The following is a 144,179-nucleotide window of genomic DNA, read 5'->3' as shown; positions in this document are numbered from 1 at the left end:
ACGTGAAAAAAGAAGGGTACCCGTATAAATACGGACGGAGCGCCTGACGCATAGCAATGGCTACCTGGTAAAGCTTAACTGCTAAGCTTACGACTCGAACCAAACTACTGTAGCTGTATCGTCATTCATTCGACCTAAATTGTGTCTCATATTACAATGGACCAACTTTGTTTCGATTTGGAAGTGCGGCCTAAAACTTTTCTCTCCCATTGAATTTCGAGTCTCAAATTTCAGGTGCGGCTTAGATTCGAGGAAATTTTTTTTCTTGATTTCGAGTCTCATTTTTCAGGTGCAGCTTAGATTCGAGTGCGGCTTAGATTCGAGTAAATACGGTATCCATCTGAGCCACCGAGGGCACAGCGGATAGTGCGACTGCAGGGACTATCTCGTGCACTCCTCCACATTCTCACCTCATTCTCACCTTGTATGTCCACACACTACATTCATAATGTCCCACCCCAACACATTCATTACTCATCGAAGACATTCTTACCAAGTCCCGTAAGAGTTCTGGGAATATGTGTGCATCAGCACAGAAGAAGAAGGTTATGGCCAGTATTGCCAGAACTATATACTTATATGGATATGGTGTCTGTTCTTTCAGAAAACAAACACATCTTGACTTCCTCTTCTAACCCTGCTGAAAGGTATATGAGAGAAATAAGGAGACTTTGTAGAATATACTACAGCATGATCCATGCCAACTGGGTAGAAATGGCAACAGTTTTGAGGAATAGCCTGGAACATTCTTCCATAGGTTTTTCTCCATTTGAAATTATGTACAACAAAAAGCCAGTCAGTTTTATGAGGGAGGATTGCAATAATTTTTTTCTCCTGGTGTTGCAGACGGAGCATTGAAATTTCATGACAGTATAGTTTGAAGTTTGCACTACAGAGGGTATTTTGTTTTCATGTGCAACTCTAGCGAGAGAATCCTGAACTATGAAACAAACAACCATGTTATTGTTGTCAGCTTATGAAGTCAGCCCAGTGTAGTTTGATATTTGTGGTCCAAAGGGCATAAATCGGGTGAAATTCACAGGGAGATGCACGGCATGTATGGGGACAACTGTGTGGACCATAGCAATGTCTTCAGGTGGTGCGCATTGTTCCAAGAGGGTCATGTGGAACTTAGTTATTTGTCATGTGCTGGGTGTCCAGTAATAGCTGCAACTCTGCAGAATGTCGGAGCCATTGAGGCAGCAATTTTGCATGATCAGCAAGTGCAACTGCGAACCTTATAGCAGCAGTTCAACATTTCCTGTGGTGTGGTGAACAATATTGTTCACGACTTGTTGAAATATTGTAAAGTTAGTGCTCACTGGATGCCTAAGAACCTGACAGACAATCACAAGAACCAGCAAATGATGACAAGCTGTGTTCCCATAACCCCTTCATGTTTGAGGACAATCATTTGTTTCCAAAGTTAAGTATTTGCCATGCTGAAGTTTTAACACATTGCTAATAATTTGTGTGTGTCTTGCAGTATCTACTTGACATCCTCCTGAAATAATCTACACTTGCTACAATGCACCAGACACTTTGCCATTTGAAGTGTTGCCAAATTCTGGATTGATGTTTCAGGGCACCACACTTTTGGACCATTACAGAGGAAGATTGTAGGCACCCCATGTGTCGTAATGGGAGACAGTTATGGGGTTTCAACAAAGTGACCTTTTTTTGCACAATGTATTTATTAAATTTTCAGTCCCCATGTCATTCGACATGTGGCTGACCTGTTTTGAGAAATTCTCTGGATGACATTTGAACTCAGTCTTGTGATACATAAAGTCTGTATAGTTCTGTGTATCCATTTTGACTGTAACAGAAAGCATCTTCAGCTTAGTGTTGACATGATTCCATTGGACAAAATAAGGGCACCCTGTCTCTCTTTCCTTACATGTATGGTGTCAGCTGCTTTATTTGGCAAGTTTATTTTACTGAACTTTTGTTATCAGGTGTCCTTTCTGTCATCACAGTCATCAATTAACCTGAAGTGAATTGTGTAAACTGTGTTATGTATGTTACTGTATTTAACTGTTTGTCTATTACAGTCTCTACTTCTACATAAATACTTTACAAATTCAAGTAATAGAAAATCTGGTATTGTTTTTATGAATGTGTGTGCATTTTCTATATTACAAGAAGGCCACTTGGCTGGAAGTTCACATGGACAGCAGTTTTTTGTTAAACGTGTCTGCAACTCAACATCTCCCCTATATGGTGAGTAGCAGTCTATTCTTTTCATAATATTGCCAGTACTGCACAAGATACCTGGCAGTGTGTAGCAGAGGATAATTCAGGTACCACTAACTGATCCCCCTTTCCTGTTCCAGTCATGAACGAATGATTTTCTGAGTTGGGCATTTGAAACTAGCTCACCATTTGTCTAAATGAGCATGGAAAACCTCCTAAAAACCACACTCGTCCCAGTCAATGCAACCTGATTAGTAATCATTAATCTGCTGTACAGGTTCAGTTTGGGACTGACTCACCTCCATGTCTCACAAGCTAGTGTGACCTGTGTGTTAAGCTATATGAGTAGGCCAAAATGTAGGTGTTGAATACCTCAGAAAAAAGATAATTTTTCTCGAGTAGCTCGAAATGTCACCTTAAAAATCCAAATTAGTTTTGTAGAGAAAGACCAGTAAAATATTTCACCTAATCAAACAAATCTTAATTTGGAAGCTGTACTTAAATAATTGTTTTAGTACAAAAACTGATAGGGTGCACGTAAGCCATTCTATAAAAGTGGCATTTTTCGAATATTACCTGATTCCATTTGCTGCATTTCTTTCCTGTTCCTCCATATTGTTTCTTTTCTGCCTCCCCTTACCAAAGAGTGCTGATTGGACCTGATGATTCATTACAATGTCTTCTGTACTCAAATGCACAGAAGAATATAGCAGCTTAGAACAGGATAGCCAAAGATACGAAAATTTTGCCATTTTCCATAGAATTCCTATATATGCATTAAAAATGTAGAATTTTAACAAAATGTTAATGAAATTTGGATGGAACGAGTTTTGAAACAGTCTGATCATATGTTACTACAGGATTTGAGGAGTTGCTGATCTTGTTTTCCGCTAGGAACATGATGGTTTTGCTGCATTACAACAGCTGGACATTACATGACCTGTACCAGCATCAGTATTCCAATGCATTTTATTTTGTGGGTTCAGTTGAGTCTGCACATCCCCCATTCTTTATAGATGTGTATCTTGACGAGCTTAACAAGATGGTGGTTTTATCTTATATTGTGTAAAAATTAAACATAATGGGTCTTGCATCAGGACAACTCAAATGTGGAAATAAATTTGCCAGCTATCTTTGGAGCATTTGGGTCACTCTCTCATACCAGAAATGAAAGCACTCTTAAAGTTTCTATGGTTGAATATAAATTTTATTTTTAAATATACTTTAAAATAATAGGAAAATCATGCCTCAAATAATGCTGATGATTTACTTATGTTGTGGTTGTTTTATTTAATATAGAAAAGAACTGGGTTGTCTTTGATAGTCTCCCTGAATGGTATTTTCAGTTATACCATATGTTAACACTGTGGTGTTCTGCACAGCAGCATCAAATACAAACACCTCTGAGATGTGTATTTTCATTGAAAACTTTTGCAAGAATACCTCTTTTATTTACTTCAAAATTTATACAAAACCATAATTAAATCATCTTGTAGAAAGATGAGGTCTAGAAACACAGGTCTGACTCTTTGCCAATTTTGAAAAAAAATTCAAACAGTTTGGTTTGGAACCAGTCTTAATAAATTCCAAACTGGAACCCAATGGACTAACATCAAGGAATGCATGGTTAAGATCATGTTTTTTGAATTCTCCATTTTGTTCAAGATATTTTGAGAAGTAATTTCACTATTTAGGAAGATGAATGTCAAATTGTAAATAGCCATAAAATAAGTGCCAGTTCCAACCCTGCTAGAAATCCCTGTAATACCAACTTTTAAATCATTTTCTTGAAAGAAAAACGCCAGACAACACTATATTTTTTTCCCTCCCTAAGAGCTGGGGAGGGGTGAGTGTGGCTGCCCCTTGACACCAGGTATCAGCAACCTTGCATCGAGTAGCTGTTTGTGTTCCACATGCTATCTATCTTGTAAGAGAGTTTGAAAATTTTTCTGTGCTGTGGTGAATTTGAATTATCATTACAGATAAAAGTGCAGTTTATGTTTTTTTGTATTTTTCTTATTGCTATGTATGTAGAAGTAAGATTCTGTACCCAAAACTGATGTAATTTAGTGCAAGGATATTCAAAAATTCTATCACAAAGCAAGAAACAGGAACTCTCTATCAATTTAAAAGAAAATTAAAAATTATCCACTTAACCATTTGTTGGACTGAAAATTACTATTAGCTGCATGACAAATAGCAGCACTCATTGTAGACCTTTATGACAAATGGTAGTGTACTGTAAAGAGACATATATTGTTATAGATGTAACCAGCAGTCTTAAAAGTGAATACTACATCTGTGGAGAGCACAATTACTCAAGAAATAAACATGCCCAAGAGATCATTGTAAAAGTTAGAAGAAGCAGCAAATGCTGTGGTAGGAAAGAAGACACAGTATAAGAAGATAGACCTACTTGCAGAAAGAAGACTGGCAACTTAAGCTCAAGGAGTGAGAATAGCAACAGGTGGAATACGGCAGTCAATTCGAAGAAAGAAACCACAATCAAGGAATAAGGATTTTTGGTAAGATCTACACTGGTTTCACAGAAGGAAGCAGAATAGTTTCAAGGCATCTAGTTTCATAAAGCCAGGGGCGCCATTGAGTGAAATAATGGACCTAACAACATCAACTCACGTAGCTAGTTTGAATAAAGTCGATTTCGCAGTGTTAATAGGAGGATCAAACGACATCTATAGAAATGAGACACACAAGGTGATTTCAGAAATGAGGAAATGTTTAAATAATTTAACCTACACAAATGTACTCATTGTGAACATCCTGCATCATCATGATTTACCACCCTGGTCGTGTGTGAACTGCGAAATTAATGCTGCAAATGAGTGTATCACTGAAATATGCACTAACTTTAAGAATGTCGATATTGTAGACATAAACAGATTGGAGCGAAGGTTCCATACAGTCCATGGACTTCATTTAAATATGCCAGGAAAGAAATTACTAGCCGAAAAAATATGTACTCGCATTTCGAAGAAGAGTGAAGGAAAAAGTATAAGTGACAAACAAACGGAGATTAAGAAGTGCTTTAGACGAGTTCCAAGCTGTGCCATCGGCCAAACACAAATTACCAAGTGGTTTAACCTGATTAGGCAATAAACAATCAATCAAGTCGTCAGCCAAACAAAAATTATGAAATCGTTTAAACCAAAGAGGACAGATGTGGATGAAGAAAAACTTATACAAGCTCCAGAAGTTAACTCACCTGCTGATTGCCACCAGCGAACAGAAGCCTCACACAAGAAAGATACAGACAATTTTTTAGGGTAAGTGCTGTGTTAGAAATGCCATTAGATAATGGTTCAAATGGCTCTGAGCACTATGGGACTCAACTGCTGTGGTCATAAGTCCCCTAGAACTTAGAACTACTTAAACCTAACTAACCTAAGGACATCACACACATCCATGCCCGAGGCAGGATTCGAACCTGCGACCGTAGCGGTCGTGCGGTTCCAGACTGTAGCGCCTTTAACCGCTCGGCCACTCCGGCCGGCTTAGATAAAGAATCAGAAACCGTTTCAACTAAAGTTACTAAGTACCCAGATTTTGCTATACTACACCATAACGTTCAGTCACTCACAAACAAAATTTCCATGTTGGAAGCACTACCCCAGTATGCACCAAACATAGATATCATTTGCATTACTGAACATCGGCTACAAAATGACAAAGTAAAATTAACCTCAATCTCAGGATATAGATTAGCAAGTCATTTTAGCTGAGAGTTTTCCAAACATGGTGGCTCTGCTATCTTTGTGAAAGAACAAATATTCATCTCAGAAACAACTTACAGATTCACAAGCAGAGTACTGAGCATGGGTTATAGTGATCATGAGGCACAGCTGCTGTGTATAGAAATGCCAACAAGTAGTAGCAGTTCCGGAAAAGTAGTTGAAAAAAGAACCTTTTCTGAAGATAACATTAGAATTTTTTATCTCTTACTGGCGAAGGAAAACTGGGAAATCATTGCCACTCAGAACAATGTTGATAGCACGTACATGAGTTTTCAGAGCATCTTTCTTCACTATTTTAATGTAGCATTTCCAGAAGTAGTAAAAACAGTAAAACCTAACAATAATAAGCAATAGGTAACTAAAGGCATAAAAATTTCCAGTGAGAGAAACAGATTTCTGCAGTACTCTTGTAAGAAATATAGAGTAACCCAAGAATTCACAGATTATTCAAAAGCCTACAAAAGATTCTATGGCAGAGTAGTCAAAGAGGCAAAAATTATGTGGAATGACAATTTGATAAGGAACTCATCTAACAAAATGAGATCCACGTGGAGAGTTATAAAGAAAGAAACTTGTAGTTCAGTGCCAAAGAAAAAGAATGTATCATTAACACTAGAAGGCTCAAAAGTCACAGACCCAAATTCAATTGTGGAAAAATTCAATGAATACTTCACCTCACTAGCTGAAGACCTCATTCAAGTACACTGTCAAGGACCAGTCCCAAGTTTCTCCAGCAAGTCAGTGATCTCGACTGCTTCTATGTATGTGTATGAAACAAACCCCAATGAAATTATAAGTAAAATTAAATCATTAAGCAATAAAATGTCAAGTGGTCTTGATAAAGTACCTGATTTCATATTAAAAGCATGTGCTCACCACATAGCAAACCCCTTGACAAAAATTTTCAACCTCTCTTTAAAAACTGGTGTATTCCCAGATATTTTTAAAATAGTAAAAAAAATATCAAACTACCAACCCATGTCACAGTTAAGTTCCTTCTCAAAAATTCTAGAAAAACTCTTCTATGACAGGCTTTTAAGTTTCATAAATTAATATGCACCTCTTACAGTATAACAACATGCTTTTAGAAAGTCTAAATCTAAACAGACAGCAATTTTCGAATTCTCAGACTGCATTTTAAAATCCCTTGATCAACATAAATTAGCTGCAGGTATTTTTCTAGATCTATCAAAAGCCTTCAACGTCCTGGACCATAACATTCTGCTCGAAGAATTAGAAAGACGAGGAGTAAGAGGTGTAGCACATAGCTGGTTATGTTCATACCTAGAAAACTGCAGGCAGAAAGTATCACTTCAGTATGAATTCAACAAAATGAATAAAACAAGAAACAACTCCTTTCTTTCAAGGGAATTACAAATAAAATATGGTGTACCACAGGGCTCAATCTTAGGTCCACTACTCTTCTTTATTTATGTGGACGACTTAGTTGAATATATGAGTCCCACAAAAACTATCCTGTTTGCCGATGACACCAGCATATTGCTCACTGGATCCAGTCCAGAAACTTTGCGGTCCACAGCAGAAAGTTCTATGAAAAGACTTTCTGAGTGGTTCACAAAAAACAAACTCATTATAAATACTGAAAAAACTGTGTGTGTTGATTTTCATTTAATTCCTACAACTAATCAAATGTCTATTCAAGCCCAATTAAAAAATGATCCCCTAGAAAATGTAAGTGTCACAAAATTCTTGGGTCTTTGGGTTCAGCAAGATTTAAAGTGGGACACACATATAAATAACTTGTGTAGAAAACTATCACCTGTGTGCTACGGCCTAAGAATTTTAAAGGCTACAACAAGCAAAACAACAGTACTGCAGGCATACTATGCACAGTTCCACTCATTAATCCGATATGGGATCATTTTCTGGGGATACTCAACTCACAGTGTAAAGGTTTTTAGGATGCAAAAAAGAGCTTTAAGAATAATTTGTGACCTTAAAAAGATGGAGTCCTGTAAATCCCATTTTACCGAGCTTAGTGTTCTAAATGTTCCAAGTTTATTCATTTATGAAACTATCTTGTTCACTAGGGACTACCTCCTGAAAACAGGCAAACTGCTACAGAACAAAAGTGTACACAACTATAGTACCAGAAGGGAATCAAATATACATCAAAAATATCACAGAACAATCACCTATCAGAGGAGCATAATTAACATTGGTCTAAACTACACAATAAGACACCAGAGGAAATAAAAAATACTACTCATCCAATATTTAAAGCTGAACTAAAGTCATTTCTAATAAAGCACTGTTTCTATTCTGTCAGAGAATTTCTTAATAAGTACCAAAATTAATTGTAGTAGGTACCTAATTTTAATTGCTAATACTATGTATTATTGTAACTTATCTTTGACCTGTCCAATATCAATTGCACAATTTGTGCTATATGATAAAACTGGACCAATAAAAAATCAAATCAAAGCAAATCAAATCAGAGCTTCTAGATATTATATGTGTATCTGAGCACTGACTAACAGAAGAACAAGTTAATATATTTGTTCCCCAAGGGTACATTGTGGGAGACATGATATATACTCGTAGAAAACAGAGAATGAATGGTGGGGCTAGAATTTTTGTCAAAGAAGGAATAAAATTTTCCAGAATTGATGTATGTGCATACTCCTCAGAACTAAATGGGGAGTTTAGTTGTGTAAAACTAATGAATGAAAATATAGTGGTAGTTAGTTTATACAGGTCACCATATGCAGGTGTAAATTTGTTTATTGAAAAATGTGAATTAATAGTTAAAAAGATATTGAAGAGTAAGACAAGATCCCCCCCCATGAACCATGGACCTTGCCGTTGGTGGGGAGGCTTGCGTGCCTCAACGATACAGATAGCCGTACCGTAGGTGCAACCACAACGGAGGGGTATCTGTTGAGAGGCCAGACAAACGTGTGATTCTTGAAGAGGGGCAGCACCCTTTTCAGTAGTTGCAGGGGCAACAGTCTGGATGACTGACTGATCTGGCTTTGTAACACTAACCAAAATGGTCTTGCTGCTATGGTACTGCGAACCGCTGAAAGCAAGGGGAAACTACAGCCATAATTTTTCCCCAGGGCATGCAACTTTACTGTATGATTAAATGATGATGGCGTCCTCTTGGGTAAAATATTATGGAGGTAAAATAGTCCCCCATTCAGATCTCCGGGCGGGGACTACTCAGGAGGACGTCATTATCGGGAGAAAGAAAACTGGCGTTCTACGGATCGGAGCATGGAATGTTAGATCCCTTAATTGGGCAGGTAGGTTAGAAAATTTAAAAAGGGAAATGGATAGGTTAAAGTTAGATATAGTGGGAATTAGTGAAGTTCGGTGGCAGGAGGAACAAGACTTTTGGTCAGGTGAATACAGGGTTATAAATACAAAATCAAATAGGGGTAATTCAAGAGTAGGTTTAATAATGAATAAAAAAATAGGAGTATGGGTAAGCTACTACAAACAGCATAGTGAATGCATTATTGTGGCCAAGATAGACACGAAGTCCATGCCTACTACAGTAGTACATGTTCATATGCCAACTAGCTCTGCAGATGATGAAAAAATTGAGGAAATGCATGATGAGATAAAAGAAATTATTCAGGTAGTGAAGGGAGACAAACATTTAATAGTCATGGGTGACTGGAAATCGAGAGTAGGAAAATGGAGAGAAGGAAACATAGTAGGTGAATATGGATAGGGGCTAAGAAATGAAAGAGAAAGCCGCCTGGTAGAATTTTCACAGAGCACAACTTAATCATAGCTAACACTTGGTTCAAGAATCATGAAAGAAGGTTGTATACATGGAAGAACCCTGGAGATACTAGAATGTATCAGATAGATTATATAATGGTAAGACAGAGATTTAGGAACCAGGTTTTAAATTGTAAGACATTTCCAGGGCAGATGTGGACTCTGACCACAATCTATTGGTTATGGACTGTAGATTAAAACTGAAGAAACTGCAAAAATGTGGGAATTTAAGGAGATGGGACCTGGATAAACTGACTGAACCAGAGGTTGTACATAGTTTCAGGAGGGCATAAGTGAACAATTGACAGGAATGGGGGAAAGAAATACAGTAGAAGAAAAATGGGTAGCTTTGAGGGATGAAATAGTGAAGGCAGCAGAGGATCAAATAGGTAAAAACACGAGGGCTAGTAGAAACCCTTGGGTAACAGAAGAAATATTGAATTTAATTGATGAAAGGAGAAAATAGCAGGCAAAAAGGAATACAAAAGCCTCAGAAATGATTTCGACAGGAAGTGCAAAATACCTAAACAGGGATGGCTAGAGGACAAATGTAAGGATGTAGAGGCTTATCTCACAAGGGGTAAGATAGATACTGCCTAGAGGAAAATTAAAGAGACCTTTGGAGCAAGGTGAACCACTTGCATGCATGTCAAGAGCTTTGATGGAAACTCAGTTCTAAGCAAAGAAGGGAAAGCAGAAAGGTGGGAGTATATAGAGGGTCTATACAAGGGCGATGTACTTGAGGACAATATTATGGAAATGGAAGAGGATGTAGATGAAGATGACGTGGGAGATATGATACTGCATGAAGAGTTTGACAGAGCACTGAAAGACCTGAGTCGAAACAAGGCCCCCGGAGTAGACAAATTCCATTAGAACTACTGACAGCCTTGGGAGAGCCAGCCCTGACAAAACTCTACCATCTGGTGAGCAAGATGTATGAGACAGGCGAAATTCCCTCAGACTTCAAGAAGGATATAATAATTCCAGTCCCAAAGAAAGCAGGTATTGACAAATGTGAAAATTACCGAACTATCAGTTTAATAAATCACAGCTGCAAAATACTACCATGAATTCTTTACAGATGAATGGAAAAACTGATAGAAGCCGACCTCAGGGAAGACCAGTTTGGATTCCGTAGAAATGTTGGAGCACGTGAGGCAATACTGACCCTACAACTTATCTTAGAAGAAAGATTAAGGAAAAGCAAACCTACGTTTCTAGCATTTGTAGGCTTAGAGAAAGCTTTAGACAATGTTGACTGGAATACTCTCTTTCAAATTCTGAAGGTGGCAGGGATAAAATACAGGGAGCGAAAGGCTATTTACAATTTGTACAGAAATCAGATGGCAGTTATAAGGGTCGAGGGGTATGAAAGGGAAGCAGTGGTTGAGAAGGGAGTGACACAGGGTTGTAGCCTCTCTCCAATGTTATTAAATCTGTATATTGAGCAATCAATAAAGGAAACAAAAGAAAAATTCTGAGTAGGTATTAAAATCCATGGAGAAGAAATAAAAATTTGAGGTTCGCCGATGACAATGTTATTCTGTCAGAGACAGCAAAGGACTTGGGAGAGCAGTTGATCAGAATGGACAGTGTCTTGAAAGGAGGGTATAAGATGAACATCAATGAAAGCAAAACGAGGGTAATGGAATGTAGTCGAATTAAATCGGATGATGCTGAGGGAATTAGATTAGGAAATGAGACACTTAAAGTAGTAAAGGAGTTTTGCTATTTGGGGAGCAAAATAACTGCTGATGGTCGAAGAAGAGAGGATATAAAGCAATGGCAAGGAAAGCGTTTCTGAAGAAGAAAGATTTGTTAACATCGAGTATAGATTTAAATGTCAGGAAGTCGTTTCTGAAAGTATTTGTATGGAGTGTAGCCATGTATGGAAGTGAAACGTGGACGATAAATAGTTTAGACAAGAAGAGAATAGAATCTTTTGAAATGTGATGCTGCAGAAGAATGCTGAAGATTAGATGGGTAGATCACATAACTAATGAGGAGGTATTGAATAGAATTGGGGAGAAGAAGAGCTTGTGGCACAACTTGACTAGACGAAGGGATCGGTTGGTAGGACATGTTCTGAGACATCGAGGGATCACCAATTTACTATTGGAGGGCAGTGTAGAGGGTAAAAATCATAGAGGGAGACCAACAGATGAATACACTAAGCAGATTCAGAAGGCTGCAGTAGGTACTAGGAGATGAAGAAGCTTGCCTAGGATAGAGTAGCATGGAGAGCTGCATCAAACCAGTCTCAGGACTGAAGACCACAACAACAACAACAAGACAAGAAATTGAATCTGTGTTGATTTCAACACAGAAATGGCAAACACTCAGAGGCAAGTCACTAGGACATTCTTGAATATGCTAAGATCATTAGATCTCTATTGTACAAATAACCGTGTCACATGTAAGAATGCCTGCATAGACAATATTGTTGTAAATTTCCATAGGGAAGATTTTACAGTCAGACTTGCAGGAAGTGGACTTGCAGATCATGAGCCACTACCCCTTACAGTCTGTAAGAGGCAACCAGTTAAAATTGAAGAACCTAAAGTAGTAATGGTTTGAGGGCAAAAGGAAGAGTACAACGATCAAAGGCAGAGCCACGTGTGAAAGCACCCACGTGATTTACCAACTGACCTGCCTACACTGTGAAGCTTTCTATGTGGGAATGACCAGCAACAAACTGTCCACTCGTATGAATGGACACAGGTAGACAGTGTTTGTTGGTAATGACGATCACCCTGTGGCTAAACATGCCTTGGTGCACGGCCAGCACATCTTGGCACAGTGTTACACCGTCCGGGTTATCTGGATACTTCCCACTAACACCAACCTGTCAGAACTCCGGAAATGGGAACTTGCCCTTCAGTATATCCTCTCTTCTCGTTATCCGCCAGGTCTCAATCTCCACTAATTTCAATTTGCCGCCGCTCATACCTCACCTGTCTTTCAACAACATCTTTGCCTCTGTACTTCCGCCTCGACTGACATCTCTGCTCAAACTCTTTGCCTTTACAAATGTCTGCTTGTGCCTGTGTATGTGTGGATGGATATGTGTGTGTGTGCGAGTGTATACCTGTCATTTTTTCCCTCTAAGGTAAGTCTTTCCACTCCTGGGATTGGAATGACTCCTTACCCTCTCCCTTAAAACCCACATCCTTTCGTCTTTCCCTCTCCTTCCCTCTTTCCTGATGAAGCAACCGTTGGTTGCGAAAGCTTGAATTTTGTGTGTATGTCTGTGTTTGTTTGTGTGTCTATCGACCTGCCAGCACTTTCGTTTGGTAAGTCACATCATCCCTGTTTTTAGATATAAGTATGTTTATTGATAGATTAGGAAGTGCAGAGTGGGACTTTATATATGATTGCCACTCTGGGAAAAGGGAAGCTGAAATTAACTTTGATAACTTCTTCAAAAAGTACACAGATTTATGGTATTCTTGCTCACCAGTAAAAAAAAAAAAAAAAAAAAAAAAATTGATATCCAAGTGAAATGAAAAAGAAAAGACTGAACTGGTTTACAGAAGAACTAGCAAAAATCTGTGGAAACATGCATATGCTGTACCAGATGCATAAGCAAGCCCCTACTCAAGGGGCAGAAGAGAGTGTGAACATTCATAGATCATATCTCAGATGCAAAAAATTCTGCAAAGCTAAACTTCTTCTGGCGAATAAGTGATCAGAGGAAAGCTATATGGAAATGGCTTTCAATAAAGGCAAGACAGCATGGAAAATAATAAAACAAGAGAATACACCAAAATGTACAGAAACAACTCTGCTTGAACTCAAGAAATTAAATCAGTACTTTTTAAACTCAGTTAAAGAAATAAGTAACAGTATTAAAGCAACAAATTCATCTGCAATGGACCTTATTGGAACACCACTGCCTATTAACCTGGTATTTCAATGGAGGGCTGTCACACATGCTGATATTATAAAAGCTGTATCCAAATTCTCTGGTTCTAAAAGTATGGACTGTTATTGGTTATTGAATAACGTCAATAAAAAGACAATACAGTCAATCGTCAAACCATTAGCTTTTATTTTTAATAAATGTGTGGAATTTGGAGTTTTTCTGGATGCGCTGAAGGTATCAAAAGTTGTCCCAGTTTTTTAAAAAGGGAACAAACATCTATCCCCCAGGTCTTCACTGTTCCAATATTCTTAAAGATATTTGAGGCACTGATACAAATACAAATAAGCAGCTTCTTTGAAAAACACAATATCCCATGTAGCAATCAGTTTGGTTTTCATAATGGGAAAGACACAACAAGAGCCATCTTGGAAATCACTGACCAAACCTTTACAGGTTTTGAAAACAATAACATGGTATCACTGGTATTATGTGCCCACGTGGCATACCTTATATTGAATCTAAGGGAGGGAGTGAGCTTGGAGTACCCTAGGGTGACATACTTTGGGCTATTCCAGTCACATATTTTATATGGTCTAATTATATGGGGGTACTCCCCTCACATCGAGAACATATTGAAATTACAAAAAAAAAGTCTTATGCATAATATGTAAAAGGGGTCATAGGGAGCATGTCATCCTCTTTTTTCCAGACTCAGAATACTCACAATTATAAATTTATGTATTAGTGTCTGTACTCTATATTAAAAATACTTTTTCAGAATTTGTTGCTAGAGGGGAAATACACGAACACAGTGCCAGAGATAAGGGTAATTTAGACATACCATCCCTCAGATTAGCAAGAACAGGAAATTCCCACAAAGTAAACCCTCTCAAAATGTTCAATAAACTGCCAATTAATGTTCAGTCTATGGATATATTTTTTTTAATCAAGTGGCACAGCTGCCTGTAAGATCATCCATTTTATGACATTAAAGAATTCTTCGAGACACCTGAGGAGAATATTAGCATTTAAAAGTTTTCAGTAGTTAAACATATCATTGTGTGCTGTGGTTAAGTCATGTGTAATTATGTAGTGAATACAATAAACAATACACTATGTACAGGATATACTATTATATACTATACTACCTTATATTATACTGTAGCTTATTGCATTAATTTTTAGAAACTATCCTGGTGTAATTTGGTACACCGCCATGCTTAAAATGTATACTATAATGTACTGACATTGGTTTATTTTATTACTATGGATGTACTACTACATCCTGTATGTCGAAGCCTGACACTTAAATCTATACTCAATGTTAACAAATTTCTCTTCTTCAGAAACGCTTTCCTTGTCATTGCCAGTCTACATTTTATATCCTCTCTACTTCGGGCATCATCAGTTATTTTGCTCCTCAAATAGCAAAACTCCTCTACTACTTTAAGTGGCTCATTTCCTAATCTAATTCCCTCAGCATCACCCGACTTAATTCGACTACATTCCATTATCCTCGTTTTGTTTTGTTGATGTTCATCTGATATCCTCCTTTCAAGACACTATCCATTCCGTTCAACTGCTATTCCAAGTCGTTAGCTGTCTCTGACAGAATTACAATGTCATTGTCGAACCTCAAAGTTTTTATTTCTTCTCCATGGATTTTAATCCCTGCTCCGAATTTTTCTTTGTTTCCTTCACTGCTTGCTCAATATACAGATTGAATAACATCAGGGAGAGGCTACAACCTTGTCTCACTCCCTTCCCAACCACTGCTTCCCTTTCATGTCCCTTGACTCTTATAACTGCCATCTGGTTTCTGTAAAAATTGTAAATAGCTTTTCGCTCCCTGTATTTTACCACTGCCACCTTCAGAATTTGAAAGAGAGTATTCCAGCCAACATTGTCAAAAGCTTTCTCTAAGTCTACAAATACTAGAAATGTAGGTTTGCCTTTCCTTAATCTAGCTTCTAAGATAAGTCGTAGGGTCAGTATTGCCTCACGTGTTCCAACATTTCTACGGAATCCAAACTGATCTTCCCCGAGGTCGGCTTCTACTAGTTTTTCCATTCATCTGTAAAGAATTCGTGTTAGTACCTTGCAGCTGTGGCTTATTAAACTGATGGTTCGGTAATTTTCACATCTGTCAACACCTGCTTTCTTTGGGATTGGAATTATAATATTCTTCTTGAAGTCTGAGGGAATTTCGCCTGTCTCATACATCTTGCTCACCAGATGGTAGAGTTTTGTCAGGACTGACTCTCCCAAGGCTACCAGTAGTTCTAATGGAATGTTGTCTACTCACGGGGCCTTGTTTTGATTTAGGTCTTTCTGTGCTCTGTCAAACTCTTCATGCAGTATCATATCTCCCATTTCTTCTTCATCTACATCCTCTTCCATTTCCATAATATTGTCCTCAAGAATATTGCCCCTGTACAAACCCTCTATATACTCCTTCCACCTTTCTGCGTTCCCTTTTTTTGCTTAGAACTGTGTTTCCATCTGAGCTCTTGATATTCATGCAAGTGGTGCTCTTATCTCCAAAGGTCTCTTTAATTTTCCTGTAGGCAGTATCTATCTTACCCCTTGTGAGATAAGCCTCTACATCCTTACATTTGTCCTCTAGCCATCCCTGCTTAGCCATTTTGCACTGCCTGTCAGTCTCATTTTTGAGATGTTTGTATTCCTTTTTGCCTGCTTCATTTACTGAATTTTTGTATTTTCTCCTTTCATCAATTAAATTCAGTTTCTCTTCTGGATAAACCAGGAAAATCCACTGCATTATGCCACACACAAACTGACCTGGTCTGTAGGCAGATTGGTGAGACTAGATCCCATGGGTAGGGCCTGCTCATTAGAGGGAACCAAATGGCTACAGATCGGCAGGTCCGATCCATTACAGACACCTGCAGAAACGGCTTGCGGTTTTGGTCTGTCATGGAAATCGACTCACGTGGCCAGCTACTGATGAGCCACAGACAGCATGTCAATGAAATGAGACCATGCTGATCAATCCATGCAACAGATAACTTGTTCAAACACACTGAGAATCAATAATAATGAGGATAGGTAGCAACTCACCATAAAGATGATTCCTGAGCCACAGACAGGCACATAGAAAAGACAATCATCCTCTCACAATTAAATTTTCAGCCACAGCTTTTGTCAGAAAATGAGAGCACACACACATTCACACAATCACTCAGACACAACTCATGCACATATGACCACTGTCTAAGGCTGCTGTGTCTACAGTCTCTGAGCATCAGATCCAAACAAACCACTCCTCCTGTCTCTCATGCAGCTGCTGGGCTAGAGACAAGAAGTGGTGGCAGCACTGATTGCAAACTGAGGGGAATGGTAGAAAGGGAGAAGCAGTAGTAATGAGATAGCAGGGAAGCAGTGCATGTACTGAGCTGCACCCAACCAGCAACGATGCATAACACCTTACTAGACAAACCATTTCATCTACTGAGAAAAAAACAAGATTTTTTCAGTGTTTTTTCAAATCTGCCTGATGTGATTGAAATTCCCTGATATTCCCTGATATCCAGAGTCCGCGGTAACCCTGTTAATAACTATAACGGAATGTTGTCTACTCTAGAGCCCTGTTTCAATTTTGGTCTTTCAGTGCTCTGTCTGATTCTTCACACAGCGTCATATCAAAATTTACAAAGTAATAGCCACATTAGTTATAATGTACAGGTGTGATACTTGAGTTCCTACACTGAAGAACATGACTAAGATCCAAACAGCAGAAAATACATTTTTAAGGAAGGTTAACTGATGCTCAAGATTAGACAGACTACACAACAAAGATGTAAGAACAGAAGTGAATGTTTACAATATTGGGAAAAGAGCGAAATTACAGATAAAAACACAGAGAACAAATTAACAGAATGGATGAAGACAGATTGCCAAAACAGGTAAGACTCCATAAACCACAAACAAGAATCATATCTCCCATCTCATCTTCATTTACTTCCTCTTCCCTTTCTACAATTTTGTCTTCATGTTCATTTCTCTTGTACAGCCCTTCTCTCCATTCCTTCCACCTTTCCCTTCTTTCATTAGTAACTGCTTGCCATCTGAGGTCTCGGTATTCATCTGTTTCTCTTTTTTATAAAGCTCTCTTTAATTTTCCTATAGATGGAATCTCTCTTTTTTCCCTTTCATCAATTAAATTCAGTATCTCCTGTGTTGTCCAAGAATTTGTACTAGGTCTTATCTGTTTACCCACCTGGTCTCTCAAAGCTACCCATTTGTCTTCTAATTTATTTGTTTCCCCTCTTTCAGTCAAATGCTGAGTAATGCTCCCTCTGAAACTGTCAACAGCTTCTTGCTCCTTCAGTTTATCCTGCTTCTTCTAATGTCTTCAAACAACTGCTATTATATAAAGCATCACTCAATCTTTTTTTGGGCTACCCAAGTACACCTCACAAACTCACACTTTCATCTTGGTAGCCTCCTCCTTTCCATTCATTTTAAAAGCAGATACTTTAGTTTGGTTCCAAGCCAGACTCATAGTTTTAATTTATCATATAAGCTGCACCTATGTCTTATAAGTCTTCTGTGGTGGGGTGCTGAATATCATGTTCTCTGTTTTCAAGCCCTGTCAATTTGAATGAAATTCTCGAGCTCTTAATAGCTGTCTCTGCATCTCACAGTGGGAGTAAAACTATTGACTTTTGAGGTTAGCATTATATTCTGTTTATTTAGGGTATCCCATGAGGAATAGTCATTATTCAGGGATATGATTGAAATGATCATTTGAAGCAAAAAACTTCATGGACATATGCCCTATTGTGAGTGGTTTCTGAGTCAGAACACATTTAATGCATATTGTTATTTATTTTCTGTGTTATTCAATATATTGTCAGCTTTACATGTGTACAATGGTTAATAAACATTACAACAGAATTTTTACAAGGTATTCATTGAAGAACACGTATTTTTAACACATGCAGCTCTAACTGTTATCATACACAACACATTGCAGTTGTTGTACAGTCCCCAAAAAATGCCAATATATCAAGCAAAGAGGCTGAAAGCAGTGCGGTACGTTGGTTCAGAATAAAATGTCAAAGAGGTTAAGTGCACATTTGTGCACACCACTAGCCCATAAACAAATGTACATAAAATGTGTTCTATCTCACAAAGCATTTGTAACAGGGTGCATGTCCATATGAAATTTTTTACTTCAAATGAGCTTTCTTGTCATATTCCTGAATATTGATCATTCATCCTGGGACATTCTGTGCAGGCTACACAACATCACCTGAAAGCATCTTGAGTAAGATTGAATTGATGCATACCTGGAAAAGTGAGTCAGCCACTTTTTAGCAGCTATAGTATGCTATAACCAAATGACATAATACACTGCAGGGCATCAAAGGTAACCTGTCAACATAAACGTCAGGCATTAATTTTTATCTTCACTCAGTTTACAAAGTCTACATCTACATCTCCATCCATACTCTGCAAGCCACCTGACGGTGTGTGGCGGAGGGTACCTTGAGTACCTCTATTGGTTCTCACTTCTGTTCCAGTCTGGTATTGTTCATGGAAAGAAAGATTGTCGGTATTCCTCTGTGTGGGCTCTAATCTCTCTGATTTTACCCTCATGGTCTCTTTGCGAGATAAACATAGGAGGGAGCAATATACTGCTTGACTCCTCGGTGAATGTATGTTCTCGAAACTTCAACAAAAGCCCATACCGAGCTACTGAGCATCTTTCTTGGAGAGTCTTCCACTGGAGTTTATCTATCATCTCCGTAACGCTTTCGTGGTTACTAAATGATCCTGTATCGAAGTGCGCTGCTCTCCATTGGATCTTCTCTATCTCTTCTATCAACCCTATCTGGTACGGATCCCACACCAGTGAGCAGTATTCAAGCAGTGGGCGAACAAGTGTACTGTAACATACTTCATTTGTTCCAGACTGCATTTCCTTAGGATTCTTCCAATGAATCTCAGTCTGGCACCTGCTTTACCGACAATTAATTTTACATGGTCATTCCATTTTAAATCACTCCTAATGACTACTCCTAGATAATTTATGGAATTAACTGCTTCCAGTTGCTGACCTGCTATATTGTAGCTAAATGACAAAGGTTCTTTCTTTCCATGTATTTGCAGCACATTACACTTGTCTACATTGAGATTCAATTGCCATTCCCTGCACTATGCGTCTATTCGTTGCAGATCCTCCTACATTTCAGTACAGTTTTCCGTTGTTACAACCTCTCGATATACTGCAGCATCATCCGCAAAAAGCCTCATTGAACTTCCGATGTCATCCACAAGGTCATTTATGTATATTGTGAATTGAAATGGTCCTACAACACTCCCCTGTGGCACACCTGGAATCAGTGTTACTTCGGAAGACTTCTCTCCATTGAGAATGACATGCTGCATTCTGTTATCTAGGAACTCTTCAATCCAATCACACAAGTGGTCTGATAGTCCATATGCTCTTACTTTGTTCATTAAACGACTGTGGGGAACTGTTTCAAATGCCTTGCGGAAGTCAAGAAACACGGCATCTACCTGGGAACCTGTGTCTATGGCCCTCTGAGTCTCGTGGACATGGACAAATAGCACGAGCTGAGTTTCACACGATCATCTTTTTCGAAACCCATGCTGATTCCTACAGAGTAGATTTCTAGTCTCCAGAAAAGTCATACTCGAACATATCCATGCTGTCAAAAGCTCAAGAATGTTATACAAAATCACACAGCTTTAAGGCTGAAAAGATTTAATTTAAAATTCACACAGCACATATTCCAGAAAGAATCAAAAGAATTCCATCTTACCCAAGTAAACTATGTAATTAAAACATCTAAAACACAATCTAAAAGCAAATATTTCATAGACCTGTCACTGAATTAGTGTGTTAAAATAAAGTAATGACCGAGGGTCACTGGACAACATTATGTTTCCAGTCTGTTGAGTTCTCTCATTCACTTTTGCCAGCATTGTCTTTGCAGTTGGACAGCTAGTGTAGTGCATTTGTGAGTGCTTACCTGTCCCTCTGTTCAAGGCAGGCAGGTACTGCACCTTGGAAACACCACTGCGAGCAGATTGTGTCATCATGTGGTGAGCTCCACAGTGAGCGAAACATGTAGTGTATTCTACTATTTATTAAGTAAAATGTGATTTATGTGTCAAATATATTGTTTCCTGTTTTATCATTTGAGTAGAAATAAGGGGAGGGCAGTGAGTCCAGTTGCACTATACACTCAGAACTTAAGTGTACGAACACAGGAACCAGAGACTTCAAAGTAATCAGTTGCTTTTGTCCAAGCAGGGTACACTGAACACACAGAATAGTTGTGTACATTTGTGTGTGTTTGTTCCTGTAATGAGAACATGTGAAAAATGGAAAGATGCTAAGCTTTTGTGAGTTGCACATGTTCCTGGTTCTGTCTCTTAAGTGCTACCGAGCTTAGCAAGGTCTGTTGAGGATTTTGGAAATAACAACCTTAAAATCTAATAATTTGTTACCAGCTGATGAGTGCTGCCAAATTCTCACCGTGAGGGGTACAGACACAGATGGTGCCAGCCACTATCTTCTGCTAAGTTACTTCCTGTTCCCAACCGAGCTTTGCCACTAAGACTGCTCCACCAGATAACGTGATTGTGTACGATTGTGATATCAACGGAGGAGCCACCAGCGCCAGTCATAGGGGGCCAAAAATTCTGAAGATGGCTTTTAAATAAGCCAAAACTGGTAAAAAAAAATATTATTGGGATCTTGACTGTTCATTTTAACTTAGATAATGCCAGCTGCTAATATCTGTGTAGTTACTGCTGTTACCGTTTGTATTGTCTTGCCGTGCCAATAGAACATGCAAATGCAACTCTTGACTACCTGTTAACATCCAGCCATTCCCAATACAGATTGTTTTCAGAGGACAATGATTGTCAAACAGAGAGACAGCTATTTCATCGTGGAACTAGTCACTACCTAGTTTATAGAACGCTGATTACAAAATTTCTGAATGAAATAATTAGTAAAACACAAAAAATTGTGAGAGAGAATATAAGTAAATGACACATTGCAAAGAGAATGTAATGAATAGAATAGAAGGAGTGTGCCACAAGGAAATCTTTCAACTTGAATTTAAGTACTTGGTGTTTATCACTCTATTTTTTTCAGTTCTGCTGGAAGCCTGCTGTAAATGAAACCTACTGAATATCTGTACAGTGCCTAAGGAAGTGTTATCAAAGTGCGTATCATTTCTCCATCTAGTGTTCACTGAATGAGTATTACATTTTCTTCTTACTCAGTTGATACTGTCAGTAACAGATCCCATGATGGGATACATATACTGTGGTGGTAGAGTTAGAGTTCCGAGACACTTGAAAAATGGCCTACATGAAGTTCTTGAACTGTTAGCATAGATTAGTTCAATTACTCTTTTCTGATCTAAGAAAATTCTTGATATTTGCACAGAGTCACCCCAAAATATAACACCTGTTGAGATAATAGGGTGAAATAAAGCACAGCAAACAAGCCTTCATGTTTCAGTGTAAGAGGTAGTGAAGATCATTGCTATACTACAGATAGCAGCATTTAGTTTCTACACATGATCTTGAACATGGTGCTTCCGAGAAAGCCTCCCATTTATGCTGTCATAAGACTTTAAAATGGTTGACTTCACTGAATGTTTAACTACCTTTGGACAATAAAATTTCACTTTTACTAGAGTTCTGTGTCAGGAATTGTATGCATGGCATTTTGTTATAGTTATGCATTAACCTGGTCTCTGGTCTCTGAAAGCGATATCCTAATGTAACTGGGCTCCCTATTAGCTACCTCATGTATATTACATTCCACATCTTTCACAATAACACTTGTGTTGTCTGCAAAGTGAAAAATGTTTGTGTAACTTGTCATTTTCAGTGGCAGACCATTGATATACACTACTGGCCATTAACATTGCTACACCAAGAAGAAATGCAGATGACAAACGGGTATTCATTGGACAAATATATTATACTAGAACTGACATCTGATTACATTTTCACGCAATTTGGGTGTATAGATCCTGATAAATCAGTACCCAGAACCACCACCTCTGGCCGTAATTATGGCCTTGATACGCCTGGGCATTGAGTCAAACAGAGCTTGGATGGTGTGTACAGGTACAGCTGCCCATGCAGCTTCAACACGATACTACAGTTCATCAAGAGTAGTGACTGACGTAATGTGACGAGCCAGTTGCTCGGCCACCACTGACCAGACATTTTCAATTGGTAAAAGATCTGGAGAATGTGCTGGCCAGGGCAGCAGTCGAACATTTTCTGTATCCAGAAAGGCCCGTACAGGACCTGCAACAAGCGGTCGTGCATTATCCTGCTGAAATGTAGGGTTTCGCAAGGATCGAATGAAGGTTACAACCATGGATCCTAACACATCTGAAATGTAACGTCCACTGTTCAAAGTGCCATCAATGTGAACAAGAGGTGACCGAGATGTGTAACCAATGGCACCCCATACCATCACGATGGGTGATACGCCAGTATGGCAATGACGAATACACGCTGCCAATGTGCGTTCACCGTGATGTTGCCAAATACGGATGCGACCTTCATGATGCTGTAAACACAACCTGGATTCATCCGAAAAAATGACATTTTTTCATTCGTGCAACCAGGTTCATCGCTGAGTACACCATCGCATGCGCTCCTGTCTGTGATGCAGTATCAAGGGTAACCGCAGCTATGGTCTCAAGCTGATAGTCCATGCAGCTGGAAACATCGTCGAACTGTTCGTGCAGATGGTTGTCATCTTGCAAACGTTCCCATCTGTTGACTCAGGGATCGAGACGTGGCTGCACGATCCGTTAAAGCCATGCGGATAAAATGCCTGACATCTCGACTGCTAGTGATATGAGGCCATTGGGATCCAGCAGGTCGTTCCGTATTACCCTCCTGAACCCACCGATTCCATATTCTGCTAACAGTCATTGGTTCTCGACCAACGCGAGCAGCAATGTCGTGATACGACAAACCGCAATCGCAATAGTCTACAATCCAACCTTTATCAAAGTCGGAAACGTGATGGTATACATTTCTCCTCCTTACACGAGGCATCACAACAATGTTTCACCAGGCAACGCTGGTCAACTGCTGTTTGTGTATGAGAAATCGCTTGGAAACTTTCCTCATGTCAGCACATTGTAGGTGTCGCCACTAGCGCCAACCTTGTTTGAATGCTCTGAAAAGCTAATCATTTGCATGTCACAGCATCTTCTTCCTATCGGTTAAATTTCGCGTCTGTAGCACGTCATCTTCATGGTGTAGCAATTTTAATGGCCAGTAGTGTATAAGGGTCATTCAAAAAGAAACATGCAGGATAACATAAAATTGTTTGAGGCATAATAATACCATTGTCACAGGAGAAGATGTGGTTCCTTTAAGAGAACTGAGGCCTCAAACTCACTGCTAGAAAGGCATATGCACACACACATGTAATCATAGATTGTGTACGTGCAAGTGTCGATTGTCCATATCACCCAGTGGTGCAGGAAACATAGAAATGGAGAGTTCAAAAGATGAACATAGATGTGTACAGCATTTCCTCACAGCAGAAGGAGTGCAGAGAGTGGAAATTCATTGAAAAAATGGCAAAAGTGTATGGAGAGCACTGAATGTCCATTGCAATACAGGTCCTCAATTCAATCTCTGGGGCACTGGCTGCCACCGTAACTCACTGGTCTTCAGTAATGAGGGCATTCACATGCTGGACATTGGTATCGGTAATGTAATGTGGGATTCCAGATTGTGCATCTCTGGTCAATGACATCCATCCTTCATTGAATCACTTGTGGCACACCTTGACCCTTGAAACAAATATGCAGTTCTCTTCATACACTTGTGCCATTCTTTGGTGTATTTCCATTCTCTGGGCTCCTTTCACTGTCAGGAAACACACTATATCCCTTTGCTCTTCTTTTGAGGCCTCCATTTTTCTGCTTTCAGTACATCTGAGTGCAGAGGATGGTTAATGCGTGTACATGATTATTCCATCATCATGTGGATATGGACCTATGCCCTCCAGCGGTGAGTTTTGGACATCTGCAGTCTTATAAGAACCACACCTTCTTCCATAGGCAATAGCATTATGATCACTTCAGTAGTTTTCATATTACAGCCTTTGGCTTGTTTATTTTTAAATGATCCTAACATATCAAGAAAAGCAAAAGTGTCCAGAAGAGAACTCTATAGCATTTCCCGCTTTACATGACCCCAGTCAGATTCAAACGTTTCCCCTATTTTTTTTAATGATTTCTTGAAGGTTTTAGCTGCCATTTTCTTTATTTCCTATATGATTCTACAATTTCGGCTTTAGGCCATTTTCAAGTATTTTATGGATGATTTTTTGGTAACAGATTATGTCGTATACATCCTTGTTCCTATGACATCACATTATGCTCATAAATTAGTTCAAGGTGTTCATGCTATTTTGGGAGCACGTTCCTAAAATAGCATGAACACCTTGAACTAATTTATGAGCATACCATGATGTCATAGGAGCTACGATGTGTATGACAATCTGTTACCAAAAAATCATACATAAAATACTTGAAAGTGGCCTAAGGCCGAAATTGTGTAATCGTACAGGAAATAAAGAAAATGGCAGCTGAAGGCTTCAAGAAATCATTCAAAAAATTCATTGCAGCTGCGGACCCTATCGCTTTGAAAATTATAGAATCTTCCCTATCTGTTGACACTGGACGACAGCCTTCTGCCACGTACTTTCCAGGTATGAAGTGAACCATTGTTAAGCTTGTTTGCTTATCCCATAATGTTCCAGCTTGTATGCAAGTACTGCATGGTCCAAACAATCAAATGCTTTTGTTAAATCAAAGGAAATATCTCCTGTAATTGGGTCTCGTCAACTCCCTGACAGACTGAAGTACTCATCAGTGAAATCATGTTATAAGAAAGGTGTGCAAGAGAGAGAATGTAAGCAATTACTGGCCAGTTCCTTTGCTACCAGTGCTTTCAAAAGTTTGAGAAATTTCTTTCCTACCAATATTTTCAAACGTTTTTGAGAAAGCAGCATACAGGAGAGCAGTGTCACATCTCAGTACAAACAATTTGCTTTCAGACTCACAGTTTGGTTTGAGGAAAGGGGTATCCACAAAAAATGCCATTTATTCTTTTGTATATGTGGCAGTATCATTGCTAAACAATACTGGTATCTCTTTCATGGTTGACTGTAGAATTTTAATTCTTTTATGAGAGCTATTTTTTTCTCTTGGTATAATACACTGTTTAAGCCTGTCTGATGGCATTCTTCCACTTCGCAATATTACCTGAAGTGAAATTCTACAACCACACTCCGACTGTCCTTCCTATTGTCACACAGCTCCTGTTTCCTGCTTCATCATATTCTAATGCCAGTAATTATCCAAACTGTTTGCTTATTAGTACTGCATATCTCACTGCAATTTTTTAATGGGAAAGAAAAATCATAGGAGATAATGGTTTGAAGAAATTTATTGTATTTATCATTCACGTTGTCTGTAGTGTACATTTATCGACACATTTTCGCTCAGATTGGCTTTAAATATCTGCATTGCAATTGGACTCACTTTAGGATATGAATCTGCCTCCATTCCTTTCAGCATTACTACATGTGCATCGATATCTGAAGGGCCATTACCTTTTTTTCTCACACTGTGCCCTTCAACAAGAGAACAATCTATGAAAAGATGATTGCACTGCTGTTTCTCTGCATTCCACTTGGTAAATATACTCTCTGTACTAGGTTGTAAATTCCAGTTAAATTGATTAACATTCTTTTCTCTAGAGAATGTCAAAAAGTTTACATTGAAACCTGTCACAACATCAACTTCATGTCTTTTTCTCTGGGCCCAGCACAATGTCAAGTCTGAAAATGAAAACCCTGTAGACTGAGCCTGGGAGGTTCTGTAGATGCCTGTAATGAAAAGTTCTTTTCCTCCCTTAAAAATTCAAACTCTCCTGCACATCCTTCAAGTACTCGGTCTTTACAATGTTTTGATATGTCCATTCTTTTAAATGAAGCATTACACTTGGCATAAATGGCCACTCCTCCTTTCTGCAGGAAACTCCTCGCATAGAAAATAAATAAGATGCACCCTTCCAAAGGAAGCATTAGCATTTCTTCACTATGTAAAAGATAAAAATAATGTCAGTGTCAAGGATTATCTGCAATTCATCTGCTTTAATTCCCCTAATATACTGATGAAATTAGTTTACTGTGCCTCCTGATGTGTAGTCCCCATCTATTTAACTAACTTCCAGCATTAAAGGAACCTTCCTCAAACAGGGATATCTTCTCACCTGACCTTCCTGTAAGAAATATCTATCCCTTCTACACATTATCACTGGAATTTGGCCTTGACTGACCCCAGATCCATCTACTATACCGCCACTCAGAAGCTTCACCAAATGCCCCTTCCCATCCCTTTTCATGTGTAACCTATGTTCAGTACAGCCTGACCTATGGACACTCAAGGCAGTTTCATGAGAGCTGTTCCTGCTGTGCTTGTGCCAGCTAAGCAATGATTTGGATGCAGTGCTTCCATCCAACCTGACTGATGAACAGAATGTTCTTTATATGCAATTACCCTCCCTAAAGGTGTTTTATTGGCAGGAAGATCATTCCCTACCACAAGCATGTGAAATTAGCTTTTGTAAATAATTTAGAAGTAAAGGAGACCATTCACCAAATTAGCAGGAGCACTGAGTCAACACGCACACAACAAAAAAGAGAAAGAAAACTTGCTCATTTTCAGAATAAATCCATTGTTGAGCCCCCCCCCCCCCTCCCACTCTCTCATGCACAACTGTACCTCTACATTGTGCTGACTGGCCTCATAACGCCAGAATTGCATTTTGGCAGGTGGACTAGTGTAAGGTGGGGGGTTGTGTCAGATGGGGTTGGTGAAGAGTATGGTGGGGGTCAGGAAAATGGGTTGGGTGTCAGTAGCTGATTATTTGGAGGGAGGCAGCAGGTTTGCTGGCTAGGAATGCTGGAGGGAAGGGTGGCAGCTACACAAGTCAGGCATGTAAGCATGTTCTGCTCACTAGATGGTCGTCATTATCATTATTTTTGGCCACAGTCTGGTGGTGGGCATCCTTCCAGTGGACTGCTGATTGACTGTAATGCCAACATAAAAAGCTGTGCAATGATTGTAGTGTAGTTGGTATATGACATGGCTGCTTTCACAAGTGGCTCTAATGGGACTGGAGAAGCCTGTAACAGGACTGTAGTAGGGAGTGCTGGGTAGGCGGAATGGGCACTCTTGCACTAGCGTCTTCCACAGGGATATGATCCCTGTGACAAAGAGTTAGGAGTGGTAGTGGCATAGGGATGGATGGACCATGTTGAAGTGTATGTTCTATGGGTGACAAAATACCACTTTAGGATGAGTGGGAAAGAACTTGAGTAAGATGTCCCTCATTTCCAGGCATGATTACATAATGAAAGCCCTGGCGGAGGGTATGGTGTAGTTGTTCCAGTCCAGTGTGATACTGGACGATGAGAGGAGTGTTCCTTTGCAGCTGATTCATGGGGGTGATGAAAGGTTTAGGGCTGTGTGTGGATAGTAGGACATGGGGAATCTTTTTCCAGGGGAGGGGGGGGGGGGGGCAAAGTAGGGGGGGGGGGGAGGTGGTAGTGCCTCTCTGTGAAGGCCCTCATGAGACCTTCAGCATACTAGGTTGTATGGGAATGATTCTTTAGTGTGGATGGGATAATAGCTGTCAAAACACAGGTACTGTTGGTGATTAGTGGGTTTAATATGGAGAGGTGTGGACAGTCATCAGAGAGGTGGAGGCCAAAGTTTAGTACCGTTGCACAATCTGTTGGGGAGGACCAAGTGAATCAGATTGGAGGGAGTGGAGGTTGTGGAGGAATGAGGAGAGGGCATCTTGGGGCCCGAGTCCGGATCATGAAGATATTATCGATGAACCTGAACCAGACAAGGTTTGGGGGTTTTGGGAGGCTATGAAGATTTCCTCTACTTGGCCAACAAAAAGGTTGGCATAGGCGAGTGCCATGACAGTTCCCATGGTTGTGCTGTGGATGTGCTTATATACCTTTTTCTCACAGGAGCAGCAGTTATGTGTCAGAATATAATTATCAAAGTATATGAAGAATGAGACAATGGGTTTGGAGTTTGAAGGACATTGGGAGAAGTAGTGTTTGATAGCAACAAGGCTGTGGGCATGTGAGATGTTGGTATATAGGGACCTGGCATCAACAGTGACACACAGAGATCTGGGAGGTTAATGGGTGGGGTGGTGGAGCACCACCACCTAGAGACAAGGCCGCGGCGCGAAATTCATAGCAGGTCGTGACGTCACTCCAAGCGGGCCACCATGTTGTGTTTCGAAACGTTTGTTTATTTACACGTTTGTTGGATCAAGTGCTATATTTGTGCTTAAAACTAGCGATTACAGTGTTTGCGTGTAGTGAAGCTACTGTGAACATGGTTTAAAAGTGCTGTGTGCCAAGGTGTCGTGTGAATTACGGAACTCGACCGAAAGTAATGTTGTTTTCCTTTCCGAAAGATGCGAATCTGCGTTGGAAATGTCTTTCGGCGATTCATCGGGACAATTTCCAACCCACTGAGCACACGAAGGCATGTAAAAACTATATACCTAGTACAATTGTTATTTTTTCTGGTGGAATATCTTGCATTTTGGATACATTTGACTAAAATTGTGAGCAAAAGTTCGCAGTAAGTAGGCCTAGTATTCGTTATCAAGTGGCTTTATTTTGATTTTGAAAACGAAATATAAATTTGTGGCTCGTGTTACTTTTTATTCGTGTTTAAATTTCTCTGCAGTTCGTATTTTGTTACGCATTAGGCCTACCGATACGTTTTATTCTCTATTTGTGAGTGGGTGTTGTTTTTAACTCTCGCGTTAGTTAGCATGAGTGCTAACGAATGTTGAAACTGCTGTTTTCACGTTTAAAAAGCGATCTCTCTGTATGAAGCATATCTGTGTTATTTTTCGATGTGTCATACAATGGAACAAATTAATCTAGAAATAGGTTAAATTTATTATTGACGTTTTTAGCTTGACACATTGTCTCATTCCAACTGCTGAAAATGTCTGCTGAAGGTTTGTAGATTTTCACTGTTGACTTATGCTCAAAATCTGCCATATTTTTACAGGAAAGAAAATTTACATTACAATAACAACGCATAATTGTTTTTGTGAGGTGAGTTAAAAGTGATTGTTTGCTTGGGGAATGTACTCAGCTTTCCTGAGGGAGCTCTATAAACAGCTACACAATATTTATTTAGGATACTGAAGGCAGAGGAATTTAATATTATACACTGTATTAGTGCAGAATTTTTCAAGTGAGTGCAAATATTAGTTGTCTGGTCCAGAAAGAATGTACTTTATCACAGTGCATTTTTCACAAATGTACTTTGTTTTATCATGTATATCGCAATATTATTTACATCCCGCACTCGTACGTTTTCACTGGCTATTGATAAGTCTCATGCAATTACATTACCGGTAAAAAATAATTATAAACTATAGTTTCTGCTATATCGCGATTGATAAAGTTACTTATTTTAACCATTCGGCAAAGTACTCTCCTCTTTGCGTGGTATCATTTGCCAAGATCTCGTTTCGTTATTTCCAGCGGTTTACGAGATATGACAGGCGTTATGAATATTTCATTCCCGCGCGTTGCGATCGGAAGTGAAGTTGCTGCAGATGCTCAATTTTTTCGAGATTGGAAGCAGATATTGATCCAAAGTTTTACGAAAATTTCAAAACCTCATCTGTATTTCATACTCAGCAATAGAATGTGTAATATGCATCAAACACAAATTCATAGCGACCTCTATTTTTGATGGCAACGTTCTCAAATTTGATACTCATCTGTGAAATACCACAATAGTTATGACCATTATCGAAATGATTGGCACTTCATCATGAAGCTGCCATATAAGGCTAAAAGTATTTCAGAAATTAATTATTTTTCACGGAATAGGTTCTGTAAAACCGTTTGACAAAGATTTGCAGGCCGTGCGTCTCGATTCTTTAAGCGCAGCGCCAATCCAACCCCGGCCCGCTTTGCGTGACGTCACAAGAGCGCGCCGCGGCCTTCTCTTTAGGTGGTGGTGGGTGGAGAGTTAATGAAGGACATAGGTAACGTCTTTCATGTGCGAGGCTGGGTTTCAGGCAATTGGTTGGAAGCATTGGTCAACAAGAGCAGTAGGACACAATACCCAGTTTAGTGAGGTATACAGGGTTGCTGAGTTTGTGGATTTTAGGGAGCATATTGAAGCTGAGTGTGTGGGGTGTTGTTAGGGTACAGAGCGAGACAGACTTAGTGGACAGGTTCTGGGATGGGCCTAAGGATTTCAGTAGGGAACTGAGGTTATGTTGGACTTCTGGGATGGGATTACTATGGCAGAGCTCACAGGTGGGGAAGTCAGACAGTTGGCGGAGGCCTTCTGTCAAATAGTCACTGCAACTCGCCCCGACAGTGGTGGAGCCTTACTCTGCAGGGAGGATGATTAGATCAGGATCCGTTTTGAGACTATGTATGACTGTCCTTTCTTCTGCTAAAGGTTAGTGTCCTTCAGAAGGGATATGGGGGAGGATGGTGAAGCTGTGTTGGAGGTAAGGAATTCCTTAAATGTGACCAGGGGATGGTTAGATCAGATAGGCACAGACGGATGGTGAGATGAACTGGAGGAGGCAAGGTTCAATGTTGGGATTATATTGGCTTTGAGTGGCAGGATTTGTAGCAAAAATCTATTTTCAACATACAGATTGGAAGGAGTAGAGTAGGTCTTTGGCAAGTCCAACATTGTTAAACTTGGGAGTAGGGGCTGAGGGTGATAAATTTGGATAGGACTGAAACTTCTGTAGAACTGAGGTATTTGGTGTAAAGAACAACAACAGTGTTTTATGTTTGTTTGGTTTCTGGATTTCATGGAGTGTTGGGAGGGAGTTTTGGAGGATGTGTCAAATTGAAAAGGTCAGTTAGTCACGATCTGGGTGCTCTGAGGGGTTTGTAAGTGTATTCTTGTGGGTAGGATAGTAGTTGATGGGTAGTGGTGCTTGTAGGTAGGAGAAGGAGTAGGATGTCAAAAAGTTGGATAACTTGTGGAGGTGGGGTGTGGAACGCTCCTCCGGGTGATGGAGGGCAGGGGTTTCAGTTTTGGAAATGTGGTGTATGGAGTTAGGATTGCATAGTAACAAATCTTAGGGAGGGAGCTGAGGTGATTTGGTATGCTTGTGTGATGGAGATGTGCTTCTGCAGTACCAGGTTTATGAGGGATACAATAGGTGGAATCTGGAAAGACGAAGGTCATTGTGAAAGGAGGGGTGGGATCCAGAAAAGGGAATTTTTATGGTTACACCAATGGAGGGGATGCCATTACTTAGGCAGCATTTCAGGAACAGGATGCAGGACTGAGTTTTAACTAAGGAGAGGGATCCTTCTCTGAAATGATGAAAATAGGTGGAACAGGGGTCCATTTGGGTTGGGATGGTGCTAGGAAAATGTGCAGTGACACAGGAAATGGACTAACGAAAGCATTAGGTGGTTGTAGGGGAACTGGGTAACTGGATAACAAGGCATGAGTTTGGGGACTGAAAGGGATAGCTCTGTGACATAAGGATATATGATCGCTTGTAAGTTATATTCCTCCACAGGAAAGGAAAAGGAAAGATGGGAGCAATATGTGAGGAGGAGTGGGTGGATTTGGAATGAAATATAGTGCTTAGTTGCTAGGAGTGTGCTAACTGTGATCCTGTGGAGTGGTGGTTTGTAGAATAGCGTGTGATACAGTCAAAACAGCCACGATCAGTAGTACAGGGTGTCACAAAGTCGAGTATGAGTATGCTAGTCAGGGCCGGTGAAAGCACATGCATGACAAATGCAACAGGGAAAAGGAAGGAAATGATGTAGGACGACAAGATAGGAGAGACAAAGTAGATGTAAATTACATGACAGTAACAAAGGATAAACAGCTTGAGGTTTAGGGTGTAGGAGAATCACTAGGCAGTACAAATACTTAGGAAAGTTCTAGCAGAATGTAAATAATTTAGGAGTAAAGGAGACCACTCATTGAATGGCAGAAGCAGTGAGCTGTCGACAGGCACAAGCTCAGTACACAAGGCCAGGATTGGATTTTGGCAGGTGGACTAGGGTGGGATGGCGGCTATGCGGGATGGGTAGAGGGGGAAAGAGGCTGGAGGCAGGAAGAGGGGTTGGAGGTGGGTACCTAGTGGCATGGAAGGAGGCAGTAGATTTGCTGGCTAGGAATGTGGGACAGCAGGTGCATGGTCTAAGCAAGTAATTCACAGGTACCAGAGCTGGCGGGGTGCAGTGCCCGATGAAGGTGACGTGGTTTGGAATGGGGTGACAGGGCAGGTGCAGGGGAAACTGCTGGGTGGAGGGTGTGAGAACAGTGGATTAACAGATATTTAGGCCAGGAGGGTTTCGAGAGTCACAGATGTTGGTATGACAAGCAACAAGCTGTCTACCAGAATGGAAGGCCACCACCAAAATGTGGCCAAAAACAAAGTTGGCCATCCAGGGGACAACATGCAGCTGAACATAACGTTCTTGATTTCAATAGCTGCTTTACAACCTGGGTGGTCCGGATCCTTCCCTCCATGACCAACCTTTCTGAGTTATGCAGATGGGAGGTACTCCCGCAACCCTTCTGGGCTCAAACTCCATTAACACACTGTCCCCGTACTCTCCACCCAACAGTTTCACCTTTCTGTCCTGTCATCCCCTTCCTCACTCCACCGGCACGTCTACCCCATTGCACCCCGCCACTACTCTCTCCCCCAGTCCTACTCAGCAAACCTGCTGCTTCCCTACAAGCCACTAGCTACCCCTACACATTAAACTGGTTTTTGTTATATTTCATACTCTGCATATGGTGTGTACATTAGGCTGTTGCAGTCTCGTTGTCTGCAGCCAAAGCTTGTGTACCTTGTGTCAAGCAAATTGGAATTGTGCAGTGTTCTGCTTTTTGCTTATCTCAGTCATGAGACAACATCGATATTCATTTGTGGAGGATTCCATACGAGTTTTCTGATGGGTGTAATGTACTAATCAATGGAAAACCTTTATTGCCAACAGTGTCTCAAACTGGGGAGTGAGTCGAGTTCCCAAACTGACTTTTCAAATCAGAAGACTATCCTGCTGATTACCTATCACATGGTCTCAATCCGGCACATTTGATGTCACTTCATCAGTAATGTTTTGGCCCACCATAGCTGTCCAACTAGGGCCTGGACTGCAGAACTTGTCTTTCGCTACCTGTAGAAGGTGCATCACAAAGGTATGCTTGTTGTCAGTTATTAATCTTGAAGATGAATTTGCTGTGTAAATACCTATCGTTAAAGTATAGTGTGTTGGCCTACGCACTGAGGTTGTTAATAACACAAGACTGCAACAGGCAGGACAACTAGGCCACTCATCCCCCAAGAATGTCAAAAGTGCAAAAGGTCTTGACACTATTCAACATAGTGAGCATGGAATTGACATTTCTTTGTTGAAGGCCAAGTCCTGTGCACAAAATAACAGCAAATTAAAGGATTTATAACTATTTGTTGATGCAGATGGTATTTTGTGAGTGGGAGACAGGTTAATAAAATCTTAGGTGAATGGATATCAGGCGTATGGCATTCACAGATCAGCAAACTTGGGTTTTATCAAACACCTGTTTTTGATAGTGAAATTGTTCCCCCATTTGTGAGGTGGTGCACAATGTATACCCATAGTCAAATTGCAATTTGTATTGAACAAATCTTCAACTAAGGATTTGTAATTTATTTATTTATTTATTTTGTGGGTTGACTTACCAGTATTGGTTTCTGAACTGTCATTGTGTGTATCTTAAATGTTATGCCTCTCCCATTTCTTATGCAGTAATATTTTATTTTTGTTTTCCATGGTTCTGAATTTACATGTACAGTATGTTGTTGTGCTACATTTATGCTTGGTTGGTAAAATGAGAAGAATTTTATAGCGAGTGTGCATTAAGTTCTCTGTCACTTTTAACACTCCTATAGCTCAGTTGGGATAAGATTATCTCAGACAGCTGCAGAGCGCTGGACACAGCAGATTTGTGTGCCTCCCTCAATGAATAACTCACTGTGTTTCTGTAAACATATCTACAGCAATGCCTCAATGTTTCCAGAGCTGTATAGAAGGCTACTATTTCCACCTGCAGCTGTTTGCACTTTAGAGCTGAAAGCTGGCAGCAGTGCTTCCAGCTGTCAGGAATCAGCTTACACTGGCTCTGACTACAGTGGCTTCCGGTTTATCATGTCGCTAGTCAAGACAACCTAACCAGTATAATCTGCTCCCAGTTGTGAACTGTATTTATATGCCCCTTGTTCAAGGCAGGCAGGTAATTCTGAGATGATGTAGCGAGCAGAATGCATTGTGTACCTTCCCATTTATTAGAAGAGAGGTGATTTATTTATCAAAAACCTTGTTTTCTGTTTTACCTTTTGAGTGGAAATAAAGGGAGAATAGTGAGTCCTCTCACACCATATACTCAAACCTGTATGAACAAGATTCTGAGGCCTGTAAGTGGCCAATTCTTCAGTCCAAACGGTACAGATTAACTTGCCATTCCTATCAATGTAAATCCATTCTCAATTTCATTTCCAAAGTTACTAGTGCTGCACTTCCAACACATGTTTGAAATAATTCGATGAATATCTGAAACCTATGCAGTCAGTGAGAAACTAATCTGATAATTATTTGTATTGAAAGGTGTTGCCAAGCAAATTGTTCTCCACTTAATAGTCATAAGTCTCCAGTTTGGTCTTAATTTTTGTATCATTTGCATTTCTCCATATTGGCTTGCTTGTGAATAGTTCCTTCTCCTCTTTCCCACAGAAAGTAATCAAAGCTTGCTCTAAGCCTTAACACTGAACCACACACTACAGTAAATATATAAGGTGGTAGGTGGATGTGTTGACCAAACTTCATCCCCCTTTAGAGAACATTTCAATAGTGGCATAGTTGGAATATGAGTTACTCGGAGTACGAGTTGAACAAGGGGTAGTCAAAGTTTTAATTTCAGCCTCAAAAAATGAAGTTATGGAATTATATGTTGTTTGATTGTACGAACATGTCTGCAGTCCTGCTGCCTAGACTGGCATTACACACTTGCAACATTTCCACTTTATCAAAAATAATTCATTATCAACTGGTTGCACTGTTTCGTTGTGGCTCCTTTAAAGAGCAGCAGGACTGCAGTCAAATAACATATTAATTCCTTAACCTAATTTTTTCTTTGAGGTGATAATTACACCTTTGTGACTCTCCTCTAACAACTCAACAAAAAGTATAATTGAGAGTATTATCTGGCAGTGTGGGTTACTTTTTCTAACTTTTCTATCTTTTCCTTTACACTAATAAAATCGAATTTATACTCACATGCGTTTTTTGGTAACACAATATTGTTTGTTAGATTAAAAAAAATATAGATGGGGACATAACATCAGATTTTGTGAAAATATAACAGATAATCAGGTTATGAAAATGCAGTAATATTTGCATTCCTGTAGGAAACTCGTGTGTCTAGTCTAAGAAAAAAAGAGTAAATTAATGTTTTTTTCCTCATTTACACCAGGAAGATTAATCACTTACGGGATTCATATTCTGTATACTTAGAAAATATTTTATCTGTGTTGAGGCAGCCTATGACAAATAATAATGTTACAGGGAAATTTGTAGCAATTATGATGGAATTGAGTTCCAATGTATGCTAACTGTGTGGTTTTAGGAAAGTAATAACTGCATGACCACTTGTGTAATTTACTCATAGAACAAAAATGGTATGAATACCTACAATTATGAATATACAATCCTCTAACAAGAATATAAAACATTTACCATACTAAAAGCAAACAAATTTTCTCCAACACTGTTGTCATCAGCAGTTTCTGGTGTGTGTGTGTGTGTGTGTGTGTGTGTGTGTGTGTGTGTGTGTGTGTGTGTGTGTGTGTGTGTTGCTGTAATCTTGCAGTCCTCAGAAACATACACAAACAGTAGTGACAGTACAATTAATATGCATACATCAATACTACTATCATCTTTTATTTCCAAAATAGTGTTGGTAGCATTAAATGTGCTTTGTAACAGTACAAAACATTCTAATTTCAGACTGATTACTTTCATCTCAGTTTCACAATACAAACACTAATACCTATTTGAGGCAATGCTTGAAGAACATAAACAGTTTGCTGTTAAAATAAATATCAATGCTTTTGTTGCAAACAGCAAACCATTATGGGCTATTTTAATTAATGTTAAAATTTCACATTTGTTGCTTTGTTTACACTCAAAACAGTTTTATTTAGATTCAGAATATGTAATACTCAACATGTATTACACACAGTTCAGAAATATGAAACATGTAAAATGTGACGTCTACTGCAAATTGAACTAATTTTGAAACATTTAATGCACATGTATCTTTAAATACAGTTTATTTCTGTAACAACTGAAGCACTGTTTTTAAGTTTCTTCCCTTAAAAAACAATAATACACACACGTACCATAAGGAAAAACATGGCATTCTATCAAAACACACCAATATAAACAAATTCTATTAATGCAGAGCTACATTACTGGAAAATGTCTAACATGACAGCTCCACCTAAGAACAGCTTACAAAAATTTTAAGAAAACCAATGTTCAACAACCTATTGAAAACAGACTCTAACAACACAGTTTAACATATTTATGCTTCCACATTCACTCTAACTTACAGGGCATTCATCCTAGTCCTGTGATTACATATTGTTTCAAACAATTATTCAGGTGACACACAGTTCCTGGAATCCACTGTAGGCCAGAACAATTTAAGTGAAAACAGCACCTAGCATATGACAATATTTATCATTCATTAACCACAAGCTTAAGTCCAAAACTGACAAACTGCAAAACAAGCATGTCTGGCAACATTTCTTACTAGTGGTCTTCCTCAGCATTTCTACGGTATTTTCTCATATTACCTTTCCGATGGTCAGAGCAATGTTTCTTCAATACACACACTAAAATATTTAAAAAAGAGCAACACATGCACATTCCACAAATTCTCACACTTTTAAGTTTGTTTTGTTGCTTCTTGCATTAGTGTTCACACAAATCGTGAGGATCACAGTATAACAGATGTTTCCAATTAAGTGTGACTCTGTAGAAGTGCTTTAGATTAATTCAACAAAAATAATTACGCATATAAAACACACCTCTTTCGAGATCTTTACTTGAATACTGCAGTACCACAATAAGGTATGCACAAAAAATCATGGAAAATAATGTTAGTTTAGTTACAGTAAGCATCTCATAAATGTCAGTATATTATCACTTGATTTTACTATTTCCATTTACATCTTATAGGTAATAACGAACAACACACACATAGTGGCATATACATGTATACACTGCAAAAAAGAAGAAAACCATTACTGAATGAAAGTGAACAAGCCCCTATTTTATGTAAAATGCAAATTGAATGTATTTATCTATACCAAGTTTTTACTAGTGATGGTAAGATCTCTGAGAACAGGGATAATATAAAACTATAACTATATTAAGAGTAGGCATACTGATACACTACAACTACTTTTAATAGAATTGTCATTTTAAAGCAGAAACAATGAAATAGTTGGCGAGTCAGTAAATTTATTACAGAACATAACACAACTGTTGAACGGCTGATATATACCTATATATTAACTATTCTTAATTTGTTTGGTACTGCAGTACTGATTACAAGAAGATGCTTCCAAAAGTCTGAAGCTCATCATCACTTAAATAAACCCTGAAACTACATAAAAAAATTATTTTCCATAATGAAGAAAAAATGTTGTATTAGTTTCATCTCTCATACTCCCCATTACAAAGTAATGGCCTGAAAGAAGACAAATTCCTGATTAACAAGTAAGTAACACCTGAAAAGAATAGTCTATCCACAAGCACAATGTAATTCATCAGAATGAAAAGTCCTTTGTAAACAGTAATCATTCTTCCACTAAGTTTCTCATATAGTATAGCTAAAAACAGGCTCATTCCTCTTAAATTATCTGGCAAAAAAGTCACAAAAATATCAACACTAACAAAAATTTTACAAATGTTTGACATTTAGATATGGAAAACATTACACATAGTTCCATAAACTACATTTTCCTCATTTTCTCATGTAAACAGTACTTATTCCTGAGCATATAACATGGTGTAAGCTGATCTTTACATTTCAATTTTTTTTCTTGAAAATAAGTTATTTTGAGTTACCTAGCAACATTTTCTTTGCTAATGAAGTTCCAATATTCAGCAAGATATCTGAAATAGTACCACTTCTATAAAAATGGACAGTCGTACACAAATGAAATTTCTGACAAAAGCGATCACTATGAGGAGATCACAAGGAACAATCTGCCACCATGTTTTCATATTTTTTTTTCATACACTCATTTTTAACATTCACCATTTGCAGACGAATAAATGGCAGTGAGTACGGGTATTTCAAATAATGCTAATTCACTCAAATGGACACGTTTGCTCATATCACATGATTTAGCACATTTTCAACATACCTTGAAGTACCATAGGCAAATTTAACATTCATCTGTTTCTAAGGCCGCTTTATACAGCTTTGTATATATTTGTATACCTGTATACATATACATATAGATATATCTGTAAAAACACAATAACACTGTACTGACGTAAGTCACTTTCACATTACTAAGTTTGTCACCAAATGTTTCTCAGTAGTATTACAGATCTACTATGTCCACTTGCTGAGATCATGAGGGGAAAATTATGACACTGATAACTTCCAGTAACACGATTTTGCACGCACTGCAACAAATATTATCATCCAACTTGCATTTATCGGTGAAAGCTGCCATTTCAGTTTTAGACCTAATTCAAAAACCCAGTAACATCACAGGTAAAAGCTCTCAATGCAAGGCTGGTTGTAGGCACAAGGCGGAACTGTGAACTAACAACACAGCTTCTTTACAATTAACAACAGCTATCGTCACTTGCGTTTTCTCACTTGGTGGTGGTTGTGGTTGTAGCTGCTGGATGTGGACTGAGCATCATGATAAAGGGCTGATGGCCCAGGTTGGTCCCACCAGTGCACCACAGAAGTTGTCGACAACTGCTGCTGATGATTACTGAGAACAAAGGGCTGTGGTGGAGGGGCAGCAAACTGTGGATGCAAAATTGGTGCAGGAGGCAACACCAAAGGGGCAGTTTGCTGTGAGTGATGTAGATTCAGAGTCTGCGGTGGAGCAGTCCACATCACTGCACCACTGCTGGGGCCAGGAGGGCCCCACAGTATCTGCTAGCACCGCCGATTGCGCCAATGGTTGAGATAGTCTTGATAGCTCACAGATATCTTTTCGCTCTGGTAACGTGTGAGTTTTATATTTCTTCTAATATCTGGAGTCACAGAACCCTTGTAGCCACCTTTTCGTAGTAAAGAATCAATTGTCTGGATCTGGTCCCAACCTAAAATAATATATTTCGGTTTAAATGTAGGATTCAATGTATTACTTCCAGAAAGACAAGAGCACTTTCAGTCACTAACCAACTTCCTAGTAAGACAAATTTCAGAGAAAAAAGAAAATCTTCACTTAACATATAATTATGATTGAGAGTGACATGTTGAGGTTCTTTCTACAATTACTGAAAATTACTTCCACAATACTGCCTCAAATTCTTTGAACCACTGTAATATTCATAAATAGAGTGTACCAACAGGCTGGAAAAAAAAAAAAAAAAAAAAAAAAAAAAAAAAAAAAAAAAAAAAAAAAGAAAAAAAAAAAAAAAAGAAAAAAAGAAAAACCTTTATATAATTAGGTGTGTGTGTGTGTGTGTTTTTCTTATTAATGGTCTTGATAACATTCAAACAAACAAAACTACTTATAACATTACAAAATGAAACTAGACTAAGGTTCCAAGGTAGATAGCATAACAATGAAGAAGAGTAAAATTTACATGTAATGCTTTCACCTAATACACATTATTTTAAATTATAAAAATTACAGCATACTACATCAGGGTGAAAATCAAACTTCTTACTCTCTTTTCTCTAGCTCCATCTCCATCTGCTAATGTAACACTTGCAACATGAAATCGTAATCTTTAATGTTGGATTTCTCTGCAATGTGACACTAATAATTCATTTTGTAATTATAGTTCTTTCACTCTCCGCACCACACTTTCTAACTAAATACAAATAAAGAAGAGCTAAAGTAGACAGATATAATTAAACAATAATTTCTCCGCACAATTTTGTAAAATCATTATTCTGGAAAGCTTTTTTTAAAAAAAATATGCTTTAAACCTCTGCATTGTTTACAATTCACCTTGTGGAAAGTGGATGCCTGGATTTGTTGCTAAGTGTCAAAACAGAGATAGAAATCTATCAGACAAGTACAACCAGAGCAGGAAGTAGGTGTAAAAATATGCAAAACATTTCAGGAAAGTGACTGAATTGGTCAGGCATGCTGATGACACGATTAGTTTCACAGGTGGTACTCGCCATAATGAAGCATGTTTTGCCAGTGATGAAGTGCACTGGTTGGCTTTGGAGGCAGCATATGGAGCACTTTGCACCTGTAACGCACCTTAGGGAAATGGACACATGGTAATAACTGAAAATTCTAAAGAGGATCTCTGCCATACTGTATGAAAAAACATGAGAGGTACTTCACACACTTATTAAAATGTTATTGTCTGAATCACATTTCGTATATAGTTCAAGGCTATATAATTAAAATGAGCAAACGGTCTTTAAAATGTAAAATGAGTTTCAAAAAATATCCACAATTTTTTACTTCAGTGTAAGACATCCATTTTGAAAATATTAAACATACCATTGATGTGATAATGGAAAATGTACGGAGAAATACATATAAAAACAAGAAAAATAGTGAAAATCTTACAATGAGGTAGAACAGCTGGCTACCACTTGCCTACAGCTAGAAAAATTCCAGTACCGCTTATATCCACGTTTACAAGAGGGAGAACTACTCCTAGCTTTCAGAGCTGTTAAGTTTTTTCCTCTCTGAGTAGAAGGGGAAAACTGACAGTTCTGAAAGCTAGGATAGCTGGAGCTCAACTGGAATGAAAAGCCTTTACCAGCTTAGCTGCGGCCCTTTCAACAGATGAATCATCAGTTAGTAGCAGCTCACATAAAAAGCCATGCAACAGTTTCAGCAGAGTTGGTTTATGGCATGCCTGCTTCCACATGTAATTCTCCTCCTGATGGGATAAGTTATGCCATTAACAGGGGTGGGGTGACATGCATCAAGTGGGCGGCTGAGGTAGGTTTTGTGCCATGGTCTTTAACACTGATATGATCCATGTAGTCGGGGGTTGGAAGCCAGTGTGATATAGTGATGGAGCAGAATATATCACATGTTGAATGTGAAGCATGCTATCATATTTGAAAATGTAAAAAGTTTTTGGAGAAGATATTTTTCATTTCATGACAAAGTGAATGGACAAACACGGCTTGTGAATTGTTTCCAGAGGAACTCTGTACCATTTAGAATGCACTGCTGCAATTGTTCCATTAAGAAACTAAATAAGAGTTAATTACCAGCAAATTCTCTTCCCCATCTATAGTACTAAGTAATGGTCAAGTCACATGACTGTCAGTTAGAGGAGCTGTTCAAGTTTATTAGCAGTTTTTTCAATCTATGCCTGTAAACCTAACAATGCGAACTGTGGTATTTTTGTCTTGTATTGTGGCACCCTCATTAAGAAATGTTTATTCCATAAGCCATCTTATACATTCACACAATACTGGAAGACACCTCCTCCTAGGACAGTAACAACAGATATAATAGGGTCTCTCAATACTGGGATTTATGCTTTTTTGGGCTTCATATGCGTTAAAATTTCAGTAGTCCAATTAGTTTATTCCTGGTAATGGAAATGTGTGAAAAACTATTTCAGTTGGTTGACTCATGGTGCAAGGTGTGCGCAAGTGTGTGTGTCACAATTTTCCCAAAAACTCTGTTTTCCAGATGGCAAAAAAGTAGGAGATTCCTAGGCAAAGACTACAAAGAGAATTTGCTCTCATATGTTTACGAATTTCTGGAAGTGGGTTTCTTATTTGGTGCATATTTAACACACACATTTATTGTATCTCACACCAAAAATGAAATACTGTAATATCACTAAAGTTAAGAATTACACTATTTTAGCATTACTAATGTTTAAAATACTTTTGTGTACAATGTTCTAACATGAAATGACTGTATGTGAAGCTGAAGGTTAAGTAAGGATTCAGTCAACAACAAGAAAAGGTAAGTAGGACCCAGTAGGCCACAGAATGAGCCAATAATTTGTATGATAAATCCAAAAACAAAGACTTCTGTCTCTTGGTAAAACAGATTCCATATTTACAATTTAAAAAAAGCCAAACACACAAAGTAACATAAAACAAACTCAAACAGAAAATTTTGAAGTAATGTGGTTTGTTTAAATGCTTAGTGGCTATCCAGCAGCAATATGTTCACATTCTGTTCTGGAACAAATGCTGCAACAGATACGTAAACCACTATTGAAAAGACTGTACATGAAGTAGGGGGTAATAATTCACAAATATTCATGGGTAATAATTCACAAATATTCACGTCAAAGAATACGTCTTCATGGGTCCCCAAGAATGAAATCATTTGAGTAAAACAAACTTTCAAAAATGTTTTACAGACACTGCTACTAGTCACAAAATTTGTAGACACTCAAATTATTTAACAAAGCAACATGTTTTGAGGTGTAAATCTCATCTTCAGGCTACAATGGCAGTACAAAAACATTTAACAGAAGTACATGTAGATATTAAGAGTGTTTTGTAGGGTCTTGGACTGTGCTACTTCATTGGTGTTCAGATTTGTGGCTACAGTGCCGTGTGAATTTCATTCAGGGTTTAGGAAAGATCCACCACACACAAATAACTTAGATAGGTGGTACCGACAGTTCGTGGAAGCCTGAAGGTTCTGGTCGACTTTGTGTGTCTGATGCTAATGTCGAAAGAGTGTGCAAGGCATTTCATTGAAGTCCTTGAAAGTTACATAGTAAATCAAGCAGATATTTTTCAATGCCAAAGATTGTAGTGAGGAAGGTGTTGCGTAAGCAGCTATGTTTTTAAACTGTACAAAGGGGGATTAGTGCAGGCCCTTATGCCAGCAGACAACGTGACAAGGTGTGAGTTTCGTTAAGAATTGCAGTTAAATATGGAGGACACTGTTTTTATAAAAAGACTCATCTTCTGCAGATCAACTTTCCATGTAAGTGGAAAGATACAAATGGAAAGATGAACACACACACAATGTCCATACCTGGCACAGTGAGAAACCACATACAATGATAGAGCATCAGTGTGACTTTCCAAAAAGTGAACTTTTTTTTGGGGCATTTTGCACAAGACTCTTCTTCAAACAACGAACAGTGATGAGTAACTCACTGCCACACATGTTGGTGACCTTGTTATAACCCCAGCTGAACATCAGTGATGATGATTACATTGGCAACTTGACAGTGTTCTGCCCCATTTTCACAGGAATGTACGAGAGCATCTTTATCATGTTCTTCATCAAAGCTGGATTGGACATGCTGCAATGGCAGACAACAACCTTCTTCCTGGCCGCCCCGTTCACTGGATTTAACACCCTGCATTTTCTTTCTGTAGAGGTTTGTGAAAGACAGAGTTTATGTACGGCCAACACCTGTGTCCCTGAAGTGTGTTATCAGATGAAGGACGCACTGCAGGCCATCTAGGAAGAAATAGTTTACCATGTATACGAGTTGTCTGACCAAGGGTGTACATATTGCAAGATTGTGATTAACACACCAAAAACTTGTGCAGTTATCAATGCACATTCTGCATGGTTTTCCCACATAAAGAAGTAAATCAATTTATTGCTAAATTTTAAAATCACACCTTTCATTTACAAACATCCTGTATAAATGGAGCAAAGATGCATTCTAAACTGAAGTAGATTTACAGGAAAGTTTTTATTTATGTTTTATTTATTTTTTAATGTTTTTTCTCCATGTAGCTGTTCTCAAACAAATTGCAATCAATTGGATGTCCCTTAGGCAACTCATGCCTCTGACCCGTTACCCAACCAGTGAAAAAGGTAGGCACAATGTAACGTGGAATCCAAGGCAAGTTTCGTTTCTGGCAAAGTTCCACATCATTAAGACAGAAATGCCAGCTTAAAGTGCAGAGTAAAAGAAAGTGATTCTGCCAACATTTCAATTTCCAGCTAATGCTCTACTCAGGGTGTATACGCGGACAAGGAAAAAAAATTCCCAGATTTCCTGGTTAAAAATACTCTTTCTCCGGGATGAAAACACATTTTTTCCATGTTATTAAGTGACAGTATATTTTCCCTCGGAACTGTAAAACTTATCGATCCTTTGAATGGTTATGTTTTTAAACAAGGACGTGGAATTTCCCGGCACTTTAGAAAACGAATCTCAGGGAAGAAAACTCCTTTTGGAAAGATATTTTATGTGCAGCAACATGTACGCTGCATATTTTCGTATTACGAAAGTATAAATTCAAATTCCACCAAATACCGCATGTTACTTTCTGAACCATTGTAATTGAGATTGCGATGCGCTTTTGTAAGCCAGTCATAGCTCATGTCACGTGATCCCACCAGCGGATGAGAGCAGATATTCAGACCACAGGACACGTGATGTAGTCAGCTAACAGCAACATCACTTACGTAGTGCGGATACACAAACAGGAAAAGCTAATGTTTTAAATTAATATACATAGTGTTGTTACAAGAAAAGTAAAGCTTGCACATATATTGGTCTCTAAGGTTAATAAGCTGCAAGAGAAGCTAAGCTTTCACATAAAATATTGATTTTCTTGCGCGTGTTACACTTTAAGATATATCACACATATGTGCCAGTAAAATTTTTAGCCGACTCCAGTGACTTGTCCTCAAAGTTTTCCACAAATAAATTAGCTACCGCAGAGGAGAGAGCTTCCCGTAGTACTACATCAATTTGCTCATAATGACGACATGAACGTCTGATCTGGGCTCGAAATACTTCTAAATGGCTCTTCATCGAACACTCTGTGATTTAAGAAATTCATCGTACATGGTTCAACTTGCATAAAAGGAAATTTACTTTGAAAGTAACGCTTTTCAAACCACCATTCACAATATTTTCCCGCGACCTGTCAGAAATAGGTTCATTTCAGTAGTCGTCAGAGAGTGCCAGATAACAGGCGCCACCGCACTTTGGCAGCTGCTATGACGCAGGAAGCCCATATGTTCGTACGTGTAAAACATTAAAATATCTTACAAAAGAAAAAAAGACATCACAGGATACTCCGAGAGCATTGGAATTTCATGAACCATACTAAAATGGCACATTTAAAGAGCATACTTAAAGAGCACATTCATATGTCCAGATTCCCAATGAAGTAGGCCTCGACCTGACATTAAGCTTTCCAGAGTGGGTTTCGGGATGTAAATTTTCTTGGAGTACCAGTACTGTATTAACTCATTTTTGATTCTTTATTATGGCATAATGCCGTATGTGCTAGAACATGAAAACGTGCACTTGAAATGCAGAGCAGTTGATTTGACTGCCTCAGTATAAAAGATTAATAAAATCCAAATTTCTTTAGCAAACCGACAAAAATAACTTCATTGTTCTACAAGGTGATTAATGCATAGCTGTCAGAAAAGTGGAAATCCCGCCCCTCCCCCCTCCCTCGAGCGTTTTAGATACATCAAAAATTTTAAAAATCGAATTTTCAAAACTATGTTAATTTTGTTGCGCACATCTTTCTGAAGAGTCTGATACATGAAACATATATGTTCCAGGAAATGTAAGACATTATTTGTTCTTAAGTGTGACAAAGTGCAGTGCCACCCCTCTTCACACACCATTCTTCTATCGCACGTCACTGTATTTCGCTCTGTGGGATTGAAACGTGTATATTTCGTACTGGATGGCATCAAACCATATTCAGGACAGAGGAAATTAAAATGTCCTGTGGTTCCTCTCCTGCTCCCAGTCGCCCGGTTTGACATCCTGCCCTTCCTTTTTTTATATATAAACCCTCGCAATTAATACTGGATGGGATTATTTGTAATCGGGAGAACAAGAACTCTTCAGAAAATTTTGCACTCTTTATTGCCTGTTAGCTAATAACTTGCTGTTTTGGGTGACATAAAATTAAATATAGGATACATAAAACCAGTAAAGACAAGAAACAAGCGATACAGTACACACTTCTTCAATCCTTAGCTGCTAGCATTGTTTTCTCTCTAATCTCGCTACAGCTTTACACAGCGTGCTTTCCTTTCTGCGACAGAATCTATTATCTCATCGAAGTTCGTCAAACGCTTTGCTACATGAAAAATCGAAATATTGTTGTTTAATACTGCACAAGCTGTTAATACAAACAGTACCCAAGACTGGTGTGATTTCTCGGTCTGATTATGTCTATTTTGTCACTGTCTGCTAAATAAAACAAAACAGTTCTTTCTAACACTGCAGAAATTGTAACACACACCAAATAAACGAGACTGTTTTGGCACAAATGGTCATTTTTATAACACATCAGAATATAATTCACGAAAATCAACATAAAATGCCTATTAGGCCTACTAAAAGCAAAAAGCTTTATGTTAGAAAATAGTTTCACATTTCATTCATACGCTCCAGTTTCTCGAGCATGATAGATCGAAAAGTAGTAGTATGAGATTTTAATATAAATTTGGAATCGTCATATACTTCCCTAATTTGTGTGATGTCCCTGTTTCTTCTCCTTCCTCCTTCTAACAAACAATCTTGTCATGACTAATTGTGGAACTATTCCTGCCTTTGTCAAAACTTATTCGCCAGTTAACTTCACTAACCCTGCTGCAATCACCGATTTAGTTATCCCTGGATATTCTCCGATTAGGCGTTGTTATGTTCCTACAAACCATTTTCCGCGCTACTTCCAGAACAGAACTTAAGCAGCTGCTAGACGGGGACTGTACAACTGGCCCTTACTAGTGTAGCGATCTGGCCAAAAATTCTCTGACAAAATTTCATTTTCCTGGATACACCGAGAAGATAATACGTAATATTTCTTACCTGTTATTCCTGCTAGTCATTTATTTCCACTCCGGTAGTCTGAATCTATGGATTTCCCTAGTAATTATAACAACGCTTATCATTCGCAAACCCAGTCAACCACATAATCAGACAGTGTGTACTCGTTCGGCTTTACTCCACTCAGCTTGTATAGCCCGGTCCCCTTTTGACTGCAGGAAAGTTTATTTCTAAATGGGACGAGGATTCCCCCAACACACACATCTTATACACTATACACACATTCAAAAATCAACTTATGATTTTTTTTTACCATGGGACCAAACTGCTGATGTTTCCGGTCCCTAGGCTTACACACTACTTAATCTAACTTACGATAAGAACAACACATACAACCATGCCCGAGGGAGGATTCGACCCTCCGCCGGGGGGAGCCGTGCGAACCGTAACTAGTCGCCCTAGACCACACAGCTACCCCACGAAGCTTATGATTCATTCAGAAATCAACTTATAGAGTGTGTTCAAAGAGTAATCAATAAACCAACGTGCACTGGTTACAAGACACTTTGTGAAACTACATTTTTACTCCTGAGGAATATGAATTTGGTGCCCCCTTCCTCATAGATCCGAGCCTGCTGCGCATGCGTGAATCTAGCTTGGGCGCGGCAGTAAAATTTTTCCAGGTGGCACCTAGCTGCTTGCTGCGACTGCTTACACAGCAGCAGCCACATTTCTGTAGCCAGAAATGGGAGAAGGTTCTACTCATACGCCACTGAACTGCGCATGCGCATGAACCCGCTTGTAACTGCTAAAACAAATCTAAGGCAAGTAGTTGTGATGTCACGCTCATCAAAGGCAATTTGTTGTTATGAAGCATTGCATAGTCTTCCTAAAGCCTTTGACACATTTTGCTGTTGGCAAACGCTTGTATGAGCACTGTGTTTTGTTGTTGTATATGGCACATTTCCTTTGCAATTTATGTTTTATTTTCGTTTTTTTCCTCGTTCACGTTTTATTGTTGCAGTATTATTCTGCAGTAGCGGGATACAGTAATATCCTTTGTTAGAGTATTTATTCTTACCGGTCAAAATTACAAAAATTTAATAGAAAACTAAACAAAAAATTCCCGGAATATTAAAAAATTACCGGGTTTTTCCCAGTTTTCTCCCATATGAAAAAACTCCCAGGTTTTTCCCGGATCTCCTGGGTCGTATACACCCTGTCTACTGCTACACCACCAAACCAGATGTGAATTCAATCATGCCTGCTGCACTCTTGGGTCTCTTCTGCTCTCTCGAGGTATGGTGGCAGTTCGCTACATGGCGATGGAATGATCTTTACAACAAAACTTTAAGTCATCATGTGTACAAAATATTTACAAATGTAACAATAATGAGAAGGAACGATGCTACTCGCCATACAGCGCAGATGCTGATTCGCAGATAGGCATAACAAAAGGACTCTCACAATTAAAGCTTCCATGTTGACTGTGGATAGCCCAAAGATGTAGAGAACCATGCATGAGCATCGCCTATTAGACGGATGGGGGCCTGACAGCTGATCAGTTCCAGTCATTCCACCAGGAAGGAGGTACACAGCTCTGTAGTTCAACCATGCCTAGACAGTCCGCATTATTGCTTTGTGCCAGGAAGGGCTCTCAACGAGGGAAGTGTCCAGGCGTCTCAGAGTGAACCAAAGCGATGTTGTTTGGACATGGAGGAGATACAGAGAAACAGGAGCTGTCGATGACATGCCTCGCTCATGCTGCCCAAGGGCTACTACTTGCAGTGGCTGACCACTACCTACGTATTATGGCTCGGAGAACCCTGACAGCAATGCCATCGTGTTGAATAATGCTTTCTGTGCAGCCACAAGACTTCTTGTTACGACTCAAACTATGCGCAATAGGCTGCATAATGCGCAACTTCACTCCTGACGTCCATGACGAATTCCATCTTTCCAACCACGACACCATCCAGTGCGGTACAGATGAACCCAACAACATGCCGAATGGACCGCTCAGGATTGGCATCACGTTTTCTTCACCAATGAGTGTCGCGTATGCCTTCAACCAGACAATCATCGGAGACGTGGTTGGAGGCAACCCAGTCAGGCTGAATGCCTTAAACACACTGTCCAGCGAGCGCAGAAGGAACGATGCTACTCGCCATACAGCGCAGATGCTGATTCGCAGATAGGCATAACAAAAGGACTCTCACAATTAAAGCTTCCATGTTGACTGTGGATAGCCCAAAGATGTAGAGAACCATGCATGAGCATCGCCTATTAGACGGATGGGGGCCTCACAGCTGATCAGTTCCAGTCATTCCACCAGGAAGGAGGTACACAGCTCTGTAGTTCAACCATGCCTAGACAGTCCGCATTATTGCTTTGTGCCAGGAAGGGCTCTCAACGAGGGAAGTGTCCAGGCGTCTCAGAGTGAACCAAAGCGATGTTGTTTGGACATGGAGGAGATACAGAGAAACAGGAGCTGTCGATGACATGCCTCGCTCATGCTGCCCAAGGGCTACTACTTGCAGTGGCTGACCACTACCTACGTATTATGGCTCGGAGAACCCTGACAGCAATGCCATCGTGTTGAATAATGCTTTCTGTGCAGCCACAAGACTTCTTGTTACGACTCAAACTATGCGCAATAGGCTGCATAATGCGCAACTTCACTCCTGACGTCCATGACGAATTCCATCTTTCCAACCACGACACCATCCAGTGCGGTACAGATGAACCCAACAACATGCCGAATGGACCGCTCAGGATTGGCATCACGTTTTCTTCACCAATGAGTGTCGCGTATGCCTTCAACCAGACAATCATCGGAGACGTGGTTGGAGGCAACCCAGTCAGGCTGAATGCCTTAAACACACTGTCCAGCGAGCGCAGCAAGATCGAGGTTCTCTGCTATTTTGGGGTGGCATTATGTGGGGCCGACATATGCCGCTGGTGGTCATGGAAGGCGCCGTGACGGCTGTATGATAAATGAATGCCATCCTCCGACCGATAGTGCAACCATATCGGCAGCATATCGGCTTGGCATTCATCTTCATGGACGACAATTCACACCCCCATCATGCACATCTTGTGAATGACTTCCTTCAGGATGCCGACATTGCTCGACTAGAGTAGCCACCATGTTCTCCAGACATGAACCCTATAGAACATGCCAGGGATAGATTGTAAAGGGGTCCTTATGGACGAAGTGGCCCACCTACCACTGAGGGATCTACGCCGAATCGCCGTTGAGGTGTGGGACAACATTGACTAACAGTGCCTTGATGAACTTGTGGATAGTATGTCACGACAAATACAGAAGTGCATCAATTCAAGAGGACGTGCTACTGGGTATTAGAGGTACTGGTGTGTACCGCAATCTGAACTACCACCGCTGAAGGTTTCGCTATATGGTGGTATAACATAATAAAAAGGGCAGAAATGATGTTTATGTTTATCTCTATTCCAATTTTCTGTACAGGTTCTGAAACCCTTGGAACCGAGGTGACACAAAACTTTTTTGGTGCGTGCATGTCTACTGTTGATGAAGGCCTTAATGGCCAAAAGCGTTAATTGTGAGAGTCTTGATGTTGTGCCTATCTGTGACTCAGCATCTCCGCTATGTGGAGAGCAGCAACTTTCGTTCTCATAATTGTTACATTCCATCCTGGATTTTCCACTGTTTGAAATCTTTACAAATTACATACGAAAACCTTCCTTGTTGGTAGTGTATTTGTTAGTGGAAACTGGATCAAAATCCTCACAACAGTTTCTGATAGTAATGTCCACATACAGAAGGATGCAAATGGGTGACTTCAAAACCTGTCACATACTGACTGAAATTGAAACAAGCTTTGTTCTGACCACCATCTTGTTAATTGTGGTGTCTTCTTTATGTATACGGTGACAATTTGTGAATAGTGGTTAATAAGTTCCAAGGGCCCACAGCAATGGAGGTAACTGAACACACCACGAAAAGATAGCCATTTAACATGAAGAAAGATAACCGCAGCACATGCCAAAACCTTACAAAACAACTTTAATATCTACGTATACCGCTGTTAAATATTTTTGTATTGGCACTGTAGCTTGAATATGAGGTTTATACATTGCTTCATTAAACAATTTGAGTGTCATCAATTTTATGACAGGTAGAGGGCTCTGGAAAACCCTTTCGTACTTTTGAAAGTCATGCTTGATTACTGGTCCATATGGCTTTGCACAAAATTTAGAACTGTACTAGACGATAAAAATTTTCACAAAATACTGATATATTGGTTCATCAAGAATGCTTTTCCTTACATTAAGTGAAGGAAGAATTTACTCTGTTATTGAATGTGTACCACGCTTGGTAGTTGAATTTAACAACTACTGCTAATGAAAGCTCAACGTTGACATATAGTTTTAACATGACGGCAGAGTGCACCTCAGAACTGTTGCCTTTTGAACATAAAAGAACCTGCAGAATATTGGACTAGCTTTGTGAATGATTAAGAACTACTTTGCAACTAGAACTCTGTATGTTCTATTTAGGGGGAAATCATCAAATCTCCAAGAAGTTTTGGATGTACCTCAATCTCCACAATTGTCCACAATACATATGAAAATAATTTGCTGGTTACTGTCAGAACTTCCATGAGGCAGGTTACAAAATGTCCATTTAACTGATACTTGGGGCATATGAAACGAACCTTCCCGAAGACTGCTATGACAAGTGGACAAAATAAAAATAGCAATCAAGTGACAAAACAAACATAGCAATCAAGCAAACCTCGGGCAGTGAACAAACAATGAATCAAAATTACCTGGTAGCCACTTTTTTCACACCACAAACATCAACTGAGCCGTTCTATGGCCACAGTTAACAGTCATCTCAGTTAACATGAAGAAATTTCAACAACTAAAAAGGAAGTGCTAGAAGGTCAATGAAACAAATATGTACGTCACATATTGCGCATACGGGAGACACACAGAAGCCGTGAGATGCACAGACCAAAAATGAACAGGCTGCAGCTCGCTGTCTAAAGACACCACTACTAACACCAAAAAGCTATTTTTATCCATCCATATGTCCAGGTTATATGCACAGCAGTTACGGAGAAAAATTATATTTCAATTCTTAGTATAGGAACAGTTAATTTTACCATCTCTCCCCATTGCAAACCACCTTGCACTCTATTTACACTTAATAAACCAATTTTAATAACAAAAATATGCAGGTCGTCACAGGTTAGATTGGGGCAGTAGTGCAAGAATGGACAGAAAAGAATCATCTTACTCTAAATCATGATGCAAAACTACCTGCATCATTCAACACTAAGTGGAGCCAAAGTTACAGCCATGACCTTATATTCAGTAGTAGTCAATGATGTGTAAAATCTGTATGCTGCACAATACCAAACCCACAGCATAGACTAATGCCTTTAGACCTCAGAATGTACCTCTTTGTAGGAGGTACAATTTCAAAATGACAGAATGCTTAAAATTTGCATAATTGTTGGATGTTAAGGTACTCAGAATAGAACCTATTATACAAAATCCTATGATAGCTTCACTGCAGCTGGAAAGATTATTATTATTATTATTATTATTATTATTATTATTTGGGTTGAGGGGGCACTAGACATCATGGTCATCAGAACTCTGACGATAAGTCAACATGAAATCTCACGAGTGGGGACAAAGGTGCCCCCACATGCGGAGCAGTTTATAATGTACTGAAGCCTGCCACCCTTCCCCACCGGTTTAGGGATGAGGCCCGAGAGTTCACAAAATTTCACCACTCTTTAAAAAGTGTTTTCTGTGAGGATGGTGGGCACATCTCCAGCGAGACCAAGGGCTGCCCTAATATCAGTATATAGGACACATACAGCCACAATATGCTGAACTGAAAGTGGCACATCACAAACTTCACAGAATGGTGGATCCTCCGCCGGAGGAGGAAGCCATGTGAGATAGGGCTATGCCCGATGCTCAGTCCGGTAAGCAAAACCTCCTTTCAGCAGTGAGGTTGACACAAAGTCCGCCAAGCCTTTGTGGTCAATTTGAGCGACCGCAGTTTGTTGTCTGACACCACAACCATTCAGTCTCCCACTGACGCATGATGCATCTGTCAGAAAATGAGATAATGACATGCAACGGGATGGGACATTGATGGACAGCACCATCCCAACATGCTTCCTTGGCCACTTTGTCAGCCATGTCGTTACCCCGTATACCAATGTGACCAGATGCCCAGCTAAAGATCACGTCCTTGCCACGGCGTTGGAGCTGCTGGAAGGAGTCATGAATGAACTGAATCAGCGGGTCTACTGGATACATTTGGTGAAGTGCTTGCAGCGCACTAAGAGTCGGAATAGACAAGAAAACTCTTATGGTGATGTCTGAACTCTCTACAGTGCTATCAGAATACCATATAACTCCGATCATAATTCGTAAATTGTTCTGGAAAATGCACTTTGAAAACTCTACCATTGAAAACCACAGAACAATCAAGAGCATTCTCCTGCTGGGATCCATCTGCATAAGTAACGATAAAACTACAGCACATACTTAAAATGGACAAAAACAAAGATGTAAAAACCAAATCTGAAGTATAACTTTTCGTGTACTGTGTCAAGCTTAAAATCACTTTGGGCCTCTGAAGACACCAAGGTGGCAATGTGTTCCATCCCTGGGTGTGTATTTTCATGCCCGAGAGGTCCAGATCCTTGAGACAGTCCGTAGAACGTATACCAAATGGTTGGGTCACTTGGTGCTGATTCCTGAACAGTCGTTCGAAGGTGGGTTGGATCACTGAACGAAATGCTAATGACTGAGGTGATGCTGAGATTTCCAGCGCCTGTTGAGCCAAAAGGATATGTCGCCGGTTCCAGAGTGGTGGTTCACCAGCCTCTGAACTGGGCTGGTCCTAAAGGCTCCAGTCGATATCCGAATGCCCTCATCACGGACAGCATCTAACATCTGGAGGTAGGAAGAATGGGTCGATCCATAGACCACGCTCCTATTGTCTAAGTGTGATAGGACAGATGCCCTATAAAATTGCACAAGGCGGGACCTGTCAGCTCCCCATGTTTTTCCTGCCAAGGCATTTCAAAATGGTCAACAACTGGAAGCCCTTTGTTCATAGGTCTTTCAGGTGTGGGAGCCATGTTAATTTCCAATCAAATAATAAACTCAAAGTGTTCACAGTGTCTTGAAAACGTAAAATATGGTCCCCCCATTGTAAGCTCTGGTTGGTTAAAACTCTGACGAGCACGATTAAAATTGACACACACAGTCTTCTCAGGTGAGAACCAAAAACCAGTTGTCTGGGCCCAGGTTTCCAGCCTCCTAATGGTCAGCTGTAGCTGCCTCGTTGTCGTCGTCAGATCAGAGGAAGAGTAGAAGATCAGCTGGAAAGAGATGCTCCTGATGTCTATGCCTCAGGAATGCCGAACATCTGCTCTCGCATCAGATCAATCTGCTCTACTTTCAGAATACCACAATTTATCTGATAAATTGCTAAGATTTCCTACTGTCTCTAGTCAGATCTAAGCCATCAATCTTTCCAATCTATTGATCCTTTGTGTCTCCTTAATAGTGCAAATGAGCTCTTGTTTCCAGTTTCCACAGTTACTTCGCTAAAAGGATATTTGATAAATATTCTTTTAGTGAAGTAACTGTGGAAACAAGCTCATTTGCGCTATAAACGAGACACAAAAGATCAATGGATTAGAAAGATTGACAGCTTCGATCTGACAAGAGACTGTAGATCTTGGCAACGAACCAAAGGAGACCAGTAAACCTAAAATCACCACCAACAACCAAATAGCACATCAGCTACTGCTAAGCGGGAAGGCCAGCCACAAATCTAAAATGCCCAAGCTTTATACAGTAGACCATAAGCATAATAACGATCTTACAATAGCATTCGACATGGCTGAATTAGGGAATACTGTCAGAGTAAAAATGGAAAATTAGTTAGCTGTGATGATATTCGAAGAGAAAGATGAAGCAGTATGGCCTAACAACAAAGAAATGTATGAACTGATACCAAATTCCAAATATAAGGAAAACAATTAACTGCCCTGCTAAAACCTGGCAAAGAAGAGACTATCTGAATAATTTTAGACTAGTTGCACTACTATGACACCTCTGTAGATTGCTAGGAAAATTTATCTTAGATCATCTTCTGTTTGTAATTGATCCTTTACTTATACCTTAACAAGCTGGATTGTATCCTGGTAAAAGTTGTACTGGAGAGATCTCTCGAGTCTCACTCAGTTCACAGACGATTGTCTCAAAGTTCATAAGGCAACTGGAGTGGTATTTGTTGACCTATGAGCAGCAGCTACTGTTAACTAAGCTGTACTACTGACCAAGGACTTTAAGCTAACCAGACTCTTCATCATTCTACTGCAAAATCTCAAGTTTTACGTTGTCCTTCAAGGACAGCACAGCTACTGGAGGCTACATAGGTATTGTATTCCTCAAAGTTTACTGGACCACAACACAATGTAATATAATTACAAATGACCAACCTACAGCCATCAATACTGGAAGTTTTTTGTATGCAGATGGTCTTGCTCTTTTCACATAGAGCATACAGTTTTTGACTCAGTGGAAACACCCTCACTAATACTCCTGAAAGACTACGATACTACAGAGCAAACCAGCTTAAATCAAATTCATCTAAGACACAAATTTGTGTTTTCCATTTGAGAAATTGGGAAGCACTCAGAATTTAAAGATGATCTGGTCAGGAGCTGAACTTGAACAATGCAGTGCTCCAAAATACCAAGGAATAACACTCAACAGATCTTTTACATACAATAATACCAAGTTCAAAGTTTCCACCAGGTACCGTCTCCTTAGAAAACTGGTTGATTCAATATGGGATAGTGAAGTCAAAACAATCTGAACTTCTGCAATTGTACTGTGTTATTCCACTGCAGAGAACACCTGTCCCATTTAGTATAAATCGAGACACGCCAAACAAACGGGTGAAGCCCTCAATGAGACATACAGACATTTAAGACGCTATTTAAGATCTACACCAACAGAGTGGCTCTACTGCCTCCTGGTTGGAAAACAATATCTGAAACTCTACTGCCTTATTATGAGAGGGGCGTGCTGACATGTAAGTCCTTGAATAGATTGAGATCAAGAGCAGGCAGCTCGGAGTTAATACGGCACGATGGGCTATAACAAAGTAGACAATGTCAAGTGCCATCAGAGAGTTAAATACATACTTCAGTAATGACTGTGTCCAAACTTTTGCACAGAAGATTACTTATCAAGCCTTCAAGTAGCAGAGATTTGGTCAAATTTCTTATATTTTAAAGTCTGTAATGATTCAGCAAACTAAACTGGTTATTTGGCCATTGTGACAGCACTGTCATGTTCATGTGTGGAAAGCAGTCGGGGATGCAGCAATAGCGTATACTCCAATACTCTTACAAGTGGAATACTTACATGCTATATGTCTTTAAGAACCACTGAACTAAGTGCCACTCAGAACAAGAATACAAATAGTACAATTTTCCACACATTACCTGCTTATGAAGTTTCACTTGCAGTATCTGTAACTATTTTCCCTGATGATGTCACTATATTAAACAGGAGTGACTGTCGATCCATCATCTGCTGTTTTAGTTTCCTTGATCGTCACAGTATCTCTCCTCCATTAGTCATCAACATTTTTTTTTTTGTCATGATACACAGCCTTTCAATGCTTCTAATATCAGAACAGCAAAAGCTCAGCAAAAGCTAATATCACAGCTGCGAAACTAGCTGTTCGAATGGATTAGTGGTAACAACTCTGAGATATGAAGTTTCATCCCAGGGACCACTTTGAATTTTTATCTGGTGGGAAGGTCTGAAAGGAGGTTCACTCAACCTTGTGAGGCCAACTGAACAGCTACTTGAATATGAAATCAGCAAAAGTAACACACAAGCCTCCAGTGCAGTTTTGCCAAAAGGTTTGCAACAAGCAAGTTGACACACATATGTTTATTCATTAGCAGCTAAAGCTACAGCTACAGCTGTTCCATTCAAATTAGGTCTAGAAGATATGATGGCAATAGGTAGAGAACCGTTCTGTTGCAAAGTTCTTTCAGTGTGTGTCATAGCAGGTGGATTCTTCTTATGTGTTACGTTTTTTCTACACCCATAAATAAGTACTTTTTGCTAATTTTTATCTCATTTTCACTACGTTTATCTACTGACATGTGACATTTACATAAAATCCTCAAGTTCTTATTTAGACTTGATTTCACTTGCATTTATTGTTAGATTGTCATTTTGGTTGTTCTGTTTACTTTGATGTAATTATGGCATTCATAATTTGAAAACCCCCCCCATGAACCATGGACCTTGCCGTTGGTGGGGAGGCTTGCGTGCCTCAGCGATACAGGTAGCCGTACTGTAGGTACAACCACAACGGAGGGATATCTGTTGAGAGGCCAGACAAACGTGTGGTTCCTGAAGAGGGGCTGCAGCCTTTTCAGTAGTTGCAAGGGCAACAGTCTGGATTGTTGACTGATCTGGCCTTGTAACAATAACCAACACGGCCTTGCTGTGCTGGTACTGCGAACGGCTGAAAGCAAGGGGAAACTACGGCCGTAATTTTTCCCCGAGGGCATGCAGCTTTACTGTATGATTAAATGATGATGGCGTCCTCTTGGGTAAAATATTCCGGAGGTAAAATAGTCCCCCATTCGGATCTCCGGGCGGGGACTACTCAAGAGGATGTCGTAATCAGGAGAAAGAAAACTGGCGTTCTACGGATCGGAGCGTGGAATGTCAGATCCCTTAATCGGGCAGGTAGGTTAGAAAATTTAAAAAGGGAAATGGATAGGTTAAAGTTAGATATAGTGGGAATTAGTGAAGTTCGGTGGCAGGAGGAACAAGACTTTTGGTCAGGTGACTACAGAGTTATAAACACAAAGTCAAATAGGGGTAATGCAGGAGTAGGTTTAATAATGAATAGGAAAATAGGAATGCGGGTAAGCTACTACAAACAGCATAGTGAACGCATTATTGTGGCCAAGATAGATACGAAGCCCACACCTACTACAGTAGTACAAGTTTATATGCCAACTAGCTCTGCAGATGACAAAGAAATTGAAGAAATGTATGATGAAATAAAAGAAATTATTCAGATAGTGAAGGGAGACGAAAATTTAATAGTCATGGGTGACTGGAATTCGAGTGTAGGAAAAGGGAGAGAAGGAAACGTAGTAGGTGAATATGGATTGGGGCTAAGAAATGAAAGAGGAAGCCGCCTGGTAGAATTTTGCACAGAGCACAACTTAATCATAGCTAACACTTGGTTTAAGAATCATGATAGAAGGTTGTATACATGGAAGAACCCTGGAGATACTAGAAGGTATCAGATAGATTATATAATGGTAAGACAGAGATTTAGGAACCAGGTTTTAAATTGTAAGACATTTCCAGGGGCAGATGTGGACTCTGACCACAATCTATTGGTGATGACCTGTAGATTAAAACTAAAGAAACTGCAAAAAGGTGGGAATTTCAGGAGATGGGACCTGGATAAACTGAAAGAACCAGAGGTTGTACAAAGTTTCAGGGAGAGCATAAGGGAACAATTGACAGGAATGGGGGAAAGAAATACAGTAGAAGAAGAATGGGTAGCTTTGAGGGATGAAGTAGTGAAGGCAGCAGAGGATCATGTAGGTAAAAAGACGAGGGCTAGTAGAAATCCTTGGGTAACAGAAGAAATATTGAATTTAATTGATGAAAGGAGAAAATATAAAAATGCAGTAAATGATGCAGGCAAGAAGGAATACAAACGTCTCAAAAATGAGATTGACAGGAAGTGCAAAATGGCTAAGCAGACATGGCTAGAGGACAAATGTAAGGATGTAGAGGCTTATCTCACGAGGGGTAAGATAGATACTGCCTACAGGAAAATTAAAGAGACCTTTGGAGATAAGAGAACCACTTGTATGAACATCAAGAGCTCAGATGGAAACCCAGTTCTAAGCAAAGAAGGGAAAGCAGAAAGGTGGAAGGAGTATATAGAGGGTCTATACAAGGGCGATGCACTTGAGGACAATATTATGGAAATGGAAGAGGATGTAGATGTAGATGAAGAAGAAATGGGATATACGATACTGCGTGAAGAGTTTGACAGAGCACTGAAAGACCTGAGTCGAAACAAGGCCCCCGGAGTAGACAACATTCCATTGGAACTACTGACGGCCTTGGGAGAGCCAATCCTGACAAAACTCTACCATCTGGTGAGCAAGATGTATGAAACAGGCGAAATACCCTCAGACTTCAAGAAGAATATAATAATTCCAATCCCAAAAAAAGCAGGTGTTGACAGATGTGAAAATTACCGAACAATCAGTTTAATAAGCCACAGCTGCAAAATACTAACACGAATTCTTTACAGACGAATGGAAAAACTAGTAGAAGCCGACCTCGGAGAAGATCAGTTTGGATTCCGTAGAAATACTGGAACACGTGAGGCAATACTGACCTTACGACTTATCTTAGAAGAAAGATTAAGGAAAGGCAAACCTACGTTTCTAGCATTTGTAGACTTAGAGAAAGCTTTTGACAATGTTGACTGGAATACTCTCTTTCAAATTCTGAAGGTGGCAGGGGTAAAATACAGGGAGTGAAAGGCTATTTACAATTTGTACAGAAACCAGATGGCAGTTATAAGAGTCGAGGGACATGAAAGGGAAGCAGTGGTTGGGAAGGGAGTGAGACAGGGTTGTAGCCTCTCCCCGATGTTATTCAATCTGTATATTGAGCAAGCAGTAAAGGAAACAAAAGAAAAATTCGGAGTAGGTATTAAAATCCATGGAGAAGAAATAAAAACTTTGAGGTTCGCTGATGACATTGTAATTCTGTCGGAGACAGCAAAGGACTTGGAAGAGCAGTTGAACGGAATGGATGGTGTCTTGAAGGGAGGATATAAGATGAACATCAACAAAAGCAAAACGAGGGTAATGGAATGTAGTCGAATTAAGTCGGGTGATGTTGAGGGTGTTAGATTAGGAAATGAGACACTTAAAGTAGTAAAGGAGTTTTGCTATTTGGGGAGCAAAATAACTGATGATGGTCGAAGTAGAGAGGATATAAAATGTAGACTGGCAATGGCAAGGAAAGCGTTTCTGAAGGAGAGAAATTTGTTAACATCGAGTATAGATTTAAGCGTCAGGAAGTCATTTCTGAAAGTATTTGTATGGAGTGTAGCCATGTATGGAAGTGAAACATGGACGGTAAATAGTTTGGACAAGAAGAGAATAGAAGCTTTCGAAATGTGGTGCTACAGAAGAATGCTGAAGATTAGATGGGTAGATCACATAACTAATGAGGAAGTATTGAATAGGATTGGGGAGAAGAGAAGTTTGTGGCACAACTTGACCAGAAGAAGGGATCGGTTGGTAGGACGTGTTCTGAGGCATCAAGGGATCACCAATTTAGTATTGGAGGGCAGCGTGGAGGGTAAAAATCGTAGGGGGAGACCAAGAGATGAATACACTAAGCAGATTCAGAAGGATTTAGGTTGCAGTAGGTACTGGGAGATGAAGAAGCTTGCACAGGATAGAGTAGCATGGAGAGCTGCATCAAACCAGTCTCAGGACTGAAGACCACAACAACAACAACAACAATTTGAAAATAGAATTAATCGAAATCAATACTACAGTTTGCAACATGTAAACTCTTATGATCTAATCAGTGTAGCTGAGAAGGCTAAGCTAAGCATTCCGACTTTCCAGTAACGTATTTTAAAGTACCGAAAACTAATTATTTTCAAAATAATTAAGCTGAAGTTCTAAGCTGCCAACAATTTTCATTTCAGAACCTAACCACTGTTAGGTTCCAGCTTTCGACTAAATACTTTTGTTATTTTAATTTTTCTGTACAAAAGACATACAGCATTGACTGATTATTGAGTTAATCAATAATTTCACATTTTTAATTTGCAATGTGGCACTCACTCATACATGTAAACAAGAGGATTCACATCATGTAAGAATAATAATTTTGATGTACTTTTTTCAATTTATATCAAACAAACACCATCTTCTGTACAACAAAAATCACATTAATTCTTGCACTACATAAAAACAGTAAAATAGAATGTACCCACTTTTTAAAGTATTACATATTTTTGAAATAACAGTTTATTCAAAATGGTTCAAATGGCTCTGAGCACTAGGGGACTTAACATCTATGGTCATCAGTCCCCTAGAACTTAGAACTACTTAAACCTAACTAACCTAAGGACAGCAAACAACACCCAGCCATCACGAGGCAGAGAAAATCCCTGACCCCGCCGGGAATCGAACCCAGGAACCCGGGCGTGGGAAGCGAGAACGCTACCGCACAACCACGAGATGTAGGCAACAGTTTATTCCTACACCAGTTTTTGTATGTCCAAATTGCCACAAAATTGTGAATCTGCAGTTTGAAAGCCCACGAGGAAGACCAATGTTGGGTGTAATCTCTATATTGGTGCGCAACAAATTCCTGCATGTTTTCTAGGCGAATATACATGCACTGATAACTGTGAAACTCATTAATATTAATGTCTGATGACTTTTCAGTGATTACAGAACCTCAAATTAAGGAACATTTCAAATGAAACGTGTTGTGGTTAGTAGTAAGTTTGGAATTTTATTTTCATCAAAGTGAATGATTGCTGGACATGGTGATACTCATTATGGACTGAATTAATGGAATTACTGCACTGTATTCCTATTTCATGAACTGTTACAATTGTGTGTGAACTGTTTTTGTGCCACAACTGAATAATTAACTCCATCACTGGAGTGTTGAGAGGCAATTGTGGGTGCTGATCTTGTGATGTATGCTAAAAAGTTTTCGTAATTGATAAATGAGTCACCATTATTAATAAGCAAATTTTCCATGGATAAATGTGTGTCTGAATGCAATATAAATGGCAATGATGTGTACATTTTTGGGTAAGAACCACCCTGCACTTGAGTGGTGCAGCCGTACGGAAACAATGGATACTAGCTCAGTAACACTAAAAGTGGAATAAAGTAAATTTGGTTGGTACTCCATAATTCAAGCCGGAAGTTCAGTTTTGCTTGTCACTAAGTATTTTTAACTTTATTTTGTCCATTCCTACATGATAATCCAAAGTTTCCCTGTTACAGTCATAGAGGAAACGTTGCTTGGCACTGCTTTGCAATACTGTCCACAGAGTGCATGAAAAAAATGACACTTTGTTTATTCAAGCACATTTTATATTCATATTCCATAGATTGAGCAGTTTTTTCTCAGTTTCTTGCTGGCCTGGGAAACCAGTTCTGTGCAATAAAATCTGTGAAGTTTTCGCAGAGACTGTTTCTTTGTATTGTTCATAATATCACAGAAATTGCTATCCAATAACACATTTATCTGCATCAATAAAGAAATAGTTATTGCATGTATTTAACTTCTCCTGCTTTGGGGGCAGATACCTGAATCCTGTTCCACCTGGCATAGTGTCCCTCCTTCCACGATTTGTACACCACTGACTTAACTTTTGTTTGTCAGCATTTGCCTGTACCTTCTGTTACATTCTGTTATCATTATCACACCTTTCTCGTTTTTCTGACATTAACAGCAAGTTGTCATGACTTCTCCTGGAGGGTTTTTCATTATCACTTTTCATGCTCGCAATGCAAGATGACATCACACACTACTTTGAATCTGAACAGGACGGTACCTAGTCAGATAAACAAGTTAGTTACCTCACAGAAAGCAAATAATGACATTTAGCTGCTAGTCAGCACTGATTTACATCAATGGGGAAAGCTGAAAATTTGTGCCCGATCAGGATTCAAGCCCGGGCCTTCTGCTCACCAGTCACATGCTCTGATCACTAAGCTATCCGGACACAGCGATCATCACAACTGCACAGACTACCTTAGCATTTGTCTCCCATCAGATACAAATTCTCAACTTATTCACACACTATGATGTAGTGCCTCTGCCCATTATTCTCATTACTAGCAGTGTTTCACCAATTCCTGTAAGAGACTGAGTGTGGTGTGCATTTGCACTGAAGGGATCATCAGCCAGCCTCAACTTAATTATGTCCAAAAGAACAGACACTACACATATATTTAAAGTGATGCCGGCCACTGGTCCCTTCGGTGCAGATTAACACCTCACTTGAACTCTTACTGGAATCAGCGACACACCACGATTAATGAGGATAATGGGCAGGGGCATTTTGTCAGTAGTGTGTGGATACATTGAGAATTTGCATCTGACTGGAGGCATAACAGAATAGTCCGTGCAGTCCAGACACCACTGTGTCTGGATGGCTTAGAGGTCAGAGCATCTGCCTCACAAGCAGGAGACCAGTCTGGCATAAATTTTCAACTTGACCCGTTGGTGTAAACCACTGACCCAATGTCCATTAGCAGCTGAACATCATTATTTCCTTTGGGTCTTGATCCATGACGGCTGCAGGATCAAAATGGTGTCAACAGGCACTACATGTAAAGGGTGTCTCAAAAGAAAGTTTATATCTGAAGAGCTCTCTGTGCATGAATTCAGTCAATGTGGAGCACTTATTGGGAACAGACCGTGTGTTCTGTGAGCGAAAATTGCACAAAACTGTGATTCAGTGAGTGTGGCATGGAGGAAATTTTGCAGTGATCATGGATTGCTTTGTGTAAATGATGCTCCAAATGATCCAGAAATGGATCAAAACATTTGAGGAAACTGATTCAACACTGGTCAGCCCTAAATCAAGGCGTCCAAGTCCATCAAGAACAGGTGAATCCATGGAGAGCGTAAATGACTATCTTCGTGATGACCCTAACCTCTCCATTCATAACCATGGAAGTTTTTTAAATGTGCATAGATCATCACTGCACCAAATTCTGCAAAATGACCTTAAACTACAGCTTTACAAAATCCAATCGATGCAAGAATTAAAGCCTCAGGATGTCAGGCATAGGGTGCAATGCATTAATGATGTCACTAAGTGCCCTTCATTTAACAATACCTTGTTTTCTGACAAGGCTCATTTTCACGTGAACGATCATGTCAATAAGCAAAATTGTCACTACTGCAGAGCAACGAATTTTAAACAGAAGCATGAGAAACCCCTTCATCTGCCAATGTTGCTGTATGGGCTATGATGTCAGCTTGAGGAATAACTGGCCTGTAATTTCTCGAGGACAAGAGCAGTTGTCCAGTTATAGTGAATTCAGATTGTTAAGTCACAGTATTAAATGACTTTTTGGTGCCTGAAGAGCAAAACTTTGCTGGTTATAACCAAAGAACATGGTTTCAGTAAGACAAGAGCCACAGCACCCATGTCCAATGTGTCTAGACCAGGGCCGGACAAATACCGTTTCACTAGTGCGGGCACTCGCCAATGTCCACAAGGCCTGCCCGTGGCCCAAGACCCCTCCCCCTGCCAGCCAGCAGTGCCCCCACCACCCCACCATCTACTCCCCTAGCTATACACATCACTGCACTGCGCCGAGCCACTCTGTCTGTTTACTTCCCACTGTTTCTATTGTCTGTGTAGACATCGCATTCGGTGTTTGCGGTAAAATAGAACTAGTGGGTGGAAAATGGCTGAGGAGGAGTTAGTCCTTTGAACTCATACTCGTTAATCCACAGTGGGAAGAAGAGTTCTTTTCTGTTGGAACACAAAGAAGACCTCAGTGTTTGATTTGCAATGGAACATTGTCTTCACGGAAGAAGCACAATGTGAATCGACATTATCAACTGCTTCACGAGAAGGATATAGTCAGTTTGAATAATGAAAAAAGAAAAGCCAAACTTATCGAGCGGAAGCAGAAGAAGATAATTATGACAATGATTCACGTTATTACTGTTATTAGTAATATGTTATGTGCATTTTCCGTCACTTTTACCTTCCCCTGTTATGTATTTACAGGATGACTACCTCATCATCCACAACAATGCAGCGATGACAGTAAGCTATCGCGTAACTCTTAAAATAGCTAAAACATGACGGTCCTTCGGCGATGGAGAATTAATGAAAGGATGTTTTGTTGCTGCCACAACAATTTTGTGCCCAGCAAGTCTTACTGTTTTTAAAACCTCTCCTCTTTCATGGAGAACAGTTTGCAGATTTGGTTTTCTTTTCATTAGCATTGGGCGAAAGCACTGATGTACGTGATGTTCCTCAACTTGCAGTCTTTTTGCGAGGAGTTGATGCTCAGTTTAATGTGATTGAGGAACTCCTCCATTTAGTGCCAATGCATTACAAAACAACAGCCGACAATATATGATGTGGAATCTAAAATTTTTGGGACTGGTGCTGCCATCTGGAAAGTAGTGGTAGTAGTAGTAGTAGTAGTAGTAGTAGTAGTACTTTGACTGCTAGGTGGCGAGAGCTGCATATCTGATGAGTCAGTGTGCAGAGTGGCATTCAGCTGGAAGGACGTGTTGCGTGTCCACAGTTATTTCCGTAATACTCTGTGTTTGGTGTGTGGTGATTTTACGATGGATCCACAAACAGAACAGCACGTGTGTATCAAATTCTGTGTGAATCTCAGGGAAAGTGCTATGGAGACCCAATGATTCAACAAGTGTTTGGAGGACAGAGCATGAGCCGTACGCATGTGTTCCAGCGGAGAAGACCGGGCTCTCCAAGACCCAAAAAAGCAAGCCAGGTGAAGAGCAAAGTGAAGAGCACGATCATCGTTTCTTTGATACCAAGGGCATTGAGCACAAAGAATCTGTAACACCCAACCAAACAATGAATTCACATACTATTGTGACGTTTTGCGACGGCTCAGTAAAAACGTGTGGTGATGACAGCCTGAACTTTGGCATCAAGGGAACTGGCTGCTGCATCATGACACTGCACCCTGTCACACATCCTTGCTCACCAAGACCTTTTTGGCAAAAAACAACATGGCGGTTGTACCCCACCCACCGTACTCGCCAGATTTGGCACCTTGCAACTTTGCGCTATTCCCAAAACTGAAACTCAAGTTGGAAGGCCATTGGTTCGACACTCAAGAGAAGATTCAAGAATCATCACTGGCAGTGATAAACGCCCTCCAAAAAACAAGGCTTCCACAAAACATTTGACCAGTGGCAGAAGCGATGGGACCGGTATGTTTGTGCGGATGGGAACTACTTTGAGGGTGATGGTGACCATTAGTCCGAAGGTAAGGTTTTCAACAGTTCCAAAATTTTTTGATAGCACCTCATACTTTCGTGTGTAGAACATATAATAGACAAGTACGAGTTATGTCGGGAAAAACTTTCATCGATTGCAACACATGGGGCTCCTGCAGTGATTGATCCTACATCTAGTGTCGTCGTTTTGATACGAAAATAGTTGAAAGCCGTTGGCGTCCAGCAGGAACTACCAGCAATACATTGCGTTCTTCACCGTGATAATTTGCTACCAAAATGTGCCAAACTTGTCGGCGTCATGGACGTGGTTATAAAAACAGTTAACATTCTCAGATCGCATGGTTTGGAACACAGACAATTCAAGTCATTTCTGGCAGATCTCAAGTGTGAATAAGGTAATGTTCCATATTTTTGTGAAGTACGCTGGTTGAGTCTAGGAGTTGTTTTAGAACAATTTTTTAATTTAAGTACGGATATAGCTTTATTCATGGATGCGAGAAGAAAACCAGTGAAAGAATTGGACGATCCACAGTGGATTTTAGACCTTGCGATTTTAACTGACATAACCAAGCACCTGAATAGCTTGAATGTAGCTTTGCAAGGTAGAAATAAGGTAATTAGCAAAGTAATTGACACTATTTTGGCATTCAAGAGAAAACTGCTTTTGTGGGAAAGCAACTGTCAGAAATGTCGTGTGCACACTTCCCGAGTGTTGCACTAGTTGTTAGTGAAAGCAATTTGGAACTGGAAAGGCTCAAAGAACATTTTGATGGGTTTTAACGATGCTACAGTCTCTCGAAGGCATTTCTGATATTAGATTTGAGGACTTAAATCGACTGGAATGCAATGTCAACCTTTTTGCGACTCCTTTTGCAGTTAACATTGAACATGTGCTTTCTGAAATTCAGCTGGAAATCATTGATTTCAATGCAACCATGTGCTGAAGGAGAAGTTTCAAACAGCAAAAAACCTTGGAAAGCTTCCACAAATATTTCCCACATGAACAGTTTCCATTGTTATTTAAAATAGCTGCTCATGATTATAGTTTTTTTGGAACAGTAAACTTGTGCGAACGTGTATTCTCCATAATGAAACTGACAAAATCGAAGTTTAGTCTTACTGATGTTCAACTGATTGGAGCAGTGCGCACCTAATGACCAGTATTTTCACACCAAATATTGAGATGCTAGTTCAAAATCATTGTAAAAAACATCAAGGACAATGTAAATTAATGCCTATGTCCTCTGAACTACAGGTGTGTGTAAATATACCATAACATTTACAATACAAATGTGTTCGTTTTGTGTAAACTTCGGGTAAGCGCGTGTCACACTTACTTCCCACACACGCATGTTGTGCCACATATGATTGGCTTCCAAATAACTGTGTACCGGTGCCGAGTTCACGGATGCCACATACGCCTGAAATGTCCTCGGACATGTGTGTGTTCCAACTGCACTACGTATGTCAGCTTGTCCATACCCAGCCTTGTGTGCCAAGTGCTCCCACAGTGGTATGGTTACCCCCCGTGCAGTGTGCAAACACAAGACTCCGCCAGTCACATTGCACAGCTCTGCTACCCGCACTATGTGCCCTCACAGCTGCTCAGCGTTGCCCTCGTGGCTCACGGTGCCTGCAGGCAACCATGAGGGCAGCTCTCATGTGCATCCCTGGTCTAGACTGCAAGTTAGTGGAATTTTTCAGGGCAAATTGATTTCCAGGAGAAGTGAAATAAATTAGCCCCATGCAGTCCAGATTTGAGCTCCACGGACTTTTTCTTATGGGGATAAGTCGAATCTAAAGTGTATTTCTGTAATGCGACTCCTCCGGAGCACTGAAAGAAAATATCCATAGCCAATTTGCAGCTATCCCAGTGTCTACATGCCGAACCACCATGCAAAATTTTGTTGATTGTATAAACGAATGCTGTGGGTGTCTTGGATTGCATTTAAATGATGATATTTTTAAAATCTAAATTCTTAGTATACCTCTATAATAAATAAAGATTTTTCCTACAGAATTCAACAGATATTGTATTTTGACACATCAAATATAAACTTTCTTTTGAGTCGCCCTATACAAGTTATGTACCGCTACAGCTGGGTTACCACTTTCCTTTGCCGATTAATATCTGTGTAAATGTGCATGTTACTGAAAAGAGTAACACTAATAAAACTGTGGACTTTGCAAGTTGGGGTGGCTTTCATGCCTCAACAATACAGCCAGCCATATTGCACATGCAACCACAATGGAGGGTTTTTTGTGCAGAGGCCAGAGTAACCCATGGGTCCTGAATTTGGGGTGGTAGCCTTTTCAGTAGTTATAGGGGATGATTGGCTGAAGGGGTCTTGTAACATGGCTTTCCATTCTCTTGGGTAAAATAGACCACCATTTGGATTTCTTGTCAGTGACTAGTGAGGAGTAAACCTTCTGATTAAATGAAGTTTAAACATGGGCAATGGAATGTAGTGAAATTAGATATGGCGATGCTGAAGGGATTAAGATTAAGAAATGGGACGTTAAGAATAGTGAATGAGACTTATTTAGGCAGAAAAATGTGGGACAACAGCTCAAGCTGAGAGGACATAAAACGCAGACTGACAACAGCATGAAAAGTAGATCTTAAAAAGAAAACTGCTGTAACATCAAGTATAAACTTAAATATGAGGAGATCATTTCTAAAGGTATTGGTTTGGAGCATAGCCTTGTACTGAAGCGAAACATGGGTTGTAAAGAGTTCGCACAGGAGAATAGGAGCTTCTGAAATGAGTTAGTACAGAAAAATGCTGAAGATTAGATGGGTAGATAAGACAACTAATGAAGAGATACTGAATCAAATAGTGGAGAAAAGAAATTTATGGCACTTGTTGACTATAAGAATGGTTCAGTTGCTACGGCACATCGTGAGGTACCAAGGAATAGTCCACTTGGTAAAGGAATAGTTAGTTAATTTGGTAAAGCAATGTAATGTGAAGGGAAGAGGGGAGGGGAGGGGAGGGGAGGGGAGGGGAGGGGAGGGGAGGGGAGGGGAGGGGAGGGGGCAGACGTAAAAACGGTAGAGGTAGACTGACGCCTGACTACAGTGAGCATGTCTAAATGCATGTAGACTGCAGTAGCTACGTAGAAATGAAAAGACTTTCACAATTTTACTACTGGAATAAAGATAACTTTTCTGTTACATGAATGGATCATGTTCTTCATAAATAAGCTCACATTTACATATGTGATGAAACTAGAAAGTAAATCTGCACTAAGGAAAGATCAAAATGGTTTTATTTTACACTCCTATTTATAAGGGAATTCTAGTTTGTCCTTGACTTTATAAAGCAAATGGCAGCCATGACTGATAAATAATGCTCAACAGCACATACAATATATTTTACTGGAGGGGAAATATGAACACACAATAGGAAAGCGTGAAGAAATTGTTAGTTTTTAGCAAAATACTGCAGACAGATAAATATAATTTAGCAGTGTCAACTCTTCTGCTGCACAAGCTTAGTAACCTATGTTAACCTGATTGACTTTCACAGTTGCTAGATGACTTCATGACTTGGCCATTGTGTAATTACAAAAATAGCAGTCCTGCAGTTGTGGTTGATCAAATACAGTGTACACTGGCCTACTTTATAAAGCAGTTTATGCTGGAGAACCTACTGCCTGCAACTCCAATGACTGGGTATGTCTCCGACAGTTGCAGGCAAAATATCAGTCTTAGACTATGCCTTGGAATAATTCAGTTCTGTTACCACAGTACTGCTTGACAGCTTTACATCATTTAAATATTTGAAAGTAACACTGAAAAGCAATATGAAATTGAATGAGCATATGAAGATTGAGGTAGGAGAGGTGAATGGTGGACTTCAGTTTATTAGAAAAATTCTGGGAAAGTGTGGTTCATCTGTATAGGTGACCACATATAGGACACTAGTGTGACCTATTCTTGAATACAGCTTGAGTGTTTGGGATCTGTACCAGGTAGAATTACAGGAAGACATTGAAGCAATTCAGAGGCAGGCTGCTAGATTTGTTACTGGTATGTTCAACCAACATGCAACTGTTATGAAAACTGAAAAAATTTAGCAAACCAGCATTTGAAGCTGACAGCAGAACAATTCCGCTGCCACTAACACACATTTTGCGTAAGTGCCACAAAGAAAAGATACAAGAAATTAGGTCTCATGTGGAGGCCTATAGACATTTGTTTTTTCTTTGCTCTATTTGCAAGTGGAACTTGAAAGGAAACAACTAGTACTGGTACAGGGTACCGTCCACCACACACTATACAGTGGCTTGCCGAGTATGAATGTAGATTTACATTTCTAGTGTTCAAAATGTCTGAAAATCTGTGTATGATGCGCTGGGCAGTCCTAAAACTGAACTACCCACTTTATTTTAGATATATTTTACATTTTATAAGGATTGCTGAAAAAACAGTAACATCTGGATACCAACATCCTATCACGACCAAAATGAAATTTTACTATGGAATGGCAATATCAACGCGTCACAGTTGGAATCGGCCAACTTACCTGGGTGCAACACTTTTTTGGAATATGTAATGGGACAACCACATAGGCTCAGTCATGGATAAAGCATGTGACAGACCTCAATTTATTGGTACAATACTCGGGAAATGCAATCTGTCTACAAAAGGGATTGCTTACAAAGTGCTCGTGAGACCCACCCTGGAATATTGCTGAAGTGTGTGGTACTCATACCACATAGGACTAACAGGGGGTACTGAATGGATACAGAGGAGGGCAACACAGTCACAGATTTGTCTGCCCGGTGGGAGGGGGCCACACAGATGCAGAAGAAACTAAACTGGTAAACTCTTCAAGACAGATATAAACTATCCCAAAAAAGCCTAATTATGAAGTTTCAACAACTGGCTTTAAATTATGACTCTTAGAAACACACCATCCCGTGTATCACTTCAGTAGGGATCATGGGGGCAACATTAGATCACTTACAGCAGCACGGACAGAAACATTTGAACATTATTCCCAAGCTCCATATCTGAACTGAACAGGAAAAAACCCTAATAACTGGCAAAATGAGACATAGCCTCAGTCAGGTGCTTTGCAGAGTATAGATGTAGATGTAGATTTGAGACTTTGTGGTGGTAGTGGTGTCCCATGAATTACATTAAAATGATACTTTTCTTTGTTGTTCCTATGAGAAGAACAACAGACCTACACAAGATGAGAAGAAAGATGTCAAAGTTATGGAGGCACTGAAAAGGAGAAGACGTATCTGAAACTTTCACGAACAATCATCCCAGTTACAAATCAAGGACACAAAAGTACATGGTCCAACTAAGTTTACTCATCACTTAAACTATGACCTAGACCCTCTACGTTTGCTTTGCAATTCCTACAGCACTCTTTCATTGAAGAACCATTACCTAACTTACCTGCCTCCCAGTGCTACAAATAATCCAACTGACTTATAGAGTTCTAGCTGCTGTTAGATTTTACTGTGACCTCTCACCAACCTCTTTTAACTCGATACCAAAAAACAGTAGCGACCAATGATGCCCACATAAGAAGTCATTATACCAAATCATGTATCACATATGGAGAAACAATGGCTGGCAAAACATACTTCTTAAAAACAAAGTACAAATTCAAACATTTACAACATAACATGAGCACAACGTAGTATTGTTTTCTGTGAAACTAAGACAAACCATAACACCAAAAATCATTCTACCACACACTTTACTGTAATAAAGCAACATACATAGGAGTAAATGACTATATGAGAAACAAACTTTACACAGTATACAAAACACAGGCAAAACTCAACAGTAATATTAGTTTTTCATGGTATATTGTACAATAATACATACCGCATGTCCACAAAAATATCCTTCAAAAACAATGTTCATTCTGCATACAATTTTGTGGTGATGCTGTAACATCCCTATGAAAACTTATGTAGGTGATGCTTCCCAATGCAGCTGCATAGAGTTAGATGAGTTGTTCAAGGTCTTATAATTTCATTATAATGGCCTTTGATGAACAATAAGTGCAAGATTAAATACCATGAAAAAATAATACACTTCAGAGCATTGAGTGTAATCACACATTTTAACAAGACAATTTCATGTATACATCTCAAATCATTGAACAAAATCAACTATTTTTTATAGTAAGCACCACATACTGTGAAATGCACAAAATATTCATTAAACTGAAATATTTGACTACTCTGAACAAATCAAACTTTAATAATTTTGTAATCCATTTTTGCCTAGATGTAGTTCAACAACCATTATCGAAAATATAAGTTGACTCTATAAACAGAAGGTTACATCAACCAGCCACATTTTACAATGCTATTTATTTATTTACACAGTGCCGTTTACTGGTTTCGAACCAATAGGTTCATTTTCTGACAGCTAGTTCATATTTTACATTACATTCTGTGTTTTGTTTCCCCAGTTGACGAAACTTCCTTGGGGTAGTGATGCCCTACAACCAAAACAAGATGCGAGACAAAATCTTTTTAATTGTAATTTTGCCTCACAACAATTTTAAGTGATGTACACAAATTATAATTAATAATAATAATAATAATAATATTAATAATTTGTTTACATAACTTAAAATTGTCGTCAGGGAAAATTACAATTAAAAGACATTGTCTCACATCTTATTTTGGTTGTAGGGCATCACCACCCCAAGGAAGTTTTGTCAAGTGGGGAAACAAAACACAGAATGTAATGTAAAACGTGAACTAGCTGTCTGAAGATGAACCTGTCAGTTCGAAACCAGTAACGGCGCTGTGTGAATGAATAAATAGCATTGTAAAATGTGGATGGTTGCTGTAATCTTCTGTGTAAGTCAACCTATATTTTGTACACAGCCAAGCGCTTAAAATGTCAATTTTTGACAAAATAGCATTATCCCAAAGCAGAAAATTCTGGTGTGATTCTGTACATTACACAAAAAATTAGGTACTCGTATGAAGAAGAAAATTGGAAACTTTTAAAAGACTTTGATCTGTATCTTCTCAGTGTCTTCAGAGAAAATTAATTTTATGAGCTTAGCTTTAATTCGTCAGATACCTGTGTCGAATTACAACACTGTTCAGTAAATATTTATGAAAAGTGGCTCTGTTGTTAGCAGATACAATGTGTCTGGAACAGTCAGTCTGTCATCTCAGAAGCGTGTACTATGCATGCACTTTTCCTTCTCCAATTTCAAACATATTTATAAGGGAGCAGAGAAAGAATAATTTCTTCTTACTTCATGAAGAGTTGTCGAAGAGAGAAGACCTGTTTTATGCCTTTTTCCCAGCACCTAACAAACTGAAAATATTACATATAGATGAAGGAATATTTATATTTTCCATGTAATGGGAATTATTTTTCCTGAGAGGATCCACAAAACAACTAATACACATTTTCAAGCAAAAATGTTTGGAATATTTCACAGCAAGAAAAAATCATTCAACACACTTGTGTGCATGACTGCAAGCAGTGTTATTTGATGACAGAGATTCACTGTTTGTTCTCATGAATGGGAAACTGAAAGAAAAGTGTGTGAACAGTACACTTGCCCATATTTGAATTCCATCATACGACAATTAATTTAACTGTTTCAGACAGTGAAGGATAATGATGTTAACATGGAACAGTGTCTTTCTGTAGAGAAAATTTTGCAGAGCTAAATCTATCCTGATTTGTTATCCCTTCTCCTGTTTCTGAACAATCCATTGGATGGTAGTCATAAATGCATGGAAAACTAATTTTACAGTTTGAAGGAAGTATTTACTGCTGAAACTTAAGAAGAAAAGGAGGGTAAAATAAAAATCTTTCCCACAACACTGTGATCTCAACCACTTGCTCAGGATGCAATGATTATTGTTACCACCACCCAAAGAGTCACATGATATTGAGTTTTAAGTGGATTCTAAACACATGTCTGTGTATATTGAGAACAACAGGGCCATTTGTCATTTACCAAACACTACTTGGTAATGAAAGTGAACACTACATTTCTGCGACACCAGCACACATATGGACAAATTTCCTCATGAGTGACTATTTTGAGGTCCACCTCACGAGTAATCAAACAATGTGACAGTACGCTAGAGCGAAAAGAAAACAAACACCAGAAAGCAACAATCCTACACATATCAAAATTTATTTCCTTCTCAAGCACTTGTTGTAGAGTATATATGGTCATAAGCATGAAGTCTTACCCTCGGGGACAAAATGTCTTAGAAAATAGCTTTAGTATCTTCTATAAACACCTAGAGTTACAATGCTGTCATGATACCAAGCACTGGAGGAACTGTATGTTATATTGACGTCTTCAGTTACACGTTACTTCCACATTTGTCACAAATGGTTAAATTAATGTGAACATCATATCACCAGAAAGAATGCTCTGTAACGAACATGGTATAGTCATAATGCTAGTGAGTGGACTTAAAGTTTTGCAGAACACACTTGGCAATGCGAGAAGTGTATGTACAGGCAATATCTTGTTGGGCTGAGTGCATCTTCCTTATGTCGTACAAACTGCAGAAGGATATTCTGGAAGATGATTAGACATATTCAGTGTTGCGCCTAACAAGTATCAGAGGAGTTAGGTCATGGTCTATGGCTTCCAACAGACTGTCCACAATTGGTCCTTTATGTTCCAGCCCAACACACTCCATCATATTATTCTCTCCTAGCCGTCATCACACTCTCGTAGGATGAGCACTGATGTTAAGGCAGAATCTGCTCTCATTCTAAACATAGTGTTGAACCATTCATTCCTACAATTTTGTGTTTCCCAACACCATCAGAAATAGGCTGCACAACCATGAGATTTGGGTGCATGCATACAGTATCCTTGCTCTTAAACCAGTCTGATGTTTTGAATAGTTCTTTAGAAAAATTGTTCAGTGCCTCAATGGTACTGACAGTTAATTGATGCTGTCCTTGTATATCTGGTGTCTTTATTAACCTAGTTTGAGGCATTTGGCAGCAGAACACTGCTTCAGCAGGCCAAATACTGTTATCAGTTTAACAGTCTCATGATCAGTGTGTAGTACCTACATCAAACACAACAGGGAACTCTTAACCATTGCCTTTATTACCGCCATCTACAAGTATTTTAGTCCCACACTGTATGTTTCGATAGTGAAGGTTTCTTCTACAAAGCAAGCATTTTGCAAATCCCACATAAATAAATACTGTGAACTTCCTGGTTTCTGTCAGTTGTGTTCATTGTTTAAGTACAATTTCTCACACATTCCCTGTGTTGTCATCACAACTGAGAAATGGACAGCTTCCCTGTAAACATGGGAGAATAATTCAAGGAGCTCCCTAAGTTACACACAGTTTAGAGTTGAATTACTGCCTAGATGTGTAAAAATCTCCATAGAAAAGCAAATTATTGAAAACATTCCTTACAATGTGTTAAAGTAATTCTACAGGGAAAAGCCAACAATAAGATGAAAGATTCAGGCATTGGACCCCCCCCCCCCCCCCCCCCACACACACACACACACACACACACAAAGTGGAAATCTGTACTTGTCAAGGTGAAATATTGTTAAGTGCAATAACAAAACTTGTGGCAAAAACTTACCACTATTTTATTTCCTTTCGAAGCACATTAGTTAGCTATGTTTCATTAAATAGACTCTAGAGACTTAACGGCTATTTGCAACAACTTGTATATATGTGGTCTCAATCTGGTTACATCCAATACTCTTACAGTGCTAGTATGATCACAGTTAGTCATTTGAAAAACTGGTTAAATAAAGGAATGTCGCATGCTTAGCACAAGCTTCTGCATTTTGACGCTACTTCAGTAGCTTGCATATCAATTTCGCTCTTTTTTTTATCAGGTACTTTCTCATTTGGACTACAGATGTTAAGTGCACCTCCTTCAAGAACTTTCCACTGAAATCTGAAGTGCCCCTTGGGAACTGAACATGTGACCTCTGCATTTGCAGCTCGCAATGCTAATTAGTATGTCATGGTGGCTGTTTTGCAGAGCTGGTTGATCACTGGACAATCTTTATCTCAAGCTTTCTACATTCAAGATATTTTAGAGCTTTAGCCCTATCACACTCCCACGGTTCTCATTTAGAGAAGAGAAGTAAATGCAGAGAGACTCATATATATAATTATAAAATAATGTAGGAACCACAGGGGCCTTTCACTTTGGTAGAAGTTACATTCCAGAATTACACACACAATAAATGCTTTTCAGGTTCACTGAGAGTGAAGGTACGCAGTTCTTATTCACACAATATTTACTATCTTTCTCACTATTATGTACAAAGGCTATTGGCTTACAACTGTATCTCTCAAGTGGAATGTGCCACAAGGACTTCATAAGCTGAACGAGAAAACCTTTAGCCCTCTCCTAACACAAAACTGTTGTTTTATTAGATGTTGAAGCCTGGTGTGTGAAACATGCTCCAAGAAGCTGCAATGCCCCCAGAACACATTACCTAGTATAGCTGACTTCTGAAGCAGGATGAATCAGAAAAAATTGTCCGTTGTTGCTCAAACTTACTTTCCATTAGTTTTTGGAACTTCCTGTAGCATTGTTACAATGTGTTTCGGAAGGTGGTCTAAACAGCAACAGAGCTGAAGATGACAAGCATAAATTAACTAACAGCACCATGAAAAAGGCCCAATATCTTTCCACATTTAGATTTCTATGAAATGTCAGAAGGCATCTGTACACTCCATGTGAAGTGGCCATACAAATTGCAGTGTCCAGGCATACTACATTTACAGCCATCATTTTCTGTACCACTAAACTAAGTAATCAGTGTGCACATGAAAGAAGACAGTTTCATGTGGTAAGTCTGAACAAACTGTTGTGTTTTATAGTCTGACAATGATTTATGGATTTGTAGTTCTAGCTTGACGATGTCCACTATGGACAAACACTCGTTACTGTTATTCTGAAGAAGTTTGGGTTGTCCCGACTAAAACCTAGGTAAATGGTGCAACTGAGGCTGTTAATTATTAAAATTAAACTGTTGTGAACCTGGAGGTCAATTTGAACACCACAGCACTTTATTTAGCGACTGTCGTTTTAGCATTCACTTGCTTTCTTCAGATTTGTGAGTTCACCTTCCCAGACAATAAGGAGGCCTATAGTTTATGTGGACTCCAAACAATAGTACAGCCTGGCATTTCGCATATACACAAGTTACTGTCAGATTTGAAAGGAGCGAAAGGTGTCTATTAGGACCTACTTACACCAAAACACGAATTGCTGACTTTGCTTTGTAACACTTCACCATAATCTCTTATTTCTTGTCATGAAGTGTATTAATATATTAACACTTCTGTGTGCCACATTCCTTCCTCAGAAACCTGACTATCTCCAACTGCTGTTTTTTATGCTCTGACAAACATTCATAAAAGCAGTGGATGTTGTCAAAGTTTTGCAGTAATTGCATCCTCAGACTTTTTCACCTGATAAGAATACCCTTAGCATTTAAACTTAAGAAGTGTTCATGTAGCAGTTAACATAAACATTTGAGTGAAAACACTGTATTTTCGCAGTTCTTCTGCTTGGACTTCACATTCTACCTGGCATCCTCTATAAAGGTATATGATGACACAGTGATAGCGATACATTCCTTCATGAATCACGAAAAGGTACCTGGACACTTCTAATCTTACATAATCAAGGCCTAATTGATACTTTGGTCATTTCCGAGACGAAAATTTTTTTACATAAATGTAAGCATGACATCTTCATTGATTTATGAAGTAGAACAACACACACTACAATACGATATGCAACCTACGCCACTCTTCTGTTAAGTAAATGTGAATATTACCTCAAACCAAACTCTGCAAAATACATCTATCTAACAGAGGCACATGAAATGCCCTCTCAATGTTTTCCACAACATTCCACATAACAAATTAAAAGTTATGACTAAAACAAAAGAGTTTTGTTATGAATTACATGCACCATACCTATGTAATGGTTTGCAAATTGTATCAAAAATCAAATAAAACTTATTTGAAAAATATTAATTAAAATGAAATTGCACTGTGTGTTAATATAAGCTTAGCAAGTAGACAAATGTATCTTAAGTTTATTAAGTATACCTTGTTCTGGTGCAACCTCGGGAAGGTAGGTAGCCGTACGTTTGCTTCCTTTTTCATTGTGGAATTCTATTCGTATTCCATGCACCCCCACTTCCCAATCAAGGTAGTCCATGCCATCTTCAAAATGGCGGAGGATAGAGACGGATACGTGGAGTTTGGAGAACTCATCTCTTGTGATAGGACTGAACCGAGAGTCCTTGAAAGCACTTGCATCAAATAAAACAACACTGGTTATATGAAAAATACCATTTTCATTTCATGTTATATGTACTACTGCAGAAAGTTAACTTCAGATGAACAAATATGAAACTACTCATTTATGCATGCTACTAAACCTTAGGTTAGGCTTTGAAGCTTCAGTAAATTATTTGTAAAATCTAGAACAACCAATATGTATATGGTATATATGAATGAAGAAGTGTCATAAGCTATTTGTCCAGTGAATTCCTCATGAGCCTCCTTGCATACATTGTTGGAAAACACTACATCATATCTATTCATACGCTTTGAGTAGTGTGAAGATTAATACTGTTCTTTCAGCAACACAGGCAAAAAAAATCTTCTTTTGCCAAACTGACCAACATCAGAAAATAGTATAATTAATTTACGCAAAAGTGACAAGTTAAGACCTATTGGGAACTAAGAGAAGTTAATATTTTCTATATGCAAGTTGCTAGAAATGTGAAAGGTTTCAGAAAGCACTTTATAAAGTTTCATGAAACATCTGCAAAAACTGGTCCATTAATGTACTACACAATTCCTTTGCTGTTGCCTATGTCCCGACAAAGAGAACAATGATGAAATGCTATGAATCTTGGCGATTTTTTTTAATACTAAAAAGAAATTTGCATATTCTGCAGTATACATTCAAAACATGATTTCATAAAACAGAGCAACAGTGCAGTTGTTTATAATGAGTCATAATCTCTACGAAAATCTGTATTTACTTACATTATCAAGGTATGTATAACTTTAAATTGACTAAAATACATTATCAAAGTTTTAGAGAGCGTGATTGGAATAGATACTAAAAGAAAGGAGCAAATGAAAATTGAAATAGGTGGACACTTTGATAATGAATGCTATTGAGAATCAAGTATGAGATGATGGAAATGTACTCACTGCTAGTTTTTATTTATTGTCTAAATAAGAAATCTTGTGTTATTTCACATGTTAAGTACTGCCCCAGATATTCAAATTTTTGGTAAATAAATATCACCGAAGTAACAAAACATATCAAGAAGACTAAAGAGACTGCCTGAAAGCATTATCTAATACATTCAGTTTGTTGTATGAATGCTATTTCGGGACCCATAGAGAATTTAGTGATCAGTAAAACTTTAACACATTTGGCATCATCAATAAAAGTTTTTATATTAACATCAATTACTTTAATGGAATGACTTTCATTCTGCAGTGGAGTGTGAGTTGATACGGAACTGCAGATTAAAACTGCGCCCGGGACTGAGACTTTAACTCTACCAATTGAGCTACCCAATTACTACTCATGACCTATCCTCATAGCTTTTGACATGTCCTCACAGCTTTCCTTCCACCAGTATCTCATCTCCTACCTTCCAAACTTCATTTGCCACTGAAATGCGAAGGTCCTCAGCCAAATCTCAGTCTGGCACACAGTTAATTAATCAAGAAGTTTCATTACTTTATGTATGTTTTCAATTTTTATGCCAAGCAATTGCATATTTTACCCCATTTTACTAAATCTTTACTGATACACCCCTTAATAAAATACTGAATGGTTAATTGGGGAAATAGTTAGTAGTTTTTCCTTTGATAATATTTCAATGTCCCACTGATAGCAGAGACATGTAAGAGTTGGAGAACCTCCAAGTTCTGGCAAGGCTTGAGAAAAAAAATCATTCTTGGTTGAAGACCATGTCTAATTTTCTATTGGTGCAAAAGAAGAAAGGAAATTAAGAGCTTAACATGGAATTGGGTTTTTTGCATAAAGCATGGAGTGGATGAATATAATGCAACTGGATAGATAAAAAAATTATTCGCCTAATGGCAGCAAGAGGACACACACACAAAGGTACAAAAACCTGCAAGCTTTCAGAGCCACAGGCTACTTATTCTGTCTGAAAGGTTGAAGGTCTCCCTATTTACTTAAACTCATCAGTCCTTTTCCTTCACTCCTCCTCCTTCCCCTTCAACCCTTCTACCCAGAGGAGGAGCCATAGGCTCTGAAGCAGTGCAAATTTTAATACGTTTGTATGTGGGTTCTCCTGCCACCACTTAGTGAATAGAATTTTTATCTATCCAATTACATTATATTTTCAAAAACGGATTAAAGGACTGGATGAAGATAGAGACATTATTGTCTGTGATCTTGTCAGTAGAGTCATACTAACATTCTGTCATAGTGTTTTACGAAAACCACTGAAGCTATATAAGAATATCACAGAAAGCCCTCTTTACACAATTCTTTATTGGATCCAAACTGAGAGTCCAGTGTTTCTACCAGTTTTTAAACAATAGCAAAGGACAACTGTGATATATATTTTGTGATGATGGTATTCTGATTGAGAGGTTAGGTTACAGTCTGAACAGTTTCATACATCAGGGATAAAGAAAGTTAATATTCATACTTGGAATAATTAAAAGTCTATTAATCTACCAAAACTACACACTAGGAACAAAATTTTTCTTATGGGAGATCACAAAGCATAGGAGTTGAGGTGAGTATCAGAATGTGTGCACATGGATGTAGCAGAAAGGAACACAGTACCATTTTACTGAGATGACATACTAGACAGTACTAGCGCACACATCTGAGGTCAATGACTGCATGACTTAAATATAACCTACATCCAGATTCCCAACTTACATATTGTGCTTACAGTTAGAACTACCCCACAGTTTGGACACACACGTTCACCTGAAACTGTCCCACAATTATCAGCCTGCAATTTCTCTTTCTGGTTTCATCTTAGTATCAGCATTTGCAATATATATTCCCCATCTGCATATTTGAAACTGAGAACTAAGATCAGTTCAAGGACATTTCGGTCATAATGCTGGCATGAACAACTTCATTCTGGAAGTGTTTTGAATGTTTTTTTTGGGCTCTAAAACACTGCCTGAAAACTACATCAACAATGTACGAGGGCAGTTCAATAAGTAACGCAACACATGTTTTTTCTGAAACAGGGGATGTTTTATTCAGCATTGAAATACACCAGGTTATTCCCCAATCTTTTAGCTACACAACACTATTTTCCAACGTAATCTCCATTCAATGCTACGGCCTTACGCCACCTTGAAATGAGGGCCTGTATGCCTGCACGGTACCATTCCACTGGTCGATGTCAGAGCCGACATCGTACTGCATCAATAACTTCTTCATCATCCGCGTAGTGCCTCCCACGGATTGCGTCCTTCATTGGGCCAAACATATGGAAATCCGACGGTGCGAGATCGGGGCTGTAGGGTGCATGAGGAAGAACAGTCCACTGAAGTTTTGTGAGCTCCTCTCGGGTACAAAGACTTGTGTGAGGTCTTGCGTTGTCATGAAGAAGGAGAAGTTCGTTCAGATTTTTGTTCCTACAAACACGCTGACGTCGTTTCTTCAATTTCTGAAGAGTAGCACAATACACTTCAGAGTTGATCGTTTGACCATGGGGAAGGACATCGAACAGAATAACCCCTTCAGCGTCCCAGAAGACTGTAACCATGACTTTACTGGCTGAGGGTATGGCTTTAAACTTTTTCTTGGTAGGGGAGAGGGTGTGGCGCCACTCCATTGATTGCCGTTTTGTTTCAGGTTCGAAGTGATGAACCCATGTTTCATCGCCTGTAATAATCTTTGAAAAGAAATTGTCACCCTCAGCCACATGACGAGCAAGCAATTCCGCGCAGATGGTTCTCCTTTGCTCTTTATGGTGTTCGGTTAGACAACGAGGGACCCAGCGGGAACAAACCTTTGAATATCCCAACTGGTGAACAATTGTGACAGCACTACCAACAGAGATGTCAAGTTGAGCACTGAGTTGTTTGATGGTGATCCGTCGATCATCTCGAACGAGTGTGTTCGCATGCTCCGCCATTGCAGGAGTCACAGCTGTGCACGGCCGGCCCGCACGCGGGAGATCAGACAGTCTTGCTTGACCTTGCGGCGATGATGACACACGCTTTGCCCAACAACTCACCGTGCTTTTGTCCACTGCCAGATCACCGTAGACATTCTGCAAGCGCCTATGAATATCTGAGATGCCCTGGTTTTCCGCCAAAAGAAACTCGATCACTGCCCGTTGTTTGCAACGCACATCCGTTACAGATGCCATTTTAACAGCTCCGTACAGCGCTGACACCTGTCGGAAGTCAATGAAACTATACGAGACGAAGCGGGAATGTTTGAAAATATTCCACAAGAAATTTCCGGTTTTTTCAACCAAAATTGGCCGAGAAAAAAAATGTGTTGCATTACTTATTGAACTGCCCTCGTATAGCAAATCCATTTAAAACACAAAACATCCACACACATTTTTAAGGAGGGGGGGAGGGAGGAGGGATCTATTCCTATGTTGTGTGGTATTGCTGTCACAGTTAACTATATATTCAGTGCTATCTTATTCCTCATCACACATCTAATGAAAGTAATTAATGAAAATCTGAAGAAGGATAGGGTAATCAGCAGATTTCTGAAAAGGTCTAATTTTATACAGCACAAATTCATTCCTGTAACCATGTTGATAACAACATTATGAACAAAACAGCATTTTTGTGTGCTTACGGGAACACCTGGTGCAAATGATCATTTCAGCCTGTAAGATATGCTGATGACATACAGGATCTTCAACTAAAATGGGTAGATTTAAAATTCATTAGTTAATTCTGAAGAATTTACTGCAAATTCAAATCACACTGCACAATATTTAAAGAAATTTCACAGAATGTAAGAGAAATTTTAGTGCCATGTGGTGCTAAAAATCTTTTGTTTTTATTGATTACAAAGTACTGCTCTTCATCAAACTTTGGTTGGAATCCAAATCAACATGGAAGTAATGCATGGGATGCCACAGTTCATTTCAAACAGGCAACAAGCAGCACAAATGACAGACAGAAATGAACAGTCTCTTCTTCTTCTTCTTCTTCCAGTGTTACTATCACACGAGAAATGGAAGTGCTTATATCTGTGACATCTTTTTTTCCTACATCCATCCTTTGTACCACATCCATCCAAAAGGCATGTGTGGCCATCACCTCAGTAACTTAGCTGCTTTGTAAGTCTCATAGCAGGAACAATTTTTGAATGAAATAATATGAAACATCTGAAAAAAAAGAGGATGATTGAATGATCTCAACAATGTTTATGTAATGGCAGAGGTTCAACACACAATGAATGAAAGATATAAATTAAAGCACTTCTTTAATAGTGTCATTTTGTTCATTGGACAGTGCACTGCTTGTAGAAATGAGAGATTTCCCTCTCTTATGCATCAGTAATATCATACATTTGCATCAATAGTGAAGAGTGGGACAATAAGATTGATACACCTTTGCCTCAATGCATAGCTGTAGTTATGCAGAACAAATCTTGTGTGTTCTAGTGTGCAAGGGATTATTCCATAACAAAGTGCTTGAAACCGAGAAAGTGTAAATGAATATAACTGATTAATGTGATAAACCAGCTGTTATGAAGGAGAAGAAACAAAAAAAAAGCACCTTGTCACACTTTCCCAATACAGTATTATGTACTGCACAACATGTCATTCACCTGCCCAAAATGGCTATTTAAACTGTCGTTTCCTGCAACTTAGAATTTTAATGATGTGTAAGGCAAATTATTCAGTAATACTAAGCTCAAAATATTGTTCTACTGATTTTTCAGAGCTCAAATCCAATCATTATTTCATCACAATGTAGTGCAACCCATAAATTCGGAGTAGTAAGACCTGCTACAATTGCAGTGGGCTTAGTGTGGCAGCCTCCTGCTCGCCTACATCAACCAAATCACTATACCTCAGAGTTCTCACAGCTCTACACAAGGCCTTTGTCTCACCTGTACCCATTTGTGCTTTGCAGCTGAAAGTTGCAACAACACTGCTAGCTGACAAGGATCTCCTTACATTATCTCAACAATAGTCAATTTATTTGTTAGAATTAAAAAAATAAAAATGACAATAACTGATGAAAAAATTAAAGAGTACATTTAAAAAATAACTTTTATAATGCAACCAAATGAAACTGTAAGTATTTTGTGAATCTCTCGTAGTGAGTAGATTTCTTTGTTAATCTTGACAATTTCTCTTTCTGAAATGTCTCACCTGCTATGTAGTTAAACACCATTATCTCCCACCATTACAAAGATGGATTTACGGTAGTTGGTCAGATTACGTTCCGTTTGTTTCTGTCCTCTTCCCTAGATCTTATTTTTCATTCTTCCCCATTCAACCCTAAATTGGCTATTATAATACATCTGCATTCTACACAACAATGGATTGGACTACACAGCTACTGAGAAATTTCTGTACCCAAATCATTCTCCTCCATTCAATATCAGTACTGCTTTCTATTATCATTTATTTCCCTCCCATTCTAGTCTACTGAAACTATTCTCCCATTCGTTTTATATTCAAACCTGCTCTCGCACTTCACATACTTATACTGAATACTTTATTTTAATTACTTCCTTACGTGTCACCAAACTACATCGTCCTGTTCTCTGTTGCTTTCTGTGCTTCATTATTTTCTTTTTCTTTTTTTCTTTGGATAATCTACTGATTTCTGTAGGCTTATCTCATTGATGTAAAAAAGAAACCTTGTTCTGTCTTCTTATCTTACATCATCATCAAATCTGGTACAATATCGACCTTCATACTGGAAGTAAAAGTTGTTAAGTAGCACTTGTACATCTGAACATATGGCTATTAACTTTATACAGGCAACAGTGCAGCCCTTTCATTTCCACTTCAGATTAATTATTGTGTGCCTTTCAGCCTCTGAAAATATTCCTCCATAAGTTTTTCTGTAGTCAGCAATTTTTCAGCTTTTTGAAAGTAACTGAAATCATCAAGCAACATCTAGCTAAAAATTCCCTCTCCCTCTCTCTTACTTTATTAGCATCCTTAGAAAATGTAGTCATCTTCAAGATGGTTGTTTATCAATTATCAAACATCATAGAAGTCTATTTCAAAAAAAAATCAGCTGTAGTATGTCTATCATTACAATGTCAATGTTTCAGCCACTATGACAAGTAGTCTTCATCAAGGTCACCATCTATTACTTCAGGGCAACTACAGGTCTACATACTCAATTTTTTCTCCCTGTCTCTTATCACATGAGAAATATGTTCTAAGAATTGCCTGAATACTAAATGATTGTAGTGGAGAAGTGAGACGAGATTAGGTCCCCAACTGACTGCATTTATATTCGATTCTATGGGATAATATTGTGAATTACGAGGAAGCTGTTGCCAAGATGTGACACCCATCCTGCAAATAATCAGCCAATAAAAATCAAGTAACTACCTATCAATAATGTACCTCAGCTCCTTCCTCTCGAATCCACTCCTCTAGTGATGAGCGATACAGTGGCAAATGATGAGGTAATAGGAGCAATTTCCATCCTGACACAGGCCACTTGGCATAGTGGTCGAGCCATTGGTTCATACTAGAACACAACAGGAGACAAGAAAAATTTTATTGTAATATTTAACGCAGTTACATTTCACGATTGTACTGTCTTCCTTTTCATTCTCCCCCCCCCCCCTTTTTTTTGCTGCCTTATCTCAGGATAATTCATTTGAGTTTGACTCTCAATATCAAGAGTATGTTCTATGTTGCCTGTAGACACTTGTTTATTCCATTATTTGTTCTTTCAACCACACCAACATTTGTTTACTTCAGTAATTAGGTACTTTTAAATTTCCAGGCACTTCAGTTTTGCATAAGCCCATTAGCAACCTAACAGTATCAAACTGCAGCAAATATGCCACTTGGCTTTCAGATATTAACATTTTGTAGGTATTCATAACTGCAATCGACAGCGAACTCTTTTGAAACAACCACATTCCCACACATAAGCTTTGTATCATGCTGTCCCAGATATAACTTCTTCAATGGAGGAGAAAGGCCAGCATTTTCTTTTATATAGACCAAAATGAAAACACAGGCCATTATGTCATCTATATCTCAGCTTTTATTTGCAATGTGACATAGGAAGCATGAAAGCATGTACAGTACTGTGGTGTGTAAACATTGAAGATGTAATGATAGAGGCAGTAAATTCCCTTTTTCTTTGTCACTCTAAGGAACCTATCTATATTTCATCCACTGATATTTTGCTGCTAACATCATGCTTCACCAGAGCCCCGTCAGCCGCCACTCTTCAGGGTTTCTGTAAGGGAATCACATTAACTGTGGCACCAATCATAATATGAGCTATTAGCCATATTTCATCCCTACAGATATCCCCTACTATGTGCCGTTGTCCGTCTCCCACGATCTTGGACGAGGGGTTGGCCTTCTGGGAGACAATGAGCAACTAATGACCTTCATACTTTAAACTAGTCAAATTGTTCTGAAGAGGGGGAAAAAAAACCTATGTCCTTAAATGATGGAGATAACTGCTTAACAACAGTAAGAGTTTCAGAAACAAATGAACAACTAAAAGAAAAACTGAATTATGAACATTTATGCTGGGGATCCCATTTTCCTAACATTTAGTGCACTGAGGTAACAGCAAATGTTCTACTGAACCTGCTGTCTGCTTTCACTGCCTCAAAAGCTTTAGCGTAAAAGGTCCAACTGGGATGGCTTAACATGTCTTTTCTTTTATTTCATTGATGGATCTTCAGCCTTAAATGTGATGTTAACCACAATGTGCTTTAACATTGTTCAAATATGCAAAGATACCACTATTAGATGCAAAAGCAAGCATTTGTATCTGGAGCTTAATGCCCAAATCATCTGAGACTTGTATAGTCAATGCATTGTAGAGACTGCGAGATCGAGGTGAGCCTGAAAGCAGTAAATGCAGAGTACAATGCCCAAAAAAAAAGTATCAAGGAAATATTATATGCCATTGAAATACAACATCTATATTATGGTAAGAAACACGAAGCAACATCGCACTTCATTTATCAGCTGAAGATGTAGATTTTACCTGCAACCAATGAAGTTTGGACACCAGTGCTGTATCTCAGCATGATCTGCACAAAATATATTATTACTGAGCAACAAAAATCTGCATTCAGATACAACATGCTTAATACTATACATACGAATCTCAATTTACTACCAGTTTGTGAAAACACATTCCTCAGAAGTAATGTTTAGAGTGTCTGCTACTCTCCAGTCAAAGATACAGATCTGGTGATCAAACATCTCATTCAAAATTTCAAGCCTGCATTTGTGTGCAGCAGAAATACTGAAGTCAGTGTATGTTTTCCAGTATGTACTAAGAGGGACGTAAATTTACATTTACAGTTGAAAATATATATCTAAAGTCAAAATATGATATATAATTCAAATCACAAATTGTTTTAAAAGTATTATACATAAATAACAGACAGACATATGTTACATGTTGCAATTAAACCCACTGTTACCATACATAATGAAGTGATCCAATATGTTTCAAATGAATTGTAGAGAAAATCTCATGATGTTTCAGGCATGCTACAAGGCTGCATGGAACACCTTTAAGACCACTTCACCTCCAAGAATAAAAATCAGAGCTTCACCTGGTTTCCCAGAAACGTTAGCCATTGACCGTTTACTGCTTTTACAATGAAGAACATGTGGTATTAATTAGATGATGCTTGAAGTATAGGATAGTTGTAGGTGGATGCTCCACAATTCTTAAACTCCACTTTCCTCAAACTACAGGCCATGTTATAGCAATCATAACACTTTAGTAACTTCTTAACCAATTTTAGATTTCCTGCTGCAGAAAAAAAGCTGGACATGTAAATAGTATTTCTGCTTCTGGAAGGCAACTAGCCTACATACACATAAAATAAATGTTTCAAAAAGCAACCAGAACCTCCACAGGAAAAGGAAGATAAAAGGTTAGGTAATGGGATATACTACAGTCTACCAAACAGCAATCTTAGGAAGGAGAAAAGGACACATGAATGTCTCTACAAACCATTATTAATGTTCAGCACTTATGAGAAGGATACATTGCTGCTCACTGTAAAGAAGACACAATGAGATGCAAACAGGCACAACGAAAAAACTGTTCCACATTAACCTTTTGGCCAAAGCCTTATTCATAAAAGAAAACACACAAATAATTACATAAGCAAACACAGCTGTCACACACATTACAGTAAAATTGGCATTCTTACTGCAGTGGCCAGAAATAGCAGTCACATGTGCATGAGGTGCACCAGTTTGTATGAATGTACGTTTTTCTTTCTGAGGAAGGCTTTGGCTGAAAGCTCAATGTGGAACAGTCTTTTCATTGTGCCTCTCAGCAACTACACTTGTCATCTTAATTGTGATTAGCAATCTATCCTTTCCACAAAATTGTTGATATTCCCAGCTGAACTCTCCACTGTTTTATTAGTAATGTACAACATAATAAGCTAACATTTTCTTATATTCCGATGCTCTACAACCCAATGCAAATCCTGTTCTACAATTTTAAATCCCATCTTTTTACTAACAAAACTTTGTGTAGACATGATAGCCTGAGAGTTGTTTCATTTTGTATCTGTGCAATTCATTGCCATAAGTAAATTTTTGTACATTTGGGAGTTTCTTGGCATAGTACATGCTCCAAAATACCTATTACAGACCTTAAGCAAAAATGTCTTAAATGTGTTTCACTTCACTTCATACAGGTGGTTCTTCCTACTCACATCTTACTGAGACAGGTAAAACTACAAAACAGAGTAATTTCTACCAGTTTCATTGCAAATATCATACTTAATGCAGCAACTGTCAAACACATCTGAGCTAGTAGAGCCACAAACTTTTCGGCCACAAAAAGGAAAATTATTCTTGTAAAAAATATTCTATCAGTTCTTTTGACCGATCGATTTTCTGTAATTCTTTGCATCTTGGAAAAACAGACCTCTTCGTTTCCATTCATATTTTGGGGAAACTTTCTTTAAGAACATAGTATATGTTCTGAAGCATCTGTGAATTTACGACACTTCTAAAGCAAACCCTAAGACCACTGAAATGCAAGTCTTACTAATCAAAAATAAATAATTTACAATTCATGTATATAGCTAATGTGCCAACTGGATTCTGTATCAATTACTGGACTCTGAAGCCAAGAAAATGTTCTTCAATGTACTTGCAAATTCAGATGTTTTAAAATAATATTTACTCAATTTGCTACTTAAAACAGAACTGCACAGAAAGAGCTACCACAATTCATTAATAAATATATTACCACTGCTAAGTACACAGAGCTCATACCATTTCCAGACAAAACCATGTTTTTAATATTCATATCTAGGTTTGCATTATTGTTTACCTTGCTTTATTGGTCTGAGACAGAATTGCTGGAAAACTTCTTAAACCGGTTACTAATTAGCTGTGGTATCGTCCAGAGATTGCAGTGCCACAACAAAGTCGGAAACTAGAATTAATAACACAGATGTTAGCAAGGTCTCACTGCAATCTGCAATGAGGTATGGAGGCCAACCTGAAGACCACATCTCCCCTTCCACACAGCAGCACCCTAGCACTGGAGGTCAATATAGTGTCGAGCAAGTGTAAGCTCAGCCCAGTTCGAGACCTTAGCTACAGCAGTCAACATCACCCACTAGGACCAATGAGTTGATGAAGTTTCAGACAAACTTTTACCATTGTAAATGCCTAACATAGTGCCTCACAATGACAGTTGGTTAAACTGTGCATCATGTGATGCTTTCATAGTCAGTATCAGTTGTAAATTATCAAGCAATCCTGCAGCAGACAATTGTGTCAATGTTAAGTGAATCTTTTGTTCATTTACATACTAAAGTGAACTAATATTTCCATGTACTCTAGTTTGATGAGCCTTCTCCCACAGCAATCAAAAAACCCACGGTTATGGCTGGATCTAAGTCGTTTCACATGGTCACAACATTAATCACTGAGAAAACAGATGGAATCGACTGTGTTCACATAAGTGGGCCTGGTCCTCTCAATAACAGTAATAGGAGGAGGAGGTTGTAAACGTTAACATCGCCAATGAAGTTCAACAGGGCTATATATCGCACTACAGTACCGATTCTGTGGGGAAGGTAAGAAGAATTAAATGAATAGGACATTTCTAAGACAGGAAATGAAAACATTGCATGGGTGCAGGCAACTAAGAAAATCGCTTTCAGTAATTCTAACTTAAAATGAACGAGACATTTACAAATAAAAATTTCTAAGCAAATTGCAATAACAAACTACAAAGCATAGTAACAATTTCAATGTCTGTTTAAAACTTACGGCTCTGGGTGTATAATCTTTTCTTTCTGCTTAGCTCTGTGGGATTCAAGAGCTTTTTAACAACATTCACAATAAGATAATAAATTTATAAACAAATATTTTCCTAGCATTAGTTTTCCTGTCCGCTCTGCCTTTGTCCAACATTCTTTCTCCCATTTCTGTTTGATTGTGTAATAGCCTATGGTTGTGACTTACGAGTCACACAATTACATTCCTCATGTTCATTGTGGGGCATCCACCATTCTTTCCCATTTCTTTTATATATGGAGAAGTGTGTCATAAATTATTGTGATTTATTTTTTTCCTTCAAACACTATAAAAGTTCACATCCCACATACTTTATTTACTCATTTCACAAACATAACTAATCCATCAACTAACCCTATCACTGTACTGTACAGCCTAATGATGATCTTTACACACTCAAAAAAATTAACGTGATTTCTAAGGTGACTGTTGGCAGCACAGTTTCAAGAGTTCAGCAAAATTTATGATCCTATTTTTGCACACTCACCAACTCTACTAGGAATGTATCATCAATCAATGATTCATACAGATTGTCTATTGAAGAAGAATCTCTATAACTACATTCTGCTTTTAGTACATTGGAGCAACCCATCTAAATTATATATTTTTTTCCTTTTCTTTTTCATAATGTCTAACTCAAAAGAGTATCTTAGGGTGATTCAACAGCCGCAGAATTTGTTAGCAGCACTCTGGTGAAAAATGTTACTGCTTTTCTACAACTTTCAGAGTTTTTTCATGACTGACTTAGTAACAATAATGACTACAGTCTGCCCATATCTCCTAGAATGTTTGCCTAAGGGTAGCAAATGTAACAACCAATGGTCACAAAATTCTTGAGCTGTAGTTTTAAATAGATCACACTCTGCTCTAAATAGCATTCAGTCAATCTACTGCAGCTTAATGCAGTATTTATAAGCAACATCACATGTGAAGTAAGTAGTGATGGTATCTAGCACTACTTTCAGGTTCTAATTACTTTCTAAATGATTTTTGGATTGTGAACTTAGATGGCTACCATAAAACATAGTATGTACCAACTCAATGTCCTTAAGTGTAGTTCAATTTTTTGTATCTTATGCTTAAGATCTTATAAGGTATAAACCAGTTTTGTTTTGAACTTTCTAAAATTTTGCAGAGTGAAGTGAGTGAAATAGTAATTCAAAAACTTTGGTTATAGAGTTGATGCTTGAACGTCATAGAAAACTGCACAGCAAAATACCCCTTTTTTTCCTCCTATGACTTTCATGGAAGTACTGCAGTTTGTACATAATTGCTGTTTTTGGAAGAACCAAAACCAATTTCTCAGTCTTGACTACTCCAGTTGCCACAAAACTTTTCCTTCTCCCATCATCATCTTTAAAGGCAGAACAACAGAATCAGCCCGTCAAATTAAGTAATAAATAATGAAAACTTCATTCAGTATGTTTAATTACAGTTGTATCATGCTTAAAGCAGATTATATGGAATGAGCCATATTGTACAATAAAACCTTTTCTGCACTGTCTGTGACTGCTGACCTGGAATTAGGAAATGCTGTTATCTAAAAACAAAATGGCATGCAATTAAGAAGAAACTTGTAACCATTAGTCGAATCTGAAACTAGTAGAAAGTAATGTATAAAGGACAGGATTTTGTTTTAGATTTCATTAATCACGAATAGGCAAACACACAGTAAAATATTAAATTTGCTACTAAAACAATGAAAGGTATCAAGCTGTCTTATGATTGTACAGGAAACCCATGACAATAAAATAACCTGAGTAACTCACATGTCATACTATGAACACATCAGGAACTCAATGCTGTAAACATATGCTGTGCAGCACATCAGACAGGTCACCTCAGAAGACTTGCAGCTCATACAAGATATCAACATAAACAGTGGTTTACACAGATAGTTAAGTTGTTAATGGGTAGGCCAGTTCAACTACTTCGACAGAATATTCGTAAGTGTTTCAACGAATAAAATTAAAAAACAAGTAATTATGCTTTCACACTCAGCGCAACATTTTCACAGGCAATTAAGAAACATGTAAATACCAGAGTGATGGTAATACACACTTGGCAAATGTGGGCACCCCTAATTTGTTCTGAGAAAAAAAATCCAAGGAAAAAAAAGCAACAGATGTAAACACTACAGTTTTTGATAAGTAAAATATTCCACTTGTATTTATCTGATTATTTCTTTTTCATGCTGATTATACTTGCTACATCAAAGCAAACTCCAAAACATTTGTTAGTAAATTAGTATTTTTCTCATAACTATTATAATTTTTTATGCCTGCCATCATTAACAGTCTACTTACATTTTTCATGGCAGTAATCTATTATTGTTTCTACTGATTTACTTTAAAATTGTGCTCGGAAAGTGCACAATAATACTTGTGTTTAAGATTCAGTGTGTAAGTAGAAAAACAATGGTACTCATTTTCAAATAACCAACTGGCTGTGAAACCATTGGAGATGAATAACTAATCTCAGTGAGGAAAAGGGGATAAAACTGGCAATAGCCTAGTGAAGGTAGCCCACTATGTGAGATGTATAAGATGGAACTTAGTCAAATTCAAAGCAAAGCTACCTCCAAACTACCTTTTTGACACTACAGTGTTCTACTATGTATTATTGCCGTGATTTTTGTGTGTAATTGCCTTCCTCCAACATTTGAAAACTCGATAGTATGTTGGAATCAACAGTTTAACACGGAGTTTGAACAATAGTGCACCCAGGAAAGAGGTATTACCACAGGGGACGTCACTACATGCCAAAAGGGTAATCTAGAACATGAATGCATGACACTCCATAACACCTTATTAAAGAAAGTTAATTACTTAATGGAAACGAGTTACACACAGACACCTCTCAGTAACATGTAAGCTATTTGTATTTGCTTCTCATGATACATGTAACTGTTTTCAGCTTTAAGACAGCATGGCGAACTTTTGAAAGAACGTTTTTAAGTCAAGGCAAAAAAATTCCACAACTTTAAGAAAATATGAACTCAATAAGCTGTATCACTTCATTATCTAGCAACTAAACTTCACCTGGTGTGTAATTTGCCTACTGTGTTTCAACTCCATTAATACAGATCTGTTCATGTGAATTCGTGTATTATTTCCACATAAATCATCTATGCTTTCCCCTTCTTAAGACGTGCCTAGTTTAGAAATGCAGATTAACATGATTCTTCAATGATGCTAGATTTGTGCATTGAAAGCGAAGAAAATTATATTATGTCTTTATGGCCAAATATATTTGTTGAGGATTCACTTACAAGAGGAACTGAAGCCTGTCCCATATACAAACCTGGAAAAAAAACACGAGAGCTAAGCTATCTAGTACGAACTTCAGCAGAAGCAACACTATCTCTAATTCTACATCACCATTATTGTACAGTAACCAATTCCAATCCCTTCCCCCACCCTATTTTCATCTTTCAAGCAACACAATAGAATGGATCCACTGACCAACAACTTCTTTACAAACATTTCCTCCATTTACAGGTTAGGATTAGGAGCTTTGGCAGTGGGTCAGACCTACTCAGAATGCCCTATAAGTTACTTACCAGTTCCAAACATGAATTCACATATCTATATAAAGATAAGGCCACAATAGTTCCTTAGACTTATTAAAACTAATACTTCAATCAAAATCAAAGCAGTGAAGTGTCCGGCCAGGGGAAACCAGTCTGAGAGCTCTGCTCACCTGGTTACTGCATACTCCCGCAATCCGCAGTGGAGATTCATGGCATTAAAGGTGCCTATACAGCCTCGTAGCCGCCTATCCTTTCCAATCTTCCATGTCACGAACAGGGGACTGAAACAAGACAGAAAAATTTAATTTGTATACGTTGCAGCATTTAAGTGACACTTTGTGAGAACAACAAACAAAAGCAGTATTTATCAATGCACAATATAGCTGGCTGAATATCCTTAATGAACATTGTTTCCAGAGTGTTTGAAACAATTAATTAAAATCACTAGACACAACTTTGCAACTTCAATCTTAATTTACAATAAATTTACAGAACAAATGAGGATATATGTAGTTCTAGAGTGTGTTTGTGAACAATAACAGTAAAATCTCCCTCATCCTGATGACCTACTACATTTTCCTACGAAATAGTAAGGTCAAAACTACTAAGAACAGTGAAACATGAACACAAAGTAACTACTGACTGGTGATAGGGAAAATGACTAGCTAGACAAAATAGGTTTAAACCACAAAGGTTTGAGTATTTGTTCTGTTTCGAAATATAGTCAAAACAACCACCAGCTGCTACCAAAGAAAAATTATAGGTCAATGATCAAACTCTCGAACTGATGCTCCCTGCTAGAAAGTAAACACTAATTACAATATCTTTCTACTACAATTGTCATTTCAATAACAGCAGCATTACTAAGTTAAGTCTCAACTATAGTTAGTTGCTGACTAGAAATGACAAACTCTCCAAATGAGCAAACAGTACATTAACAAACAGTATCATCAAACTTTTTACAGAAGAAGGGTTATCCAACATAACCCCGATATCGTATCTTGTTGATGTCTACTTGACTCCACATAAAAAATAACAGCTTCTACTATTTTATGCAAGGAAAAGCTACTTGTCAACAACATTTAGTAATTATTTCTTGCAATTTTTTTTCTAAATTCTTGTTCCTTCAAACACAGGCAACATGAGGGCATGTTTTTTTTTAGATTTCCATCACAAAGCAGGCCTTTGGTAAGCAGCAATAAAGGTACACAGCTGAAACATATGGCTACTTGCCACTATCTTTAACTACTGCCAATTACGAGGAACCATTATGTCAATATCAATAATATATTTTTCTATTTTACTTCTGATCTTTTCCAACAAATAGGGTTACACTGTATGGCAAATATATATTTGTTTTCCTGCCGTTGCATTAATTTCAACAAACAGAAAAGGATTGCATTAATATCATTTGAATACAATACAATCAGTACATTTTGGAGACTCCTAGGGTCTTTGCTTCACTATTTTGTTCAAATGCTAATCAGCAAAATAAGCTGCTGCACATTCTGAAGCGTATTTTATTTCTGAGTTGGTTCTGCTAATCAAATAAAATTTACGCTGAAGAACTGCACAAATATGCAGCCAAAACCCAATCAATTACGTTATTTAGTGAAAAAACTGACTGGTAATGCAACTCGTCATAGAAACTAGGAATACCTGCACTTGCACTTAGGATCCAGCTTGACCGTAAATTTGCCTGCATTAAAACATAGAACTGCGACGAACAAAATTACCAAAAAATTATATACAGTCATAAAAGTACAGTAATAAAATACTCACTATGGATCGTTGCAGAAGTTAGGGGTTTTCGGAGGCTCAAGGCTATGTAAATGACAATATAAAACATCGAAACAAAAAAAGCACATTTCTGGATGCGCCACCATTCCATTTCGCACTCCATTTGGTATTAACGATGTTCCGTTACATGTTATACTGGTAGAATTGTTCAGCTTCTGTTTCTTGGTTCCACAACATCCAGCAGCCATCTTTATCCTCAGAAATAACAATGGAAAGGGTTCAGTGGTATGTGGGCGAATATTTCAGCAGATGGCAGCAGCGGCCGAGGAAAGCGACCAGGCGCAGTCAGCTGATCCCATAGTGAAAACAAAGGTACGTTACGTGGCTGGTTTCATGACATTCGTGAGCAAGGGAGAAAAAAGCAGTTCGTTGAAACTGTTCACGTCAGTGAGGTAGCTGTTGCGTTAGTGAGTGAATATTAGGGAATATATGCCTTCTGTATTTCTGATCAAATCAGCTGACTGCATTCTTCTCCATTGCAACTCCAGCAATGAACTTTCAATGAAAGTAAACTAATTACATATGAATCATCCGGGCATTTAACTCGAAGAAACTTACATAATTCTTTTTTAGATCCCTCCCATATTTCGGGAACGAATCGTTTTATTTCTGTCCTCGCCATCTAGCGAATATAGAAAACAGGAGAAAGGAGTGAATAAAGTGATTATCCTTAGCAGTTCACTTATTAGAGGTGACCAGCGGTCAGATATCAAACGGTAGCGACGGTATACGCTGAAATACGATTTGAATAGCTAAAGGATTATGGTAGAGTTTGTGTCATGGTAGGAATTTAGGAACTTATTTTGGAGTTTCTGTTATTACAATTATTTCTGGAAAAACTTAACATTATGAAGCGTATGAATAAAGACGAAAAGGTTTGGATAGCATGTTGTGCTACCTGGTTAGTTTCGGGTAACAACTATTCTTGAAACATGTGATATAAGTTTCATAGCGAGCAGCATTGAAGAGCAGGTGCTCAGGCTGTAATAACTGTTTTTAGATCAATTGTTTCCCTTTAAATTTCAAAGATTGTTTAAAGGGTCTTGAGGTCTGCTTCCCATCTCATGTAGTGAACGCTGTTCAGTAAAAAGCTCCATCGTGGCCTGTTATGATCTTAAGATAATGAGACTGAGGGACACACCAGTGCACAAATACTTTTTATCTCCCTAAAGGACTGTAAGGAGTTCAAGAACTAAAGAGAAATGAAGATGGCATTTTTAAGCTCAGTACATTGCTAGGCATGGCCCACTTGTATCTTCTGGCAAAACCGTCACTAATGACCGCGTAATCGACTGGATCTTCAACCATAACCTTCCTATCAAATCCTTCTTCATCTGACTGGAAAACTACTTCATCCAGCGAATTTTGTGCGGACAGTTCAGTGGAGAGTACGATGCTGGTAGGACGTCAATCAAACCGGTCGAAAGACTGACCGAGCGAGATTTCACAGTCATTAGCACATTTGAGAACGAGGATTCAAATTCGCGTCCGGCCATCCAGATTTAGATTATCCATGATTTCCCTTAATCACTCCAGGCAACTGCCAGGATGGTTACTTTGCAAGTGAACGACTGCTTTTTCTTCCCATCCTTGAAACATTGCGAGTTTGTGCTCCGTCTCTACTGACGTTCTTGTCGACAGAATGTCGAACCCTAATCCTCTTTCCTTCCTTTTCGAGAAACTGGATACAGCCCGCTTTTTAATACACTTGGTTCACCGCTGCACATTTTCTGATACCCTCTGCAAACAATGGGTTAGGCTGCGCAGCAAGCCATTTACGCACCGCTTCCATAACCTGTTGATCAGAGCTGTTCTCTGGTTCGAAGTGGTGAATCCATGTTTCATCTACAGTGATGGTTCGCTTCAGAAACATTTCACCTTTGTTAGTAGATGCCGACAGATTTTTTCATGAATACGATTGTGCTCTTCATCGTATTGTTTTGGAAACCATCGCTCATAGACTTCTAAAAGCTGAGCCTGTTATGCATGATTTAATATGCAGCACCATGACTAACCTGAATCTGTTTGCCACATCATTAACAGTCACTCGCCTGTTATTAAGAATCAAGGTACAGACTTGTTCAGTATTGGCGTCAGCTGTGGCTGTAACCAGACGCACTGCTTCTTCCTCATCCTTCACGCTCGTTTGACCACTTCTGAACTGCTCAGTGCACTAGTAAACACTTCGCTGTATTGTGCTGAAAAAAAAAAAAGATGACGAAAAAACCGATTACGGAGCGATGTTCTTCTATAGTACAAACAGACAAGGACGTATCCTGAATTTTGTCAAAGGTCGGAGTCCGATTTGTTAAAGAGGATGTAAGAAGACTCATGGTTTTCATGTATCCTGAAAATTTCCATAAAGAACGATAAACCATTTTATTCCACCAATGATTTCGGTGTTTTCACCAAGCGGAGGTATAATCTCGTTACTATGAAGTACTGTATTTCGGCAAACCAATAAGAAACACTCTTGCTCCAATTTCCCTTCATCCTCCAAGGTCGTTTAACACTTTTCTTCTTTCAGTTCGGATTTGAGCTGAGGAAGTGTTCAGGAGTGGACGAGCGTTAATGTTTGGCATACTGTCAATATTATCGATAGTGCTTTTGGAATAGAGAGATCTCTGTTCGACAAACAAGAATTATTCAACCTTACATTTTTACAGATTTCCTCATTTATGTATGCATCTGTCAGGGCTTGCAATGTAGGAAAGACCGTTTTTGTCATTAAAGAATGTTTCGACAGACAAATACATGAGCCTAAATGAGGAGAATTTGGATTATTATTTGTGTTCATATGGCTTTTAGTCGCAAGAGTCTACGGAGAGATGCTTCAATGCAGCTCTTTGCTTCAGCAGATGGGCTTCATATTCAAGGGAATTGGAATCTGTCAGGAAAGAAAGGTATTCTGAAAGAATTGGCTGTGGCCTATAGCAAGGGATCAACCGCGGCATTTGCCTAAAATGAAAATGGGAAACCACAGAAAACTATTTTTAACGTTACAAGGGGATGGATTCAAACTTCCTCGGCTCCCGAATCCAGGGATTGCTAGCTCATTGGCTCAACGTGAAGAGCTGCTCCAAGTCATTGGAGAACTTGGAAAAAACTGGTTGTTGTATATTGTTTCAAAATCAAATAAAATACTTCACATTAAAATACTGAATTCTGACACTGCGTGTTTCTCCTTTAATGGTGAGCATTTAGTCATTTGATAATGCATGAATACATGCTATTTTAAGATTTAATTGCATGTGGAATTGCTAGCTTCAGTTATTATAGTACCGTACAATAGGGTAACTATATTTTGGACGAAAAAATGGCTACTAATGATGGAATATTGAGCAAATTTTTTAAAGAAATGCAACCATCGCCGTTTGGGCTATATTTTTGTCGATCAACGCATTTTTGGGCAACACAGACAAATCCAAGTGTATTTTTATATGTACTGATTTTAATTTAATATTATTTGTAATGATATTTACCGCTCCACTGCCTTGTGAAATACTGAAGTATTGAAACCCCAAAGTTCTACCAACCACCAAATAACGACTCCAGTGCTATCATTAAACTGCTATAGATAGGTAACTAGGGTATTGTAGTAGTGCGTACATATTTTTAATTTCCCATAACACGAGTGTATGAATCAAAATAGGTTTTCCTCTTGTTACTGACTTATCCATAATTAGAAACTGTCACAACAGCACACACAACAAAAACAATAAACGGTAGCACTTATATTAAATTGAGCTGCAAGTAAGAACTGAACTGATTAACAAAAATACAACTGAGCTCAAGCAAGACCAACATATGGTCTTGGCTGAAACAGGGATGGGCGATAGCCGATAGTGCTGTTGTTGTACAGATTGTTTAAATCTGTCGTTGGCCTTGCTGACTATCGATAGTGCGTATCCCTTTTTCGTCATATGACTGAAAATCAAAATATCTTTCAATTTCACTACATATCAACTAGATCATGTCTAGTTTCATTAAGTGATTTGGAGAGGGGGGAGGGGGCATCCTGACCTTTTGCCCCCTCCCCCGCCCCCGCCCCACGTTTTGCTCACGTCTTTGAAACAGAGCGTGGTCCGGCCATTATTACGTCGCAACAACGCAATGTAGAAACCTATCACAGGCGAAGACAACGGTGCCATCTACCGGCTCGTGAGCACTCAAAGCCGCAGAGAAAGCCTAAAGAAATTTAGAGCAAAATTGCAGATACTTTTTGACTTACCCTAGTAGCTGACGGTAGCGGAAGACGGGTGGAAGTAACATATTTCGGAGGAACGATTTAATACTTTCTGCAATATTTTTCTAGAACTGAAACGGTTTTAGACGAGCAACGAAAAAAACTGATCAGTAAAAAAAAACTAGAGGAGAATTTTTGGAAAGCGGTATTAGTGTTCTGCCTGGTCAAGACATACGGGTACACGTGGAGTTGAGGCTCCTCCCAGATAAACAGTCATCCACGCACAGGAGACGGCAGAAATTTATTCAAGGGAGGGCAAGAGTCAAAAATTTCCGCTTTTAATGTAACCAAGTTGGTAACTTTGGAGATTACCATGTCACAGAAACTAAATTTTACATGAGAGGCAGAAAACTTACATTCTAGAGAACTAATCGTTATGCACTCAGTATTTTTGAAGGTAGATTACTTCTGTGTTATTAAGATAATTATGAATGTGTCATACGAAGGGTGATCAAAAAGTAGCGGGAATTTTTGTTTTTCTTAAAAAAATTTGCTTCGTCTCCTTCAAAGTGATTCCTTTCATATAAAAACTTAGATGAAAGTCATTAGATAACGATATGCACATATACACAAGGTATAGAAGGGCATTGCGTTGGCAGAGCTGTGATTTGTACTCAGGTGATTCATGTGAAAAGGTTTCCGACGTGATTACGGCCATAGACTGGAGTTAACGGACATTGAACGCCGAATTATAGTTGGAGCTAGAAGCAAGGGACTCTTCATTTCGGACACCGTTAGGAAATTCAATATTCTGCGATCCACAGTGTCAAGAGTGTGCCGAGAATACCAAATTTCAGTCATTACCTCTTGTCACAGACAATGCGGTGGCTGAATGCCTTCACTTAACGACCGAGAGCAGCGGCGTTTGGGTAGCATTGTCAGTGTAAACAGACAAGCTTCTGGGTGAAGCCCCTCGACGCTCACGCTGGCATGATGGCCAACACAAAAGGTCTACTGCCACCTCTGCATAGTGGTTAGTGTTCACCATGTGAGGTCTTCACAGGATGTGGCTACTGTGATGTTTGCGTACGTCTGGTTATGATTAACCATTAATACGCACGCAGTGGAAATAGACTGGGTCGAAAATTGAACGAAGGGCAGCGGCTTGAAGAGCGGAAAAAAAACGTGCCAAGGCAAAAGCCGAGGGAAAAGACCTCTGGGATAGTCGTGTCGGGTAGCAAGAGCAGCATCGTATTGCTTGCTATCTGCAACAGATCATGCAAGGATTAGGTAAGTTAGTAGTGGGTATCATGCAGGCGGATACCTTTGACATTGCGAGGCGTTTTCACCTGGCTGCTGCAGCGGTAGGGCGTTGTCGTCTTGGCCAGCATCAGCATACCTGTGAGTTCATCATCGGTTAGTCATATAGCGGATGCACCGTGTAGAGTAGTGTAGGCGGTTTGTTTGTGCGTTAGTGTGCGAGTTTATCGGCTTCCCTGCTGTTGCGTGTTGGCCGGCTGTGATAGTAGCTGGCTTGTCCAGCCAGCATTGCTGATATACAGGGGATCGCCGATATTGTCGCTTGTGCGTGTTTGTTAGCTCGCTATAGGTGGTTGTACCCTAGCTAACAGTGCCTTTGGTCGCTTATACATTCACCTATGGTTGTGATCATAGTTCCCCAGAGTAAGGACGAAAGGATTGTTCGAGTGTCTCAAGTTCCTGTCTAGTCGTGTGGCGAGTGTTTTGAATACTTCATGGAGGGTTTCAAGGCGGTTTTCATTGAGAAGATCCGTGGTGCGAGTGTAGCTTGGGGCGTTGCTAATGATACGTAGCACTTTGTCCCGTACGACCTGCAGGCGGCGTAGGCGCGTAAAAACTGCGGGAGCTGCATACATCAGAGGTCTGATTAGTGTCATGTATTTGCACCTCGATACCCTCCTATTTAGTGTACTTTACCTGTTCAGCGCTGGGTAGACTTGTTTGTGCCTCATGTGCGCTCTGTTGGCAACGTATTCTATGTAGTCCCCTCATGTAAGTTTCCGTGTGTGTGTGTGTGCGTGTATGTGTGTGTGTGAGTGTGTGTGTGTGCGTGTGGTTTGAGGTTTTCGGACGCTAAACAGCGTGGTCATCAGCGCCCAAACGCATAGAAACAGAAACACATGCGGTGAAGGGACGGAGACGGACAGCGAACAAGGAGTGTGGTGTCACCGCCAGACACCACACTTGCTAGGTGGTAGCCTTTAAATCGGCCGCGGTCCGCTAGTATACGTCGGACCCGCGTGTCGCCACTGTCAGTGATTGCAGACCGAGCGGCGCCACACGGCAGGTCTAGAGAGACGTCCTAGCACTCGCCCCAGTTGTACAGCCGACTTTGCTAGCGAAGCTACACTGACAAATACGCTCTCATTTGCCGAGACGATAGTTAGCATAGCCTTCAGCTACGTCAATTGCTATGACCTAGCAAGGCGACATTTATCTTTTGCTGGTTATCTTATAAAGCATGTACCGTCAGACCGATGTTCACCAATTATGGAATAAAGTTAAGTATTCCAAGAGCTTCGTACTTTATTTATTAGACTCAACTCCTTTAACTGTTCCAGACCTCACGCCAGCTTAAACGCGTGCATTTCGGCCTCCTCTAGCAACACGGTGTTGGCTCTTCTGCCAACACTACAAGGAGAACGGCTAAAAGACACAGACCTGACGCAGTTCCAAATCCTCACATACAGAGGCAAAACAAGAGGAGAAGAAACGCACTAAAAAAGGAAAGGAAACGCAAGGAAAAGAGAACAGACATCGAAGTGAAACAAATAGGTAATCGTGACTGGCGGACCTCTTACCTAAAACCTGCACCCAGCAGCACATTAAAATCCTCTCCCTAAAATCTGAGGCAACAAATTGGACAGGACACAAAACCGTAAGACCTTAACCACAGTCGTTGCGTCGTCTTACAAAATAGAGGGCAAATCCGGTGGCAAGGAAACCACTGCCCTCTGGTCAGAGAATAAAAGACAGTCAAGTAAAATGTGGCGGACAGTAATCTGGACGCCACAAGCACTGCAGATTGGGGGGTCCTCCCGCCGGAGTAAAAAAAAAACCATGCGTTAAGGGACTGTGCCCGATGCGGAGGCGAGTGAGGAGAACCTCATCCCGCCTGCACAACTGGTAGAACGTACGCCATGGCCTTGACCAGACGCAGCTTATTTTCACCGACTGCCAGCCACTCCTCTTCCCATTGACGCATAATACGAAAACGCACATTCAACAACGTGAGGGAGGGAACATGCATCTTTGGCAGCCACATTCGTCAGTTCGTTTCCCTTAATACCCACGTGCCCCGGCACCCAGCAGAAAGAAACCTCCTTCCCCTGCTGTTGCAGGTGGATTAGAGCATCATGGATGTTCTGGACGACCCTATCCGCTGGGTACAAGTGTTGCATGGTCTGAAGGGCACTCAGGGAGTCAGAACAGATGAGAAACTTAAGACTGGGAACACATCTCATCTGCTCCAATGCCCGCAAGATCGCAAACAATTCGGCATCAATGATGGTAAACGCCGCAGGAAGCCGTAACTTGACGACTCGATCAGGGAAAACAACAGCACAACCAACAGAGTCCCCCTGTTTAGAGCCATCCGTAAATACTGGTACATGGCCGGGGTGCTGGTTTAAAATATCGTAAAATAAGGAGGTAAAAACAAACGCAGGGTTGCAGCTCCTCCGGTACTCTGACAAGTCTAAAAGGACGCTGGCCTCTGGAGCAACCAAGGAGGCAGGCAGGTAAAACCCTGGAGTTGGGGTGCCACACCCTCCACACCAAGGGACTCAAGCAAATGCTTGGCACGAATCCCAAATGGTCTCGTTGCCTTGGGACGACTGGAAAAGAGGCGTTCCATGGGCGGCCAGCCAGACTCCAAGGTATCTTAACTTTCTCTGGGAGACGTGTTGGATGTGCATATATTGTTATCTGTTAACAGTGTTGATGTTTGCGCTGTAGCTTCGTTCTGCGTGTGAACATAACTGTTTCACACAAGCCAGCAGCAGGCTACGAGAAGTAACGGCTGAAATCAACGTGGGGATTACGACGAACGTATCTGTTCGGTCAGTGCGGCGAAATTTTGCCTTAATAGACTACGGCAGTACATGACCGATGCAAGCGCCTTCGCTAACAGCACGACATCGCCTGCAGCGCCTCTCCTGGGCTCGTGACATGTCGGTCGGACGCTCTACGACTGTAAAACCATGGCCTGGTCAGATGAGTCCCTATTTACGTTGGTAAGAACTGATGATAGGGTTGGGGTATGGCACATACGCCACGGAACCATCTACCCAAGTTGTCAACAAAGCACTCGGCAAGATGGCGGTGGCTCCATAAAGGTGTGAGCTGCCCAGACTTACTAAATAAAAACAAGACAGCGCATTGGCGCTAGTGTCGCGTCCCCACATTGAACGTGATACAAGCTGCCATTTGCAGGGAAACAGTGCGTAAACGTGGTTCGTTCGTGTGCTGCTTTTAATTGTAACAGTAAGAACGGAAGCAAAGACGAAGACGAATACAATATTACATGTCACAGGTCAGTCATTTCTGGTTGTTTGTTGCTTTCTATTACTTGTATATAGTATTTTCATGAAGAAATAATACATCATGAGCGTTTGTTTTTGTTTAGGTTTCCCCTTACAAATGATTTTATAAATGGGAAATGGATAGCTGCTACTCGGAGAGAGAAATTCTAACCGACAGCAAATCATTTGCTGTGCCCTCTTCATTTTGAAGAGAATTTTTACATGGAAAATTATGTAAATAGACGTCAACTGAAGGACGATGCTATACCGACAGTATTTGGATTTGCAACTCATTTGAAAAAGGTACAGTGTCCTGGAAATCGTGCAATATAGGCTTAGATTAAATAGTGTGGAAATACTGTCAGTGTGTATAATTTTAAACGTTCCTTTTCCAGGTTACCAAGGCAAGGAAACCTCCAAAGCCAAAACCGAGAAATGTTGAGACAGCAGAAAACGTGTGTGTGGATGTGCACGTTTCTGGTTACACTGGAGACCACAATTATTCATTTCCATCAAGTCCAAGTAAGCTGAAGGAAAAGTTCGAAAAAAATTGAAGAAAGGAAGGAATCAAAAATTGGGCAAAAAATGGTTCAAATGGCTCTGAGCACTATGGGACTTAACATCTATGGTCATCAGTCCCCTAGAACGTAGAACTACTTAAACCTAACTAACCTAAGGACATCACACAACACCCAGTCATCACGAGGCAGAGAAAATCCCTGACCCCAAAAATTGGGCAATATAAGACTAAGTTAAATACAGTGAACAAAAAGTGCAAAAGACAGACGCAGAAGATTTGCAAATTAGCAAATATTTTAGAAGAACTAAAAGCTAAAAACTTAGTAAACGATAAAGTAATCTCGCTTATTAACGTTACTCACAGTGACATGTTATTGGAGATGGCCATTACAACGTTGTATGATGTAAATGTCAGTGTGTTAGCTGTTACTCGTGATGGACTTTCCACTAATATTGCAGTGGCAAAGGAGTTAGGGGCAAATATAATCGTACTGTCTGTTACCTTAAATGTTTCATGTAATTATCTACTGCAAATAACTCGATGTAAACTCGCTCCACCTTGTCAGGAAAGAGCCTTACATTCTTAAATTTCGCGTCTCTATGCAGACGTATTTCGGAAATTAGGAAACTTGATTCGTTTAAGTATATTTTTAAAATAGACTCGAATACTCAGTATTTTTTTAGACAAACATGTGTTTAATTTGTGCTTCAATTTGCCCTTGTTGCGTATCATATACTTCAAATCACAACTCGAGTACTAGGATTCATCCCCGCAAATGGCGGCGATCAGCTGCTTCAATTGGGGAACAGTCGCCTCGCTTCTCCTCTACGGCGTGGTAGGGGCTTTGGAGCTGCCTTGACAGGGAATGGACTGGAGCCCCTGGACCATCTAAACCGGTCAAGGACTGGAAATGGTTACGTTTCGCTACTTGGAGACCATTTGCAGCTATTCATGGATTTCATGATTCCAAACAACGATGGAACTTTTATGGCTGTCAATGTGCCATGTCATTGGGTCACAGTTGTTCGCGATTGGTTTGAAGAACGTTCTGGCCCATTCGAGCGAATGACTTGGCCATTTGAGTCCATGCCACGTCGAGTTGTTGCACTACGCCGGCAAAAAGAGGTCCGACACGATACTAGGAAATACACCATACGTTTGTCACCACACCGTAATACACTTGTGCCGGCAATATTTCCAATCTTGGAAGCACTTCTGGAACTGACTTTTCGTTACGGTATTCAGCTCCTTCAGCGAGTCTGTTTTTATCTCATCAATGGTGGCAAAACGACGTCCATTCATGGACCTTGTCCGCCGCTCGTGGTCTCGCGGTAGCGTTCTCGCTTCCCGAGCACGGGGTCCCGGGTTCGATTCCCGGCGGGGTCAGGGATTTTCACCTGCCTCGAGATGACTGGGTGTTTGTGTTGTTCTCATCATTTCATCATCATCCAGGAAAGTCGCAAAATTGGACTGAGCAAAGATTGGGTAATTGTACGGGCGCTGATAACCACGCAGTTGAGCGCCCCACAAACCAAACATCATCATCATCATCACTCATGGACCTCTTCAGCCTCTGGAATAGAAAGAAGTCGCAGGTGGCAATGTCTGGCGACTACAGTGGCTGAGACAACATAACAGTTTAGGTGTTTTGCCAAAAAAATCACGAGCAAGAATTGGGGTGCGGAGGAGAGCACTATCGTGATGCAATTTCCACGAGTGATTTGGCCACAATACTGGTTGTTTCCTTCGTCATAAAACGACGCATAACTTGCCGGTAGTATCGTTATTGATCGTACGACCATAAGACAAGAACTAATGATGTCTACCCCACTGTACTCGAAGAAAACGGTGAGAAGAACCTTCACATGTGGTCGAACTTGTCGAATATTTTTTGGTCTTGGACCTTCAGACTTTGGTTTCGACGTCATACCCACATACCCGTATCTGGTCACCTGTTATAACCTCATTTAGAAGTTCTGGATCGTTGTCGACTTCATTCAGCAATCCCTGAGCGATGTCTACGCGACGTTGTTTTTGGTCGAAATTCAACTGTTTCGGAACAAACTTTGCTGCTACACGTTTCATGCCCTCAGCATCCGAAAACATTGCTTGGCATGAGTCAAAAGATATTACGACATCATCAGCAGCCTATCTGATGGTGATCTGGCGATTTTCCAGAACCATTTTCTTTACTTCTTCCGCGCCGTCGTCAGCAATTTATCTGCTATGGCATCCAGCGCGGTCGTCGTCTTCAACGTCTTTTCAATACTCTTCGGAACGTTTATACCACCCGTTAATTCTTGTCTTACTTATAGCAGATTCGCCAAAAGCGACAGTCAACGTTTCGAATGCTATGCTGCGCATTATTCCATTTTTCAAGAAAAATTTAATGCAAAATCTTTGATCTGTCTTCTTCGAACGTAAAAATTCGCCGAGCACTCGAAAACATGTATAGCCTTTTCGACAGTCAACAATAAACTTAATATTCAAAATAGCTGACAATGCAAACATACATCAGGAACATGTGTACTAACAAGATAAAAAATTTTGAAATTCGGATGTATGAAGGCCGCGAAATTAAAAAATTCCCTTGCTTTTTGATCACACCTCCAATGTTTGAAGTTGATAATCTTCTTCCCATGAACCATGGACCTTGCCGTTGGTGGGGAGGCTTGCGTGCCTCAGCGATACAGATAGCCGTACCGTAGGTACAACCACAACGGAGGGGTATCTGTTGAGAGGCCAGACAAACGTGTGGTTCCTGAAGAGGGGCAGCAGCCTTTTCAGTAGTTGCAAGGGCAACAGTCTGGATGATTGACTGACCTGGCCTTGTAACAATAACCAAAACGGCCTTGCTGTGCTGGTACTGCGAACGGCTGAAAGCAAGGGGAAACTACGGCCGTAATTTTTCCCGAGGGCATGCAGCTTTACTGTATGATTAAATGATGATGGCGTCTTCTTGGGTAAAATATTCCGGAGGTAAAATAGTACCCCATTCGGATCTCCGGGCGGGGACTACTCAAGAGGATGTCGTTATCAGGAGAAAGAAAACTGGCGTTCTACGGATCGGAGCGTGGAATGTCAGATCCCTTAATCGGGCAGGTAGGTTAGAAAATTTAAAAAGGGAAATGGATAGGTTAAAGTTAGATATAGTGGGAATTAGTGAAGTTCGGTGGCAGGAGGAACAAGACTTCTGGTTAAGTGACTACAGGGTTATAAACACAAAGTCAAATAGGGGTAATGCAGGAGTAGGTTTAATAATGAATAGGAAAATAGGAATGCGGGTAAGCTACTACAAACAGCATAGTGAACGCATTATTGTGGCCAAGATAGATACGAAACCCACACCTACTACAGTAGTGCAAGTTTATATGCCAACTAGCTCTGCAGATGACGAAGAAATTGAAGAAATGTATGATGAAATAAAAGAAATTATTCAGATAGTGAAGGGAGACGAAAATTTAATAGTCATGGGTGACTGGAATTCGAGTGTAGGAAAAGGGAGAGAAGGAAACATAGTAGGTGAATATGGATTGGGGCTAAGAAATGAAAGAGGAAGCCGCCTGGTAGAATTTTGCACAGAGCACAACTTAATCATAGCTAACACTTGGTTTAAGAATCATGATAGAAGGTTGTATACATGGAAGAACCCTGGAGATACTAAAAGGTATCAGATAGATTATATAATGGTAAGACAGAGATTTAGGAACCAGGTTTTAAATTGTAAGACATTTCCAGGGGCAGATGTGGACTCTGACCACAATCTATTGGTTATGACCTGTAGATTAAAACTGAAGAAACTGCAAAAAGGTGGGAATTTAAGGAGATGGGACCTGGATAAACAGAAAGAACCAGAGGTTGTACAGAGTTTCAGGGAGAGCATAAGGGAACAATTGACAGGAATGGGGGAAAGAAATACCGTAGAAGAAGAATGGGTAGCTTTGAGGGATGAAGTAGTGAAGGCAGCAGAGGATCAAGTAGGTAAAAAGACGAGGGCTAGTAGAAATCCTTGGGTAACAGAAGAAATATTGAATATAATTGATGAAAGGAGAAAATATAAAAATGCAGTAAATGAAACAGGCAAAAAGGAATACAAACGTCTCAAAAATGAGATCGACAGGAAGTGCAGAATGGCTAAGCAGGGATGGCTAGAGGACAAATGTAAGGATGTAGAGGCTTATCTCACTAGGGGTAAGATATATACTGCCTACAGGAAAATTAAAGAGACCTTTGGAGATAAGAGAACCACTTGTATGAACATCAAGATCTCAGATGGAAACCCAGTTCTAAGCAAAGAAGGGAAAGCAGAAAGGTGGAAGGAGTATATAGAGGGTCTATACAAGGGCGATGTACTTGAGGACAATATTATGGAAATGGAAGAGGATGTAGATGAAGATGAAATGGGAGATACGATACTGCGTGAAGATTTCGACAGAGCACTGAAAGACCTGAGTCGAAACAAGGCCCCCGGAGTAGACAACATTCCAGTAGAACTACTGACGGCCTTGGGAGAGCCAGTCCTGACAAAACTCTACCACCTGGTGAGCAAGATGTATGAAACAGGTGAAATACCCTCAGACTTCAAGAAGAATGTAATAATTCCAATCCCAAAGAAAGCAGGTGTTGACAGATGTGAAAATTACCGAACAATCAGTTTAATAAGCCACAGCTGCAAAATACTAACACGAATTCTTTACAGACGAATGGAAAAACTAGTAGAAGCCGACCTCGGTGAAGATCAGTTTGGATTCCGTAGAAATACTGGAACACGTGAGGCAATACTGACCTTACGACTTATCTTAGAAGAAAGATTAAGGAAAGGCAAACCTACATTTCTAGCATTTGTAGACTTAGAGAAAGCTTTTGACAATGTCGACTGGAATACTCTCTTTCAAATTCTGAAGGTGGCAGGGGTAAAATACAGAGAGCGAAAGGCTATTTACAATTTGTACAGAAGCCAGATGGCAGTTATAAGAGTCGAGGGGCATGAGAGGGAAGCAGCGGTTGGGAAGGGAGTGAGACAGGGTTGTAGCCTCTCCCCAATGTTATTCAATCTGTATATTGAGCAAGCAGTAAAGGAAACAAAAGAAAAATTTGGAGTAGGCATTAAAATCCATGGAGAAGAAACAAAAACTTTGAGGTTCGCCGATGACATTGTAATTCTGTCAGAGACAGCAAAGGACTTGGAAGAGTAGTTGAATGGAATGGATAGTGTCTTGAAGGGAGGATACAAGATGAACATCAACAAAAGCAAAACGAGGATAATGGAATGTAGTCGAATTAAGTCGGGTGATGTTGAGGGTATTAGATTAGGAAATGAGACACTTAAAGTAGTAAAGGAGTTTTGCTATTTGGGGAGCAAAATAACTGATGATGGTCGAAGTAGAGAGGATATAAAATGTAGACTGGCAATGGCAAGGAAAGCATTTCTGAAGAAGAGAAATTTGTTAACATCGAGTATAGATTTAAGTGTCAGGAAGTCATTTCTGAAAGTATTTGTATGGAGTGTAGCCATGTATGGAAGTGAAACATGGACGGTAAATAGTTTGGACAAGAAGAGAATAGAAGCTTTCGAAATGTGGTGCTACAGAAGAATGCTGAAGATTAGATGGGTAGATCACATAACTAATGAGGAGGTATTGAATAGGATTGGGGAGAAGAGAAGTTTGTGGCACAACTTGACCAGAAGAAGGGATCGGTTGGTAGGACATGTTCTGAGGCATCAAGGGATCACCAATTTAGTATTGGAAGGCAGCGTGGAGGGTAAAAATCGCAGGGGGAGACCAAGAGATGAATACACTAAGCAGATTCAGAAGGATGTAGGTTGCAGTAGGTACTGGGAGATGAAGAAGCTTGCACAGGATAGAGTAGCATGGAGAGCTGCATCAAACCAGTCTCAGGACTGAAGACAACAACAACAACAACAACAATCTTCTTCCTCATAATGTAAGAACACGCTTGTACACAAAATTGAGCGATTGTATACAGTTATTGTAGAGGGACTGTCTATAGACATACAGCTAGACAATATAATATGCAGACAGTCTACATACTTTGTCTCGTGAAAACAGCTGGATGCCCCCTTCCTCGATTTTTGGTGAATATGACTAACCGTGTTAGGATCGCGGCTTGTGCAGTGATAATAATGGACATCGAAAGAAATCGGAAGAGGAGATGCTGGTGGAAACGTGAACGATTTGTGGAGGGGCCTCGTTTCGGCTGTAATTTACTTTCGACTATGAAAGTAGAAGACGACATGTTTTTTCTTTTTTTTTTCAATGCCACTCACTGATAATGCAATATTTCTCTGGCTAGCTTTCCGATAAACAACTTTTCTTATTGCGATTGTTATATTCGGAATTGCTAACTTCTCACAAACATGATACTGCGTAGAAATATTCAGTCAGCTTCAACACTTTTCCGTTTTCCACGTTTTCATAAGTAATGTTTAACAATGTTGCTGTTGTGGTCTTCAGTCCTGAGACTGGTTTGATGCAGCTCTCCATGCTACTCTATCCTGTGCAAGCTTCTTCATCTCCCAGTACCTACTGCAGCCTACGTCCTTCTGAATATGCTTTGTGTATTCATCTCTTGGTCTCCCTCTACGATTTTTACCCTCCACACGGCCCTCCAGTACTACATTGGTGATCCCTTGATGCCTCAGAACATATCCTACCAACCGATACCTTCTTTTAGTCAAGTTGTGCTACAAACTCCTCTTCTCCCCAATTCTGTTCAATACCTCCTTATTAGTTATGTGATCTACCCATCTAATCTTCAGCATTCTTCTGTAGCACCACGTTTCTAAAGCTTCTATTCTCTTCTTGTCTAAATTATTTATCGTCCATGTTTCACTTCCATTCATGGCTACACTCCATATAAATACTTTCAGAAACGACTTCCTGACACTTAAATCTATACTCGATGTTAACAGATTTCTCTTCTTCAGAAACGCTTTCCTTGTCATTGCCAGTCTACATTTTATATCCTCTCTACTTCGACCATCATCAGTTATTTTGCTCCCCAAATAGCAAAACTCCTTTACTACTTTAAGTGTCTCATTTCCTAATCTAATTCCCTCAGCATCACCTGACTTAATTCGACTACATGCCATTATCCTCGTTTTGCTTATGTTGATGTTAATCTTATACCCTGCTTTCAAGTCACTGTCCATTCCGTTCAACTGCTCTTCCAAGTCCTTTGCTGCCTCTGACAGAATAACAATGTCATCGGCGAACCTTAAAGTTTTTATTTCTTCTCCATGGATTTTAATGCCTACTCCGAACTTTTCTTTTGTTTCCTTTACTGCTTGCTCAATATACAGGTTGAATAGCGTCGGGGAGAGGCTACAATCCTGTCTCACTCCCTTCCCAACCACTGCTTCCCTTTCATGTCCCTCGACTCTTATAACTGCCATCTGCTTTCTATACCAATTGTAAATAGCCTTTCGCTCCCTGTATTGTACCCCTGCCACCTTCAGAATTTGAAAGAGAGTATTCCAGTCGACATTGTCAAAAGCTTTCTCTAAGTCTACAAATGCTAGAAACGTAGGTTTACCTTTCCTTAATCTATATTAAGAAAAACAAAAATGATAAAAAGCCGACTAAGTTTATGCCACGTTGCAAAGAAAAATGGAGTCCATGTCTACCAACTCGCCCACGCTACGAAATATCGCGCAATATTATCTAAGAATTGTTCAGGTCTCCCATTTCAAATGGGAGTCAAAGGTTCTGCGATTTTGTAGAAAACGAAGGTTTATAGACAAGAAATGTCTCTCAGTTGTTTAAGTCGCTCGATTCTCTATAGACACTGTCTAGATACAAAAATCGCTCAACTTTGTATGCTAGTTTGTACAAGGCCTTATTTAGTAATTGTTAGGCTTTGACTGATGACATTGCGATCCTCAGTGAAAAGCAGGGCCGGTTTAAGAGACAAGCGGCCGGAGAGGCGCGCCAGAGGCGCTCAAGTGCCAAATGTGTATACAGGGTGTGTAGTTATTAGTAGCGAAAACTAACACTGGTGAAGTATACGACAGCAAAAGAAAAAATGTTCCAGTAAATATGCGGCCGCCGTTTGCGAGGTAATTCCGAATGTGTGTTTATGAAGTGCGAGTGCGATTACTAAAAGACATTCCCTGGTTAGTGTAAATTTATTTGAACGTAAACTATGCGGTAATGTTTCCATACAATTGGGTTCAATTTTCGCCCATGGCCTACCTTAACACGACGTACAATACTACTTAAGCAAGTTACATGTTACAGTTTATTGTACACTGATTTTGCAAATGTCATGGGATAGACGTTTAATATCGTGCGGGGCCTCCTCTGGCCATGCGGACGGTGTGGGGACATTTGCCACGCCGGATATTTGCCACGATTTTACCTGCTCCGAAGGGTTGGGTCCCTTGTCTCCCACCTCCCCACCCCTCCTTCTCCTCCTACTCCTCCTCCTCCTCCTGACCCGCATTTAGTAACACCACTTTAGTGGCACCGTCATCAGTAACATTACAGTCGCTGTCGCGCAGTAAAGGTACTTACTGAGCCTTTCCGCTGGTTTACTTAACATAGGACCAGAATCTCTTTGGATTTTCCGTCACATTTCTAGAGAGAGTTTCATTGTAGAAACTATTAAATGCATCTCGCATTGAAATCCGCAACCAAATTTCGAGCCTCAGTAAAACTTCGCCAATCTTGGAGATATTGCGTTCGTGCCTTTTTCGGTGCTCCTGCAGCAGCTTTCTGTCGTGTTTTGTGTACCACGTGTGGTCAGTTCCGTCTCTTATTAATTTATTTGGTATGAATCTCTCGAGTGCTGTTGATACTATTTCTTTGAACATAAGCCACATATGGCGTTCACTTACATAGTTTGGAAGGATTGGTGACTGTCTCTTAGAAAGACGTCAACCGAATTTTTAGCTGCTTTTATAAATAGATATATTTCGCGTTTAGTTTTGGTGAATTTCTTTGTTACGGAATTGAGCCTCGCTACGGCTGTGTGTTCACTAATCCCTGTATCCGTCGTGATGCTCAGATTATTTGTGGCTAAGAGGTCAAGTGTGTTTTCATAACCATTTACAATTTGAATGGCCTCGTGAACTAATTTTTCAAAAAATAAAAAAAAAAACATTTAGAACAATTACGGAAGTTGTTTTCTATCTACTACAGGGTCTGAAAATGTATTTTTGTCAACATACGGAAGGTAGATTGAAGTCACTACGAACTATAATTGTATGAGTGGGGTACCTATTTGTTATGAGACTCAAATTTTCTTTGTACTGTTCAGCAACTGTTTCATCTGAGACCGGGTGTCGGTAAAATGAGCCAGTTGTCGAATATAACCTCAACTATACTAAGTCACAGGAACTATCTGCTCCAATGTCGCTTGTGAGCTGGAACACACATTACATTATTTTTCCTTAAGTTGTGCTCCTTGTTTCTGTTGTAGTGCAAGCCATTATAATTACGGCTTTTCCCTCCAAAATCTAGGATGCTTTCTCTGTGACCCTGTAAATACCAGAGCTAAACAATGTAGAACAACAACGTACGTTACAAGCATAGCATTCTGTATTACTTCATTTCCTTATTTCTAACATTTTAAAATTGTACGTCGACTTTAGATGACATGACAGTCATAGATGTTCTTATCTCTATTTAGTGAACGTATTTTCAGTCATGTTTTGAACATTGTACCGCTACACTTTATTAACTAATGTTTCGCCGCAAGGGATATCGTATTTTAGAGAGTAAATTAATATGGAGTGTGTCGTTCTTCTTTTCAAACATTCACATACCCATTTCTTCTTTCCTTATTGTCTTTTGGGCATGCACTTGTAGAAATTAAAGTAGGCACAAATGTAATGATCAAAAAGAAATGATTAGCGTACATTCGCATTCTCTTTACATCGTTCCTTCTTGTTGCTCCCATGGCGATGGACTGTTCCTATCACAATCAGTAAGCGTGGAAGGAAGCTACCGTACAGACAGAGGGATCTTTATTTATATCTGACAGGACTAATTACATACTGACATAATCGTCGGTATTGCTTTCGTTTCCCAAAAGTTGTAAATATTTAGACTTCGGAAAAGAAGCTCTGTATTTCGCCATGATGTCGAAGAGGAAGTTCCCTTACGTACTGGTTGATCCGAGTAAGATGTTTAGACGGCGGTTAGAAAGTTGACAGAAGAAATACGACGAAGGGCGTCCCTTACCTGAGGGATCGCTACTCAAGCTACCTGGCGAAGGGGCAAATTCGGCAAATGTCCGGCGTGACAAATGTCCGGCATTCATGCGGACTACTGGGAAACGCCGTAGATGTGAGTCCCTGGTACTCCTCTGGAAACAGCTGACACGAAATAGTTTGCAAGCGGCAGCCAGTTCTGGTCTATTCGTGGGTGCAGCATCCAATGCACGGAGTCTGCGTTCCATGACATCCCAGATATGCTAGATAGTATTCAAATCTGGGCTCCAGGGAGGCCATCTCAGTGTCTGGACCTCCCCTGCATGTTCCTGGAACCATTCCTGTGTGTCGTGGGAGCGATGTGGCGGCGCATTATTTTTAAACACGGCAGAACCGCCAGAGTGTTGGAAGGCCAACAATGGATGCAGATTGTACACGAGAAACTAAACATTCTGCGGATCATTCAAAGTCCCTTTCAGAATAACTAGGTTGGCCCATTCTAAACCAGAGAAATGCACCCCAGACCATAACAAAGAGACCACTGTCATGGACCGCACCTTCTTGGCAGGCGGGATCCATCGATTCATGTGGTCTGCGCCTCACACAGTGTCTCCCACCGGTATGGTGCAGTTGAAACCGTGATTCGTCCGACCATGTCACGTTACACCATTGTTCCATGGTCCATCCATGTGCCCTATGACTTTGGAGTAACTGTTGCACCCGTTTGAGGCGCCGGCTGCCATACCCCAAGGAACCCACGTTCCTAAGAATTGTCCATGGGAGACGTGTCTAGCACGTCCTGTGTTGAACTGAGTCGTGATTGGTTGTAGTGTTGCCCTTGTGTCACTACAGATGACCCGTCTCGGATGCCGCCAATCACGGTGATCGCGAGTGGCTGGATGGCCGGTAGGTCTTCTGTTGTGGACTGTGACACACTCATTCAACTATTCACGATATACCCTGGGCACGGCCGAAAATGTGAAGCCGAATTCCTGCACCACTGACGACTTCGAAATTCCTGCACGTCGGGCACCGACCACCATGTAACGTTCGAACGGCGTCTGCTCGCGACGATGTTTAATGTTACATAAATCACTTGCACAACCACTTCTCACAAGGTCTCTTATACAACTATAGCTGGCACAGGGGCAGTTTGTAGCGCATACAACACACCTGCGCCACCTGTGCCCCACTATCCCATGACATCTGCTAAGTCAGTGCACCCTCGACTGCGCTGAGGCCACGGTTCAACTTACGGGCAAGGTAGACTATCGGCGACATCTGAGCCCAGCTAGACGGCTAGATTGGGACATTATCGAAAAGTTTACACTTCAGATACATTTGATTAGCACAGCTGTTGTTGTTGTGGTCTTCAGTCCAGAGACTGGTTGGATGCAACTCTCCATGCTACTCTATCCTGTGCAAGCTTCTTCATTTCCACGTAACTACTGCAACCAACATCCTTCTGAATCCACTTAGCGTATTCATCTCCTGGTCTCCCTCTACGATTTTTACCCTCCACGCTGCCCTCCAATACTAAACTGGTGATCCCTTGATGCCTCAGAACATGTCCTACCAACCGATCCCTTCTTCTAGTCAAATTGTGCCACAAATTCCTCTTCTCCCCAATTCTGTTCAGTACCATCTCATTAGTTAGGTGATCTACCCATCTAACTTTCAGCATTCTTCTGTAGCACCACATTTCAAAAGCTTCTATTCTCTTCTTGTATGAACTATTTATCGTCCATGTTTCACTTCCATACATGGCTACACTCCAAACAAATTCTTTCAGAAAAGAGTTCCTGACACTTAAATCTACAATCGATGTTATCAAATCGATCTCCTTCAGAAACCCTTTCCTTGCCATTGCCAGTCTACATTTTATATCCTCTCTACTTCGGCCATCATCAGTTATTTTGCTTTCCAAATAGCAGAACTCGTTTACTACTTGAAGTGTCTCGTTTCCTAATCTAGTTCCCTCAGCATCATCAGATTTAATTTGACTACGTTCCATTGTCCTCATTTTGCTTTTGGTGATGTTCATTTTATATCCTGCTTTCAAGATACTGTCCATTCCGTTCAACTGCTCTTCCAGGTCCTTTGTTGTCTCTGACGGAATTAAAATGTCGTCGGCGAACCTCAAAGTTTTTATTTCTTCTCCATGGATTTTAATTCCTACTCCAAATTTTTATTTTGTTTCCTTTACTGCTTGCTCATTATACAGATTGAATAACGTCAGGGATAGGCTTCAACCCTGTCTCACTCCCTGCTCAACCACTGCTTGCTTTTCATGCCCCTCGACTCTTATAGCTGCCATCTGGTTTCTGTACAAATTGTAAATAGCCTTTCGTTCTCTGTATTTTACCCCTGCCACCTTCAGAATTTGAAAGAGAGTATTCCAGTCAATAATGTCAAAAGCTTTCTCTAAGTCTATAGAAACGTAGGTTTGCCTTTCCTTAATCTATCTCCTAAGATAATTCTTAGGGTCAGTATTGCCTCACGTGTTCCAACATTTCTACGGAATCCAAACTGATCTTCCCCGAGGTAGGCTTCTACCAGTTTTTCCATTCGTCTGAGGGGTGGGGGAGGGGCGCCGTGACTTATTAAACTGATAGTTCTGTAATTTTCACACATGTCAGCGCCTGTAGCACAGTATGTCGTGCGAAAGTACAGGTAAGTGCCGGCTTGTAAGAACACAATCGCAGTTATCTCAGAAACGGTCCGTTTCCGGACGCCTGTTTACTGGAACGATTTTGCTTCTGTTATCTTTCCGAGAGCACAAGGAAAGATTGCTATTGCCCGAGGGATGAAGAAAAGAAGGGGGTGTGGCCGAAACGCCAAATGGTATGTCGTTTGTGCGGAAAAATGTTCTTGGATCGGCCCTGGTAAAAAGAGTAAACCGAAAACAGACGAAAGTATTGAGGAGTAGCTGAAATGAGAACAGCTATAAACTTGGCATCTAAAGTGGGGACCATGAAGCAGACGAAGTGAAGGAAGTCTGTTACCTTGGAAGTAAAATAACATACGAGGGACGAAGCAAGAAGAGTATAAAAAAAACAGGTGCCCAAAGGAATCTACTAACATCAAATATAGGCCTTGATTTGAGGAAGAAATTTCTAATTTTGGAGCGCACTATCGTATGGCAGGGAATCATGAGCTGTGGGAAAACGGGATAGAAGCGGAATAGAATTGTCTGAGATGTGATGCTATAGAAGGATGTTGAAAATTAGGTGGAGTGATAAAGTAAGGAATGAATAGTTCTCCCCAGAATCAGTGAAGAAAGGAAGACATGGACAACACTGATAAGAAGAAGGGAGGGGATGATGGACATGTGTTAAGACGTCAATGACTGACTTCGATGGTAGTATGGGGAACTATAAAGGATAAAAATCATAAGGGAAGCCAGAGATTGGAATATATCCAACAAATAACTGAGGACGTATGTAGGAAACGCTACTCTGAGATGGGGAGGTTGGAGCCATAGAGGAATTCGTGACAGACCGCATCAAACTAGTCAGTAGACTGCCCGACAGTAAAGTGGAACAGAGATTATACCGGGTGGAGGTTCGAGAACGCTTTCCCCACACAAGCGACATGTCATTTGGCGCCCCTCCCCCAGCCCTCAGACATTAGCTTCCCTTCCCTAGGCTCTAGGTAAGACCTTTAAAATACCGGGTGATTATAATTAAGGTGCAGCTACTCACAGAGATCCCATTTTGGCTGTTATTATCATACTGCAGCGAAACTTCGTAGATATTCTAATGCGTTAATACATAACAGATTTACTCCGGAAAAAAATTGTTCCAATTTTGGCCACCAGGTTCAAATCTGGCGCTGTGAATGCAAGAAAGACGTATAGAAATGTTTTCATATGTAATGGATTAGGAACGGGACGTGGGCAGAAAAGGTCAAACAAGTGAGTAAGGCAGACAACCATGTCGGTAGGGCAACCACAGATATGGTTATTCATCTAGGGTATTAGTAAACCGCTTCAGCTGTATTTAGTCTTTTATTACTGGATCACTACCGGTTTTGTGGCACTAAAAGCCACATCTTCAGGTGAACATATAACTAAAACATTACAGTTTAAAATTTATATAAAAAACAGCTACCAGCCACATGTGTGGTTTAAAAAGGTTTATTATCTTCAGACCTTTTTAAACCATACATGTGGCTGGTAGCTGTTTTTTATATAAATTTTAAATCTTAAGTACAACAGCCACGTTTCTTAACATGTCGACTTTCGACAAAATAGCGTAAAACATTACAGCTGAGAAGCTCGGAACTTTGTACCCAACATTCGTCGTCCGTCAGAACAAAACGCCTTTAAGTGAGAAAGGCATATAGCTGATTTTATTATTAATCGCACTTGCAAAATTTGTACAGTATGAGCACTGGAGACGTTGACGACATGTTGTCCAGCGTCAGATTTGATGGCCAAAATTAGGATTACTTTTTTTCCAGTGTTCTATATTAACACATTAGCATATCTACCAAGTTTTGCTACAATACCATGATTACAGCCCGCTCTAGACTCCTCCGACTAGCTGTACTTTAATTATAAAAATTCGGTACTAGGACGTCCTGAAAAGTAATGCTTCCGAATTTTTTATGTGAAAACTCTTAAAGATTTTTAGATAATACAAACTTTATCAACGATCTACATCTTTACCATTCATGTCTAGATACTTTTTTCTCGGCATAGTCACCCTGGCGACGAACACATTTCCCTCAGCGGCCAGTTTGTTGTTACCATCACTGTAGAATGTTTGACATTGTTGACGGAGCCACAACCTCACGTCCGCTTGCACCGCAGCACCACTATAGAAGTGAAGTCCTCGAAGGTGTTCTCTAAGTTTCGAGAACGCTCCGAGCTCTGTCATACACGTTGAGTTTAGTACCCCCGTTTCCTTCATTACGAGCACGAGCAACCCAACGTCGCACGTAACTGATTTCCATACAATCATCGCCGTACACAGCTTTCATTCCTCAATGGATTTCAATTGGAAGCACGTTTTCTGCGGTTAGAAACTCGATTACAGTATGCTGTTTCTCAAGCACCGACATAGTTACGTCACACATGCCTTGTTACACGGCTTTAGGTGTTACACACTATGAAACGTCCCCTTTGAACAATTATACAAGACTGTGCTTAAATTGACACACAATATTTTTAGCGCAACGCAATCTGACTATCAAAAATCCCTACAAAAGAATGCCCCTGACTAACATTAACCTATACGTTTCACAAATCACTTACCTCACAAAAATCTTCGTTACTCGAACTACTGCAATACGGCGAGCGCCACTACTGCCAGCTAAATAAAAGATTCAAACTACTGAAGGCACTAACTACTGATAGGCATAGTTAGCAAATGAAAGATTTTTGTAGAGAACAAACAATGTATTTACCTTAATACTCATAAAATATATAGCAGTTCATGACAAATTACAAAACTCCGCCATCTCTCTCCCCACATCCACCATTGCTGGCGGCTCACCTTCAACTGCGCAACGCTACGCGCTGTTCACATCCAGCTGCCGCTGCCCAACACTACAATGGCAGACAACAATGCAAACTAGCCACAGACTGCACACAGCACAGCCAGTGACTTTCGTACAGAGCGCTACGTAACGTTGCAATAAGAAAACATAAACAGCCTACTTACAACTACAGTTCCAAGCGTTCTAGTGGCAGATGGTTGCAACCTGCTTCAGCGAGGCGGGAAAGTCAACAGAGAAATATGCACGACAAGTAATACCTCAACCGATATTGAGAACAGAATAAGAATTTTGGAGGCGTTACTTTTCAGGACTCCCTCGTAAATCTAAATCTAGTGACAATGGAAATGTTTTTTTCTTTCCTTTTAAAAATCACCAGAATGTTCTTCAAACCATTCGTGAACAACTGTGGCCCAGTGACATGGCACACTGACATCAATAAAAACTCCATCCTTGACTGGGAACACGAAATAGCTGCAAATGGACTCCAAGTAGCCAAACATAACCATTTACAGTCAATGACCGCTTTTGTTGGTCCAGAGGAACCAGTCCATCTGTGTAGACGCAGCCCACACCTTTATGGAGGCACCACCAGCTCGCACAGTGCCTTGTTGACAACTTGGTTACATGGTTCCGTGGTTTCTGCGCCACACTCCAACCCTACCATCAGTTCTTACCAACTGAAATCGGAACTCATCTGACCAGGCCATGGTTTCCCAGTCGTCCAGCACCTTGAGCCCTGAGAGGCGATGCAGGCGATGTCGTGGTGTTAGCGAAGGCACTTGTATCGGTTGTCTGCTACCGTAGCCTGTTAATACCAAATTTTGGCGCACTGACGTAACGGATACGTTCGTCGTACGTCTCATATTGATTTCTGCTGTTATTTCTCGCAGTTTTGCTTGTGCGAAGCAGTTCTGTTCACACAGACCGAAACCATGGCGCTAACTTCAACAATGTAGACAGTTTACACTATATGCAGGCCCAATACGTTTCCCAGAGAAAGTTAGATATCTGGCTGGCTGGACCGGAAACTTACATCGTGGAGGAGGGGGGGGGGGGGGGGGGGACCACACAGAATACGTTGCCAACAGAGCGCACGTGAGGCGCAGACAACTCTATCCATTGCTCAACAGCGAAAGTACGCTAAATAGGAGGGTACTGAGGTGCACGACACCAATCAGACCTCTGATGTACGTAGCTCCCGTCTGGGGACATGCAGCTCCTACGCGTCTGCGCCGGCTGCAGGTCGTACGGGACAAATTGCTACATATCATTATAGTCTGTGACAGCGTCGATGGCCTCTGAACTGGGGATGTGCAGTAGATAGCTGTGCAGCTAGCTAATGAGCATTCAGTCAGTTTCAGTGTTCCATACTGTGTAAACTTCCGTTATATTTGAGAGTTATATCTTGTTTTACGTGTACGAAACTACGATTGACTGATTTCTGTGTGTTCTGTGAGTTTTCTCATAATGGCTGAAACCTCTAGAAGGCGCCAAGTGTTTCACAAACAGGGAAGAGACCTTATCTTTAAAGTGTAACCGTTCTTCAATTATGAGACAGATTCAGGCGAGCCGGTCTACGACGTTGCCAAGTTGCAGAGACGTAACGTACTCGTAAAATTGCTGTCTACACACTTTCAGCTGAGTTGACAACGCAGCATTCCTTGTGAGCTGTGTGACCAAAGGCCATTAACGTTGTCGCCGACTATAGCAACACTCCACGCACCACTCGCATCGCGGATCTTCGCAATGAATACTGCCTTGATACCCTCAATGAAGTAGTCAAAAAACTCGTCACATGGCTATACAGGAACTCGAGACACTCGAACAATCATTTCATCCTTACTCTGAGGAATTATGATGACCACCATAGATGGAAGCACAAGCAACCAAAGACACTGGTAACTAGGGCCCAAGGACCTATACCGAGCTAACACAGACGCATAAGCGACAACATCGGCGAGTCTCTGCACATCAGGGATACTGACTGGTCATGCCAGCTGCTATGAGAACCGATCAGCAGGCAACAGTGGGGAAGCCGATAAACTAGCACACTAACGCACAAACAAACCGCCTACACTACCCTACACTGCACATCCTGTATATCGGACACTAACCGAGCTACGGTCGCAGGTTCGAATCCTGCCTCGGGCATGGATGTGTGTGATGTCCTTAGGTTAGTTAGGTTTAATTAGTTCTAATTTCTAGGGGACTGATGACCTCAGAAGTTAAGTCGCATAGTGCTCAGAGCCAGCCAGCCACTAACCGATGATGAACTCAACTGTTACAGGTATGCTGATGCTGGCCAAGACGACAACGCCGTACCGCTGCAGCCGCCAGGTGAAAATGCCTGCCGGCCGAAGTGGCCGTGCGGTTAAAGGCGCTGCAGTCTGGAACCGCATGACCGCTACGGTCGCAGGTTCGAATCCTGCCTCGGGCATGGATGTTTGTGATGTCCTTAGGTTAGTTAGGTTTAACTAGTTCTAAGTTCTAGGGGACTAATGACCTCAGCAGTTGAGTCCCATAGTGCTCAGAGCCATTTGAACCATTTTTTTGAAAATGCCTCGCAACGTCAAAGGTATTCGCCTGCATGATACCCACTACTAACTTACCTAATCCTTGCATCGTCTGTCGGAGATAGCAAGTAATCTGCTACTTGGTTCAAATGGCTCTGAGCACTATGAGACTTAACATCTGAGGTCATCAGTCCCCTAGAGCTTAGAACCACTTAAACCTAACTAACCTAAGGGCATCATACACATCCATGCCCGAGACAGATTCGAACCTGCGAACGTAGCGGTCGTGCGGTTCCAGACTGATGCGCCTAGAACCTCTCGGCCACTGCGGGCGGCAATCTGCTACTGCTCTTGTTACCCGACACGACTATCGCAGAGGTTTTTTCCCTCGGCGCTTGCCTTGGCACTTTTTTCCCTCTGCTCTTCAAACCGCTGCCCTTCGTTTAATTTTCGATCCAGTCAATCTCCAGATGTTCGCGTGTTAATGGTTAATCATAACCAGCTGTACGCAAGCATTGCAGTATCCACATCCTGAGAAGACCTCACTTAGTGAACACTAATCACTATGCAGAGGTGGCCGCAAACCTTTTGTGTTGGTCATCATGCCGGTGTGGGCGTGGAGAGGCTCTACCCTATAAAAAAAGCTTGTCTGTTTACACTGACAACTCGACGCAAACGCCGCTGCCCTCGGTCGTTAAGTGAAGGCATTCGGCTACTACATTGTCTGTGGCGAGAGGTAATGGCTGAACTTTGATATTCTCGGCACACTCTTGACACTGTGGATCGCAGAATATTGAATTTCGCATTCAAAGTCTGTTAATTCCAGTATACGGCCGTAATCACGTCGGAAACCTTTTCACATGAATCACCTGAATACAACGCAATGCCATTTTACACCTTGTGTAAGCGATACGACAGTCATCTGTATATGTTCATATTGCTATCCCGTGATTTTCTTTCTGTGCTCCATAGTTAAGATTTTATTGTTTTGGAATTCCACTCTGCTTACGGATCTCTCTTCGTGTTGCTTTAATGCTCACAGGGTTTACGAGTGCGACATTCAGTTCTGCAGTGAGTTTTGCAGCTGTCGTCCGTTTATTTTTCGTCGCTGTCCTCTTCAGTGACCGTCCATCACGAGTCGTCCGTTTTGTGACTTGGCCGATGACGTTTTTTCCGCTTTCCCTGTACGTGGTATAAATCTTCGATGTGGTGCCTCTTGAAAAACCAACTCTTCGGCTGCCTTGGTTACGGAAGCATGGGATATACGAGCACCAACAATTTATCCCGTTCGAACGGGCTTAGCTCCGACATACTGCACTCAAGACTACACAGAACACTTTTGCGACCATGACTTACTTTTGTAACGTATCGAGGACATTGCAAAGGCGCCGTTCACGGCCAAATACAACAGTGCGGCTTACAGGCTTGGCTAGCACCTGCATTTATGTTAAAGAATGGGTATCTCGCAGTGTTTCCATATTTTCGTCCACCTTCTCCAGATGGTGACTTAATCGAACAGTGTATTGTTGCGACCTTCAGTCCAGAGACTGGTTTGATGCAGCTCTCCATGATACTATATCCTGTGCAAGTCTCTTCATCTCTGAGCGACTACTTCAGCCTACATCCTTCTGAATCTGCTCATTTCTTGGTCTCCCTCTACGATTTTTACCCTCCACGCTTCCCTCCAACACTAAATTGGTGATCCCTTGATGCCTCAAAACGTGTCCTGTCAAGCGATTGCTTCTTCTAGTCAAGTAGTGCCATAAATTTCTCTTGTCCCCTATCCTATTCAGTACCTGCTCATTAGTTACGTGATCTACTCATAGAATCTACAGCATTCTTCTGTAAAACCACATTTCGAAAACTTCTATTCTCTTCTTGTGTAAACAATTTATCGTCCATGTTTCACTTCTATTAATGCCTACACTCCATACAAATACTTTCAGAAGAGACTCCCTGACGCTTAAATCTACAGGGGGAAAGTATTTAAACCGACAAACTCTGGGAGGTTGTAGGGCACATCAAAACAAATATTTTTCCCTAATGTCATTTTTTCCTATGAGAATTATTTAAACCGGTGTAGGCCGTATTACGTACTACGTAGCGCACCACAACGGACGAGCTGCACAAAGGGTTTATCAACAAAAATATCCTAATCGCAGTATCCCCGCATCATACGACCTTTGCTGCTGTGTACGAACATCTGCGTGAGACGGGTCACTTAGCAGATTACCTGGACAGGGACACCGTCGCACGGTAAGAACGCTGCAATTTGAGGAAGCTGTCTTGCAGCACTTCAATCAGCACTCGTGCAGTTGCACGTAACATGGGGACGAATCAGACGAATGTAAGAACAGTCCTTCGAGAACAATTGTTACGTCCATTTCACTTACAACGTGTTCACAACCTGGAACCAGTTGATTATCCACCCAGAGCACAGTTTTCGCAGTGGTACCTGGAACAGTGTGAAATGCATCCTCCATTTCTTCAACATGCACAATTCGCATGTTTGGAGTGAGGATAACCCACATGCCACAGTTACTAGCGCTTATCAAGTGCGGTTCTTCGTTAATGTGTGGGTCGGTGTTTTTGGGGACTGTTTAATTGGGCCGTATCTGCTACCTAGGCCATTAAATGGCAGGCACTATTACAATTTTCTCGCTAGGGCATTGGCAGAATTGCTGGTAGACGACCCGCTCCCAACAAGACAACGCATGTGGTTCCAATATGACGGGGCGCCGGCATATTTCAGTCATCGTGTGCGTCGATTTCTGGGCGACGGTTCCCAGAAACGTGAATTGGCAGAGGTGGTCCTGTACAATGGCCTGCTCGATCCTCAGATATGTCCCCCCTGGACTTTTTTGTGTGGGGAGATACGCGCAACCTTGTTTACGCAACCCCTGTTGCATCGGAAGAGTACCTGGTTGCCCGGATAGTAGCAGCAGCAGAAAAATTCACGATACTCCTGGGATTTTTGCCTTGTCAGACAGAACATGATCCGACCGTGTAACCTTTGTTTACATGTCAATGGAGTCATTTCTGAAAATCTACTGTAATAGAAATTGGGTTGTGTTAATGTGTTGTCTCTTGGTCATAAAAAATGGAAAAGTGTTTGTTTAAGTAATTTGCCGCCAGAGAAATCTTCCTCCACCGGTTTAAATACTCCTCATAGGAAAAAATGACATTAGGGAAAAATATTTGTTTTGATGTCCCCTACAACCACCCAGAGTTTGTCGGTTTAAATACTTTCCACCCTGTATATTCGATATTATCAAATTTCTCTTCTTCAGAAACGCTTTCCTTGCTATTTGCCAGTCTACATTTTATATCCTCTCTGCTTCGACCATCATCAGTTATTTTGCTTTCCAAATAGCAGAACTCGACTACTTTAAGTGTCTCGTTTCCTAATCTAATTCCCTCAGCATCACCCGACGTAATTCGACTGCATTCCATTATCCTAATTTTGCTTTTGTTGATGTTCATTTTATATCCTCCTTTCAAGACACTGTCCATTCCGTTCAACTGCTCTTCCAGGTCCTTTGTTGTCTCTGACGGAATTAAAATGTCGTCGGCGAACCTCAAAGTTTTTATTTTTTCTCCATGGATTTTAATTCCTACTCCAAATTTTTGTTATGTTTCCTTTACTACTTGCTCATTATACCGACTGAATAACATCGGGGATAGGCTTCAATCCTGTTTCACTCCGTGATCAACCACTGCTTCCCTTTCATGCCCCTCGACTCTTATAACTACCATGTGGTCTCTGTACCAATTGTAAATAGCCTTTCGCTCCCTGTGTTTTACCCCAGCCACCTTCAGAATTTGAAAGAGAGTATTCCACTCACCATTGTCATAAGCTTTGTAAGACGTATGCGTTGCCGGCGATGGGTGAGGCATGGCAGAGTCTCTGACCAGAGAGCAGTATGTAGTTAGTTGTTGCTTGTCGCTAGTCGGCAGTAGTCTTCAGTAGTCTGCAGTTGTCGTCAGTAGTCGGCGCGTGCCTGCGCGTGTCGGCAGTCTGCCCTGGTCGGGACTTTGGAGGCTGAGTAATATTGTAGAAGGTAAAGAAGCAGCCTTGCGCATATCTAGTAATGTATATTAACTGTCATTAATTTCTTTAAAAAAAAAGCCCCAATAATAATTTTTGTAATATAAAGTAATTTTTTTAAGAAAAGCATTCATTTCAATTTAAAGAATATTTCCAATGCATGATCATTCCTTCCAAGAATGAAAAAAATATAGACCAGCATTGCACGAAGCTGTGCCAAAATTTTTTTACGTAAGAGCAGATATATTCGCAGTTTTTGTTGAGGTAAGAATTTTTCCTTTTTTATTCGGAATACAGGGCCGAGGCGCAGCGCTGCTGTCGTCATAAAATTTACCAGGTTACTGAATTTTTTTTATTATTTCCGGGTTTAGGAATTGAATTTTGTGGTTACATTAAATGTGAATGCATTTCTGCACAGAGATTATAAATGGGAGCCAATTTTGTTCAGAGGTTACATTACAATTAATTTTTTTCAGAGGTTACAAAAAAAAATCATTTAAAATATTTCTGTGCGAAGGTTACACTTGGTTCATGGTTACTAAATTTAAATAATTCTGTGGGGAGGTGGTTCTTGGTTTCTTATATAAATAATTCTGTGGGGAGGTTACACTTGGCGACCCTGCCAGGATCGTATTTCTTTGTGAATCTTCTGTTAAGTAGTCATATATCTGCTCTTATTTAGTTAAATGTAGTTTGCATTTGGCACAACGCATTTACTAATTTGTCACTCTTGCTTCCCCAGATCATCGGCAATTTGTTGCTCTTTCTTGTATTTATGTTTGTTGCATTTTGCATTGTCCTTGTTTCGTTTGTGCTTAATTTTGATTTGTGAAAAATGCCACGAAAAACTGTTAACAGTACATCGCAATGTACAATGAGTGAAATAGCCAACTCGAATAATTTGACTGATAGTACTAGCAACACTCAGTGTAATAGTGATAATCCCTTATTTACAGACAATCAGTGTGTGTGGATTATTACTAATGATTTTAATCCTAATGATCAGCAAACAAATTCAATTGTGTCCACTGTTAATTTAATGACAATTGATGACACAGCACGTTCCGTTACAATGAACGTTGCCCAGTTTGACACACCCGGTTTGCAAAATTTACATGACGAACAGACAAATTTTTCTAATGAAAATGAACAATGTACTCAAAGTACGTCAAATTTATTTAATTCCGGTGTAGTGACCAACAGTGCACATCCGATTAGCAAACATTATCAAGAATCACAAAATGACCGAATGGTTACACAAAACGTGACAATTGCAGGTACGCCATCAAACAGCACAGAGAATAGAGTAGGTAATATTGGCTCGGATCAAGTTATGGCATTTTTACTACAATTCAAGAAAGAACAAAACGACCATTTCAAACAACTTAAGGAAAATCTCAGACAGTGGAATGAAAAATTAAACAACAATTTCAAACAGTTGAATGAAAGTTTCAAACAGTCGAATGAAAAACACGACAACCTTAACGAACAGAACAAACAACTTAGTGAACAGATTACAGGACGAAATTAAGGCTTGTGCTAGTAACAGTAGTGAAGAAAAGGGATCTGTTGCACAAGAATTAGGTAATAGACATGCAGGCACAACAGAATCACTTAGAGATGAAATTAATGCAGTCACTGAACAATGTTCAGAAAACACAACACAGATACGCGACGAGTTTAATTTAAAGTCACCAGAAGTTTCACACACTCAGGATGCGGAAGTCGATAAGAAATTTGAACAACAGAATAGCCAAATTGACGAATGTTTTAAAGTGACAGAAATGAAAATTGTTTCACTCACTAACACGTCACAGCATACGCCACGTTGCGAACATTTGTCACACTCACACAGCCAGTGTAACTTAGGTAATTTACAGAGACCACGCGACTTAGAATCCGAAGAGACATAGATAAATAGATTCTCACGCAATTCTGAACCTGCTAAAACATACAGAGACGATAACGCTGATTACAAGCAATTTTTATCCGTAAAGAAATCTAAGGTAGTTAAAACTGACAGAACACAGATTCACGCTTTGGACAGGATACGACAATTTGCTTTTGTATTTTTATCAGCTTGGGCTGTAATGCAGAAACTAGCATTGAACTGGATACGACAATTTATTTTTGTACTTTCACCGGCATTGCCCGTAACGCAAAAACTAAAATTTATTTGCAGCGCGTAACAGACCTCAGGGGATTCATTACGCTTTAATGAATACGTGCCGTAGCGTGCACAGGGCCCGAGCCGTAGTAGTGCTGTTTCATCTTTAGTTTTCTGCACTGCTGCCTTCTCTTCTACGATCCTTTATATCTATTAAAACAGCTCTTCAACTATCACTCTATCTAGGATTAAGAATGAGTAAAGAAAACCCGATAAGACAAGTTTTACCGAAAGTGACAGTTTTCATTAGACGCTCCAGAAATGACAACCACCAGAATTTTAATAACAGACAAAATTTTAATTATCAGTATCGTCAAAATTATCAGCAACAGGAACCACATTTTGGTAACTATAGACGTTTTACACCGCAACAGCATCAAAGCCAGCCGGTTAGCATACCTAACCAACAATGTAATGTACAAGGTCATCCAAGCTTTAATGTTTCGCCGCCTACACGTATAGCGTCAGCTCCAACAAATAGTAACGCACAGCAACAAGGGAATCAGTACGTACAAAAAACACACTATTTCAATTCCTATCGCAATGCACCGTATAGAAATGATTATCATGACAGACGTAAAAGTAATGGGCACAATTTTCAGCGTACGTTTAATAACAGTCGGTCTTACCAACAGCAAAATCATCCGCAACAACATATTATCACGAATCAACCAGACAGTAGATATCATCCCGAACGTAATACGTCAGGAAGAAATAACAGAACAGTACAAATAGTTGAAATGCCACAGCATCCTCCCGAAAATAATAGCACGTCAGATAGATTTGACTAGATACAGTACAGGTTGCATCTTCCAGCAACGCAAGCAGTACTTCAGATACACAGAATCTTGTTTACGAAAATGTTATTTGAAACATGCCTTGTTGAATGCACCTCTTTTATCATACGCAGATGTTACTAGAAATTTTTTCATTGCCACCGACAGTTCTAACACCGCTTTAGGCGTACACATTTTCCAGGAAATTGAAGATGGTTCTACAGTAATTAAAAACATCGCCTTTGCGAGTCGCATTCTGTCACCTGCTGAACGCAATTATTCTGTTACAGAACTTGAAACATTATGTGTTGTTTGGGCATTTATGAGATTTCGGCATTTCCTTTATGGAAGACATACGACCGTTTATACAGACCATAGAGCGATACAGTTTTTACTTTCCGCTAAATTTACACACGACAGATTAAGCAGATGGAAACTTTATTTACAGGAATTTAATTTTACAATTGTTCACATTCCCGGCACACAAAATATTGTAGCAGACGCACTATCCCGTTCTCTCAGCAACAATCAGCAAGACATCGCAACCAACTTCTGCAAAGCAAATTTCAACGTCATGTACATTCAAAACAAGTTGCATTTGAAAATTTCATTTCGTCGTCATTACAAGAAATAGCACAAGAGCAGAGTAAAGACAACGTATGGAAAGAGATTAAACACCTTTGGCAAGATAGGAATAATGTTACCATTAGAAACCATTACACTGTACGCAATAATATTCTGTTTCGCCGCTCTCACCCTAACAGCAACAATTGGTTATTATGTATTCCTGACGAACTTGTTAACAAATTAATCTGGTATACTCATTTAAGTTACGCACATTACGGAGCCAGAAAATGTTTTCTTATACTGAGACAGAACTGTTATTTTACCAACATGGAGAAACGTATTCGACGAGTTTTAGCGTCATGCAAAATCTGCCAGAAAGCTAAGTCAGATACGACTTCACATATTCCTCCATTACTTCCCATTGTACCTGTTAAATTGAGACATATGGCCGCTGTAGACATTTTTGGTCCGATTCCCAGAACTAATAGAGGTTTTTGCTACATCTTTGTCGCTGTTGAACTCACTTCAAAATTTGTTACCTTCACTCCGTTACGCAAAGCTACTGCTAAAACCGTTTCGAAAGCATTTGTAAAACATTTTCTATTTCAAGTAGGGCATGTGTTGAAAGTAATTTCCGACAATGGACCACAGTTTCGATCTACTATATGGACACGTATGTTACGAGCTAGAAACATTTCTCCGATCTATATATCCAGGTACCATGCTTCTTCGAACCCTTGTGAACGATTAATGAAAGAAATTGGTAAACTGTGTAGAATATACTGCCATAAAAAACATATTGATTGGGACACACACATACTCTCATTCCAGGATGTAATTAATTCCATACCAAATGAATCTACTATGCTATCTCCGTCTGTTACACTGAAAAATGTTGAACCACCTAACAAAATTAAAGAATTAGTAACCTTTCCTACATCTCGTCGACTACGACACCATGAAATAATTGACATTGCGCTGAACAACATCAAACGTCACGAAGAGTAAATGGATCAGAATTAACAAGCATTAACGAGAATATACTATACACATCGTATGATAGCAGTCTTAACTAATTTTTTCTTTCAGAATACGAGGCGATTGATGCAGGCTGTCAGACAGAACTACACATCTTTGTTTTAGTGATGAAATATGCTAGAAATAAGGAATAGTTGTATAATGAATAATGAAGTGACTTTTTTGCAGATGATAATGAATGATGATGAATAGTGATGAAGAGTATGCTACTATGGATAATGAAGTTTTTCTTTACAGGTGATGAAAATAATGGAGTTATGATGATATGGATAATGAAGTTTTTCTTTGCAGGTAATGATAATGAAGTTTTTCTTTGCAGATGAAAATAATGTTGAAGTTTATATATTTACTGTTAGTTAAGAAATGCTATGTAGTTATTTAGGTATTTGTTGCAGTTCGTTTTGACAGTATGTCTTATGTCGCATGGTATGATGACTGAAGGTTTTGGAAAGAACAGCTAGAGAATATGTATATTTTGTACACATTTCTTTACCTGTTAATTCGAAGTTCACTACTTTTCAGCATAATATGCGTTTCTTCTTTCAGTTTAATAATCCATTTTGTATTTTTTGCAGGAGAAATTATTCATGAAATTAATGTACTATAAGCAGTTGGTCATTAAACCTGTGTCATTTATGAATGTGATCACATATACTCTAGTTGTTTCATAACCTTGCTACAGCTGACTCATGACGAATGACGTTACACATCTTCATTTGCAGCAATAAGTCAAATGCAAATATTGTTCTGCCCCAGTAATTAATTATCGATCCCAACGCAATGTATTGCTAGCACAAAAAAATGTATTACCTGTCGCAAATAATGCTACCAGTTTAAGAGAGTTCTGAGTAATACTGAATGATGTTTTCTAGTCACAGACGTTGAATAATCGTTACAGTATGTTACATTTTCAATATGTCCTATGTCACTGGAATGATCAGTTCTGAGTAATACTGAATGATGCTTTGTAATAATGCATAAATACTATGCCAATAATTTCTGAAAATAGTATTTTGTTATACTCTATAAATGCTATGCCAATAATTGACTCTCATTTTGAATGATGACTTCTGATGGTTTGTAACTGGCCAATGAGTGCCAATGATTACTATAACTAAGTGAATTATGTTAATACTATGCCATTCATTAGCTCCTGTTTTGAATGATGACCTCTGATGTTTTGTAACTGGCCAATGATTACTATAACTAAGTGAATTATGTTAATACTATGCCATTCATTAGCTCCTGTTTTCAATGATGACTTCTGATGGTTTGTAACTGGCCAATGAGTGCCAATGTTCACTGTAATCAGATGATTTATGAACATTATTCTGTAATACTTCATACATGGTACAGAAATGTTCAGTAACTGGGCGATGAGTGCCACCAATTACTCAAATCAGTTGTTAGACTAGTGTAATTCTCAATGAAGACTAGTATGAGACTTAATGTCCTTCACCTTCTGACCTAATTACCAGAAATTACTGCAATATCCGTTTGTCCTGTCTATCCTCATGATCATATTTGGTTTTTGCACTAATTCTACGTTGGTGTACCTTACAAGAACGTGGTGTTGACACGACATGCTGTCCACCACCTTGAGCGATGGAGATGTTTTTATGGTCCCACTGTTTGGTGTACCTAATGCACTACCAAAATGATAACATGGAATATTACTACGACATTTCAGTGTCTTGGCTACACTGATTAATACTTCAAGGAAAAGAACTTCAGATTCTCTCACTTGGTGTTGTGCTTCTGTAGAAAGATATGGACTTTCAGTGCAGCTGCGTGCAACCTAAAGTGCTACAACCATGATGCAATCCTTCCCTTTCCTATCCTAGTTCTTGTAAAATAGTAAAAAAATGTATATACAGTGCGTGTGCACTTTTGTCATTTTGTTAACATGATTTGTATTCATTGCATATACATTTTGTGATTTGCTGATATGTACTCAACTACAGTGCGTGTGCACTTTTGTCATTTTGTTAACATAATTTGTATTCATTGCATATACTTTTTGTGATTTGCTGATATGTTCTGAACTACAGTGCGTGTGCACTTTTTGTCATTTGTTAATATGATTTGTACTCATTGCCTATACATTTGTGATTTCCTGATATGTGCAGTACTACAGTGCGTGTGCACTTTACGTCATTTGTTAATATGATTTGTACTTATTGTGTATACATTTTGTCATTTCTCGATATGTTCTGTACTCAGTGCATGTGCACTATATTTTATTTCATGTTCTGCACTTATATATATGTATATATTCTGTGATTGTAAACTTAGTTAATTAAGAAAAAATTTGTTGCTCATGGCAAGTCAAATTGACTCACCATCGCTGTCAAATTTTTGCCCCCCCCCCCCCCCCCCCAGTGGAGGGTTATGTAAGACGTATGCGTTGCCGGCGATGGGTGGGTGAGGCATGGCAGAGTCTCTGATCAGAGAGCAGTATGTAGTTAGTTGTTGCTTGTCGCTAGTCGGCAGTAGTCTTCAGTAGTCTGCAGTTGTCGACAGTAGTCGGCGCGTGCCTGCGCGTGTCGGCAGTCTGCCCTGGTCGGGACTTTGGAGGCTGAGTAATATTGTAGAAGGTAAAGAAGCAGTCTTGCGCATATCTAGTAATGTATATTAACTGTCATTAATTTCTTAAAAAAATGCCCCAATAATAATTTTTATAATATAAAGTAATTTTTTTAAGAAAAGCATTCATTTCAATTTAAAGAATATTTCCAATGCATGATCATTCCTTCCAAGAATCAAAAAAACTACAGGCCAGCATTGCACGAAGCTGTGCCAAAAATTTTTTACGTAAGAGCAGATATATTCGCAGTTTTTATTGAGGTAAGAATTTTTCCTTTTTTATTCAGAATACAGGGCCGAGGCGCAGCGCTGCTGTCGTCATAAAATTTACCAGGTTACTGAATTTTTTTATTATTTTCGGGTTTAGGAATTGAATTTTGTGGTTACATTAAATGTGAATCCATTTCTGCACAGAGATTATAAATGGGAGCCAATTTTGTTCAGAGGTTACATTAAAATTAATTTTGTTCAGAGGTTACAAAAAAAAAAACCATTTAAAATATTTCTGTGCGGAGGTTACACTTGGTTCATGGTTACTAAATTTAAATAATTCTGTGGGGAGGTGGTTCTTGGTTTCTTATATAAATAATTCTGTGGGGAGGTTACAGCTTTCTCTAAGTCTAAAAATGTTAGAAACGTAGGTTTGCCTTTCCTTAACCTATTTTCTAAGATACGTCGTAGGATCAGTACTGTCTCGCGTGTTCCAACATTTCTATGGAATCCAAACTGATCTTCCCTGAGATCGGCTTTTACCAGTTTTTCCATTCATCTGTACAGAACTCGGGTTAGTATTTTGCAAACGTGACATATTAAACTGATAGTTCCGTAATTTTCACACCTGTCAACACTTGCTTTCTTTGGGATTGGTATTATTATATTCTTTTTGAAGTCTGAGGGTATTTAGCCTGCGCCATACATCTTGCTCACCAGAGCGAAGAGTTTTGTCATGGCTGGCTCTCCCAAGGCTATCAGTAGTTCTAACGGAATGTTGTGTACTCCGGGGCATTGTTTCGACATAGGTCTTTCAGTGCTCTGTGAAATTCTTCGCGCCGTATCATATCTCCCATTATATCTCCATCTGCATCCTCTTGTATTTCCTCAATACTGCTCTCAAGTACATTGCCCCAGTATACTCCTTCCACCTTTCTGCTTTCCCTTCCTTGCTTAGGACTGGTTTTCTAGCTGAGCTCTTGATATTCATACGGCTGGTTCTCTTTTCTCCAAAGGTCTCTTTAATTTTCCGGTAGGCAGTATCTATCTTACCCCTAGTGATATATGCTTCTGCATCCTTACGTTTGTCATCTAGGCATTCCTGCTTAGCCATTTTTGCACTTCCCGCCGATCTCGTTTTTGAGAAGTTTGTGCCGCGCTGAGTGGCCGTGTAGTTTGAGAAGGCATGTTACGGACTGCGCGCGGCTACTCCCGCCGGAGTTTCGAGTCCTCCCTCAGGCATGGGTGTGTGTTGTTGTTAGTTTAAGTAGTGTGTAAGACTAGGGACCGATGACCTCAGCAGTTTGGTCCATTAGGAATTCACACACACATTTGAAACGTTTGTATACCTTTTCGCCTGCTTCATTTACCTCATTTTTATATTTTCTCCTTTCATTAATTAAATTCACTAACTCTTTTGTTACACATGGATTTCTACTTTTTACCTACTTGATCCATCCTCTGCTACCTTCACTATTTCATCTCTCACAGCTACCAATACTTGTTCTACTGTATTTCTTTCCCCTGTTCTTGTCAACCGTCCCTAATGCTCCCTCTGAAACTCCCTATGACGTCTGGTTCTTTCAGTCCATCCAGGTCCCGTCTCATTAAATACTTACCTTTTTGCAGTTTCTTCAGTTTTAATCTGCAGTTCATAATTAATAGATTGTGGTCAAATACCATATCTACCCTGTGGAAATGTCTTACAATTTAATACCTATTTCTTAAACTGCTGTGTTACCATTATATAATCTATTTGAAACCTTCCAGTGTCTCCAGGCCTCTTCCATGTATACAACCGTCTTTCGTGATTCTTAAACCAAGTATTAGCTTTGACTATGTTATGCTCTGTGCAAAATGCTACCAGGCGACCTTCTCTTTCAGTCCTTTCTCCCAGTCCATATTCACCTACTATTTCTCCTTCTCTTCCCTTCCAGTCCTCTATGACTAATAAAATTTCGTCTCCCTTATCTATCTGAATAATTTCTTTTAACGCATCAGACATTTCTTCTCTCTCTTCATCATCTGCGAAGCTAATTGGCATATAAACTTGTACTGCTGTGGTAGGCGTGGGCTTCATGTCTATCTCGTCTACAATAATGTGTCCACTTTGCTGTTAATAGTAGTTTATTTTCGTTCCTATTTTTTATTCATTATTAAATCTGCTCCTACATTACCTATATTTGACTCTGTATTTTTAAACCCGTATTCACCTGACCAGAAGTCTTGTTCCTTCTGTCACCGAACTTCACTAATTCCGGCTGTATCTAACTTTAACCTATCCATTTCCCTTTTTAAATTTTCTAACCTACCTATCCTATTAGGGGATCTGACATTCCACGCTCCGATCCGTAGAACGCCAGTCTTTTTTTCTCCGGATAACAACGTCCTTCTGAGTAGTCCCTGCCCGGAGATCCGAATGGGGGGCTATTTTACCTCCGGAATATGTTATCCAAGAGGATGCAATCATCATTTAACCATACAGTGAAGCTACATGCTGCATGCCCTCGGGAAAAATTACGGCAGCATTTCCCCCTTGCTTTCAGCCATTCGCAGTATCAGCCAGCAAGGCAGTTTTCGTTGATGTTACAAGGCCAGCCCCCCCCCCCCCATGAACCATGGACCTTGCCGTTGGTGGGGAGGCTTGCGTGCCTCAGCGATACAGATAGCCGTACCGTAGGTACAACCACAACGGAGGGGTATCTGTTGAGAGGCCAGACAAACGTGTGGTTCCTGAAGAGGGGCAGCAGCCTTTTCAGTAGTTGCAAGGGCAACAGTCTGGATGATTGACTGATCTGGCCTTGTAACAATAACCAAAACGGCCTTGCTATGCTGGTACTGCGAACGGCTGAAAGCAAGGGGAAACTACAGCCGTAATTTTTCCCGAGGGCATGCAGCTTTACTGTATGGTTAAATGATGATGGCGTCCTCTTGGGTAAAATATTCCGGAGGTAAAATAGTCCCCCATTCGGATCTCCGGGCGAGGACTACTCAAGAGGATGTCGTTATCAGGAGAAAGAAAACTGGCGTTCTACGGATCGGAGCGTGGAATGTCAGATCCCTTAATCGGGCAGGTAGATTAGAAAATTTAAAAAGGGAAATGGATAGGTTAAAGTTAGATATAGTGGGAATTAGTGAAGTTCGGTGGCAAGAGGAACAAGACTTCTGGTCAGGTGAATACAGGGTTATAAACACAAAGTCAAATAGGGGTAATGCAGGAGTAGCTTTAATAATGAATAGGAAAATAGGAATGCGGGTAAGCTACTACAAACAGCATAGTGAACGCATTATTGTGGCCAAGATAGATACGAAGCCCACACCTACTAGAGTAGTAAAAGTTTATATGCCAACTAGCTCTGCAGATGACGAAGAAATTGAAGAAATGTATGATGAAATAAAAGAAACTATTCAGATAGTGAAGGGAGACGAAAATTTAATAGTCATGGGTGACTGGAATTCGAGTGTAGGAAAAGGGAGGGAAGGAAACGTAGTAGGTGAATATGGATTGGGGCTAAGAAATGAAAGAGGAAGCCGCCTGGTAGAATTTTGCACAGAGCACAACTTAATCATAGCTAACACTTGATTTAAGAATCATGATAGAAGGTTGTATACATGGAAGAACCCTGGAGATACTAAAAGGTATCAGATTGATTATATAATGGTAAGACGGAGATTTAGGAACCAGGTTTTAAATTGTAAGACATTTCCAGGAGCAGATGTGGACTCTGACCACAATCTATTGGTTATGACCTGCAGATTAAAACTGAAGAAACTGCAAAAAGGTGGGAATTTAAGGAGATGGGACCTGGATAAACTGAAAGAACCAGAGGTTGTACAGAGTTTCAGGGAGAGCATAAGGGAACAATTGACAGGAATGGGGGAAAGAAATACAGTAGAAGAGGAATGGGTAGCTGTGAGGGATGAAGTAGTGAAGGCAGCAGAGGATCAAGTAGGTAAAAAGACGAGGGCTAGTAGAAATCCTTGGGTAACAGAAAAAATATTGAATTTAATTGATGACAGGAGATAACATAAAAATGCAGTAAATGAAGCAGGCAAAAAGGAATACAAACGTCTCAAAAATGAGATCGACAGGAAGTGCAAAATGACTAAGCAGGGATGGCTAGAGGACAAATGTAAGGATGTAGAGGCTTATCTCACTAGGGGTAAGATAGATACTGCCTACAGAAAAATTAAAGAGACCTTTGGAGATAAGAGAACCACACGTATGAACATCAAGAGCTCAGATGGAAACCCAGTTCTAAGCAAAGAAGGTAAAGCAGAAAGGTGGAAGGAGTATATAGAGGGTCTATACAAGGGCGATGTACTTGAGGACAATATTATTGCAATGGAAGAGGATGTAGATGAAGATGAAATGGGAGATACGATACTGCGTGAAGAGTTTGACAGAGCACTGAAAGACCTGAGTCGAAACAAGGCCCCCGGAGTAGACAACATTCCATTGGAACTACTGACGGCCTTGGGAGAGCCAGTCCTGACAAAACTCTACCATCTGGTGAGCAAGATGTATGAAACAGGTGAAATACCCTCAGACTTCAAAAAGAATATAATAATTCCAATCCCAAAGAAAGCAGGTGTTGACAGATGTGAAAATTACCGAACAATCAGTTTAATAAGCCACAGCTGCAAAATACTAACACGAATTCCTTACAGACGAATGGAGAAACTAGTAGAAGCCGACCTCGGGGAAGATCAGTTTGGATTCCGTAGAAACACTGGAACACGTGAGGCAATACTGACCTTACGACTTATCTTAGAAGAAAGATTAAGGAAAGGCAAACCTACGTTTCTAGCATTTGTAGACTTAGAGAAAGCTTTTGACAATGTTGACTGGAATACTCTCTTTCAAATTCTAAAGGTGGCAGGGGTAAAATATAGGGAGCGAAAGGCTATTTACAATTTGTACAGAAACCAGATGGCAGTTATAAGAGTCGAGGGACATGAAAGGGAAGCGGCGGTTGGGAAGGGAGTAAAACAGGGTTGTAGCCTCTCCCCGATGTTATTCAATCTGTATATTGAGCAAGCAGTACAGGAAACAAAAGAAAAATTCGGAGTAGGTATTAAAATCGATGGAGAAGAAATAAAAACTTTGAGGTTCGCCGATGACATTGTAATTCTGTCAGAGACAGCAAAGGACTTGGAAGAGCAGTTGAACGGAATGGATGGTGTCTTGAAGGGAGGATATAAGATGAACATAAACAAAAGCAAAACGAGAATAATGAAATGTAGTCGAATAAAGTCAGGTGATGTTGAGGGTATTAGATTAGGAAATGAGACACTTAAAGTAGTAAAGGAGTTTTGCTATTTGGGGAGCAAAATAACTGATGATGGTCGAAGTAGAGAGGATATAAAATGTAGACTGGCAATGGCAAGGAAAGCGTTTCTGAAGAAGATAAATTTGTTAACATCGAGTATAGATTTAAGTGTCAGGAAGTCATTTCTGAAAGTATTTGTATGGAGTGTAGCCATGTATGGAAGTGAAACATGGACGGTAAATAGTTTGGACAAGAAGAGAATAGAAGCTTTTGAAATGTGGTGCTACAGAAGAATGCTGAAGATTAGATGGGTAGATCACATAACTAATGAGGAAGTATTGAATAGGATTGGGGAGAAGAGAAGTTTGTGGCACAACTTGACTAGAAGAAGGGATCGGTTGGTAGGACATGTTCTGAGGCATCAAGGGATCACCAATTTAGTATTGGAGGGCAGCGTGGAGGGTAAAAATCGTAGGGGGAGACCAAGAGATGAATACACTAAGCAGATTCAGAAGGATGTAGGTTGCAGTAGGTACTGGGAGATGAAGAAGCTTGCACAGGATAGAGTAGCATGGAGAGCTGCATCAAACCAGTCTCATGACTGAAGAGCACAACAACAACAACAAGGCCAGATAAGTCAATCATCCAGACTGTTGCCCCTGCAACTACTGACAAGGCTGCTGCCCCTCTTCAGGAAGCACACGTTTGTCCGGCCTCTCAATAGAGACCCCTCCGTTGTGGTTGCACCTACGGCACGGCTACCTGTGTCCCTGAGACACGCATGTCTCGCCACCAACGGCAAGGTCCATGTTCATGGCGGGTGAGGCGGGGCGCACCGAACAAATACACTTATACTGTCCAGGACGATTTTAGATATTGAAATCGGTGAATATTTTTGCGTTTAACGTCATATACTTTCACCCTTGACAGATTTCCTTAGTCCTCGTATACAAACTTTGGACTTGTGTGCCTCTTTCGCCCCTCTCAACCTGGCCCCCAAGCGGCCGCTTGTATCACTTGTGCCCTGTTGATACAGTATAGACCTGACAAAGTGTGCTACATAGTAATACATAAATTTTGAAATTATGTTTCCGCAACAAGGCAGAATCTCGAAACATGCAGTTAAATAACAAAATAATGAATTAGAAGAAGCGATTAAAAAGTTTCCGTTTGAGGCTTTTTCTGCAGCGTATATGAAACGTAGAGTGACTGCCATGCGGGTATATAAGCACCGACATGAAGGCAAAGGGTGGGATTAGTGCGCCAGTCCTGTATTTTCGACGTGCGTACGTGAAGAAAGTTTGTGGGGCAGCATGTCTGTTGAAAACCACCACTGTAGAATGGTGCACCAAAAGCTTGTGCTGCTTTATGATGACGCACAGCCAAATGTTGCAAATGTAACGCAGAAGCTAGGCCAACTGAAGTGGTAGACACTCGACATCCACTCTATAGTCCTGATCTCCTCCCACGCCATTGTCACGCCTTCGGTCCCTTAAAAAAGGCCTTGAAGCGACGATGATTCCTGTCGGACGAGGATGTCCAGCAGGCAATTATGGACGTCTTGAGGCATCGGAACACATTTACTAAACGAATGTCTTCGAACTTGTGCGTCGGCGGGATGATAGCCCCAATGCTCACCGCTATATTTCCTAATTGACATACCGCGTCTGGACTGTAAGGCCTTCGAACGTTAACATTTTGGTCGCCACTTGTACTTCAAAACTAAAGCATACTGCTGAACTATAGCGCACTTGCAGCTACGTATTTCAATCCGCATAAGATTAGCGTAACTAGTTTCACATTTTGAAGTCGGTTATATTTTTTAAAATTTATTTGTCAGGTTACCTGGGACCATCCGAGCCAAAGCTACAATATGTGAAGCCGGCCGCGGTGGCCGAGCGGTTCTAGGCGCTTCAGTCCGCAAACGCGCGACTGCTACGGTCGCAGGTTCGAATACTGCCTCGGGCATGGATGTATGTGATGTCCTTAGGTTAGTTAGGTTTAAGTAGTTCTAAGTCTAGGGGACTGTGACCTCAGATGTTAACTCCCGTAGTGCTCAGAGCCATTTGAACCATGTGATCAAAAGTATCCGGACACCCCCAAAAATACATTAGGTGCATTTCGCAGCCACCTACTGCCAGGTACTCGATATCAGCGACCTCAGAAGTCATTAGACATCGTGAGAGAGCAGAATGGGGTGTTCCGCGGAACTCACGGACTTCGAACGTCGTCAGATGATTGTCACTTGTATCATACGTCTGTACACACTCCTAAACTTCCCTAGGTCCACTGTTTCCGATGTGATAGTGAAGTTGAAATGTGAAGGGACACGTACAGTACGAAAGCGTACAGGCCGACCTCGTCTGTTTGCTGACAGAGACCGCCGACAGTTGAAGAGAGTCGTAATGTGTAACAGGCAGACATCTATCTAGATCATCACACAGGAATTCCAAATTGCATTAGGATCCACTGCAAGTACTATGACAGGTTGGCGGGAGGTAAGAAAACTTGGATTTCATGGTCTAGCGGCTGCTCATAAGCCACACATCACGCCGCTAAATGCCAAACGACGGCTCGCTTGGTGTAAGGAGCGTAAAAATTAGGACGATTGAACAGTGGAAAAACGTTATGTGGAGTGACGAATCACGGTACACAATGTGGCGATCCGATGGCAGGGTGTGGGTGAACGTCATCTGCCAGCGTGTGTAGTGCCAAACTAAAATTCGGAGGCGGTGGTGTTACCGTGAGGTCGTGTTTTTCGTGGAGGTGACGTGCACCCCTTGTTGTTTTGCGTGGCACTATCACAGCACAGGCCTACATTAATGTTCTAAGCACTTTCTTGCTTCCCACTGTTGAAGAGTAATTCGGGGATGGCGATTATTGCATCTTTCAACACGATCGAGCACCTGTTCATAATACACGGCCTGTGGCCTAGTGGTTACACGACAATAACATCCCTGTAATGGACTGGCCTGGACAAGGTCCTGACCTGAACCCTATAGAACACCTTTGGGATGTTTTGGAACGCCGACTTCTTGCCAGGCCCCACAGACTGACATCGATATCTCTCCTCAGTGCAGCTCTCCGTGAAGTATGGGCTGCCATTCCCTAAGAAACCTTGCAGCACCTGACTGAGCGTATGCTTGCGAGAGTGGAAGCTGTCATCAAGGCTAAGGGAGGGCCAACACCATATTGAATTCCAACATTACCGAAGGGGGGCGCCACGAACTTGTAAATCATTTTCAGCCAGGTGCCCGGATACTTTTGATCACATAGTGTACTTCGTCATGGAAGTAGTCAGTACGTAGTCTACATAAGACAAAATCTGTGAAAAACGAATTAAT

General features: G+C 39.9%; 1 protein-coding gene across 1 annotated transcript; it reads right to left on the bottom strand.

The window, feature by feature from the left end:
• Window positions 1-36,674: 36,674 nt before the first annotated feature.
• Window positions 36,675-96,936, bottom strand: LOC126161501 (AMME syndrome candidate gene 1 protein homolog). The gene is made up of 4 exons (XM_049917399.1): window positions 96,690-96,936; window positions 95,078-95,188; window positions 78,942-79,147; window positions 36,675-40,120 (listed from the first exon to the last, which is right to left on the bottom strand). The coding sequence occupies exons 1-4, from the start codon at window positions 96,893-96,895 to the stop codon at window positions 39,954-39,956; spliced, it is 690 nt and encodes a 229-aa protein (XP_049773356.1). The 5' UTR covers window positions 96,896-96,936; the 3' UTR covers window positions 36,675-39,953.
• Window positions 96,937-144,179: the final 47,243 nt, after the last annotated feature.

Source organism: Schistocerca cancellata, chromosome 2, assembly GCF_023864275.1.
Source record: "Schistocerca cancellata isolate TAMUIC-IGC-003103 chromosome 2, iqSchCanc2.1, whole genome shotgun sequence".
NCBI lineage: Eukaryota > Metazoa > Arthropoda > Insecta > Orthoptera > Acrididae > Schistocerca > Schistocerca cancellata.
Note: the sequence above shows the minus strand (reverse complement) of the source record. Positions and strands in the feature narration are given on the sequence as shown.

Coding starts and splice junctions, on each gene's coding strand:
- LOC126161501 (XM_049917399.1), bottom strand. CDS start 96,895: ATGGCTGCTGGATGTTGTGGAACCAAGAAACAGAAGCTGAACAATTCT. Junction 79,148..95,077: donor CGGGAGTATGCAGTAACCAG/GTGAGCAGAGCT, acceptor ATTTGATGCAAG/TGCTTTCAAGGACTCTCGGT. Junction 40,121..78,941: donor CGAGGTTGCACCAGAACAAG/GTATACTTAATA, acceptor ATATTATTTTAG/GTTGGGACCAGATCCAGACA.